This window comes from Zalophus californianus, chromosome 8 (genome assembly GCF_009762305.2).
Source record: "Zalophus californianus isolate mZalCal1 chromosome 8, mZalCal1.pri.v2, whole genome shotgun sequence".
Classification (NCBI taxonomy): Eukaryota; Metazoa; Chordata; class Mammalia; order Carnivora; family Otariidae; genus Zalophus; species Zalophus californianus.
Genome location: NC_045602.1, coordinates 62991880 through 63136058, shown reverse-complemented (window position 1 = coordinate 63136058; position 144179 = coordinate 62991880). Strand labels below are relative to the sequence as shown.

Here is a 144179-nt window from a genome sequence, read left to right as displayed (position 1 = left end):
AAAACAGAAACTCCCTCTAGGAAAGAACACAGGATTTAAATATTTTCTCCTAATATTATACTATATATTATATGATCATTTATCCCTACCTTGGAAATCCCACTTAGTGATAAGTAGCTATTGTAAACTTTCAAAGAGAGTTTCTGCGCGTTAATTGCAGTTTGCTAGATTTCCATATTTAAATCAGCTTTCCTTCATCATTCAACAAAACTCTGGCACTTCCTTACCAAATATAAATGTGGTTTGGTTTGAGATTACCATTCCTCTGAGGAACAAACTTTTTTATGTGGTTATTCTATACCAATGTACCGGATTTGCCCATGAGATCACCAACTCTATGTAATAATCCTCATAAAATTAGATTTTACTGCTTAGTTTCACTCTTTTTTGTTTGGTTGGTAGGTACTTAGGAAGAACTGAGTTAAAATGTCATTATAACCAATCTCTTTTTTTAATTTATTTTTTTAATTGGTTAAACATTATAACCAATCTCTTAATCTTCCTCTTACTCTCTTGTTTCATCTTTATTCCTTTGCTCTTCTTTCTCGAATTCATAGATGTTAAATGGGTATACCTGTAAGAAAAAAAAATATTGAAAAATGACTACTCACCAAACAGGATTTTGTCTTATGGCCAGCATTAGTAAGATAAACAACTTTTAAAAGAGATACAAGAAAAATTTCAACCATTCAAGTTTATTGTTATCATTTCCTTTTGATTGTGCTGTTTGGAACACTTCAGGACATGACTGATTTATTTTCATTGACGAATACTAAAAAATATAGAGGTTTATATAGCATAGAAAAGAATGGAAGCCTCTCTAGATGGAAGCAAATAATGAAAAGGAAAAAAAATAGGAGAGAGATTTGTCTAGAGGTGGAAATGCTATAACAAGTTGGTTTAAACCTATCTGTGCTTAGTTGATGATATTATCACCTAGCTGGTATTTTCATGGTGAAAATGTCTGTAAGTCCAGAGCCTGTTTTAAAAGATGACAACAGGGCAAAATTCTAGAATTCTATAGTGAATACAAAAATGAATAAAAATGTGTCTCTTGCCAGAACCATTGCTTATAGCAGCTGTAGGCAAAATAGTTTCTAAAAAAATGTTCATGATATTCCTCAAAGAATATATTTATCTATTTTCAAGCACTAGGTAGGATATTTTCTCTGCCTTAAGAATTTTCACAAGCAGCGGTGACATCTTCAAAGTTCAGTCTGGTGGGATAGAAATATTTTTCGAGAAGTCAGTAGGCATTGAAAACTATTCTTTTCTTTTTTATTATACTGTGAACATTCTGTTTTGACATAATTCCCTCTTCATTTCTTCATGACAATTTGCATGCACCATTTAAATTACTCCCCATTATTCAGCTGTATTCTTTGGACTTTTTTGAAACACATAAATATTAAGGATAGATTAATGTCAGAAAGCACGTCCAAAATATTACTCACAAGTTTAACATGTGACTAAAAAAGAACTATTTTTTTGTGGCTAGAGGAAAGACTGAGTTTCAGTTAGGTGGGAAAAGGTAGGGAATTTTTCCTGACTAGCAACTAAATGGTCTTTGTTTAGAATAAGACTTTGTTTTAATGATAATATATTAAAGGGTTTTTTTCTTTTTCTTTTTTAAGCTTTCTTTTCATGATGAAATAAATGTTTTAACTTTCACATTCTTTCATGGAGTTCCTAATTTTGTGATCTATAGCCTTAAAGTTCTAAAATTATCTACATTAAGAGAAACTCCTCAATTCCAGAATATTCTGTATGTTGTAAAGTGATTTAATACTATAAATCAACAAACATTTATTAGGTATAGGCATGTAGCCCAGGAAATACTTTGTTTAAGGCATCTAAGGTCTGATCTTATGCATTTATTTTATTTTTTAAGTTTTTTTTTTAATGTATTTAAGTAATCTCTACACCGAGCATGGGGCTCGAACTCATGACCCTGAGATCAAGAGTCACATGCTCTTCCAACCGAGTCAGCCAGGTGCCCCTGATCTTATGCATTTAATTTATAGAAATAGACTCTTTGGTGGTGCTTTCCTTGAGAACCAATTTTGTTCTCTTAAAGGTGAAGTCATGGCTAACCTTGTATTTGGCAGAATACTGGCATCCTGTGAAAAACAACCAAGGGTTTCTAGGCTAAAATGGAAAACTGATACTTTTCCCACTTCATATACCCTAAATTAATTTTTTTTAAAGATTTTATTTATTTGTTTGACAGAGAGACAGCGAGAAAGGGAACACAAGCAGGGGGAGTGGGAGAGGGAGAAGCAGGCTTCCTGCCGAGCAGGGAGCCCGACGCAGGGCTCGATCCCGGAACTCCAGTATCATGATCTGAGCCGAAGGGAGACGCTTAACGACTGAGCCACCCAGGCGCCCCCAAATTAATTTTCTAATAAAAATATTTTCATTTTAACATTTCTCTTAGGCCTGCCCCCTTTTGAGATGCTGACTAACTTTTTAGGCTTTTGAGCTATGTGATATTACCAGAGAGTTGAATTTGACCAGCACAGGGACAGTGTAAGGCATACTCAAGCAAAACTTAGGGTACTAAAGTTGGGAACTTCAAAGGATCCAGTGATAGAAGGTAGGTATTATGGACTACATACCTGTGTCCTCCCCAAATTCATAGGTCAAGACCTAACCCCCAGTGGGATAGTATTAGGAAGCAGGGTCTTTGAGAGGTAATTAAATCATGAAGGTGGAGCACTTATAGAGTTCTTCTAAGAAGAAACAGGAGAGAGCTTGCCTTCTCCCTCCACCTCTTTCTCTCTCCCTTTCCCTCTATCTGTCTCTCTGTCTGTCTCTGCCATGTGAGGACAAACTAGAAGATGACCATCTGTGAATCAGGAAGAGGGTTCTCACTAGAACTCAATCTTGCTGGCACTCTGATCTCAGACTTCCCAGCCTCTAGAACTGTGAGAACTAAATTCGGTGGAGACGTGAGCACTGAAAGTTCTGGTAATAATTGTAGTGGAGCCACGTGAGAATACAATGAAGGAGGGAGGGAAGGAGGGAGCGGCAAGAAATGTTTGCTAAAGGGAACAATTTTTCCCTCCAGTTTTAGGAGATAAGTTGAAGGAAAAATCTAGCAAAAGCAAAGGAAAAATTCGGAAATGAGTTAATGGAGGCATGTACAGGCTCCCTGAGGAGGAGACTTTTGTTTCTCCTTCCTTTAGAGCGATCATTTAATTGAATGTTAAGGAGTGATGGACATGCTGATGTCCTGCAACACGAAGATTCTAAAATTGGCATGGAAAGCAATCTAGAGCTTTCTCTTTATGTTTTGCCTTCTTCTGGGGCATCTTTAATCATTTCGGTGTCAGAGGAGTCTCAAAGGGGAGGCATCTGACACATTTAAGACCCAAGCATTGTTCCCAGTACACCACATATACCATCTGATTCAACACTCTCAAAATCATGCCAGGTAGCTCCAGCAAAAGGAACTTTGGATTAGTAAGTGAAACACTCACAGTTCTGACTCCTCATGAGTCACCAAAATGCCTTCTGCATGTAGGATTTTTAATTATCCTGAGAAAAGAGTCTAAATTGCTCTGCGAGGCTAATATGCAGAAGTAGATTCTAGATAGTGAACGCACCTGGCTAATCTTATAACATCCTCACCTTCACATGTCTTTGTTTTCCCATCAAGGAAAAATTTTTGTAATTTAAATCCTTTTGTTTAGTTTTGTATGTGTGGGGAAAAAAATTCCTAGAGAAAGTCAGGGGGCTGGTGGTAGAATTGAAGTCTAAGAAAATGATCTCTTAGAAGTTCTGAACACATTTAAGAATACAATGCTGCCTTTGGCTGTGGTTCAAATATGTAACTGAAGAATCCACTATAGGTATTAAAAAGGCAGAAGAAAAAGTGACTCATGAAGCTGTTTCAAATAGTCAAAAGTTGTTCTCTAAATAAAAGAGGAAACTTGTGAAAATTACAGATGGTAAAATTTATTTCAATAGCTTCATAAATAACTTAAAACCTGTACTTAATAAGATCATTAGGGATTCTAGGGAGTTGCCTAATCTTTTTTTCACTCACATTATTGCATTTCATGAGGGAAATTATATACTATTGTGGTATTTGGAAATTTAAGTATTTGCGAAAGACTGGTTATACCCCTCATAATTGTCCATACATAATCTACTATTAGCCTCATTTATAAATTGGGTAACTAAGGCATAAAAAAAGTAAAACAAATAAACCAAGGGCACACAAATAGCAAAGGGAAGCTAAGATAAACCTGGGTTTGTCTGATTCAAATGCCTTTCCCACACCAAAATTTTTAGATGAAGACCTTAACTCATTTGCACCAGATAGGTTGAGTCTTGTAACAAGAAGTTGCATATGACTCTTCAGAATTTTCCTTACGCTCGGATATTTACTTAGGACAGATCCCACAGGTCTAAGGACAGTCTGGGTAAGTCTTCAACTGATTTGCAAGTCCCTTGTGATCCTTGGCATAACATCAACTTGACTGTCCTAAGTTAAAAAGAAAAGCACCCAGTGGATATGCTGGAGGCTGGTACTGGCTCTCAAGAGCCAATTTTTATACTGGCAGGGGTTTTGTAAGTCTGTTGTTTAACACAGTCATTATTAAAAATTAAATTATTACACTTAAAGTCAAATTAATTATATTTAATGTAAAAGTAGTAGGTACTCAAGACTCATCACTTTTTAATTACTTTATAACATTTTACTACTGTCTGTGGTCTTGAGATCATTTACATCTGTTGTATCTTTATGGTAAAATTACTATATATAATAGTGTGCTACTGTACATCTTTTCCCATACTCTCCATTTAGGATCATCATGTTGGTAACATGAAATCAGCTATGGTGGAAGTATTTACACCAGGAAAATTGGCAAATGCTACAGTCAGAACCACTTTTTTCCTTCCCGAGAACTAGCTGTTAAACATTTACTAACATGTCTCTAGATACAGCTTTGCAAGTGTTTATTTGATTCTGATTCTCTTGCTCATTCCTTTGATAAAAGGAACCTCAGTTAAACTTAATCTAAGTAGCTACAATCACTTGTTCATATTGCTTTCGCCAGTTGAGAGATTAGGTTTGAGGGGAGGTTTAGAAGAGTGGACATCTTGCTCAAAACTAGTTTCTAGTTAAAGGGAATGAAATGAGGAAATCTTGGCAAACTCTCTTATTTCTAAGACACAGGTTTTCTTGGAATTTTACCCGAATGTCATATGGAAAGAAAACAAGATTGGATTTTTTCACCTATTGGGGAAATCAACACATATGTATGTATTAAGACAGAAGGAGAAAGCTAATTTAAAATGAATTTAACCAATCGTAGTTCTAAGGGCAAGAACTATTCTTGTCCAAGCTACCAACACTTAAAAACAAAAGTGGAAATGAAAAAAGCACAAAACAGGCATGTAATTCTGGATAACACTTAAAAGCATGTCAAAGGGAAATGTGCAAAAGTCAGGATCCTGTTCCTAGGATCCACGCTGCCTTACCCTGGGATCTTGGACCTTCCCATCTCCACTAAAATACATTTTAACTTTGATGAGTTATGGGTGCAAAGAGAAATGATTTTTTTTTTTTGTCTCAGGGTACACATTTGCAGCTTTGAAATTTTTTACGTTTTCATTCTTCATGCTGATGAGTCGGTGCAGATTTATATTACCAAGTTATTACGGGTAGTAGAGACTGTGTCTCCTTGAAAGTAATGGCATGTGATTGCTTACTCCATTACTTTCAATGGGACTCAGTCGTTTCCATCCTTAGAGACTCAATCCCATTGAAAGTAATAGTCTGAGACTGCCCACATTGTTACCGGGCTTTAAATTGGATTGAATTTATACTGAGTGGCGGGGGCCAGCCACACAAGTCTCACTTTTGAAAGATGTGGACTTGATAAAGTGTTTTGGCCAGCAGTTGGAAAGTTTAACTGCCTGCATGGAGAATGTATTTTTACTATTTAAAACACTCATTTCTCAATGTTGAAGTATTTTAATATCTAGCCTCTGAACTATTAGAGAAACATAACATTTCAGGAAAATTGTTTTCAAACTTTAATTCTTTCCTAAGTATGCTGTATTCAGGCATTTCAGGAAAGAAGACAACTTTCTGCTTGGGCGTTAATTACTTTCTTGTTCTTAGAACAATTATATTTTTAGAACTGGAAAGAAATTTCACAAAATCACATTTTAGATAAGGAAACTGAGGTTCAAGGTAATTTACCATGGTCAAGGTCACAAAGCAAGAGCTTTGTCACAAAGTGAAGATAGAACAGTTGTGTTTAGGATTACCCAATCCTATCTAAATCTTTGAAATTAGACTATTTTTATACTTAGAAATACTAACGGGTTATTTCAGGATATAATATGCATTGCTGTTTGCACTTAAATAATAACATATTTTAATTTTTCTTCATAAAACAAACATTTTCAGGGATGCCTGGGTGAGCATTTGCCTTTGGCTCAGGTCATGATCCCAGGGTCCTGGGATCGAGTCCCGCATCGGGCTCCTTGCTCAGTGGGGAGTCTGCTTCTCTCTCTGCCTGCTGCTCCCCCTGCTTGTGCTCACTCTCTCTCTCTCTGACAAATCAATAAATAAAATCTTAGGAAAAAAAAACCCAAAATTAAAAAAAAGACATTTTCAGATCCTGTTAGTATAAAATACCTTTCTGGTAAAAACATTCACTTTTAGGATTTGGGGGACGTATTGTATAAAATGATGTATATGTACATATATATATATACATATATATATATGTACATATATGATGTATATGTATAAAATGATGTATAAAATGATGTTAGAAAACTGTGTCGGGGCACCTGGGTGGCTCAGTCAGTTGAGCATCCAACTCATGGTTTCAGCTCAGGTCATGGTCTCAGGGTCATGGGATCCATGCTCAGTGGGGAATCTGCTTGAAATTCTCTCCCTCTGCCATGCCCCTCCCCCCACTCATGTGCACACTCTCTCTCTCTCAAGTAAATCAATCTTTGAAATAAAAGAAATAAAAGAAAAAAAAAAGAAAACTGCTCCAGATCTTACCTTTTGTCTAACTTTGCTCCTGTATTTGTATCTTAGTTTGGAAATGCAGCACATAGTTTTTAGATTTCTGCTCTAAGATTGTTACAATGCCCAATTTTGGTGTATGCCTATAAAAAAAAGTTTTTGTTCTAACTTCAGTAAAATTAGTAAAGTGTTATTTTACATTTAGTTAATATTACAGCTAAAATATGGACATATCTGATATATATAGCAAAAGAAAATAATAAAATTATTAAATATTATTCAGTTTCACCTTATCATGAAGGCTAATCATTTGTGAGTTGTAAAGAACTTCATCTTTATTAGCAGTGCCAATAGTTGGAAGTATTGGCCAGTCCTAGATGTTCAGTGTAAAAAAACTCAGTGCTTTGTCAATTACATAATGAAAATGAGGGAGATATTAGCTTTGACAATAATAGCACAACCAGAAATTTAATTTATTATTTTACTAACTGTCGATATTATTATTGATATATAGATTTTGACCACATGCACATGTGCATAATGCTTTTCTAACTAATATTTGGATAGACAATTGAATTATAAATATATTAGTTATGTTACTTTGAGAATCTGGTGTAAAATGAAGGTGTACATGTGGATGTTCTGTAAAATTTCTTCCATTTCTAGAGTCTATGATTATGTGGTTTTGAAATTATAAATCTCAGTTACAGCAGCTAATTGTCTTTTTTATTGTACAACCATACTTTATCCTACAGCATTGTTTTAGTTATTTTTGAAGAGTAAACTGTCATACCAAAAGCAAAAAAAAAAAAAAGAAAAGAAAAGAGAGAGAGAGAGAAAGAAAAAACCCCACAGCATATTAATCTGGGTATTTAGAAGTCAGAGTAGTGGCTCTCCTTGGAATAGGGGTGGTGGTGGTGGTGGTGGCTGACAGGTGAGGAGCATGAGGGGAGCTTCTGGATGCTGATAGTGTTCTGTTTCTTGATCTGCATGCTGGTTACACAATGGTGTTTGGTTTGTGAATATTCATCAAGTCATAGACTTTTCTGTATGTATATACTTGAGTAAAAAGTTTAAAAATGACATTTAAATTTAAGGAATATGGTTAATTTATCTTTAAAAATCTGATATTCCAAGAGATTTACCTTCTTTAAAAAGTTCCTCCTAGAGTTTTTTCTTTATTTGTTTTTCTGTAATAATTTAAGACAGAGGTCAGCAAACTATAGCGTCTGGGCCAAATCTTGTTCTCCACCTGTTTTTCTATAGCCTGTGAATTAAAAATTGTTTTTATATTTTAAGTGGTTGAAACAAAATCAAAATAAGAGTATTTCATGACACATGGGAATGATATAAGATTCAAATTTCAGTGCCCCAAAATAAAGTTTTATTGAAACACAGCCATACTCATTCATTTCTACATTATCTGCTCCTTTTTGTTGTCTGTTTTACTTAATTACAGCTGCTGTGCATCACAATGGCAGAGTTTAGTAGTTGTGACAGAGATCGCAGGGTCGGCAAAGCCTAAAATATTTACTATCTCACCTTTTAAGGAAAAGTTTACTGACACAAGGAAAGTGTCAGCCTGGGGGGTCAAAGGTAGATTAGTACTATTACAATCTAAATGGTGTATGAAATTAGCCACGCACTGGAATCAGCTAGCTCAGATATTATCCACACTCACCCAGTTCGTTATTTTTGCAGTCTACATTCAGTGTTCATCGGATCCCATACATGAGTGAGAAAAGCAAAAGCGGTACAGCCAGCAACTGCATTGAAAAAAATATTTTCTCTGGGGTATTGTCACTTTCCCTCATTCCTCTATCATACCAGTTTCCACCATCGTAATGGAGCTAGTCTATCTCTGTCTTGCAAAATTCCTGTGGACCCAATTCATGTGCTTAGGCTGGTAATCTGGTTGATATTTTGCAACTGTAGGGGAGGAAAACTTTTTCCCTCTTGCCTTCTAGGTTTTTTGGTTGGCTTAATAATTAAATTGACATAAAACGGAGGAGCAGGAGAAAAACAAATTAATTTCTTATGTATAGGAGCCTCGCAAAAACATGAGAGGCTCTCAGACAGTCATTCAATTGAGGCAGATATACCATCTGAGCTAAGGAGAAGAGGGACTTCAAAGGGGAGGAAGACAATGCATAGGAAGATGGGAAGAGCAAATGTTGGGTAAACAAATGTTGGCTATGCCACAGATCAGTCTTTCTGTGGCAAAAAAAAAAAAAAGCTATCTGATAATAATTCTCTTCCTGGTATAGACCCCCTATCTAAATCCTTTTAGGCAGTTAAGGAAATATAGAAAGCTCTTTTTGAGTCTGTTGGGCTTAATTGTCCTCAGCCCAGGGTAGTCCATATGCCAAAGCAGCACATTCTGGGGTGGCCTCCCCCTGAACCCCATCACAATCTTCATGTGCAATCATACCTGCCTTTGTCTTCAAGAAGTAAAGTGTTGTTATTTATCACAAGCATTTTTGACCCTCAAATATCTGTTAAAAGTTTCTTACTTGTTTGTGTTTCTTAAGGCCATTTCTTCAACTAGTATTAGCCATGTTCTGAGGGTCACACACACACACACACACAGATGTCCATGTAGCCCAGTAGGCACTTGTTCTCATATTATATTTCCTTGATCTAGTATACACTTAAAGTTTCCTTGCATATGGTCAAAGGAAGGAACGTAACCAATATTAGCTGACCTTTTGCTGATAATCTTTTTGAGAAATAAAGAGAGGGCTGTGAGTGCTCAGGTATGGCCAGGGCCAGAGGAAGCCAGACATCATAAGGAGCCAGAAGCTGGACTACATGCTACAAACAAAGCAAAATTTTATGCAGTGTGTTGAGGGGGTAAGAAGGAGCTTGTAATTCAGATTACATCTGAAAAAGGGAAATTGGTGGAAATTTGTGAATTTCCTGAAAAAGGGAAATTGGTGAACCAACTACCCCAGACTGGAGCTGAGCCATGAGTCTATAAGTCCTTCTCCTTTTTAATTTTTTTCTCCCATTCATTCCATATATGTATGTGGAATGAGGCCTGTAGCCATTGGACAATCTGTTGAAGGTGGCCACTGCAGAGGAGAAAATGGGTGACAAGCACATTGTGATGTTTCTGAGCATGGTCTCTTCAGCTAGAGTGTCAGCATTCAAACCCAGCTTTGCTACTTCCTGGCTCTATGTCCCTGGGCAGGTAACACATCTGCACAGTGCTTCCATTTTGTTATCTTCAAGGTGGGGATTAAATGAGTTAATAGAGTGCTTTGAAAGGTGCTCAGTTAATATTACCTATTATTGTTTCAGTTATATTTTAGATGCTAAAAAAGAGTCCTCAATAGGACACTGGATGCCAGTTTAGCAATAAAGTGGAATAATAATGTATGAAGTAACTCAACAAAGTTTTTCTTTTATCTAAAACTCAACTATTGGGTAACCTGGGTGGCTCAGTCGTGAAGCGTCTGCCTTTGGCTCAGGTCATGGTCCCAGGGTCCTGGGATGGAGCCCCGCATGGGGCTCCCTGCTCAGCGGGAAGCCTGCTTCTCCCTCTGCCTGCCACCCTGCTTATGTTCCTGCTCTTGCTATCTCTCTCTCTCTGTCAAATAAATAAATAAAATCTTAAAAAAACTCAACTATTTTCCAACATCTAAAATAAAATTGTTTGTCTTTATGGATAATATGCTTAAAACTTGCATCCTAAAATATTTTAAACCTTACTCAATATCTTATATTTACTCATTTATTGAGCAAATAGTTACTGGGTACCTACTGAGTACAGGTACAGGGCCAGGCCCTGGGGATACATCAATGAGGATACATGGTTCTAGTAGGGAAGAAAATAGGCAAACAAAAGCAAGTAAAACAGCCGTGAAAGAAATAAGCATTGTGTTCAAGTGTTGACAGTGAAAAAAGTAAGTATTGAGCTAGAGAAGTGCAAGGAGAAATACCCTATTGACAGTGATCAGAGCAGACAGGGGTAACTCTCTGTGGGACAATTAAGCTTAGATTTGAAAATTGAAAATTGAAAAGGAAGCCGCTAGGCTGACTCTGGGAAGGGGAGCATTCCGGGCACACTGCACAGCACTCCTGAGCGTCCTGATGTGGAAACTATGTGTCCTGTTGAGAAGATCCCAAGGGGAGTGGAAGCTGGGTTCACAGGGTGGAGATCGGGAGAGATGAAGGGAGTGGGGACTAGACCAGGGACAAATCTTGAAGGTAGGAAAAATAAGTGGGCATTAGGGAATTCAGGATTACAGTTAGAAGGCTGATGAAGTTGTTCCCGTGGTTCTTGTTTACAGCAGAATTATGACATGTTCGTGCATGTGTGTGTTGGGGTTGGGGTGGCGAGGAGCACATACATAGCATGATCCTTGGTGAATCATGCAGGGAACTCAAAATCTGCACCACTGTGAATGAGGCGATGAGCTTATATAGAATATATATCTAAAAAAAATTTTATGAGCACAAATTCATGTGTCTTTATAAAAGATGAAATGTTTTCAAATTAAAATTATGGGATCCAACTTAATGTGCAAGCAGTTGAGGATTATTATTTAGCGTGTTAATAATATTTACTTTCATGTTTTTAAAAATCATTTCCAGGAAAAGAAAGTATTTATTTTGTCCCACCAAAGCTCTATTTCCATTAAAAACCTTCCTTGTTTTCTTTATGTATGTGAAAATCCACATTAATAAGCATAAAGGTGAGATTTTAAAATGTAACAGGGATAGTTGTTATTGAAATGAATGTTGGGGAGACCTGGGTGAAAATGGCCCGGGTGGAAGCACCTCAGCTGTATTCTGCTCAGGCAGTATGATTCTATTGAAATTTCAAGTCTCTCTGGGGTTCTTTTCCAATCAGCCGCCTGGCTTAGAAACTCATGATGTGAATTTTTGATGGCAAAATTAGAAAATAAAGTGCCCTTCTCTTTTAAAAATAAATTTGGAATTCAAGAAGTGATCTGGCTAGACAATTGTATAAACTAACTTTACATTCATGATAAATGAATATAACGTGGACAAGAAGTTTCACCTGGTTCCTCATTAATATGATTATATCCTGAGTTGGTGATGAGGTGGGACAGGTTCTGAACTTGCCTATTCTAACTAATTTATTCCAGAATGAGAACCAAGTCAAGTGTATCCACATGAGAACTTGCCATGCCACCTAGGAAAAGTGCATAATTATCCTGAAATAGCTCCTTACCTTAGGAATGGGACACAGAATCCAATGCGAAGTCAAGTCATTCAACCTGGAGTTGGCTTTTCCCCAGCCCCTCCCTCCTTTGTCCAGGGCTAATGCAGACAAATGCTCTAATCCTCCCATCCTGAGGTTGGCATTTTGCCAGCTGCAGGGACATTAGCTGCTCATTAGCACCTTGTCATCTGCCCACAAATCCACATCCCACCCAGGACAAAAGTAAAGTGGTCTTGCTCATTTGAAGCTTTGGCCACTGAAAGAAGGAATGACAGTCCATGGGGTTTCTTATGGTTTTATAAGTTAGGAGTAAAAGAGAAATTCATGTTGTTTAGAATCAAGAGTTTCGTGGGCATGTTGATCATCAAATTATTGAATCATGTAAGATATATCTGGTACACTTTTTATAAATTCAGATTCCAGCACTGACCTCTTGTTCCCAAATCAATTAGTCTTTTCTTTTTCCTCCAGAATATTGTTTTTGTTGTTGTTGAGGAGGAGGAGGAAGAGGAGGATTTTTTTTAACACCGTAGCATTACAAAATTGCAGAGTAACGAAATGGAGAGATACATGTTCTGAGAAGTAATTCTGAGATGTTCTGGGCAAGCAAAAGAGTTTAGGTTGTTCTAAAACTCTGCAATAGTGAACGGGTAAAGACTATTTGATAAAGAAGCAACTCTCATTATGAGCACCCCCTCCCTTGTTTTTTTGTCCACAGACCCTGTCACAGTCAACCTGTGGTTGCAAAATGCGTATATCTGTGAACATGTGCATCGGTAAAACTCCGCAGATAAATATCCCCAAATCTGTCTTTGTGTCTGTGCCATCAATTTTGGTCACCACATAAGCTAATCCTTTGGAATCAATGCACCGCTAACTGAGAAAGACTTGAGAATTCTGAATTGAGTGTCCTCCATTTGATTTTGCCCTTGGGTATAAAAATGGCTGAGAAACACTTTTTTAGACCTCAGATTATCACCTTTGCTTTCACCCCACTCAAGGCCTGAGAATTAGGCAATTAAGAAAGTAATTGTTAATTGTTATATTTTAGAATTTCCACCTTAGTTTAAATTCTAGCCAGCAAACAAGCTTAGTTTCTTTTAGGGACGATCCGATTTCAGTAGTTTGGGTCTATGTCAATCTGTACCTTCATACCCAATAATATAAAACTGATTCTTTAGGAAATGATGAGGTCCCAAACAGGCAGCCTGCTTTGTTGGAATGGAAATACTAGGGTTTGTATTATTTTTTTTAAGAGGGCCTTACACCTTCCAGATCACCAAAAGATTTTAGGGTGCATAATAGATTCATTCGTGATATGGAGTGTTCAAGATAGGAAGATGCCACATTTTTAGAAAAGGAGCTACCTCTTAAAATATATTGTTTCCATCTCTAAAAATATTCAGAAGGGAAAAATGTAAGTGTCAGTTGGGATAGTTTTATTTTCCTCCAAGATACCAAAAGGCTGCCTCTAATCACTACTTCAAATCACTTCCAGCTCCATGTAATCCATAAGGCTCCATGACTCTTATTTAACTTTCAACATTTGCTCTGTCTATGTGTGTAAGTGTGTAAGGGCATGTGTAGAGATGGGTCTTGTACTCATACCTGCCCCATTCCTCTCTATTTTGCATATGGTGTTTTTATGCTGACAGATCAAACCCAAGCCCCTGTCTGAGTCTCTAACTGTAACCATCTGAATTCCCTTTGGACATAGTCCACTAATCTGTAGTCCAAATTATGGTTTTCTAAAATATATTTTTTCCAAGATGAATTAAAGAAAAGTTAATTCCATGACAGGTCTGAGTTTTACTGAATAAGTGATGGTATGTGGTAACCAGCAGCATCCAAACAAAACCTAGTCCTCGGACATTTAACTGTATTGTTTTTCTAAAGGCACAGATCCTTTGGTATCATGCTTTAAAAGAATATTATGGTCTGGTTATCTAGTTTCTGTTTAAATATATATATATATTGACAAGAGAACCAAGATAGATAGCATTCACAGTCTGGGCTTTCAAATTCAGAAGTGTAGTGATCACAAACGTACCTCACAACTCAGCAATGCGTAAAAAGTGTTTAAATAATAGATCGAGATGACAGATGTCATAAACATATATGAAATGGATATAGTCCAACCTGGCAAATTTTGAGATGTGGTTTCAATCACAGTATTTTTTGTTGATTTTTATATATGATCCTAGGCAATTTTGAATTAAGGCAGGCGTCACCTTTAATTTATTGTTGGGTGGAAAGCACACTTATTTGTACTCTCAGGATTTATTCAACTTAACTCTGTAATTGCTAGCAATATAGAAGCTCATTATATCACAATTTAGTATATTTGATGCCAGCTGTTAGGGAGTTAATGGCAAAGTCGAAAGAAATGACATAAAACACACTCTACTGTTTAGTGCAACCATCATAATATTACCATTAAAAATCTCCAGTCATCCTGGGTGTTCACTTTAGTATTGTTTCTCATATTGTCATAGTGAAAAATAAGGTTTTTTTTTTCCCACCAAGTATTGCATTTGATATTTTGCTAAACATTAAACTTTTTGTCTCTCTTTAATGTATGAAAAAGCTCTTGTACCTATTTTCTTTTTCTGAAAGTTATTTTTGGCAAAGCTGCAATTTAAAAAACCTATTTTCGCTTCATTGGAATGGGGTTTGAGAGGTGTCTGTATAAAAACTAAGAAGCAAATAGGCTTTTAATTGGGTTATGTACCACTCAGTATTTTTTCCTCCTGGATATAAGTTGATTATTTCCTACTTATATTTTAATAGAGTCTGTGTTTCTTAGGGGAACTGTATCAAGATAAAAACAATTCAATATGAATTCAGCAGCAAGATTCTGAAATTAGTGAACAAAGATTTTCCTGTATTATAAGGAATTATATATATTATTTATAAGATATTTATACTGCGGTTAGCTACAGTGATTATTATTATTATTTTCACAATTTTGATACAACATATCCGTCATTGCACTCTATAGCATCCCCATATCTTTATATGATATTGATAGATCCATTGATAGATTTGCATTACCTTTGGTACACTGGTAAAATTGATCATTGTTGCAAAATTTTCTTAATTTGAGAGCATGCAGCTTTTTTTCTAAATGTAGTATTTCATGTATGCACAAAAGACAATTTTCATATAGTTCTTAAAACTGAACAGATGTTAAAATAAGAAATAGGAGAACATACTGTATTTTCAATTTTAGGAATACTTAAAAATATTCCTCCACCCTCTTGTTAACTGATAAATTTAAGCCAATAATTTTACACGTTTTGTGAATTTGTGTATTTAACTTGGGAAAACTCACTCTTCTTCACTGTGTGACACATAAAAAGAGAAAATTCGTTTCCAGGAAACAATCCACTAGTAATTTAGTCCAGCTATTTTCAGTACTTAACTTTTGTGTTTTTTTCTTAAGTTCACCATGATATGACATTTCATTATTAGATTTTTTTTTTAAATAGTCACTCACCAGATATTAAAGGATGCAATTGGTTTCAGTTCAGGCAGGTTTTAACTGCGTTTTAATTAGCTTAAAACATATGCTTCCATTTATCGTATTATGTGGAGAACATCCTATTCCATTTAGCTGAGTATTGAGGACTATTGTACAATATTGTGCTCAGGCTAAAACAATGAAATACTAATTGGATCCAGTAAAATAACTGTAACATTTCCGATTCCTATTAGGCAGGTTACGTAAATTAGGCTAATATAAAATGGTGCTTAATAGAATTGCAAATACGGTGTGATGATACATTCAGACAGGAAAGACAGTGAAAGGGGATTTTGGAGGAAATCAAATACATTTGCATTACAATAAAACATTTCCTGCTGTGAGAGCTCTAGCAGTGCTGGAAAAAAACAACACTCCAGCACCACTCCCTCTTATTTACATAGGAATGCCATCTCTACCTCTTTCAGCTCCTATGAACAGTTGTTGTCTGTAAGAGAATAACATACAGTGCAGTTTTAAGTCTGTTGATGAATATAGCCTTTTTATTATTTCATTGGGCATCACATCTGAGATCTTTATATTGCAATGAGGGAGCATTTCTCTTCATGTACAGTATGTCTTTTTATGATGAGAATGTGCTTTTCAGCCTTGAAAAACTGACGGCAATCATAGGATTGGATTGATACTTCCTATTCGAGCTCCTAAGTGTCTTGTATTTATTTCCTTCTCTTCTTTTCAATTATTAGCCACTGGGTTGGATAGTTGTGACATCTGTATACACTTTAATTATCCTAAAATGGATTAGAAAATAAGGTCGGCTATTCCTTCCCTTCAATGTCTTGCCCCCCTTGGACTTTGTTGTAAGCTTGAATAACAGCCCTGTATAATATTATAAACAAAGAAATTTGAGAAACTGACACCAGGATGGGAGAAAAGTAGAGTGATCCTTTCTCTAAAAATCCTTCTAAACCAACACTAATTTTGTCTTTGTTCATTAGCAGTCCCCATGGTGACTTTCTTCTGTGTTTTGAGGAATCCAGAGCACTTTCTGGGCTGAAAGGTGTTCCGGGGAGATTTTTTGAAGCTGTCCCTCAAAGGAAAAGTTGCCCAATGAAGTGGGGAAAGGACTACATTTTTCCTTGCAAATACATTGATAAAAGAGCTTTATGCTGAACTCACAAGCACCCTTGAACCTTTCAGTTTGCTCCCAGCGTTCAGATCCCAGTGTTTCTGTGAAATGGCAGAGAGAGAGAGAGAGAAGACCATTCTGGGGCCTAGCATGCAAATGAGCAAACCACGTAAAGGAAAAGAAAATTTAAATCTCGTCTATTGTATTCTAAGCAGGTTGCTAGCAAGCCTTTGTGGAGCTGGTGTAAAAATGAATCTCATCTTCTTCCTGCCATGAAAACTAAAAACATACTTTATTTCCTCACTCACATCAGCAATTTTTATGCAGTTTTATCTTCAAAAGGTTTTGTTTTTCCTAGGAGTTTAGTGTGTAACATTTTCATTCACGATACAAATTATTTTGTCTGCATCTGTGCTTCTGATTTAGACCTTAATCTCCTGGAGATCTGTAGTTGTGGAATTTGTCACTTTATTTATATTCACAGGTAGTTCTCCCCCTCCTTTAAAAAGTGTTGGAATTTATACCATTTGCTCAAAGGAACAGCAATTTTTAAAAGGTACTACATCGTATGGGGCATGCTTTCCTAGTGAAGCAAAGCAAGTTAAAATCCTCTAGATTCAAATTCCCTTCTCTTTCAGCTTTCAGCTGTGAAGAAAAGGATTTTCATCTAGATGTAAAAGATGGTAATTGTACAATAAGGGAAAGGTTCTGGCCAATAGGAGTGTGCCTGGGGGATGTGAAAAGAAGAGCAAAGAAATAGTCACCGGGCCCTGCAGGCTGGACGTACTGAAATGGAATGCTTGACAACCCACGTGAAGCAAGATGGTCAGCTAGTCAAGTTTGTCCACCAAACCAAATAATCTGCTTGGCTGGTTCCCCGTCCCCTTTCCCAGCTCCCACTATATTTACTAGACAAAATTAAACTGATCGATTTGTTTCAGCCTCATTTCATATATATATATATATATAAATATATACATACACAGAGAGAGAGAGAAAGAGAGAGAGAGAATGTGTTAATCCTTAGATCTATTTGTTTGTTTATCTCTCTGTATTTATCATTTTTTTCCTTTTCCCGGTCAATTTTTTAAAAATCTGGATACACTATAATTTCATGTCAGGTAGAGGAGCCAATCCAGTGCCCAGAGAAGATCTTTGTTCTCAAATAAGTTTTTTTTTTTTTTTAAATCTTAACTGAAATAATTACTGATTCATGGACATTGCCAAACTGATACAGAGAGATCCCATGTACCATTTACCCAGTTCCCCCCACTGGTAGCATCTGACATAGTTAGTTATGTTATAGTACAGTCTCAACACCAGGAAACTGAGATTGATACCATCCATAGACCTCACGCAGATTTTACATGCATTCATTTGTGTATTTGTGTGTGTGTGTGTGTGTGTGTGTAGTTCTAAGCAATTTTATCAAATAACTTTTTTTAGCTTAGTCAGAACTTTGTAAAAAGATAGCTAAGTGACTTAAATAAGTGACGATATTTTACTGAATCTTCTACTATTTCAACATTAAATGGTAGCCAAAAGTAAATCTTGTTCTTGTTGTTGCTTCAGTTGCTTTGTTGTTTAATAAGTGGACTCTTCACAGACATAGGAACATAAAATGTTAAGATTCAAGAGTGAAGTGCTAGATTTTGCAAAATATCATTACGACTAAAAGAAAAGCCCAAATAATTAATATAATTTGCTTTTTATCACAACTCAGATATTGATTTTTAATTATACCTAGAATTACACTTTTTAACCTTTCACACATACACATGTGCACACATACAGATAGAAGCTTGCTGTAACCCTACTTTGGCCTCATCGAGTATTACTTTTTGTTTATGTGCACACACACACACGTGTAACTACACACTCCAATTGCCTTACAGAGTACAAATACCTTAAATCAGGGATCAGCAATCTCTCCGAACACAGCCAGATAGGAAATAATTTAGGCTTTGCAGGCCAAACAGTCTCTGTTAAAACTTCTGAACTCGGTCCTTGTAGTAGGAAAGTGGCCATAGACAATACATAAATGAATGAACTTGGCTATGTTACCATACAACTTTATTTATGGGCACTAAAATTTGAATTTCACATAATTTCATGTATCACAAAATGTTATTTTTGTTTTGATTTTGATTCCAACATTTAAAAATGTAAGTTATTCTCAATTCAGAGGCCTTACAAAAAAGGTCTGTGGGCTGGATTCTGTCAGTGGGCTGTAGTTTTCTGACCCCTGCACTACACAATATATGGAATTCTGGGTAGTGCTTTTGTTGGTGTGTGCACATACAAAAGTTTCTCCATTCTAATCTCTAATTTTATTCTCATTGCCACTTGAGAAACCACAGACAAGTTATAGGGAAGAAATAGAAATAGTTATGCTAACATGAGAGAAGGCTCATAATACAAGTAGTACAGTAACGGTAGATTATCTTCTCTTTCTTTCTTTCTTTCTTTCTTTCTTTTTCTTTCTTTCTTTCTTTCTTTCTTTCTTTCTTTCTTTCTTTCTTTCTTTCTTTCTTTCTTTCTTTCTTTCTTTCTTTCTTTCTTTCTTTCTTTCTTTCTTTCTTTCTTCCTTCCTTCCTTCCTTCCTTCCTTCCTTCCTTCCTTCCTTCCTTCCTTCCGTCCTTCCTTCTTTCTTTCTTTCTTTCTTTCTTTCTTCTTTCTTTCTTTCTTTCTTTCTTTCTTTCTTTCTTTCTTTCTCTTTCTTTCTTTCTTTCTTTCTTTCTTTCTTTCTTTCTTTCTTTCTTTCTTTCTTTCAGTAGTTTAACATAGCATTAAAGGAAACAACTCAAGTTTCTAATTTTTTTCCTATTTTCTTGTCATGGATATATTAGCAGTACATGATGCATACTAATTATAAAGTTGGCTGTAACAAGAGTTCCTCTTGTGAATCCATTTAAGAACTGATTGTTTACTATCTTTTTCTGTAAGTATAAAATTTTAATTATGCCACTGACAGGAACTGTGCGTGATACAGTGCTCTACATTTATCACTGGGAGAGGGCCAGTTGCAGAGCTGTTTGACTTTGGAGAAATCCTGATGCGTTTGCAATGTTGAGCAGCAGGTGCCACATTATTATGTACAGAAAAGCAATTAGGAAGCATATTGGATGAATGGGGAGTGCATTAATATTAGCAAGTACATTTGTCAGTGGTTTTGATGCGAGTCTTTTTCTTTCCTTTATGCAACATTAAGATTGTGGCTCTCATAAATTCTCCCCTTAAATTGCCATCTGTTCCCTTGTCAGGCAGTAGTGAGGTAGAGAAAAGTTTTCTTGACAAAATGAAAGGAATTTCTTTTATTTAGAGTAGAAGCAAAAGAGCCTATAGAAAGTTGCAGAATTGTAGGTTGTGCAGTTCAGCTTTGCGTGTGTTAAGTAATTACCTTTGAATGTAACATTCACTGTGGAGCCCTTTGCTTTTTACAAGTTGCTATTTTTCCCAGTCATTTCATGTATTTTACAATTCAATAGGAAAGAGTTATAATTAGATTAATGCAATGACAACCAGCAATTGGCCACTTGGATTAGGAAGTTTGAGGAGGGAACTGCCGATTTTTTATTGTGGTGCATCTTTTCCATATTGCTGACCCAGGGCCATGTTCCCATCCTGAAAGGATTTAAGATTAATCACTAGAATGTCACCCCTCTTTAACTCCAGATTATTTCTGAAATAAATAGCACTCAGCACAATAACAACTGAAAGAAATTCTCTGCACAATATATACTATAACAAGTGGATATTATCTTCATGACAAACTCTGATGTATAATGATTGTTAAATTTCCCAAAATCTTCATTAACTGAAAAGCAAAGTGAATAAGTGACTTTGGTTAATTGAGTTTTCTAGTTAATCGAAAGGTACTATAACTCTTTTAATTCCAGCTACCTTAATTGAAATTTTTTTTCTTGAATACATTTGTTTACTTTTTAACTTTAGCAATAGAGTAAAAAATATCACTAAATATGTTCTTTTATGTACTTCCTTATCATTTATTGTCTCGAACTTTTCAAAAATGCCTTAGAAAGAAGGAAGAGTGGCTAAATTTGTACCTAACCTAGAGCATAACCTGATTTAAAGAGTGGTTGGGGTTGTCAACATATCTTTTTCTTCTTTTTCCAAAATTATTTTCAAAAGGAAATCGAGTTAGCATATTTTCTGGTTGAGTTGATTATCTCATTGATTATGAACATAGAAAACGGGGGGGGGGGATCCTTTTTAAGTAACATGAGGATTCTCTCAGGTCTGTAACTTGCTATTTGTAATGTCCTCACCAAGGCCACCTGTAAACAGGTGAGCTCTTGCAGTTTCCTTTCCTCTCTGTTCCCAGAGTAACAAAGGTCAGGAGGACTAACCATTTGTGACCCAAGCTCACATGAAACTAATATAATAATTAATGCTAGTTTACTGTATTCACTTAAAGCAAGACTGAGTATTGTGTCAACTGGTCAGCATATTCCTTCCCTGAGGGCAAGTCTTGTTAAAAAGCAAATATTTAAATACCAGTCTTTAAATACCAGTTAGTGAGCAAGGCCTCAGAGCCAGTGGATTTATTTTGGATCTTAAGAGCTAGTGTCCACAAAAGCCTTGTGCATTTGTCTCCACTCTTGGAACCCAGATGTTTAAGTATCCTACAGCCTGGACAGTGCTGGAGACTTGATTTGGGAGTGCTCCTTTTTTTTCCCCCTGCTCAGTTTTAGATCTATTAAGTAATATCCACATTCCTTTGAAATTTGGATACACCCAAATTTTCTTCATCATACGTCACTGAACAATCTCTTCTGTCACTTTTATTCCAACATGGCTAAACTCATTAATTAGGCATTGTATTAAAACCATCCCTAGGTAATCTTAGTTCCACATCTGGGTACCCATGTACTCACTATCTTCTTTGAGGCAACTGGGTGGAAAAGGACAATTTTAAGGTCTAATCTGGGAGTGACTATGCCATGGCCTTTCATCCTCACACTAGACTGGTAACCTTGTCCACACAAACAAAAACAAAAATCAAGTGAAAGGAAGGAAAATTAGCTAGGTAATTAGGAAAGCAAACCACAGCAGTAAGGATGAAAATGCCTTATTATCATTTGTGATGAACTTTCATCCCCATTATCTCATTACCTTCTCTGAACAATCCAGTGAAATTCACATTGTTCATACAGGGTATTACAAATGAAGAAACTGACCCTCTGCCATGCTTCCAGAATCCTTCTGTAGGGAGGGGCAGGGCTGGGAGGTAAATAGGGACCTATACATTTCTGGATCTGGTGCTTTTCCCTACCTCTCAGCCCTCTCCTCAGCTTTTCCTATTTTACAAGAAGGAGTCTTTTAACTCTAGTGAATCTATTTGCAGGTCCAGGCTCACTAGGTATTTGTTCAGACCTCCAGTTCATTTTATCAGGGTAAGTGGTTCCAAAGCTGTTTCACCAATTTCTTGAGTTTTTTGTTTGAACTAGGCTAAATGGAAGGAAATGTCATGGTGGGTGGAAAGGAACACGGGACTGGGAGTTGGGAGAACAGACTTTTACATGAAATCAATGGATAATTTTGGGCCATTCAACCAGTCCTCTGTTTCTGGAGCCTGTGACTATTTGGGCACACTTGGGGTGATTCCAGTCCCACTGAACCAGTGCACCAGCTCTGTGACCAAGAGCTAAGCCAGAAGTACCCCAGAGCTTCTGCCTTTTACACAATGAGGATGATCATTTGTCCTCTACTGGCTTCACAGGGTTTTATGAGGATCAAATGAGATGATGGTTGTGAAAACATTAAAAAAAAATCCATGCACTTAAGTTATAAGTCTCTGTCTAAATCATGACCTTCCTATAACAGCTATTCTTCCCTCTACCTCCTTGTTCACTGGGCCTATTTGAAGGCTAGCAGCAAGTGCTGAAAGGCGAAGGAGCAGCCTCACCTGAGGATGTCAGAGCCATAGTTCCCTAGGGCCTTAGTTCTGTAGGAGTCTAGGTATTCCTCAAACCCAGCTCATTCCCGAATCTAAAGGAAGGTCTATGAGAAGACATGTGTACAATTAAACCAGCTAGAAGGGAGAAAAAACATTCCTATCCCTTAAAGAAGTGTTTTAAAATGTGAACACCAGGCAGCCTGGGCATCTACTGGTGGCAAGAGAAAATGCCCCTTGAGCTTCATAATTGGATGTCTGTCACTGCCTTTCAGCCATCCAGGCAGTGCAATTCCAAACCTACTTTCTGTCTCTCACTATAGTGAGATCGGGAGCCAAGTTTGTAACCCTTCTTGGCATGTCATTTGGATCTTTTCTTGGTTCCTTAATTATTTATTTATTATTATGAAGCCATCACTTTGAATCCGGGCATGAGTACAAAACGGAGGGGAAAAAAATTAAAAAAAATAAAAGAGCCAAATATCAGAACCACAAAGGTTAGCCAACTAAAGTGGTCTCCAAGTACCTTTCCCTTCATTTCCTCACTAGCTTCCTCTTCGTTTTTCCTTCCATATTATGCACCCTGCAAATCTCAGCACTACTACTCATCTATAATCAGACCTCTTTGCAGGAGTTTAATTCCATGCACTTAATGGCCAAGTTTAAAATGCAGCTGAATTTTGGACCAATTGCCCATTTTTCTCCCCTATTCTTAGTGACTTGGTTTGTTGAGTCTAATCTTGGTAGAACTTGTCAGAACTCCCTTTGTCAAAACTCAAGCACAACTTAAGTATTTATTATGCATAGTTGTGTTTTGGATTATTAATCTTTTGTATTTTTTGTTTTGGATTGACTTTGTATTTATCTAAGTCCTGTGTATGGATTTTTTAAAATTTGTTTGAGTCTTATATATAAGGAACAGTGATATAGGTTGGTTCTCTGGGGACATAGCTTCCTTTTAATATAGGATCACATTTGTCTATAGTTTCTCAAGGCACTTCTCAGAAAGTATATTTGAAATGAATAAGAGAAATAATTCCTTTGACACAAAGACGTCAATGTAACTGTCCCATGCCCCCTTAGGAATTATTAACTTAATTCATTTCCATGGGTATTTTTTAAGAACCCTAATTTTTATTGAACTTCAGTTTCATTGTCATTTGCTCAACATTGTGCAAGTTATTGGGAAAAGAGAAAAGAAACATAGGAGATGATCCTCTCTTCTTCGTGGTTTTTTTTTTTTTTTTTTTTTTTGAGATGATCCCTCTTCTAAAGAGATTTTATAGTTTGTGGAGAAGAGGAGTCTTAGTGCACACAGATGTTTAGAGAAACACATAACCAAATTGTGAATTTAGATGCAGAAGATAATATCCACAGAAATTGAGGGATAATAAATAGATCAATAAACTAGTGAATGGGGAAGCTTTATTGAAAAGTAAGGATGTGACTAACCTTTACAGGATAGATTGAATATGAAAAGAAAGCGAGTAGGAAAATACACAATGAGGGAAGGATATGACACGAACAGATTTGTAGAGGTGGGAAGGCACATGCTGCGACTTGTAAACCTGTGGCATTGGGTTCCAAACGGGATATCACAAGAGATGAGAGATCTGAGGAAGGCTAGAGCCTTATTATCAAAGGTTTGAGGCCTGCTGGAGGTTTGAACCAAGAACACAGTACAAACAAAAATGTGTTTTTAAGAAGACGAAAGTGGCTAATAGTAACAGGTAGATGAAAGAGATTAAGTGGTGCCAATCAGTCCGTGTCAGCAAATTTAAGTTACATTGCGAATGTGTCGGAGGAAGTCATAAGCGGGTGTGACGCGGCGGGGAAACGGCCCCAGCTGGACTCAATAACCGGAAGGTCCCCATCTCTCCCCGGGACTTGGAATATAGTTCCGCCCACCTTTCCGGCAGCCGGAGCCATTTCAAGGAGGCAAACTTGAGAGAGCAATGTGCTGTGCAGACCTTGTGCATGGTACACGTCACTGAGCCCTGTCAAGGTTTCTTCATAAACTTTAGGATTCTGGCGGCCCCTGCGGAAATATGCTCCTCCTGAGTCTACTCCAAGGAAGACAGGCCTCCTAAGTAAGTTCCCTTAATTATTAAAAGTGCCACTTACCAGTCGGGCTGGGGGGTGGCGCGCCTCTTTCTTGCGACTCCCGGGGAGGGGAGCCAGTTTCGGATTTCACCCTGGGGAACTCCTGAGGCTGCCAACCAACGAGTCATATGGTTTTACATTTGTTAAAAGATAAATTAAGGTATATCACAAATTTTGAGTTGAGTTGAGTTAAAATAATTTTGAATTTGGCAGCGCCAAACCGGAAGTGGTTAGGAGCCCTCTGTTGACAGAAACCCAGAGAAAGACTTTGATAGAGAAAATATGGGGCCAAGCAAGGACAGTTTTTGATTGGCTATAACTTAAGCAGTCGCCTTATTTGGGAAAGCCTAGTTGGAGGTTCGTCAGTGTGATTTCCGCTTTCTTAACTTTGAGGCATTACAGGCTTAAATTTTGGGTTGCTGACATCGGCTACCAAGGTATCAGAGCTACCTCTGTCTAATGACCTCCCTGTTTACTTAATTTAACACATTGTTATAGTTTTTGTTTGTTTTTACAGCTTTCAGAGCACTTTTGCTAACATTATCTTGTATAAGACTGGAAATAACCCAAGAGGTTAAATAGAGCATGCCATCCTATGTATATAGAAATTATACACTCAGTGGTGTCAAATGTTTTTGCCCAAAGAGTGGCAGTTTAGAAGTGGTGGAATTGGGACTTGAATATGGGAGTTCTGATTTTGTAACGAGACACATGCTGTGTCACTGGGCACCAGAAGAAATGCTACTTTGTTTTTGGTCATTAAGTTGGTTGGAAAGAACTTGGACAAGCAGAACATTTTTACTCCTAAAATCAGTTCACTCAAGTTATGCAGACTCAGCTTCACACATTGCAGAGTCAGATGCCCTGCTCACATCCATTTCCCATTTTCCTAGGATTCAAACAGGTATCTCTTAAGATGCTTTTCAAAACTTGACTTACTGACCAAGTGTAAGTTGCCCTCAAGCCTTTTAGAGAATTGCATTTTTTACAACCTAGGATGTCATTATTGGGTTTTATCCTGAGCCTCCTTCTTAAATACCCCAGCAAGGATGAACTCAAGGTTTTAGGACCATTGAGTATGACTAATGACTTTTTTGTCTTCAGAAAACTTTTATTAAAAAAAAAGAAAACATTTTTATTGAAGAATAGCATTCATTCATAAAAATGCACAAATCATAATTGAACAGCTCAGTGAATTGTTATAAATTGAACATACCCAGATCAAGAAACTAAACATAACAAGAATCCTAGAAGCACCCCCTCATGCCTCCTTCTAGTTGGCTGACAGTTTATTAAAATGCTTATTCTTTCTTACATTTTTGAACTTTATATAATAGAAATACTGATTTTTATTTACTTATTAGTGTTATTATTTTTTTAAGTAAGGTCTGTGTCCAATGTGGTGCTTGAACTCATGACCTCGAGATTAATTGTTGCATGCTTTCCCAACTGAGCCAACCAGGCACCCCTAGAAATACTGATTTTTAAATATATCATTGTTTTTATATTTTTGTATGCCTATTTTAATACCTTAGAAGAGTTTAAATTCTTTCATTCCTTTTAATATTAGAGTTTCTTTCCATATTTTTAGCTTTATATGCAAATATTTATTGAGCATAGTCCCTAGCATTATTATAGAGAGTATTATCAGTTTTAGGTAACCTGGAATAATTTTTATATAGCTTAATTTCAATGCTTTCTGTACTTTGACAGTCACCATTTGATTTCAGGGTTTCACTACCTTAGACAATTTTCAGCTTTTTTTTTTCCTCTTTCATTCTAGACACAGTCTATAGACCTTATGATCATTAGCACCTAGAGGGTTCTCATTCAGTTTGCTTTACTAGACCTGTCGTCTGTGTTAATCCAAGTTAAGGGAATCGGCTGGTTTTTTTTTTTTTTTTCTAGTTCAACATTTATATGTCAGTAGCAAGCTCAGTACTTGATTTCTTCTATTTAGGATATATCCGTTAATGTCCAGTTATAATCCTTTGTTATTATCAGCACAAAGCTTGTTTTTATTTTCACGAGCTTGTAGAGTATGTTACCTTCTTTGTACTTTGATATATCTTTACAAAATAAGTAAGGTGTCTTACAGTAGTACCTATGTGAGTTTGCTGGCTTTGTTCTTTCGGGTCTTACTATTAAAACCCACACGTATGGAGATATCATTGTTCTGTTGGTGGTGACCTGACTCTGTGGTCCTGACCTTGAAGACTTGTGAATCTTAGTCATGAGTCTTCTATAACCATTGTGTCTGACATTTTAAAAAATCTTGGTTCAGTTGTCTGATTCTGACATCACTTCCTTTATTCTAAATGTTTTTCCTTTATTCTAAATGTTTTTCCCAAATTCTGCCCTGACCCTGACCACTGCGGTTGTTTTGAGGAAGGGCTTGATTTGACACCTATGACCTTAGCTTCTTCCCTAACTATGATTAGCCCACTAATTAAGCTATATAAAAATTATTCCAGTTCTCAGTACCGAGAACCTGGGAACTTCCCCTGCCATCTCCATATCTAGGACCTCAGTGTGTCCATGTAAACAGTCCGATTCTCATTCCTTTTCTGACCTTTGTGTGCATTGCAAGATGAGCATACTCTAAGTAAGGATTCCTTGCAATACAGTTCACTTTTTTCTGACCTAAGGAAGGAATGCTTCCTGAAAAGGGAGAGGGAGGCCCCTTTCTACATCTCTTCCCACATTCCCTCCAGGAGGGACCCAGAGAGTTTTCGGGGATTTATTTCTAAGGGCAACACCTAAGTTTTGCCTGTGAGGAGTAAATAGTCCACTGTCAGGAAAAAAATAAGCCTTACCATTAGATGTTAAAGAATATAAGCAAATCCAGATAAACACCAGGGGGCTCTTTCTTTTTCCCTTCCCTTTTTCTACCTAGAGTCTTTTTGTTGTTGTTGTTGTTTATGTTTCTTCTTCTCTCCAGAGTTCTGTTTCCTAGTCAATATGTTCCTTGATTTCCCCCCTTAATATAGGTAGCTGGATGGCAGTAGCAGGTGCTGCATGAGTATTTTAGTGTCACTTTAAAGAGGCTCAGAAACTTTTCCCTGCAGCTGGTAGAGAGGCCAGGAGGAGCCTTGGTACCTCTGGTTGTGGGAAGGGCGAAGTGGGTGCCATCAGCTGATGTGATTTGGCTGTAGTGTAGAGGGGAAGCAGCTGCTGGCTCAGTCACCACCATGGCTTGGTGAAAGGCTGCCTTCTGCAGGTTTGCAGGCACCCTGAAGAGACCTTAATGGACTTGGTGATTCTGTGTCCTCCTGACAGACAGTGTCCTTTTTGCAAAGGTAGAAACAAGACCAGTGTTTCTCCTTTGTGAATGAAGAAAAGATTACATTTTTTTGGGTGAGACATTTGGTACTTTAGGAAGAAAGTCATAGTTGTATTTTAATCCTTTTTCTTCTTTTTGTGTAGTGGACATGCCTATTTTAGGATGAGGCTCTTTCCATCAGTTTCTTACCCACACAACAGACCCCACTCCTAGTTGAAGGACAAGACTTATCACATATCTCAGCGTAGTTACTCAGTGCAGAGCTTTAGGGCCTTTTCCTTATAGCCTGAGAAAGCAGTTTTCCAGGGTTGTGCATAAGCATTATCATTGAGAGTAGTTCGTCAATGTATTAAAATAATTTACGTTTTAACTTTTTTTGGCAATAACTACAGCCTGAATTATCTGTACTGGGAGGTGTGACCCACAGTTGGTATTTGAAAAATGGTATCATTTACATGTGCTCATTTTCAGGACCTCTGTCAAATGATTAGTTCACAGGTTCTATCTTTGTTTTAAACTTAGAAAGTATTAAGTTTGAGAATGTTTATTGTTTTCTTTTTTAAAAATTTCATTTATTTATTTGTTAGAGAGCATGAGAGAGAGAGAGAGAGAGAGAGAGCGAGCGAGCATGAGCAGGGGGGAGGGGCAAAGGAAGAGGGAGAAGCAGACTCCTCACTGAGCAGGGAGCCCGATGCAGGGCTTGATCCTAGCTCGATCTCAGGACCCCGAGATTATGACCTGAGTCAAAGGCAGATGCTTAACCGACTGAGCCACCCAAGCACCCCGAGGATGTTTATTGTTTTCTAATGCATGTTTTTTTTTTTAAGATTTTATTTATTTATTTGACAGAGAGAGAGATAACGAAAGAGAGAACACAAGCAGGGGGAGTGGGAGAGGGAGAAGCAGGCTCCCCGCTGAGCAGGGAGCCCAATGTGGGGCTCGATCCCAGGACCCTGGGACCATGACCTGAGCTGAAGGCAGATGCTTAACGACGGAGCCACCTAGGTGCCCCTAATGCATGTTTTTTAAATCAAAGATTTAAAAAAATTTTTTGGTTAAATGTAATTATTATGTGACATTTGGGGTTGAGCTAGTATTTCTAATCTCTGATCTTATTTTAGGATAGTTGCTCTAAAGATACAGATCAAGCTAATTCTTTATCTAAAATTTTTTAAGAAGAGAAAATTTTACATTTCCTTATAGAACTGTTAGGGAGGCAACACCCTTTGGTCCTGGGGTTTTTAGGAGGCAGAGAATGGGCTTGCCTTGGAGAGAGTTAATGTAGCACATTTACTCAAGAAGGTAGTGGACAGATGAATGTAAGGATGGCAATCTCCAATATTAACTGAATAGGTTCTGGGGAATTAGTACCTCACTCCCCAAAACACACACACACACACACACACACACACACACACACACACACACACACACACACACACACACACACACACACACACAGGCTTCAAGCTGTAGCCAAATCTGGTAGCATCTCTCCTCATATTCTCTCCTTTTCAAGTTTGCTTGTGACAGTTTCTTCTGTCTAATATTCATATAAAAACATTTCTGTTGAGGAAGAGACAAGAAGCAGATTAGGGTATTTCTACAAACCAAGATTTCCTCTTTTGCTCCAAAGTCATCCACATCCTATTTGATTCCTATTTTGATAAAATACCAAAGCTAAAATAATTTATTTTAAAGATCATTTGATTTTGATTGCCAGTACACTCCCCCATTTGATATCACGCAGCCTAATGCCTTAATCGATTTTAATTCCAGGCTCCTCTGCCCTGTGTGTGTCCTCTTGGAAGGGCGTACCCTCTGACCTCAACACAAGATGAGCAACAGGGTTGCAGTGACTGGCTTATGTATTGACTTACTATGTCTATATAGGCAAATCAATCCAATTGCATGGCGATATTTGCTTGCCTAAAAGGGACATTTTGAAATAAAAGGAGGAGGAAAACATGGGGTAAGATTGGTTTTAATTTGATTATTTCATGATTAATTTGTTGATTCTTACCAGTAACAATTATTAGGAACATTCAGTGCCCCTGGTGCTAGGATTATGAAGACAAAGGAGATAACACTCCTGCCATCAGGTTGCATACTCAAGTGAAGAGAGGAAAATGGACTCATAAAGAGATGATGAGACTCTTATGCATTGAAGTCAGTGCTAGACACCCATGGGCTTATGAGAGCATGGGAAAGGGGTCTGTAACCCTGCCTGAGGTTAATGGTAGAGGGGATGGGTAGGGAAGGCTTCTTGTAGTAGCTGACTCCTAAGTTTAATATAAAATGATGAATTTGAGTGAAAGAGATGAATGAATTGAGGTGGGGGGAGAGGAGAGAATGGTATTATTGGCAGAGGGTACAGTATTAGCAAAACTTTGGAGTTCAGAAAGTGCACATGCATATGGAGGGAATGTCAAGCAGTTCAACGTTGCTCAAGGATAAAGCAGGGAGAGGGAGGGATGAAAGATGAGGCCAGATAATTAGGCAGGGTGTTGTCTGCCATTTTAAGGAGTTTGGACCTTTTCTTATAGCTGATGGGGTGCCAGGAAAGTTTAAACAGGACATGACTTGGCTCTTCCTCCAATCTGATCATAACTTCAGTTCCTTCCTGCTTTGAGGAACTTGCTGGGTATTTGTCAACCCAATGGTGTTGGAGGTGTTTTTCCCCTGATGAGTGGACAAGCCGAATTCTTCAGAGAGATGCTGCCTGACCCATATGGCCCACTGACAGTTTGACAGTTGACAGCTTTTAGTCAGACTAGACTCACTTAAGCTGCTTACCCATCCTGAGGCGTGCATGCGGCCAGAGCCTGGACTTCACATCATTCTGGCTGTCTTAATTGGGCACTAATTAAATGTTTTGGCTGGAAACCTCTCCTTGCCATGGCTGAATGGACTCATTTGAGGCCAATATTTCAGGGAAACATCTTGTTAGGCTGATCTGATTCCCTGTTTAAAAAGAAAATGCACATATTCAGTTGTTTCTTCTTATTTCCGCCTAAGGATCTATCTATTATATTTTTTCTCCTTTTTGAAAAAAACTAAGTTTAAAAGGATGTGTGTGTGTGTACGAATATACGTATCTGGATATATGTGTATGCATGTGTATATTCACATATGTATACGTAAACACACATATGAGGCAGAATAGGAGCTTATAGAAAGTACAGCTTTGCAGTTAGGAGGCTAGAGGTCACATCTAAATTTTATTTGAGATTTACTTTAGGCTAAACATGTATATGACTTAGTTTCTGTATTTTGTGACAGAGTCACAAGAAAGACACATTAGAATTTTATCATAATATTTCAGAGTGAAATCTAGGGGCGCAGATGATTCTGATCCTAGAAGATGGGGGAACCTGGCTGGCTCAGTTGGTGGAGCACACAGCTCTTGATCTTGGGGTTGTGACTTTGAGCCCCAAGTAGAAGGTAGAGATTACTTAAAAAAAATTAATATTAGGAGATGGACGGATGGACCAAGATCTGTTTTCTACCTTTACTTAGCTATTACATGCTGATAAAGATTTCTTTCTCCAGTCATTCCCAAAGCAGAGTAGATAGCCAAGTGTCTGGGGTTCAGGGGGCCACTCTTGACTCTACACTGCAGAGTATGCAAAGAATGTCTACAGTGTCAACAAGAAGAGCAGCAGGTGCTGCAAAATACATGAAGGAGAAGCATTGACTAGACCATCCATCCGTGGACCTTCAGAAGGGGCTGGTTAACCATATGGCTTTTGAAGGCATTGGCATGGATTACCATTGATATGAAATAGCAGTCGTTACTTGTTTAGAAATTCTTCCACTTGATGAAACTAGGCCTCTCATGAATTTTGCTTTAAAATAAACCTAGTATTGTAATAATTTTTTCCTAAAATAATGATGGTATTACTGTATTAAACATGGACTAATGTGAAAATTGAGATTTTCAGAGGTTAAAATTAATTCCTAGGGACTCCTGGGTGACTCAGTCGTTAAGCGTTTGCCTTTGGCTCAGATCATGATCCCAGGGTGCTGGGATCAAGTCCCACATCGGGTTCCTTGCTCAGGGGAGGAGCCTGCTTCTCCGTCCCCCTGCTTGTGTTTCCTCTCTCTCTCCAAAATTAATTCCTAAATTATAATTTTCTTTGAAGAAATAGAATTAGATAACCGGGTTGGAAGATGATTTCTTGTCTGGAAAAGGAAAAATAAAATGTGCTCCTGTTCATGTGTCTTCAACTCTTTCAATTAGGTTAATATGTATTAATATACATTGTTCTGATAAGTATAGGTGTATAAGACAAAACCTCATCAATTAGCTATTCTTGAATTCATTTGCATTTGATTACTAAGAAGTAACTTGTTCACACTCAACAATTGTAAAACAGCACAGTGTAACACTGCTCTGTCTGAACTACAGTAGATCTTCAAAACATCTTTGATGTATGTGCTTCTTTAGGTCTTAAGGACATATTAAAACGTATGTTGAGCTTTCTAGTATTCACTTTATTTAATGAGAAATGTTTTCCTTCTTGTTTTGCCATTACCTTCCTCCTCCATTTCCACTCCTCCCCCCCCTTTTTGGTTCTGAGCAATGATTCTGTGTGTTCTTTTCCTATTTAAAATTTAAAGAGTTACATTTGGGAGAGGAACAATGTAGGGAAAGGAAACCCCTGGAGTGTGTCTGATGTGATCGTTCTCCTCTGTGCCACCATTTTTCCTCCCGCTGTGGGAGCGCTAAATGATAATGCCTGATACCTTACTGAATAAAGCCTGACACGGTTTCCAGCTGTGAGCATGTGATCAGTTTTTATGTTTGATTTTTGCACACAAGTATACTACTGCAAGCATGTCCACAAACTACTTCACAAATGCTTAAGGGAGGAATTGCTGTTGAGTGAATCAAACGTTAAACAAACACTGAGTGATTGCATTAAAAAAACATTTATTTTACAAAACCATGTTTTTGTTCAAACCTAGAATTTTTAAAAATTAATTTGTATTTAATGGTCAGGTAAAACCAGACAAGTAACCCTCAATAAATTTACTTTCAGGCTAATTCCAGTGTGAGATGAGCTGTCCAGTAGAAAAAAAGATTATGCTGCTCCCTGTACTTTGCTGTAATGATTAAATGTGATTGTAATTATGCAATGGGTAGATTCATTTGTGAGAAACATTGACAAATGTATCCTCTATTATGTCAATTTAAAATGGAGTCTCATAGGCTGTAATTTTTAAGTCTGTATTTTTCTTGAAGGAGGATATTGCACATACACGATCCTGGGTTTCTTGACATATTTTGGCAATATGATAGTCTTACATTTCAGACATTTTATTTTAACATCTTTCCTGACAGACGATATATATTTCTTATTGTTTTTTATGAAGTTTGTGGTATGCCATAATGTTTGTTAAACACTAAAACTTACCATATACTTCTTCCTGGCTCACTGATCAGTGTAGGAAAAAAGGCATAGGGGGTCCTATAGGAATATGCTAGCAGACAAAAAAGAAGTTATTTTACTTTTAGTGATAAGAAAGCTCCATCATTGGTTTGGGTTTAATGGTGTAGAGATGGGAGGGTAAGCCCATAATTTATAAATTAATGAGAAATACCTATAATCATATTTAAAAGCAAAACAAAACAAAATAACTCCTTTCAAGCCAAATTCTTGGTTTTCTAAGTCCAACTGTTTGACCTCTTGCAAGCACAAGAACAGGATTGGGGGCCACTCCTACTCTCAGGTTTGTGTATCAGGTGTGATTTTACTAGATTCTGAGGGATAGGAAGATTACATTTAGAGAGAGTCAAGATATCAAGTTTCTCAAAAGTAAAAAAACAAAATCAAGCATTCCATTCCAAATTTCAACTTTTTAAGGTGTGATTGAAGTGCATCTTTGCAACATGAAGAAAATGGAGACAGGCTGGTGATTGTTCTGGAATGACTCTGTAAGTGACTACATGTTTGTTTTTAACTTCATATGCATCTACTTTGAACTCCAACTGAACATTTCTAGTGATGATTACTTGTTTTCTATTGTAGAAATCTGGTATTTCCTGATTAGCCTAATAACTGACAGTTTCTAGCTTTGTCTTTACTGTGGGTGACAGCATTAAATCACTATAGACATTTAGTCATCATCTTTAGGGTGAGTCATTACAATTCCAGAGAAGATAGATAAATAAAGTAGAGGAACGGCAGTGAGTCATTAAAACCTCTGTAGTGATAAGGAAACTACTTACCGACATCGCTTTCATGAATTTTCCTTACTAACATGCTGGCAAAAGAACAATGCGAGTCATTCACATAAACACTGAATCTGTGAATTTCTGGGTTTTAAAGATTGTTTCCAGTCTTGTTTTGGATTTCCATAAACCATTAACTATTCTCTCTCTCAATCTCTCTCTGTATAGACACATTACACATGCTACACACATGTACAATATATATGAAAATGTACATGTGTAAAAATGTACGTTAAATATATTTGTTAAATGTATATATGTTAGGGCGCGTGGGTGACACAGTTGGTTAAGCATCCTACTCTTGATTTGGGCTCAGGTTATGATCTCAGGGTCATGAGATCAAGCCCCACATTGGGCTCTGTGCTGGGCTTGGAGCCTGTTCAAGATTCTCTCTCTCTCTCCCTCTGCCTTTTCTTCCCTCCCCCTCTCTAAAAAAATGTATATATGTTAAATGTATGTGACATATGTTAATATACATATATTTGATGTATGTTAAATATGTATATATATGAGATATCTATCTGTCCATCCTTCCTTCCATCCATCCATCCATCCATCCATCCACCCATTTATCCATGTATTGTCTTTTGAAGTATGTGATTAGTAAATGGACAACTTTCTTCCAATTACTATTTTAGAATTAAAAAAAAAAATATATATATATATACACATGGTGTTTGGGGAGAGATGGGGCATTAGTGTAGGCGTTTGCCAGGATTAAAACTTTCAGGACTGGTCAGAATATGGTTAGGGGGGTGGAGCGGGGTGAAGGAAGGGGGCAGTAGAGAATTACCAGATAACTTATAGCAACTGAGGCAATCTGTATCATGGGCAGATTGGACTCTGTCCAGTCTCTCTACATTTATACACTTAAGCTTTTTTCTTCTGTTAATGCAGATAATAATATTTCTTATCCCACATATACCAAGCTGCCATTCCCAAACAGCTGCCGTAGACCAGATATCTTGCAGTTTATAATATCCAGAGGCATAAAAGGGGGAATGTCTCTGTTTTATGTATCGTTTAAAGAGGGAAAAAGCTCTGCTAGAAACTGCCTCCTCTAGTCATCCCCTCATGTTTCATTGGCCAAAGCTGCAGCCCTTGGCCTGTGTTTCAACCGATTACAGGATGCATGAGTCTTTTTTCTGAGGCAGCAAAATAGAGGACTGTGGTCCGTTCAAAATAAGAAGGTCAGTTCAAAACAAGAAAAGACAGTCTTCTACAGCTTCTTTCTTCAGTTTCAATTAAGAAAGAACCTTTCTGCCCCACCAGGGTTTACCATTTTTTGGATTCATTGCAAATCTTATCTAAATCCTGTCTGATTTAGGAAGATGACGGTGGCTTTTCAAATTTTTCAACTTAAGTCATTCAGAAATTCTTTTGAAGTATATATTAATAAAATATAAGCAGTCTACCACCTTATATTTTAGGTAAATCTAGATTCTTAATCTGCTCCTACCACCACTGTTTCCCAATTAAACAGCCAAAAGAGTCAGTCCTTAGAATGAATTAATGACCTGCAAAATTCCATTTAAACATAGCCATTCTTGAGTTTTATTAGTGGAAAAATACAAACTGGTCTGTGGTCATGGATTATTACAGATTCACTCCAGACTGCTGAATTGAACTCTGATGAACCTGTGACACTCTCCATTAAACCTCAAAATGAGCTTTCTCTTAATTGGGGAGTAGGAAGGGAAAAGTAAACTAGTGGCTGGTAAATGCCAGACTTGTGAATCATTGCTTTATTTTGGACAGAGTGTTGAACATTTTTAGATGTGCATGGAGGTGAAGGAGAGGAAGTGGGGAAAGAAGTCTATTCGTTTGTTAAGCCTAACTCTGTTCTAGGCAATGGCATTTAAAACAATCTAAATATAATATGAAAGGAAGGTAGTATTGTAATCATTTTTAGATGATAAGATTGGCTTTAGAAAGGTTAAATGACTTGTACTGGGCTAAGTAATTAATGGTGGATCTAGGATTAAAACAAAAGTATACTATAGATACTTATGGAGGTAAGCGCTAGAATGAAGCAGTAAAGAAACCAAACACGATCTTTGCCCTTTTGGGGCCCACAGTCTAGTGGAGGAAACCAATATTAAAAAAAAAAAAAGAAAAAAAAAAGAAAAACCTTGCAGCTGCTCAGCGGCCGGGGCGTGCATGTTGGGGGGATGCCTGGGTGTTGGCATCTACTGCCTCCTGGCCCTTTGCGGTAGACTCCCACCAAGAGGGCCTCATGAGCTTGCCGGGAGAGGCAGTAAAGTTTACCTCCCTGCCCGTGTGTGTTTGCTCAGGTTGTTTTCAGATCCTAAACTGGGAGGCCAGTGATGGAGATGACCACAAAGCTATTTGGGGGACAAGGCGACTTACCACCTTGGAAAGCCCTGAAGTAGGGACTTGAATCCTGGGGCCGCCAGCCATCCATGCTTCCATTCCCCTCCCCAGAATTATTCAGGGTCCAGTTGAGTGTTTTCTGCTGGAGCTTCTTGGCTATAGCATTGTTGATTTCTTCTCTGTTCCTTTATGTTTCTTTCTTTGATAACCTTTTAAAAACATTGAAAACATGAGACTGATGATGATTAAGCAATAAATAGACAATAAAAAGAGACTATAAATAAAATGCTTCTTACTGTTGTCTCCCAAGTGGATGATGTGTGATGCCAAACTGACAAAAAACAGAAGCCTAGAACGTTTAAAGTAAATTATGGAAGTTTAAAATATTAAAAGTAAAATTAGAAATGTACATATGCTTAAAATGTAAAGCAATCATATATAAACATAAGTGTATACAATATTTAATGTATAATAAAAATTATGCCATCATTCTGTAAAAAAAATCATTTAAAAATGTACATGCTTATAAATTGTGATAAATCTTAGGAAGAAAAAGTGCAGGGTGTTCTCACAAGGGGGCATAGTTTCCTTTGGTGTTTCCATTGGGAAATATAAGTGGAGACCTAAAAAGTGAGGTAAAACCACACAAATGAAGAATGGAGGCAGTTCTCTTCTCTGTGAGGAATTGGCCTATGTTCCTTAGGTGGGAACTGAGAGCTGGCCATTGTGACCAGAGCATAGTAACTGAGGGCTGGTGAGATGAGACTAGAAAATGGGCAGGAACAGATTTTTGTAGAGCTGTATAAAAACCTGTGATATGGATTTAGATTTTTACCTCAAGTGCAGAGGAATACTATTGAAGCAAGGGATGTCATAGTAAGATTTACAAAATCATTCCTGGTGCCATGTAGGAAACGGATGGGAGGGATTTCTTTCATATCTAGGTAATTTCAGTAAATATTTAAAATTATATATGTCATAACTACTTGTGTGTAATTAGTGTTAGTTGAATGAATGAATAAATGAATTTCCAGACCAAATGTGGGATAATGCTTTAAAGACAAATTATTTTTTGGTAGCCAACTGAAGAAAGAATTACCTCCTAAAATGGCTCTGAGAAATTATTACTACATAGTTCTACTGACAAAATGAAATTGACCTATTTTAATTTTTTTCTTTCTGTTATGCATTTATACTTTTAAGAGACTAAGCTTTCCAGAACTGTCTACTTAAATTAAATTTGTTTGTTTTTTGGAAACCTTGGCTTTCTTTAAATTTTCCTAATGTTAAATACCTAGCAAGCTGCCAAGTGATTTTAGAGTAGAAGAAACTAAGAGCCCAAAATGTGCCTATAGTTTTTAGAATTCTCTGTATTTGTGTCTTTTAAGATATAGAAGATGTATTTAGAGGTTTCCTGGTTCCTTTTCCTCTAAGAAAAAATATTAATGGGCTTACTATGAGAGATGTACCAGTGTTTTATGAAGAAATTATTATGAGTGGTATATGCATATTCACTTGTACATGAAGACAAGCACTGACCCCCAAGGTGTCCATTTACATTTTAAGTCCTTTTGGCAATTGTGTGATCCGCAAGTGAACTATCCACACCCTTTAAAAAACAAAAATGAAATAAAAAGCAGGATTGGAAGGCTACATAAAAGATCACCTAACCTACCCATGTTTATATTGCAAGCAGATAATCCCCTAAACTTTTTGAAGCAGTTGGGCTCTTTTTCAAGGAAGGACAGTGTCTCTCCCCACTGGACATGCAAACATGCTAAATCCAGGTCATAGAGCACCTGTAATAATCTCCTTGAAAGCAGATCTGAAGTGAGTGACCATGTGGGCTTTGTACTCCTAGGGACCCCTGGATCCAGGTATTTGAATATGCTGTCCTCTCTGTCTGGAATGTCTCCTCTTCACCTTATATTTACCCTTCAAAATGCAGTGATGGTACCTTTTCAGGACAGCCTTCCTTGAATTTTCCTTTAGGTTAAATTAGATCACACTCCCTTGTTTTGGACCCTCTGAGCACCATGGCATTTATCACAGCTGAAATTGTACAAGTATTTGCTTGGTTATTTGATTAATATCTAGTTTGTGAGCTCCATAAGGTTAACGACGGTGTCTGTTTTTGCTCAATGGCATCTGGTATATGTGAGTGTACCCAGGTGAAGGCAATTGATATCTCCATCAGTGTCAGAATAAAGTAGTGTTTTTAAGATATTTCTTACCAAGATTAAATTTATTATGAAATATGTCTCATTATTTTTTACCAATTCCTTCTCCTTTTTCAAATAAATCAACCAAAATCATGACAATTGAAATCTTTTAAGCAGTTAGCTTCAGTGTTCGTGACCCATATGTAGAAGTTCATTTACATCATGACCCATGCCTGTATGCATCGTATATATGAATAAAAGTTTCACAAAAAACTTACATTCTACTGCAAAACTTTTAGTCCATTCTAAAAAAGAGAGGGTGCTGATTGTAAACCAAAAAACTGATTGCATCTTCCACTAACAGGTTGTGAAGTAATATTAGAAAAGCACTAAACTGTTGATCTAATTAGGGTTCTCTCCATTACAAAATAAATGACTCAAAATTTAAATTATCTACCTATTGATAGTATTACACATGCTTCTAATGTTTCTCCTTTATATTATTCGGTGTCATCCACATTTTTTTTTTTTTACAATCGAGTATATTGCATTTGTCATCAGCAAAAGATTAGGAAAATAAAGTTATTGTCTAGTTGTTTCTTTGTCACTGATGTAATATATACTTCTTTGATATACTAACATTCTAAATCTTAACTTCTCACTAACTTCTCAATTCTCATTGGTCTCATCTTACCAAAGATTTCTCTTCTTCAAATCTTCATACAGTCCTTCAACTTTCAATTTGTACTCTGAAGAGCTATTATGTAAAACTGGTTTCCCAGCCCTTCGTTGCAAAGTCTCACCCACTCACATCCAATATATAGATGCTCTGAAGACAAGTACTGTGGGTGTCCCTTACAATTTGGATGATCAGCTTCTATCCAGGAGATGCACCTATTCCAGTATTCCAGTATGCATGTATAGTACAAAGTGCATTGTATTGTTTTTGTTTAACATTGTTTGTTAGTATCATTATCAATCTGGTAATGTTATTAATAGCATTGTCAGAAACAACAGCAATCACCAAAATAACAGCCTTAACAACAGTAGCATTTACAGTATGCCATTATATTAATTATCACAATGGATCTGACAGGCTGCTCCTAAGAATTCATATTAGTGAATAGTTTATGATTTTAAACTTAAGAGGAAAACTAGAAGCCACATCAATCCTAATATGCCCTTGTCTTCATGTACCTCCCTCTTTTTCTAAGTTTAAAAAAGCAACGAGGAAAATGATAAAAACCATTACCAAACCGAATTTATTAATGGAATTAAATAAGTTGTTAGCTCTGTCATAAAGGAATATGACAAAGAGTGCATTTTTTTTTCTGCCATAATTTGATCAGTGTCATTTGGCTGAATACAAGTAGTTCATCAGAAGGGAATGTGCATATTCAATAAGAGGAAGCCATGAAAGGCAAGGGTTTCTTGCAAATTTAATATTTCTAAATATAATTCTGTTGAGAAAATATTTTCCTCTGTTGGAGAAAAGAATGGCCTATCACCTCTAAGCTAGTTTTATAGTTTTGTATGTTGTGGATTTTGTAGTCACGAACTTTAGGAGTGGGATAAAAGTCATCAGTGGAATGTCCTCCTGATTGAAATAGTAGAACTGAACTTCACAAAGGAATTTTATTTCTTTTGCGTAAATTAAAAGGTGATTGTTATTTATGAAATGAACTTCTAATCCTGATTCTGAAAGCTTGTTTACTTACTCAACAACAATTTACTTATTAATTCCTGTGGCACTGGACAGATTTGAATACTTAGTAATTAAAGTGTCCTAGTGATTAGATTCCTAAAAAGCATTAAGTTATCTGGTTGATTATTTACAGATTTTGTTACCAGAGAAGCAGTTGTCTCATGATCCGGCCTTTACTCTTTCTTATCTGAGATAATTATTGCATCAAAATAGACTTGAATTTTACCAACTGTTTTCTTTGATGGTCTGCTATTCAACTAGCTTCTTCTTCTTTTTTTTAAGTGTGCCCTGTGTTCAGCGTGGGCCTTGAACTCATGACCCTGAGATCAAAAGTTGCATACTCTACCAACCTAGCCAGCCAGACGTCCCTCAGCTAACGTCTGTGAGAAGCCTGTATCACTGATGGCCTTCTGAAGGCAATGAGTATGTGATACTAAATGCTAGAAAAAATTACAGTTAAGCAGCAGTCTAAAGTACATGACACATAGTCATTTCTAATCTCTAAGTCTTATTTCGTATTTGTTTTTGGTGTCATAAGAGCTAAAATTGGCTAAATAAACTATTTTTTTGAATTGTTAGGTTTTTGTTTTTTAGTTGTGTCTTATATTTACTTATTTAAAGTAAAGTATATAATTGCATTGGATTTGTTGAAGATATTTAACCTAGGGCTAACTCATATTATGGCTAATTTGTAAACATGGTTAGTGAGGCAAACGACCTTTATCTCAGATCTTAGGAACTAAGTAAGATGGGGCATATTTAATATTGTGCCTAAGTTATAAAATAGTACTTAGATAACTAAATTAAAACACAAATGCAGGTTCTTTGTCAAATCAATATGCAAGAGTTGTGTCCAGCTGAAATGTTTTTTAGGCAACATGGCTGTCAATAGTTATGGGCCTTTTATGAAAGGAAAAGCAGTCACTGGTAAGTTAAAATAAGGCTAAAATTAACAAGTCAGGAAACGACAGATGTTGGCGAGGATGTGAACATCCTCGTGTAGAAGGGGAACCCTCCTACACTGTTGGTGGGAATGCAGGCTGGTGCAGCCACTCTGGAAAACGGTATGGAGGTTCCTCAAAAAGTTGAAAATAGAGCTACCCTATGACCCAGCAATTGCACTCCTGGGTATTTACCCCAAAGATACAAATGTAGTGATCCGAAGGGGTATGTGCACCCCAATGTTTATAGCAGCAATGTCCACAATAGCCAAACTATGGAAAGACCCAAGATGTCCATCAACAGATGAATGGTTAAAGAAGATGTGGTATATATATACAATGGAATAATATGCAGCCATCAAAAAAACAAAATCTTGCCATTTGCAATGACGTGGATAGAACTAGAGGGTATTATGCTAAGCGAAATAAGTCAAACAGAGAAAGACATGTATCATATGACCTCACTGATATGAGGAATTCTTAATCTCAGGAAATAAACTGAGGGTTGCTGGAGTGGTGGGGGTGGGAGGGATGGGGTGGCTGGGTGATAGACATTGGGGAGGGTATGTGCTATGGCGAGTGCTGTGAATTGTGCAATACCATTGATTCACAGATCTGTACCTCTGAAACAAATAATACATTGTATGTTAAAAAATAAAAGAAGATAGTAGGAAGGGAAAAATGAAGGGGGGGAATCAGAGGAGGAGACGAACCATGAGAGACTATGGACTCTGAGAAACAAACTGAGGGTTCTAGAGGGGAGGGGCGTGGGGGGATGGGTTAGCCTGGTGATGGGTATTAAAGAGGGCACGTTCTGCGTGGAGCACTGGGTGTTATACACAAACAATGAATCTTGGAACACTACATCAAAAACTAATGTATGGTGATTCACATAACAAAATAAAATAAAATAAAAAAAAAGTCATTCTTCTGAGCCTATTTTTTTTTAAAGATTTTATTTAGTTACTTGACAGAGAGAGACAGAGCGAGAGAGGGAACACAAACAGGGGGAGTGGGAGAGAGAGAAGCAGGCTTCCCACAGAGCAGGGAGCCCGATATGGGGCTTGATCCCAGGACCCTGGGACCATGACCTGAGCCGAAGGCAGACGCTTAATGACTGAGCTACCCAGGCGCCCCTCTTCTGAACCTATTAGAAGCAAATGGTGAAGAGACACTTTTTATAAAAGTGAGCAGCTTAGTTCTAATTTTCTTGGAAAATTCCAAAGGAAATATGCACATAGCATCAGATGGAATGCACATTACAGATGGCTGTGCCAACTTTACTGGTTCAAAGAAGGCAAAATGTTAACAGAAACCATCATCTCAAGTCAACTGTTAAGGCCTAGTATTTAGTGCTTTAACATACAAAATATTTCCAGATTTACTCTTATTTATTTTGACCTCTTTCTTAGGGAGACTCAGGAATCATAGTGATGCTCCTCTTCACTTACAATATTAAGGTAATTTGGGGCTTCGTTATGTTCACATGTCTCTCCCAGGATGATAAGAACTCAGGTGCCCCCACTTCCAGCTCTGACCTTTACCTACTATTTTACACAGCATCTAATATTCACTTGTAACCTCTGTTTGTGTGTTTCTTCCACTAAAGCACTAACTATCAAAAGATGAGATGAAAAGTGAAGTTGTGGTAAGTGAGCCTGAGGGACAACATGCTGCATTTACTTTGGTCTTAAATTCTTGAATTTATGGAAAGGGACTTTGATAATTCTATTCTGAGTACTTATACCTTCTTATCTTTTTAAAACTGTGCTCTCATGGTGTGTAATACAATCTTGAGACATCTCCTTTTGAGAGAAAACACAGATTTTCCTCAAATCCTCTGAAACCTTTCTCTCGGTGTTCGGTCACTGCTATTAAGTAAAATTTATTGCAGTCTAAAGAGCTGGGCAGATGTTAAAGATTTTTGTGGTCCCCACCAGCCAGGGGGTTCCTCTGTTTGTTATTTCCCGGCTGCTTGGCACGTTCTTGTGACATAAAACAAACCTCCATTATAAAGGATTATATGATGAGTCAACAAGCATGTGAAAGATAGCAACCAAATGGTGACTTCCAATTACATGAAAAATTACTATAATCACCCCTGCTGTAACACCCGTCTGTTGGCAAAGTGGTTGATCCCCTTGAAAAGCTTTAAAAGAAGGCCCAGTGTATTAAATAAAAATCTCAGTTCTGTGTGTAATCATAAAAATTAACACTGTCACTTTAAAAAAATCTAATTGGTGTCCTAAAGGGAAACCTACTAGGCTATGTAAAGTAGCTATTATGAAAATGTTTAGCCTTTGGAATGTATTTCAGACAGCGTTTGTGTTGCCAGATTTGTCAGCCAAAAATTCACTAAGCAGATTTGTCAGGGGTTGAGGCCATAATCTGTAAAAAAGACATTGGCATAGAGATTAAAGATCAAGAGAATTATATAGGTTTTGTTACCATATGCCAAGATTCCTTTTTAAAAAGTAAGTTTATTTTGTGTGGGCTGTAACCAGAAGCAAGAGCTATCTTTGTTTGGTATTTAAAACAGTAGCATTTCCTGCTGGGGAAGGAACAAAACTGTTTCATTCACATGCTTGCTTGTGGTGCTAGTGGTAGTTGGGAGGGGGCAAGATGTTTCTGACATTCCTCCCCTCAGTTCTTTTCTCTCTTTCTACAGTCCAAGTCTTGTATCAGAGGTGCGGATGAAAAATCAAGGGAAGGAGAGCTGTTGAGTCCACTGTCGTGGTCTTCCTGGCTGGGTGCCATAGGAGCTGGCCGGACACCTTCACCTTATAGGGACTATGTCCCCAACAGGGAGAGTACAGACATTGCAATCAGGCTTCTCTTTTCTTGCCACAGGTGATATATTCACATTTATAAATTTCCCATGATGCAGTCTTACACTTAGAAGTATCAGTGACCAAAAATGGCTGGGTGTAGGACTTCTGGGTTCCTGTTATAGCCTTCTGTCAACCTTGCCATGTGGCTCTGAGCAAGTCATGAAATCACTCTGACCTCTCCATTTCTTAATAAGGGTATGAATCTGGTGGTTTCTGAGGAGCCTTGCCCTTTAAAATTCAGTGAATCTGTAAAGAATCAGATCTCATGTAGGTTGCAGCTTACCCAGGTGCAGCAGGAGAAAGTGCTCTCTAGTATTGCCGTAATATATCTTTCAAAGTTTAATAGAATGGCAGAGTGCTTCCCCAGAACAGTTGGTGGGAAAGCATTATGCTAGAAAAACTAGGAAAATATGAAGTGTCTCTTGGAGTTCCAGTAAGTCATACAGAAGGATGCTTTTCCTAGAATTGTGCACACTGGGGCAAATTTGGGTATTTACAACAGGCAAATATAGTAATGACATTCAGGCACATTTACACTTTTGAGATGACCATGGATGAAACTCATGGTAACATTTCATAATTTTAACGTTTTAACAGAGAAAGGCTAGTCCACAGATAACCCTGGGACACACAAAAAATTAATTTACCTAGATGGAAAGGGAATCACATACAATTTGTGTGGGAACTTTCAAAGGTGCTTACACTAAAGATTTTCCATGCCACTTTTAAATTATATCTTCATCACACAAATGAAATACTGCTCAAGAACCGCTGACTGAGAGAAGTAGCAAGCAGTTTTTCCCAGACTTTATTCAGTATTCACATCCAATCACATTGGTAAACATAAATATATCACAGAACTTATTCAAACACTCACAAGTTATCTATATAAAGATAAACTACCATATATTCTCTGAAATAGATTTTCCCTCCATTTCTCCTTTTCATTTTGCATTCTGTATATTAACTGTGAAATTTATCTTTTTATGGGGGGAAGCAAATTATAGACCCCTCCTGACTCCACCCATAATTTTCCACATTTTCTTGAGACAAACTCTGCCACATTGAGACGAAGTTAGTGGCAAGCAGAAAATTCTAGAAGTATCTGAGAGGGGTTTTGAGTCTGATACCTTTATTCCTGACCTGAGAGGAAAGCAGATTCCCCACAGGGCTGGAGTCCTACGTCCTCATCCTTAGGAGCCAGACCTATCAGTCCTTCCATGTAGCAGGAAAGGGAGGAATACCTGTGAGATGGTTTCATGCTCACATAGACACTAGGGGGTGTCCAAGGACTAAATGTGTGTCTCCTTCCCTTCAGATTTGTCTCCTCAGTTCTCCTAGGTCCAGCTAACTTAAAGTCCAAGAGCTAAGGGAAAAAATCCATCCAATTAATTCTTGTCTTGTGCCAAAATGAATAATATGGGGTCAGTTTCATCATCAGGCACCGATTCCCTTGGATCTCTGGCAGCAATTGTAATCTCAGGGTTCAGAGCCAGAGACCATCTCCTAATATAAGCTACAGGTGATAGGGAACAGGGTGCTCTGTTACCAAATGCTCTTTATCTCTGTATTTGCTAAAATTTATGTGTACTTGAAAAGCAGTCACCATTTTTTCTTTTTAGTTAGTTTCAGTTTTGATCTGTCCACCCTGAACCAGAGGCTGGAGCAGTGTGAGAAGGTAGAACTCTGCCTTCTCATTCTTGTGCGGTCTGTTTGTTTTCTAACGTAGATTATTAGTTGATTATTACCTATTAGAAAACATTTGCCCTTACTGTTGTAGACATCTTCAGGCCTTTGGGCATGGGTCTCTTTATGAATAGCTATTACTTCTTAATTATGATGGTTTAATAAGATACGTCTTTCATTTTCATCTCCTATCTCTCTTCTCCTGTGATTCTTCTCCCTTCACTATTGGTCCCTAAGGGCATGTTACTGGCTCCTTTTCTTTATTGCTCCTGTCTTCTCTTCGCCCCTCCTGGCGAATTAAAAAAATAAATAGAATGCATTTTAAGGATGACAACAGTAATAATAAAGTCAGGAATTGCTTTCCAGCTAAATGCACTGATTGGAAGTGCCTATTGAAAATAGCATAAACCTAATTGAAGTAGTCAACCCCTCCCATACAGGTCATTCTGTGCTCTATTAAAATGAAGGTAAAACAAAGCTTGTGACATTTCTGCAATTCCCAGACTCACTTTTCCTAAGACATATCAATAGTATTGACAATAGTATTGCATTGTGCTCCCCAGTGACCTGGGCTGTTATCTTATGGTCCTGGATAATTCTTCCATAATGAAACCTTACTGTATTCTTTCCCTATAACAATCAACAGAAAAATAATTATGTTGCAACATGTAGGATTTAAAAATTTGAAATAAATCAAAATTGTAGTGATTAACCTAGAACACTAATCATTTAGATAATGTGGATACTCAATACCCACCTATTGTACCTGTTAAAGATGCTAATACATTTCCTAAACTTATGAAGATAAATTGCTAAAGAAAGTCTAATGTGAAATTATCAGGAGTGTTGGGATTATATATAAGGATGTATTATTTCATTTTATTTTGAACAGTTTAAGTAGACTCCTCAAGAGTCATTTGTTGGTTCTAAGCTTTATTACTGAAGTCTCTTATATTAGATGGAACTATCAGATTTGATGGCAAAGCACTAGCAGCTGGGAAACAGCTCTTTCTCTCCCCTCTCATTTCCCAAACAATGTTTGCACTGATTAATACTATGCAACAAGACATGACGCAGAGATTGTGTTGGCATTGTGTTCTGATGACCCCACACATTGTGTGCTCTCCGTGGTTCCTTTTGCTGTTCATAGTTATACGGGTTTATCAGAAATTACATGTCAGGCTCCCGATGAGTGTAATTGTATACTGATTGTGTATAGTTTTTTAAACCTCATTATTAGCCTTGTATGCAAACCAAATAAAAGGAAAGTTTAAAAAAGGAAAAAGAAAATAGCCTCCACCGGACGTCATGTCAGAGCCCAGGTGTTTGAGCCTGGATGCAGGGGGGAAACAAAATGTTCTCTCGGGGACATCTGCTGCAGCCATGTGCTTGAAAAAGGCCCTAATGAATGGAGGAGAAGGAGCAGAGTGGCTAGGGTGTTGGGGGAGAGCTCTGTGGCTCTGCTTTCTTCTTGCTGTATTCTCCTTGCATGCACGATTCATTTAATAACAAGGCAGGAGGACGCTGAGGGATGCAGTGTGCGTGTCCTCATTCATGTCAACTTTCATTAATTGGTGCCCCCATGGCAATTTCTCTGAGTTCTGACCCTCTCCTTAGAATCACTCTTTTAGCAGAAAAACCAAAACAAAAAACACCTCAACTATGTAGCCACAAAGTCAGGAGGAAGTAGACCCAGGAAGACTGATGAAATGAACAGTGCTTTCTTTTCCTTCCCAGGGCTCTGCCCTTCTGCCCATTTATACCTGAGCATTTGTTGGACATTTCTAAGACAGTTATTACCCAGGGTATGCACTCTTTGGATTCATGAGCAGGAATCTCGGCAGGGAATGTTGAAGTATTACATACCAAGGATGAGGGCCATTAGAATTAGACTCGTCTCTAATGTGGGAAATACTTAGTTCTCTTTTAAAAACCTTTAATCAGTATACAGTGGTTCAGTACACAGATGTTAGCACCAGTGTGAGGGCTCTCTAATTGTAATTTAAGTTATCCCTGCCTAAGGGCTCCCAAACAAATTATTAGACTGTTGCAGTGAGTCTGTGGCTCTTGGTTGCACCTTGCAAGGGGGTATTTTCTGGAATGATGAGAAACAGTGGTTTCTCCTGGGAAGCAAATGTACCATTATGGACTTATTAGGTCCTTGATTAGATCCACAGCTGATAAGTGAGTAGACTTTTCAAGAGAAAATATTGCAGTTTATTTTAATCTGCCTTATTCAGCCACTGGGTCGTTGAAAAGAAGTAGATGAAATAGAACTAAAGGAAATATGTATGCAATTTTCTTAAAAGTGGTAACAAATTTATTAATCAATTTTTATAATTGCTATTACCCCTTCAGGCATTGGAGGTAGAGGCTTTTTAAATTTTTTTGTTTTGTTTGTGTGTTGCCTTGTCCCCAGTGCCCAAGCTTGCTTCCTATTGACAGTTTTCTGACTGGACTGCCAAGGATTAAAGAGTTAAACATATGGAGTGACAATTAATTAATTAAGAGGTCCTAGAAAGTTAACCTCTCAAGTTTCTTTCCTGAAATGCATGTTTATTTGATTTGCTTTAATAAGTGACTTGCTATTGAACTAGTTTTACATACTTTAATTTGAAGATAATTATAGTACTGTAATTCATATTTCAGATGCACATTAACTTTTCAAAAGATATCCAGCTAGCTACTTCTACCTAGCATTATGCTTATTTTAGTAAAGTATAACCCGAAGAATAATTGACTGGTTGTAGTAATATCTTTTAAGTCTTTCTATTACTAGGCATTTATTTGATTTTAATTGTGGAACCATTGGTCATATTGAGTTCATTTCCTGTTCATGTTGATTTCATGAGTCTCTCCATTAGTATTCAGTTGCACAGTAATTAGTCATTAGTTCACCGTGATGTCTTCAAGCATGTGTACACTTATATTCTCATTTTCCACTCAGTTTCTGCAGTCTTACTTGAATTCTCTCTTTCTTAAAAAGACGAAGGCCACGATAAGGAAGATAAAATGCTAGATCATGAATTTATTAGACTAAATATTTTGCCAAAAGGTCCCTGGTTAAGGCAGGCAAAACTTGGTGCATTGAAAATGAAATAAGTGGCAGCTGCTTAGCCACAATACTGAAGTCACTGAGATGTCAAAGCCTGGGATCTGAAGCATTTATGATCAGAGGCGAGATAGAAGCTATTTAGCAAAACTTCTGGATGGCGCTTGACCCCAGTGTGCACCTGGCTAATTCTGATTAGAGCATCTTCAGTTTCTGAAGAAAGGTCAAATTCCCAACTCATTACTAAGCTCCAATAATGTATTGGATTTTGCCATTTTAACGAACTGTTTGGCTTTTGCAGATTTATTTTCCTTTACAAGAGGAAGTGTTCTTTAAAAATATATTATCAACGGTTTCATTAATTCCAAATTTGCTGTGTTTTTAGCACATTTTATCTAAGGTATTCGCTTAGCTCGTATGAAAAGTAAATATGTCATCTGTCATAGTCTGTCACAAGCTTGTAATTTAAATCCATTAGAAAATTGTCCCTGCTTTTTATTTGAGCTGGCTTCACATTGATGTCCTAATTAAATTGGAATCTTATATCATTTAAATGTTAGACTTGAGAATGAAATTATTTTTATTCAGTGATAATGGTGGTCTTCTTGGCAGAGCTCAAAAACTGCTTTCAGGTTAGTTGAGTCAATGTTCAAGAAGCCATAACTGCTGATATAGGTTCCTCTTCAGCATTTACTCCTTATACAAAATGAGAAGCAAAAGAAATAGGGTCCTCGATAGTCTCTTTTCTTTCTCTGAGTATATCACTGATATGGTAGCTGATTCCTACACCCATTTTTTTTTCATTGTGCAAAGGTAATTTAATTCTTTTTTTTAAAGATTTTATTTATTTATATTAGAGTGTGTGTGCGGGGATGGAGGGGGTGGGAGGAGCAGAGGGAGAGGGACAAGCAAACTCCGTGCTGAGCATGGAGCCTGTTGCCCGGCTCAGTCCTAGGATCCTGAGATCATGACCTGATCTGTAATCAAGAGTCAGATGCTTAACCGACTGAGCCACCCGAGTGCCCCAGGGTAGTTTAATTCTTAAAACTAAGCAAAGACATTTTGCTCAATAATGTACATAAATGCTCCTCAAATTTTAATGTGCATATGCATCTCTTGGGGACCCTGATAAAATGCAGTCTGGCTCAGTAGCTTTGGGATGGCTTCAAGATTCTTCAAGATGCTGCATTGCTCATAAGTTCCCAGGTAAAGCAGATGCAGCTGGTCCATGCTTTTCACTTTGTGTAGCAAGAGCACTGAAATGACTAGGAGGCAAACAGGGGATGAATCAGAATTAATATCTTTTCATCTAGCCCTTTTTGAGGACTGAATAATCATTCTCAAATTTTAGAAGTAATAATGCCAGTTGTTATTTTGACTTGAAACTTTGCTAAGGTACTGCTTATTTATTTATTTATTTTTAAGTGTTAACATCTATGTTTGACCCCTTTAGAAGCAACTGGCTTTTGTAAGAGGAATATGTGTGGCTTCAAATTCACTATCCTGACTTAAACATACCCATCAGATTATGTGTTTTCATATATTAAACTTAATATTTAGAAGTTAGTGAAAGGTATGTTATTTCTACATCTTTTTTTATATTAAAAATTATCTTTAATTTTGTTTAAACATCTAAGATTGAGGAATTAATCTTCATCTCTAAATTTTGTATTCTTTTCACAGAATAATATCCAATACATTAATAATGAAGGATGCCAATTTCAGAATCACAAAGAAGAGTGGAAATCTGTAAATGTTCAAAATGGCTTAAGATAAATGTCTGCAGTGTGTGTGTGTGTGTGTGTGTGTGTGTGTGTGTGTTTGTGTGCGCACTTGCAAATTGTTCTCTCAACTGAATTATAGTCTGTAAGGGTCCCTAAATCTATTTGAAGAACTCTAAATTTTCTCTAAATTTTGGAATACAGATTTGAATAAGAATGACTATTACCCATTTATGAAGTGGAACACTTGACCTTCATCCCTTTTCTCTCTCCCTCCCTTCCTTCCTACCTTCTTGTCCCTTCTTTTTATGTGTCTGTTGGATGAAAAATGAGTTATCAGTGCAGGGAGACTAGAAAAAATCCAAATTATGATCAGTCCATGAAATTTATTTTTCAGACTTTTTTTTTCTTACAGCATGAAAACAAAGGAAACATTTTATAAATTTCAGACATACTCTAGGAGGTTGGTTCACATCATAATTCTATTGCTGGTTATGTGTAAACTTTGAAGAAAATATTTTAAAAAATTTGATGTAATACTATTTTAATTTTTAGATAAAATAGTTTTTAAAATTCTAAGCCCAAGAAACTCAACAAAATGGATTAGGGAAGGGGAACAATAAAACAACAAAATGATTGATCTTAGACTTTAGTGCCCAAGTGGGCTTTAAGTAAATAAGGTATAATTTCTTTTATGTGAAGGCAAGGTAGTGTGATGGAAACAAGATGTCTCAAAAGGCAGACCAAGACTTTTGTCCATCTTCCTTTTCCCACCTTTGCTACTTGGAATATTACTTATTCTTTTAAGCTTCAGTTTTTTCAACTAGTATATGAGAATGCTGATAATTCCTCACTCAAAAGGTCCATTTGAATTAAATAAGATAACATAGTTCTCCCAAGCATTTGGGGTTTCTTGGCTGATTCTGAAAATAGAGCAGGAAACAAAATAGGAAAAAAAATCCCTCATATAGCTTACATTCTGGAGGGGGAGGTCAGACAACAAAGAAAATAAATGATGAATGTAGTATGTGCTATGGAGAAAAATAGGTCAGAAAAGAAGGGGATATAGAATGCTAGGGCAAGAAGTAGAAAGATGGCAATTTTAAATAAGGTCATCAGAAAAGATGACATTTGAATAAAAGTCTCACTGAGAAGAATGTTCTAAGCAGGGCTAACAGCACGTGCAGAGCCCTGAGGCAGGAGTGTGTCTACAGTGTATGAAGAAACTGCAAGGAGCCTGTTGGAAAGGAGTGAGTGTGTGGGGAAAGGTGGAAGATCTAGTCAGGGAGAGAGCTGGAGGCCAGATCGTACAGGGCCTGGTGGGTTATTGTCAGGACCCTGGTTTTTATCCTGGGTGTGATTGGAGGTATTGAGCAGGAGAATGACATAATCTAGCTTCTCTTTTAAAAGGAGAACTCCCCCTGAAGTCTGGTGTCAGTGGAGGTGTGAGCGTTAGATTCGGTACAGGTAAAGCTGACAGGATTTGTTGCTGGACATGGATGTGCGAAAAGTTGGGAGCCAAGAAGGACCAGCTGTTTTGTCCCGAGGATCTGGAAAGAGAGTTGTTATTGGCTAAGGTGAAGCAATCTGTGGCAGGAACAGGTGTGGGGGAGGCAGGAAGCTCCCCAGTTAGCACATCTTAAAATTTGAGAATCTTTTAGGACATCCCAGGGAAGCTATGAGTTGGGATTTGGGCAAACACATTGGTCTGGGACTTAGTGCAGCAGAAGTCCAGGCAGGATATGGAAAACCATGAGAGGTCACTGATACCCTTGAAAGGATGTGTTTCCATAGGGGCATGGGAATGAGAGCACTTGTTACATAGTAGGTGCTCAACAAACATGAGTTGCCCTACTTTTATTTTTCTTTCACCTTCTGTCATACCATTTTTATATATAACGAGATATAAATAGGGTCCAGGTGGCAAGTTATTTGTTGTATGCATGTTGTTTTGTTTTCTTCAATTACTAAGATATGTCACTCTGTATCTATTGGCTATAGGCCCTGCTTCTTGGTTTAAATTACTTGTAATGCTTACCTTCATTTGAACTAAGCCATATGTCTTTGTCCTTTCTTTCTTGTGAGTATACCATAATATTTATCTTCACAGGTATTTATTAATAGACATCTGAATTGTGAGGTGCTACCATGTAAAACAAGTTGAATAAAATTTTGAATGGACCTTTAGGCCCTTAGTCTGGAAGAACACTCAACCTCATGCTAATAGACCATAACCAATAAAGGCTATTTGGGTGCTTAAAAAAAAAAAACACTGAGAAAATGAACACGGATTACAAAAGATGTTTTATATTATGCCTAATATTGACAGATGCAAATGATATTTTAAGATTTTTTAATGTGCTAATCAAAATAGCAACTGATAGAATATTAGACCATCTGGAGATTCTTTATCTACTGAATTATTAGAAATGTAATAAAATTCAATTTTGTTTCTCCTTTCTATTGACATTGCTTTCCCATGTGGCATCCCACATTGTTTTCTGACTTAGTGGGTCCATAACATACTTATGCTTCTATTTTATTTATTGACTTTAGAGTTTTTGTGTTCAATGTGTTGCTTTATCCATCCTTCATATGTGGCCCACTGACAGCTAGCTCCCCGTTCAAAAGTAGTACAAAAGTAGGGGTGTCTTGATTATTTGCTAATGAAGAATTTTGGCTGGAAATTTGCCCTCAGGAAAGCAGAGCACACTGATTAGAAACGTGTTTTGATGAAACCTTTTGTTCAGTGAATCTAATTTTTCTATAATGAACATCTATATATATTGGTTTATTACTTTCTCAAGGGTTAATTTTCTTGTCCTGTAGTTATATATAGGACACTACTTGAAAGCACAATATATAGTCGTGTGTTTTAGTGAAGATTTATTATTTTAGAAAATACCTATAGTAACTAGGTTTTAGCTAATGCTATGGAGGTGATCATATTGTAATAGATACATGTATCAAATCCACACATTATACACCTTAAACTTATACAATTATTATATATCAACTATCTTTCAGTGAAAAATAATTTAAAAATAAAAACCATGTATTAAAAGAAAGGAAAGTAACTATCATACTAGAGAAAATTCCTTTGTTGAAAGAATTGTGCAGAATTGTATTATCTTAATCAAATTTCATTTAAAATTAAAAAAATAATTTGAGGGCATCTCTTTTTTCCTGACACAAATCAAATTAATTATATCTAGACTTATAGTTCCAGTAAGAGGGAGTTTTTCAGAAAAACAAAAACTACCCACCTTTCATGATGACCAAGTTCTAGTCAGGATGGGCTAACAGTTGTAACAGAAAGTCTAAATTCTCAGTGGTGTGACACAACAAAGTTTTCTTTTTCCTTCTTGACACAGTCTAATTAGGATGGGGGCTGCTATGTTTCACACAGTTATTTAGGAACCCATGTTCTGTCCATGCAGTGGCCCTCCCCACCCTGTCTCCAGAAGACTCGGTGTCCTTGGCTGGTACCTTTCTATCCAGACAGAGAGGGTAGAGGACAAAGAAATAGCATGGCAGATTGGTAGGAGTTTTTAGAGACCAGGTCTAGAAATAGCATGTATCGCTTCTATCTATCCAGTTATCTATCTATCTAGCCAGAACTCAGTTATATGGCTTCGTCTAACTGCAGAATAGCTCAGAAAAAAAAGGTTTAGCTGGATGCCAAGAAAAAGTGAATACAGATATGTCTTGGTTTTAGCAATCTGCCAAAGACCCTGTTAAGTTAGCAACCAAACACACTCCCAGTAGTGGGCTTCTCCTCATCCTGCAGCATCTCTCGATGCTACTGCTTTCCCCACCTACTCTTCTCTTCTGGTGTTTACCAAATTGTGGAAACTGAGATGGGAGGGAATTGCACACTACACTTAAAACCCATGAAGAAAATAAAGTTATTTTTATTATTTAGAGAGATATTTATAACTAACTTGTATTAGTCTATTTTGTCATTGCTTTGAACATTACCCTTCTCAGTATTTAGCTTGCTTTTTCCTGTATCAGAGGCTGACATCTATTAAAAATGAGCTCCAGCATGCCACATAGGCTTGTGGAATTATGAGGCGATTCTGGTGTATTGTTCGATTGTATTCATGCACAGAAATAGTCCTGGAATGAACATTTATTAAACACCTACTATGTAGCCATGCTAAACCACTTAAAAGTATTAATCTCATTTAATCATCAGAACAACTCTGTGAGTTAGGATTATCCTTATTTGGAGTAGAAGAGACTACTTTGATTAAAATCCAGACCTCTTTGGGGCACCTGGGTGGCTCAGTCGGTTAAGTGGTTAAGTGTCTGCCTTCAGCTCGGGTCATGATCCAAGGGTCCTGGGATTTAGCCCCTCATCAAGCCCTGCATCGAGGCCTCATTGAGCCCTGAATCAGGCTCCCTCTTCAGCGGAGAGCCTGCTTCTCCCTTTCCCACTCCCTCTGCTTGTGCTCTCTCTCTCTTTCTCAATCTGTGTCAAATAAATAAAATCTTTAAAAAAAAATCCAGACTTCTTCGACTTTGAAACCTAAGCACTCTCCACACCATGCGGTTGACGGGCCCTCCACTCTCCCACCCTGACTCCACAGGCTTCTTTAAGGGCTAAAGGCCCTATGGGAGGCTCATCATGTTTGACCATGTAGACAGAAGTAATTGCTTATCAAAACAGTCAAATCTGTTGTGTGTATAGACATAGGCTGAGCCTGTAATCAGATCAGTGTACTCAAACCAGGGATTAGGAAACTAACTTAAAGAGAGATCTGTAAATCATGTGAACATAATGAAAAAGAGATCACAGATATTCTGCATATGGTTTTAAAAAAATGAATGAGAAAAGTGAACTTAGTGCTCATTTCCTTAAATTTGGGTTTATTTTCCAATATATTGTTTTCTCTCCTTTTCTCTCTCTTTCTCTTACTCTCTATCACTGCTGACGAAGGAAACGAAAAAAGGAAAGATTACTTTTTCCTTTCCCATGGACTCCAAATAAAATGGACATGGTATCAGCTCCTATGATGATCCAATCTTTGCTTCCATCTGTATATCTGACCTAATTATACTAATAAAATGAGAAGGCAAAGGGAGATATCATACTAACAAGTGCAGTTTTTAACTTGCAGAAGAAATACTTCTAATCCCTGTGCCTTCCACTCTCCTTTAAACAGTGGTTTCACACCCCTTGATGCTCAGCGGGGGGAGTGGCATTCACCACCCCATGGCAAAATGGATCTGCATGTGTTTACGTAAAATTGGTCCATGTGTGAATTAGCTTTGAGTTGTATTGTGTTTCTTATACTAATATAATATTGTTCTAGTGCTTGCCCCTGATTAAAGAAATACATAAATAAATAATTTATAATTTAATTAATAAGGTATAATATGCAAAGCACAGTAATTTCAAACAGCTTGTAATGTCTCTAATGTACTTTCAATTTTTTATTTTACATAAGGGCTATATTCATTATGTGGTTATGATAAACATACTAATGAATTTTATTACAGGAACAAATTTAAACATGTAAATGAGATCAAATAGTATTAAAATGCAAACGATGGTGAAACTTATTACAAACTAACCTTGCCAACATACATGGAATGATGTTATTTTAAAACTTTTCAAGTTGTATCCCTTAAACAAAGGCAATGCCTTTTACAATGTCCCTGAACATAAGAATTTGTGAACTGTAAGCTTTATTCTCACATGAACCCCTCAACCAAAAAAAAAAAAAAAAGTTAACTAGAATCCAGGGTTTGCATGTAACTTTGGATGACAATTAAAATCCCTTTTCTTGTTCCAGTGAACAGTAATCTGTGCATAATTACATTCAAATGAGATATTAGCATTTTTTGTGCTTACTCTTTGTTAATTGCAGAGTTCACTCACCATGGTGATGCTTTTGATGGAATCAGGCAACCTTATTGACCTGATGCCGTAAGGCGTGTTGGGAAATTCTGCTGTATTCTTCATTTTTTTTTTATTTTGGCATTTTGAGGAGTCCTGCTGCTTTTATTACATTCCTGACACTTTTGTTAATAAATCATTGCAAAGTTAATGAAAATTGCATTCAGGCATATCCAAAATAATTGTGTCCTTTGTCATGCTAATAAATTGAAAGATGTTGATCCAATGGGCGAATGCATGCCCATTATGGAGAAGTTTGTGATATGGGTGCCTGTTGCACTCACACTTTTTCCTTGGCATATCATTCCATGTAAAATGTCAAAGAGGAAAACAAACCTCAATATGTTTTATTTCATACTTTATACAGTGAGCCTTTAATTAAGTCAGCAAATGGGCGAATTATATCTACACGGAAAGATAGAAGTGTTTGTATTATGATTTATGAAAGGTTGTTAATATCAATAGGAATCAGCAACAGTCTAATATCAGACTCACGAAAATATGAAAACCATGTTTAACTGACCTTTCTCTCATGCTTGGGGATTTTCCACATTTATATATGACCCACTTGATTTAAAAATGACAATGATAATAACTCAACATTTGTTTCCCAAGGCTTCTACTGTACTAATTCAGAAAGAAAATGAAGAAATGTGATAAAAAAAATTTGCCTTTTTGGCAAAGCATCAGATTTTTCATTCAGTAACTCTTAAGTGTACAGGGTGTGAGTGAGGTATGTGTTTGGGGGTAAACACATAGTTATATTCACACACATAGTGAAGCAGGTTTGACTGTTTTAGGTAAGGAAGAGTATTTAGTTTAGAAAAATTTAAACTCATAATAGATTTTATATATATATATGTATATATATATATATATATTTCAAATTTATCTCAAGGAAGAACTCCAAGTAATTGTTGTCTTGGGGAGTTCTTAATTTATGCACTAGCCCATCATGCTGATTTTAGGTAGGTATTTATTCTGCTATTCAATCAAAAAGCATAGTTTCCATAACAACTGCCACATCCGATGAAACGTACAGCTTGGCATTTGAAATACAGGACTTCTTAGGAGATATGCTTCCTGACATATTGTGTTGAACTTGTGTTCCTTTCATTCTCTTTTAAGCTAGCAAGATCTGTGTTTCTATAAAGGACCATCGCAGTTTTGCATAATTATTACAATCCATCTGCACATTTCCAGGATTTATATTAAAGTAATTAAAGCCATTTTGTATTAGTGGGTGCTGTGTGGAACCGGCTTGGATGCAGGATTCTAAAAGTTCCCACTTGCCTGCTTGCTGTGCTGTAATTTGGAGAACAGAATGTACCGTAAATGAGGTTTGGGAATACTACATTTTTTTCTTTCTTTCCTTTCTTTGCAAAGTAACTTTTTCCTCCAGTGGAAAATGGAATAAAAGGTTCACCTAGGGACTGGAATTAATGTAGTCCTTCTGCCTAGGGTTAAAAAAAGAGCAAAATCACAGTTAGCAACATTGTGCAAACCCTAATATATTTTGCTTTTTCTATGGAGAAATAATAAGCCTGTGTTTCTAAGGCAACTTTCTTCTAAAGAGCAGCAAGCAACTTAATTTATATTCTCATTTTTTCCAGCAGTATTTGTTCAAGGTAGACAAGGACCAATATTATTAACCCCATTTTATGGATGGGATGATTGAGGAAGACAGGTAATGGTGTATAGAGCAGATAATGAGGCAAATAATGTTGTACTGGGCAGGAGTAATAACTAATATACTTGTTATAGTAACCCCACGGAACTAACTGAAAGTACAATACTGCAGTTGCCGAAAAAAAAATCATGTAAGTTCCAAGGACTTTCAAAGGGAGAGTTTGGTACAGATTCAACCACTTCTGACCTACGTGAGACTCCTTGGTATCTTTGTTGAGGTTTGCAAAGCATAGGTTTGATTCTTAGTGTCAGTTCTGTCTCCTAAGAATCTATGATTCCTCCGGGTGTCCATAGGGAGGGCCAGAGGAGGTCATACCATCCAGTTAAGGAGACACAGCATGCTTAACAAAGTGAGTTAATTCATGTAAAATAACAAAAATCTAGGTATATTAAAATCAGTTTCTAAAAGGAGGGAATTATCATTTTCCTTTCTTAGAGTTCTAAGTATCAAAACTTTCTGTACTATGAGAGAATGGGTGGTGCTGAGCAGTTTCTTCCCTGAGCCACTTCTCTGCAAGACAATTATTGTCATACTTCCTAACAAATGGTTGTTAACTGTTCTTTGTATGATCCCATCATATACCTATAAGTGTGGGTGATGATGAACATTCTTTGTCACGAATAGTAGCATCCACAAAATTTATGAGATATGGAATCCTGCTTCTGCTATAATAGTATTGCTGAGATGTTGGGTGTCCTGGAGCCCAAGGTGTTGGTGTAAAGGTTACGCACACAGACTTTGAAATCAGACAGACCTACTAATGTGCCACTTATCTGCTGTGTGCCTTCAATCAGTTACTTAATAGCACCGAACTTTGGTTCCTTTTCTGAAAAATGAGGATAGTAAGAATTTGCTCATAGGGTTACTATGAGTGTTTTGTGAAACAATATTTGGGAAGTGCTTAACACATTACTGGCATATAGTAAAGATTCGAGAAATGGCAGATTCTAGGATCACACATTATTCATACATTTTGGAACTTACCATTTTACATCAGCTAACTTGCTAATATCCTTTCCTTCTTTAGCCAGTCTGTCTCTTGAAGGTGGTTTTGTTCGTTTGTTTCTTTATTTTGTATGTGTGTGTTTTAGGTAAGGACTCAGGTTTGACAGTACAATAACCATTAAGTATATGATCATAGAAGATGGAAAACCTTGACTGCATTTTTGGTTTCTATTCACATCCCATGTCATTACATTTCTGCAACTAACAAGGTACAGTGGGGTCAACCAGAATGAGTAAAGAGGTGAATGGACTTCATAACGGGATTCTCGAAAGTGAACTTCTCAACAAACTCCAGAATTTAACCTCAAGAGTGTTCTCAAATCTTGAAAGAAGAAATTTAGGGAAGAGGATTTGAGATATTTCTTGCACAATAGCTATTAAAATTATGTAACTTTACCCTATAAGATAGTATATTTAGGAACTTACTTAAAGAAGTTTTGAACTAATTTTATGGATTTTAGATCCCATGAAGTCAGCAACCACCATCTACAGGATTAGGGGTCCTCTTAGATGGGAGATTGAGTAGCCTAGTGGCTGCAGGCAGGGGGATAAGAATGGAGAGGCATTGTGCATAGACACTTGCCAGGCTGATTCTAGAAGCAGAATGCCAGTCTGACTAGACCACCTTCAGACCCAGTATGTATTACCCTTTTGATATTCTCAACATATTGTCCATTAGCTTATAACTAGGCTTATAATTCATACATATATGAATATATGAACTAGGCTTATAATTCATATATGTATAAATACACACACACATATACAGCCTTAGTGGACATCACCAAAAATATCTTTATCTACCCCATGGTCTCTAAAGGCAAAATGCAATACGAACAAAAAATTTGTAGAAGTTTTGATTGGGAGTGGAGGAAATCCTGTTGTATTCATGTGCTAGAATAAGGAAGAGTTGTAAATCTGAGCAATGCCTATTTTCATTTTTGTCCTAGCATTATAAAAACTAACTTGCCTTCTTATACACACTTCCCTTCCCTTTCCTTTTTTTGTTTTTGTTTTTGTTTTTGTTTTTGTTTAATGTATGTTTTGCTCATCCAAAACTGCCACTTTGGAATGATTGACTTGTTTGATGCTTCTGTGCTTCAGTGCAAGTGTTATTGCCTAGAGTCAGTCTACTTTATGGTGTGCAGGTGAGACAGCTCCTTTTCTCACACATAAACTCAAAGAAGTCCAAATTATAAATAGAACCCGTGACTAACAACTCAATTTTATTTAATCTAAATGAACACTCCTAATAATCATCAGTTTTTTAAAAAATATATTTTTTAAGCATATCTGTTTTAGGTGGAGGTTATTCAGGGTTTAGCTTTGTAAAGGATCAGTATTATATTGGGAAACTCTTAAAGAGGGGATGCATATTCAGCTTACTAGAATATATTATAGAACTGTAGTTGGAAGACCTGAGTTATAATCTTTTCTGCTACTAATTTTCACATTCACTTGCTGCAGGTTACTTAGCATTTTTAGTTCTCAGTTTCTTCATTTGGGAAAATATAGACATACGCTCTGAAATGTTCAACATTTCTAAAATTCTATAATTTTGTGGAGGTTTGTTATTTATTTTTTTATTTTTGTTGTTGACTAAGTCTTGAACAAAACCTCCTTTGGGCTCCACTAATTTCAATTAATGCAGCATACAAAAATTGAAACAAATCACTGGGAGAAATTCAAAAGGAAAGAACAACTGAATTGAATAGCATATCTCTGGTATATATAACACAATTATATCATGTTGCTTCTCTGCTCCGAAAACCTTAGTTGGCTCCTCTCTGTTCTTCACACAGTTGGTCCCAACCTTTATCTCCAGCTTCATATCTCCCTCTCCTATGTCCAACACACTGTGTACTCCAGACCAGTTGAACAGCTTGCTATTTTCTGAATATTTCCTATTTTTTGGCTCTTTCATGCTTCCGTTCCTTCTGTTGAGGATGTTCTTTCCCCTTCTTTGTTGCTGGTAAAACTCCTATATTTCCATTTTGACTAACCTTAAATTTTTTATAATACTCATCACTTACTGATTCCTTTCTTACGTACCTATATCCTTCAACAAATGTTTGTTGAATAAATAAGTGCAATCCAGAAAGTGTCCAGTGATTCCAAATCTTACAGAACATCTTGTTCTAGAAGCCAATGAAGTAGCATAGAATCAATAGCTTTTGTAGAAGAAAGATGTAGTAAAATTATTCTGGAATTTATTGTTCTGGATTTGGAGGTCATCAGTTTGTGACTTGCCATTTTATCCTGAATTGAGTAACTATTAGCAACTCTGATATGGTAGTAGAGGGTACAAATTTCACATTTTAAATTTTAAATTTTAAATTTTCTGATTTACTGAGACACAATTTTTCTGGGAATCTATACATTATCAGATTTTGGTTAAAGTCGTGATAAGCTACCACCCCCTATAGTCCAGAAAGGCAACATTATTCAGTCTAGTTGATGGAGAACAGAAATCTGAAATCCTAACTAAGGAATTAATTTAATGTGTGTCTCAATTAGTGGTTACTGTGTTAGCATCCATCATTAACAAGGAGCATTTGATAAGCTTGGAAAAGGCCAGATTTTGCTGTGGCCTTCCCCAGCAAGAATAGAAAGAGAGTGGTAAATGCTAGTATCGGATCTGGGTGTTTCATGAGTTCTTTATTCTTAGTATCCTGGTGGTCTCCTATTGTCTTTTCTTACCACTGGGCCCCAGTATTACCAGTAGTGGAGCCCATTGGATTCCTATAGCTATTTCCTGGATATACCATTGGATAAGGGGCACTCAAGTGCTGCTTTAATAGTTCTTCAAACTTACCAAAAATCTTAATATTGAGTGAAGCAGGATGACAGTTGGGAACATCATCATCATCATATCTTCTTACAGCATGTATTTTTACTTAATGAAGCATCAGGAGCATATTCTGCTTCTTTTAACATTCTCTTCAGTTAGCTTCAAGGAGAAATGATACTGCTCAGCATCGGAATCTCAGAGAGCTGGAAGACTGGTGACAAACACTTTATTATGTCTCAATGTGTCCATTTTAAAGACCTTCACTCTTAAAGACCTAGGGTGAAGGCTGTGTTAATTGCTTATATAAATGTTGGCAGCCACTTTGTTTTTTAAACTATATCTTAACTTTGACAGAAAATTTAATGTAAGTGAATCAGCAAGCAGATAAGATATGAGCAGGCCTTCAAAATACATCTTCATTAGGGCAAAAGCTTCTCTGAACATACTTCATGCATCGACTACTATAAAGTATTTAAGAATAAAAATAGTAAAGGAGAACCTATGATATGCATCAAACTTAAGGAGGAACTCTAGTTATAGTCTCATCTTAGACACTTGGCCCCTAAGTATTTAAATCAATCTTAGTATCCTGGTGCATCAAAATAATAATAATAATAATAATAATAATAAATGAATTATGAAGTGTTTAGGCCTTCAGAACCCATATAGTGAAACAGCACTAGGGAAGCAGCTGTACTTTGTGTTTCTGCTCATGTACACAATGCCCTAAGAGGGCTGCATGAGTGACCACTGACCCTTCAAGTAGGTGCAGAGTACAGAAACCTTGAAGAGCTTGAGTAGTTGGCATTTGACCACTGTGTCCTTTTCAGTAGTGCCCAACTGTGAGTCTCAAGCTACCATTTAGCCTGGTGTTTTTATTTGAGGTTCACACTCATTATATTGGATGTCTATTCTATATCTTATGTAGCTCTCACTAAGAATATCTGAGGCTTTGAAAACCAGTGTCTGATGAATAGTTTGTTTGCCCCTTGTTTATTTTTGTCCTCTGACCTTTGGCTTGTAACTGTCAGTAAAGATGCATCTGTCTTGAGTGACTGAATATGAATTAATTTAGAGATGCTCATGTGCATGCTCTGCTATAAATAATGAAAGGACCTAGAGAAACATCAAGTGTGCTAAAATGCTAGGGAGGCTGAAGATTTTATTGATTCTTATAACTGATATTATGTAGTCGATGAAAGGCTTCCAGACATTTCAGAAGAATTTTTGTAATTAGAATCCATATTTTACAATATTTTCCTAATATGAATGTGGTAACTTGATAATCAGGAGTTTTTTGCTTCATATGTCAGCGTTGCATCAGTGACTGGGCAGTGCTTAATGTATTTCTTTTTGCCCCTTTAAGTTTTTGATGGTTTTGTTTGATCTGACACTTCATAGGAGTCCCTAAAACATCGAGACTTGTGTAATTCATTTATCACGGGTGACAGTTCCATGGACAACATATCATGTCTGACTCTATTAGATCTGCTATAATCTATGGGCCTTGTGATGAATGGAGAGAGGGGTGCTCTATCACAGAGCTCCATCACCACTGATCACCCCTGGAAACACTGCACAGACACTAATTAGATGAGGCCTAAAGTGGGATGAAAATCCTCAGTAACTGAATCATAATCTCCCGACAAACTTCCTTCCAGATCACTTCTGCAGAGTGCTCTGCTATGGTTTTCTTCTGCTTATAGCTTGGAGCCTTCTTGCCTTCTCTGTGCTGCTGAGACAAACTTTGCTCTACACTCCACACCATGCATCCAAGTATATCTTCTTTGGTGCTTAGAAGAAACATCAAGGTATCACATTTCTTTGGGCTATAATATGAAAGGCATATTCTTGCCACTGAAGTAAACGAATTAAATTTATTTTCATCCATCAAAAGACGAAGTGACTTATTCTGGGTTGCTAGAGTTCTCTAAAAACACAGTCTTCTCTTCTTTGGGTTCTTTGAAGTACTTCTTAACTTTCAACATGCATATGAATTATCTGATATCTTTTCCAAAATGCAGATTCTGATTCAGTACATCTGATGTGGGGCCCAAGATTCTGCATTTCTAACAAGCTGCAGTCCCCTGGCCACACTTTGAAGAGCAAGGATCTAAGAGGAACTCATTGAAGTGTATGCCTGAAGATAGTCTGTGCTGACTCCTGAGTGGAAGATCATGAGGAGTCTAGGATTGTTCAGATTCCAGTTGGAAAACTCTCTACTGTAGCATGTGTCCTACTTATTTCCATTAATGAGTACTGAACCTCATTATTGATCTAACCAGCCTTGAAAGGTCAGACTTCATTTCTGAATGAAAGGCTTTAGCATATCCTGAACCCTGAGCCACAACTGCAGGAAAACCACCAGCAAAGGGGATTAATTTCACCCCTTTCCATATTGACTCTATTTGGGAAGTTAGTATTTCCGGCCCTGAGCCTGCTGATCTCATCCACAGATTAAGCTGACAGTTCCCAGCAATAAAGACTGTCTTGGAGCCAAGGCAACATTGATTTAATTGGTCTCAAGCAATTCTAATGACCACAATTTCACAGATTACTGAGGGAGAGCCTCACCCTCTTGCTTAGGTGCTGGGCCCTCTTCCCTCTTTCTTCTCCATCTTCATTGATGCTGCCGGCCAATGGGTTGGAATTGCCACATAAGAGAGGTGGGTTAAGTTGGACACTGGTTAAGGTGGATGGGGTTAGATGAAGCCAGAAAATGGGACCAGGATGTCTGGTCAGAGAATGAAAAACAGGACTGGTGGAGAGCAGAAGTGAACAAACAGGAAAATCGTCTCCTGTGGATTTGAGAATATTTGAAACTTCTCATTACGTATATGGTTCCCCATGGAGTAAAAGGGCTACAGATAACAGATACACAAGAACTCCAGGGCTGGAGGAGTAAAGGAGCCTTTCTCCTTCTATGTTTACTAGAGGTTGCAAAGCAACAGCTAAAGCCGTGGTGGTTGTGTAGAATATCGAAGTGAATTCAGAAACTGGAATGCGTAGTTTAGAGGAAGCTATTAACTCCTGGTACCCATGAAACCCAGTGAATTTTTAGTGCTTCTACGTTTGGGATTCATGAACTCCCTTATTTTCCAGGAATCCTCAAGCCTCCTGAAATCCTATCTGGCATTTGCATATATGAGCTTTCTTTCCCCCTCTGGAAAAAGTTTCCTTTTTTTTTTTTTTTTTTTAATCAGGACATAAAAATTGTTTGCAGTCTGTAAAAGGCTAAATAAAAATACTAAGGAGCTGCTAAGGAGCTGTAGAGAAAAGGCAATTTTGGCTATACCCTGTGATACCTGGTGCATGATCTTATACTCCAAACTTGGTCAGAAAATGCTTCATAGTAAATTAAGGAGAAGGTGGGATGGACCCAGCTCCTCCCCTAGCAAGAACTAAGACTGTCACTGGTTTGCTTGCCTGGGATGAACCGTCTGAGTAAAGGAGTGGTCAAGAGGTGAGGGTGAGGAGGAAGTATTTATATCAGAAGGAAACTCAGGCCTACCACAGTTTAACAACCCCCCCCCCGGCCCCCCGTGCAGTCTGGCAGAGCTAGAATGAAAACCCAGGACTCCCCACTCTTAATCTACATTTGCACTTCACCTAATGTTCTAATTCAGCTGTCCCATTTCAAAAATATTCTCTAGCCTAGTTTTTTTATTTGACTCCATACCTTTCCATAATGACCCTAAGTGTTACGTTCTTTGGCAGAAACCCTTAGAACCAAAATTACTTAGTGATTATTAGTTTTTTTCTTGCTTTATTTTGCAAAACATAATAAAGTTAAGAAGATTGTTCTTCATTTTCAAGACCTTTCCCACTTTTGCCTCTTAGTCAAAACTCCATTCTAATATTTCATAATATTGTAAGAATACAGAGTGTTGTAAATCTGCACCTGACTCTCTGTTACATGTATTCTATCCATGTCTGTATATTCTCCAGGCCCATCTGGGTGCATGCAGTTGCATTATGCACTCTGACATCTATGTCATGTCATGTTTATCCAACTGTTTTACTACTAGTCAAAATCAAAAGTTCTTTTCCTCCCCAATTCTCCCAGCAGGGCCTTTCCAGCTTAGAGAAAATGAAGCTGTCGACCATCGGTTTATACATCATCACCAACAATAAACATGCCAGGATCAGAACCTGCATTTTGTTATCTGACCATTGTTGATGGCAGGGAAAAAAAAAAAAAAAAAAAAGACAGCTTGATTTTCATTAGCTAGGCTGACCCTCAGCCTTGGGAGCAGTGGGAAAAATATGCATTTTGACTAGAAGTAAACTGAGGAAACATGACATGGAATCAGGGAGGGATTGTAGATCTGTCCCACGGGTATGATTTTTTAACAGACTGACTTCTGGCATTTGAGGAAAATCTCAACAACTCTCTGGACAGAATTTTTATAACTGTCCATTCGGCAGGGCTGATGTGTGACTTGAAATAGTACACCTATTTTATTTTATATGCCCTGACTTTTGTGTACAAATGGTCTTGTTTCCCGAGGCCTGGAAATAGGGACTTTTTCACTTTCTCCCTTGTCTTACCTCATTTTGTATCTGGGGCCTTTAGAATAATGGCTGGCACGATAGGGGTGTAATAAATGTCTTCTGGAAGGAGGTACATGTTTATACGGGAGTGGGAGCTGCCTTTTATTTGCTGTGTGGCATAGGAAAAGGAACAGGCTCTGGAAGTCAGACCAGTCTGGGTCTCAACCTGGAATGTCACTTACTGATTTGATCTCACTGTCCTCATTTTTATCATGGGTATAAGAAGAATTTCCTCCCAGAGATGTTAGAAACAATTGAATTAGCCTATGTAAAATGCTGGTGTGTATTAAGTTTTTGAAATAGTTTCATTTCCTTTCATGTTTTGGTTGCTTCTTTTGGTCTAAATGCTAGATATGCTAGAAATGTAGAACAAACTCAATCCAGTTATTACATGAATCTTACGGCCTTTCTTTTGAATTTTCTGTGTGATAAGGGAGGAAGAATAAGGGCAGTGGAATCAGATAGACATTAAACCCATTCTGCTCTTTATAGAGAGAGGGCTCAACTAAAACAAGAGCCTTGACACAGCACCTTAAGATATTTTAGTTATATTACTGTGCCAGTATCTACCACCAGTGAGTTTCTGTTTCTCTATTGTGTTTGCATTTAAAGGTAATATTTGTGGCACTAACAAAAGACAGAAGAGCCTTGTTAAACAGAACAAAATATTGAGGAGGTATCAGGAGGGAGAAAACTAGGGGGAGAAGGACCAAGGTGTTGGCCCAGGAAGAGAGAACAAGGCCGATGGATGAGGGTTTGGTAAGTAGAGTGGACCCTCTGTTGTACTGGGTGGAATAAAACACCACTGCCTGCTCACAAGCCTGCCTTCCTTCTCCATGGTCTGGATGCCACCATGGCTGCTCTCTCTTGACTGGAGTTTTCAGGGTTAAGATTCAAATCTCTCCTTCTCTTCCTTTTTAGGACTATAATAAAGGTACCAGGAGGGTCTTGCTCCCTCTGGCCTAGAATAAGATGAAAGAACAAAGGAAACTTGATTCCATGCCTGCGAATTGAATTTTCTTTATTGGGTCCATTTTTAAAATCCTGGAGTAGGAGATTCACCTGGACTTGGGGGCATTTCATTTGGACTTGGCTTAAGACCCTAGGGTAGATAATCAGAATGCCACTGTGCAGACTTGGTGGATGTGTTATAGAGTATGTATGTTGCGGGGGGAGGATTGAAGATATACTTTCAATAAAGAAGGTTAAGACTTCTACTAATCATGGCTAGTGAGGCAGCAGTCTCCTCTCAGGGACATTTTCAATTCATTTCACCAAGTATTTGTCGATTGCCTACTATTTGCAGGACAAGAAGAGCAAAGGGCTTCCTTCTCTCCTGGGTCTGGTATTATGATTAGGCAGAGCTAACTTATACAGGAAATGGTTAAACCAACCAACAAACAAACAAACATAGAAATAAAATGTTTAATTGGCAATAATTAGCTAGCCTGTAAGTTTCAATAAACAGTCTGTGGTATGGAGGTAGTCAGAAAGGTCAATGACCAGCACTTATTAGAGCAGCCAGAAAGGGGTTCTTGGGAGTGGATTTCACACCAAGATAAAAGAGGTACTCCCTAGAATGGCAAACAAGACAGAGTGCCTGGCTGCATTTCTTGACTCATCTTATCAGGTCCTCATATATAGTCTAAGAAATAATTGCAGTTCTTCTCATGTAGCATATTCTCTCATGCCTCTGCATCTTTGTATATGTGCTCCTTCTGGCTGGAAGGTCTCCTCTAGCCTTTCATTTGTTCCTTTGTTCTTTCCTATGTAACTTGGTTGAATCCTACTTACCTTTCAAAATGCATTTTATGTGCCACCTCTTCCAGGAAGCATTCCCAGAGAACTGCTCCCCTACCCCCTGCCCCCGCCCCACTGCCCTTAGCTTAAGCAGAGTGTTCCTCTTCCAAGCTACATTAGCACCAATGCATACCTTCCATAGAGTGCAATGACGGCAAATGCTACATCCCTGACCAGACTCTGAGCTCCTTTGGCACAGTGACTTGTTTTAGCTCTGTGCTTCTGGCCTCTATGGTGTTGGCAATTCAGAGCTAGCTCAAGAAAAGTTTTTTGAAGGAGTCAATAAGAGAATACCAGAGAAATTGTCATGAACATCTCATTATTACTGTAGCTGCATATTCCTGGAAAGGAGATTTATGTGGCAAAGAGTCCCATTTTAGAATCAGAATTTCTAATGCATATCTCATCACTGAAAACTATGTCGTTGCCTGGCAGTGATTTCCTATGCATCCAGAAGAAGAAACCTCTTATGGGCCACAGGTGACTGCATGCCCCAGCTCTCCTGCTGGCAGTTGGCATGGCTCCACGTTGCCTCCAGGAATGAGAATGCTGAAGCCAGCTTCTTCCAGGATGAATGAAGGGTCCTGGCAATGCTAACTGAGCAAGACTTGGGGTCCATGTAGAGGCTGACCTCCCTGTGTTGTGCAGCACATGCTCTGCTGGGGAATGGGTGCTGCGTTTAGTGTTCCGTTTTCCCTGCAAGAGATGCAGAGATGTGAGGCCAACCAGAGAGAGGTTAAAGAGATGTGGGAGCCTTACAGCTGGGGATCATTAACAACAATCAAGACCAACATAAAAAGGCAGCAGGACTTCCCTCCCTCTTGGCCTTGGAAGCCATCTGGATAGAGGAAATTTGGTTTAAACTCTGGTAAGGGAACTTTTTAGTGCTCTGAGATTGTTTTTTTAACTTCTCCATAGAAGTCCCTTGAATTTCTAAAATCTGTTCCTTAAAAACCTTTGCCAGCAAATTTGTACCCCTTTATACCAGATAGAATTGTGACTGACAGCATAAACTATGCACTTACTACCTTTCTTAGAAATACCTGGTAGACCCAGTGCATCTTTTCACACATTCTGAAATCCATGATCCTGTTCTAGTTAGAACTAGGCAGGATACTTTGACGGCTATGTCTGTATGCCCCTCTAAGGGCCCACCCTTTGCCACAGCTGATTAGAACACTGGTGGCCCCTGACCCTGGGGCAGCCCAGTGGCCTACAACAAGGCCTGGCTAAGTCAATCATATTTTCTCCTTTAGAGAATTGGAAGCAGGAACAGGGGGAATTTGCAGTCTATAACAGACCTTTGAGATGAAAGGTCGAGGTCATATAGGATTAGTGCCAGGACTGCTTTCCTAATATCACATGCACACTGAAGTCATAAAGGGCTGGGTAGTGAAAACCTGAGAAGTAGTTAAGCAAGGGGGATTGATCAAATGTGCAGAGAGAAGGAAAGATGAAACCCCATAGGCCCTAAAGGATGGAGGGAGTGGCCTCAATTTCTGCATCCTGGTTTCCCAGTATAGTCCAACTCTGTGTTTCCTGTCCTAGGGGGACCTGATATCCCTGACCTCATTGCATCCTTATAGCTCTCCTTTCAACTAGCTTCAGAGGGTCTCTGTTCCTAGCAATGAAAATGCCCCGAACTTGTCCCTGTCGGGCTTTGCCTGACCATGGAACTTGTATTGCTTTTTCTGGACTCAATAAAACAATGTATTTATTTATTTATTTATTTTATTTCTTTTTTTTTAAAGAGTTTATTTATTTGACAGAGAGACACAGCGAGAGAGGGAACACACGCAGCAGGAGTGGAGAGGGAGAAGCAGGCTTCCCGCGGAGCAGGGAGCCCGATGTGGGGCTCGATCTCAGGACCCTGAGTTCATGACCTGAGCCAAAGGCAGATGCTTAACGACTGAGCCACCCAGGCGCCCCTAAAACAATGTATTTAGATGAAAGGGGGTGAAGGGGATCCATCTGATCAATGACTATCCTTACCTTCTTAAGAAATGCCACAGTGATCTCTGAAACTCATTGTCTTAATTCCCTTTCTCTCCTCATCATCTACAGCACACAGCAGTTTGGGCCTTAATGGCATTCTGTATTGTTCCAGACATGTAATGTTTTTGTTGAGGTTGCTTCAACAATGGCTAGTAGTACGTTTCATGCTTCTCTTACGCTCCCCATATCACTGTTATTGGGCAAAATGCCGGCATCCAGCAGTTATTCCTTGGCATGGAAAGGTAATGATGCTGACTCATGCTTTCCTCTTAGATGTACATGAGAGAAGGAACCCCCTATCCCTTGTGTAATTTGCTTTTGAAACTACTGCCATGAAATCAAGGGTGGAAGCTCAGTTTCACCCTCATATCATAGTTGCTGTTCAGATCGGCGGAGAGACCGGTCTGATGATGGAGGTCCAGGATCAGGGAACATGGTATGGCCTTGACAATTTTTTTTCTTTTTTACCCAAATGAAATGATTTTTTCATTTTTTTAACCTGACTCTAAACGAAATATATGTTTACAACACTCAGGGCTGTGGCATTGTTGTACTCTCTGCCTAGAATTCTCTTCTCTCTGTGATGCCTATGGCTGGGTCCTTTGTTTCATTCAGGTCGTAGCTTGAATATCACCCTGGGAGAGGTCTTCTTTGACCGTCCTAAATATAATAGCCCAGTAGTTGCTCTCAGTCATCTTTCCGTGCTTTTAATTTCCTTCATTGTATATGCCACTTGCTGACCCCATATTCTATTTTTGTTTATCCCTTGCCTTCCCCACAACATTGTAAGCCCACAAGCACAGAGACTTTGTTTTGTACTAGGTCATATCTTCAGTGCCTAAAATAGTGTCAGGGACATGGTACCAAAACAGATATGTGGAATGAATATATCAATGAATTGTAAAAATTTAAAGACTTCATAAAAAATAAAATGAAAGTAAATATTACCCGTACTTCCACCACCCAGAGATAAACGCTGTTAACATTTAAGTGGATAACATTCTTGAATTTTTTAAGGAAAAAAGGGAACATGCTATTTTAATCTGATTTTTTTTCACATTGCAGTGAAAGTGGATATCTTTTGATGTTACATCAGCAGTTCTCAGCCATGGTGGTGCAGCAGGTGGAGAGTGCTAAAATTCACATCCCGAAGCCTCACCCTAGATCAACTCCGTGAGATACTTCAGAGTTAGGGCCAACATTCCTAGCTTTGGAAGTGATCTGGGTGCACAATTGGAGGTGGAAATTATTTTAACTGCATAGAATGAATGGAGAGTTTTTTTTTCTTTTTGCAAAGCTAATTAATCCTTATAGGAATCATAACTGATGACCAGTGAAACTAGATGTACCTACTACTAATTTGCGTTCTCTCTCTATATATATTCCTTTAATCCTCACAAGAACTTTAAGTTTGCCACATTGCTATCACCATTTTACAGATGAAGAAATTGAGGCACAGAGAGGTTGAACAACTCACCCCGTTGTCAAGGTCACACAGTCACACACTTAGTAAGAAACAGTGTTGGGGTTTGAACCCAAGGAATGGCTCTGAGTCCATTCTCTTAACCCTGACACTATACAGCCCTCTCATGGCTTCTAATATATGTGTAATTTAATAATTCTCATTGATTTAATTCTTCAGTTTGAAAATCACTTTCATTTAGGAAGGCAGCATGTTGTAATGGAAAGACTGTCGCTTTTACCCATTATCTGCTTGCTGGTTGGCTGACCCTGGGCAAATTGTTTAACTTCTCTAGTTTAGCCATATCTGAAAAATGAGATCACCTGTGGAGAGAATGTGCATGATACATCTGTTACAATGCCTGGCACAGGTAGGTCCAGAACACATGATAGTAGCTCCAGTGTCCTCATCACCTCAGTTGATTCTTGCAGGCATCCTGGGAAGGTTACGGGAGGGGCTTTTGGAAAGGGGAATTGTGCCAGATTTGGTGTATGATGTTTGCCTATTCTTGTCTCCTTCCAATACACCAGGTAACTTTCCAGGTCGGAATCTGCTTTGACACATAATTTGGTGGGTGAATCCTCTATTACATCGTGGGACAAATGTCTTTTTATTCCCCCTTTCTCTGTAAGTTATAGAGAAAAAGGCACAAGGGGGTGTGAATGGGGGTAAGAAGATAGGTGGCATATCTGCCTTTCCGGTTGTCTTTATTCTATTTTACTAGTGAGCGATTTAATTTTACTTGCAGAATAACAGAGATGTTAATTGTCATGTCAGAGCTTTTACATGACAAGATACAGTTAGTTATTGAATAGATAAGGACAATTTCAATGCAGTACAGTTATGGTTGAGGTAGCACAAGTGAACAGTGACATTTTTTATTTAACTCCCTATTACATTAAAAAATCAAGTCCTTCGGCCTTTTCTTAAGAAATTATCAGCCATCAGTCTTTGGAACTGTGTGACTCATGAGTTAAATGTGTCTGGAATATGTCTGAACAGTTGTATTATAAAGTGTCCCCTGCCTACAAGTTGCCAACTGAGTCTGTGCTTGCTCAGGATGTTTGAAGTCTAAGGGGTTATGGGTAGGAGAGAGAAGTGAGTGGGCACAAGGTTGGAAGAGATGATTGGAAGAGGCATTTTCTGCTGAGTGGTAGAGCCGGTGGGAAAGGGGAGATGGGAATTGGAAGACTGTGTGGCTGTGACAGTGTGTGACATAGTAGTTTTTGTTTTTCCCCGAGGATTCAATCTTAGGACACTCCCAGATATGGCCAAGATATTATATGAAGTTTAGTCAGGTTTCTAAATTTTTTTCTACAGTCTTTATTTTCTTACCCCTCAACACACTCTGCTTGGGTTTCCATGTTGAACCAATGCAGCTTTCAGACAGATTGACAATAACCTATATGCATTCTTAGTCTTTACTTTTGTGACCCGTCAGCATCATCTGACATTTTTCTGCTAAATGAACAAATGTGCTCTTCCCTTAGTTTATGACACCAAACTTCTGGTTTTTCTTCTATTACTTCTGGCTACTTTTACTCAATTGCCTTTATCAGCTTGTTCTTCTCTTCTCAAATGTTTGAGAGTTTCAAAGCTTTGTTCTTATCCCTCTTCTCTTTATAGGCTATGTTATTCCCCCAGGAAATTTTATTTATGCCAATGGTTTTAAGTATGTTCTGTGTTATAAAATCACTACAGTGATGACTTGTAATTGTATATTTCTGGTATGGACTTCCCTTCAGACTCTGAAACTAAAAATAAAAATCCTTAACACAGTCTCAAGCTCTAAATGATGGGGAATATGCTTCTACTACCAGCCTGAACCTCTCTCCTGCTCACTCTGTGACTTCTAGATTCTTTAGTACCCATGTTCCTTCCTGGCTGAGAGCCTTCACATACTCTCTTCCCTTACCCTGGAAATCCCCACCCTCCTCTACCTGCTAAAAAAAAATAATTGCTGCTTTTCACTTCCTAAGAAGACATTTGAGAACCTTCCAGGTCCTTCTGCTATGTGCCCTTATTATACTCTACCATCCTCCTTTGTCTAGCACATCAAAAAGTGTAACTAAAGAGTTAACTGAAGTAACAGTCATATAATATTTTACTGTCCCAGTGGAGTGGTACTATTCATGAAAGTAGAGGTCCTATTTATATTGTTTTCTACTTTCCCTCTCTGTCTGGTAGAGTTTTTTACACATAGAAGGCATTCAGTAAATATTTGTTGAAAGAAAGAAAGAGAAAAAAAGAGAGGGAATTCCTTTGCGGCTATGGAAAATTTAGAAAAGAATCTGGACAAGAAAATATTCCCTTACTAAACCTGGGAAGGATAAAAGTTCTTTCTTTCTTTCCTTTTTTTTAAGATTTTATTTATTTATTTGAGAGAGAGAGAGAGTGAGCGAGTGAGAGAGAGTGAGCACAAGTGGGGGTGGGGCAGCAGAGGGAGAGGAAGAAGCAGAATCCCTAGCCTGACACGGGTCTTGGGGTCGATCCTGAGACCCCAGGATTATGACCAGAGCCAAAGGCAATGCTTAGCCAACTGAGCCACCCAGGCGCCCTAAAAGTTCTTTCTTTAAACTGGTCAGTCTGTATTTTTCTTTTAGTAAAATTCCCTTGTTCCTGGTAAGGGGGTAGATAATGGGATACTTTTTCTGCTGCAAAACTTCAATCAGATGAGGGCAGTCATGCTATATTTATGCTGAGAATATATGCCCAGTTGTATAAAGGCTCTTTGCCTCTAAGGAAGGGGTTTTTTGTTGTTGTTGTTTTTAATATCTATTTTTAAAAAGTGAGAAAGTTGAAAGATACTATATTCCCAATTGCTGAAGCATGTTTCTGATTTAAACTCACATTTCTTTATGAATTTAATTTAATGAAATATTGAAGATGGTTGAAGGATATAAAGTTCTGCGCTGGTATCAGTGTGACACACCTAGGTAATTAGTGAGGAGAGTAAATACTTTCTTTAAATAAACTGCTATCTTTTTAGCACTTGAGGGAGATTTCATCTTATCCTTCTTCCCTTGATTAAAAAAGAAGTCGTATGGCTGTTGTAATTCAAGAGCCTTTACTCACTTCATAGGCAATGTTGACACTGGAGACCACTGCATGAAGGGGAAAGGAAGGCAAAATTCTCACCCCTAACAAAACTGTCACAAAATCACATTTTCACATGTCTGAGAAAAAAATAAAGAAAGCACAATGCTGTTCATTTTCAACGTGGATTTCTCAACAGCTAAATACAGGTGGCAAATGAATAGTATTACACAACTATTTTCTAAAATATCTCCAATAATTATCACTGGCAGTCTTTTGTGTGGAACAATGTTTGGGGGATGGGCAACTGAGGAATGGTAATAAATGGAGAATTGCCAGGATGGAGACTTATTGGAAGGCTGTTCAAAAGATAAGCAAGGAAAGGAACAAATTTCTGTGGAAAAAGCAGGAAGGGAAAGTGGTTTGAAGAGATCAGCAAGAGAGAAAGGATGTGGGGTAGGCAGCTGCAGGCCCACGGAGGATTGGAAACCAGAAGTGGAATGTTGAATTGGACGTACATGCGAGAGGAATTGATTGAGGATAAGGGAGTGGGATGTAGTATTTCAAATTATACATGTGAGGAAATGGACAGAGCCATTGTCCACAAGCATTGATGTGCTGACCTGAGTACAGAAATGAGCTCATCAGGGTCCGGGATTGGGAAGGCGTGGAGTATTGATCCTGTCAGCCTCCGACAAGGTCCTTCTCCTTTCCTCTTTTTCTGAGCCACTGGCAAGATCTCCCTTAACAATATGCTTCATATTTTCCAACACCTGGTCTGGTGATACTCCTGTTTTTGACTTTTGTTTTGATTCTGTTATTAAATTACATGAAAGAAAATTGATCTGATGTCTAAAAAGACATCCCTAACTAGTGAGAGTCATACATATATTTTTATATTTGTAAAGTTTAAATTTATTGATTCATCCAAATATATATTGTATGCTTGTATCTTCAAGTAAGATTTTCATGTTGAAGGAGGTTTCTGTGGTGCTGAGGGGTGGCTCTTGAAACAATGATGACAAGTAAATTTTGATGCAAAAGAAGGAAGAGCTGTCCAAAATAGGGACTCTGGCTTGACGACTACTGAATTCTTCATAGTTAGAAGTGTTTGAACCGAGGAAGAGCACCCTGACAGGAATGTGGTAATAAGAGATAAAAGTCAGAAAGCCTGGACTAAGGAGCTTATACATAGCTTGTTAACCTGGTGACCCAGAAGCAGGCCATGGTCTCCAGATAGGTTTTCTATCCCTTTTGGGTTTTATAATTTTGAACTAGTTGCCAACACTTAAAAGTTGGGAGAATTCACAAGATTTAGATTTCCAGCTTTTCTTGAAAAACTAGAACTGACAATGGGACACTAACATTTATAAATGACAAGCCTGCCAGAGGAAAGTAGCTATTGTCCCTTGAGATGGCACATAGGATCTCCCTTTGCCACAAACCAACACAGTCCACTTCTCACAATCTCATTACTTCCCTGTTCTCTGTAAGCACTGGAGTTTTCACCTGCTTACAGGTTTTCCTATCCTGAGATTTTCTGAATCTATGAAAATTTCAACATTATCTTTTTCATTTTGTATATTATATATTTTGAGTGTGGTATGATTAACTGATAGCTCATGGTTCTACTAATTCCATGTTTTTAAAAAAATTATTTATTTACTTAATTCCAGTATAATTAACATACAGTGTTAAATTAGTTTCAGGTGTTCAGCAATTCTATACATTCTATACATTCCTCAGTGCTCATCATGATAAGTGTAGTCTTAATCCCCTTCGCCTATTTTACCCCTCCCCCCAGCTACCTTCCCTCTTACAACCACCAGTTTATTCTCTGTGTTTAAGAATCTGGGTTTTTTCCTCATCTCTTTTTTCTTTGTTCATTGTTTTGTTTCTTAAATGCGACATATGAGTGAGATCATATGGTATTTGTCTTTCTCTGACTGACTTAATTTCACTTAGCATTATACCCTCTAGATCTATTCATGTTGTTGCGAATGGCAAGATTTCATTTGTTTTTATGGCTGTTCAAGATAGTCGTGAGAAGATCCAAGGGAGGTGTAAGGGTTTATACAGAGTGTAAACCACTAAGGTTCTTAACGAGTTTAAGTTAGTTATGTCAAAGATATTTCATATTGATAATCATATATCTGATTGGATCAATCCACTGTTTTGCTTATAAAAATGGCTATTTTGTAAAGTACTATTATTTCTTTATGCTTTTGTTCATAAAGCGTGGTGCTTGAAACTGTAAGGCAGTAATTAATCACTATCATAAATCTTATTAAAAACCTTCCAGGAATGTTTAAAACCAGATTGCAGTGATTTCTGCAGAATGTATGTAGATTCTAGACATCCATATTTTATACGCACCTATGCTTAACAGCAAGAAGACCCAAACAAATATATTTTGTTTGGACATTTGATGTTGAGTATACTTACAAATGTAACCAAGGAATTGGAAACCTACTCTTTTTTTTTAACTTTACCATGCACCTCAATAGCATCTCCTTTGTCTATCTTATTAGCAAAACATGTTAAAAATTTTACCACACTTTATCAGTGTTGTGTAATTCTAGTTCTCAAGTCCTTAGAATAAAATTACCAGATTTATATAGGTTTTGAAATAGAATCAGATCCCAAATACAGTTATGTGCAAAATCTCAGGAGATAAAAGAAGAAATGTGTTTCTCTTTACTTTTGTAAAATGTGAAATATATTACATTTTTACTGTAAGAAATACACTGTTAAGGTTCCTCTGTACTGCTTACAATAGTTGTTCTACCTGTAGTCAGTAGATGTTCTCATAAAGATCTACATACTATATATATGCACATACACATACACATACACATTTTCATCTGATGACATTTCCCCATTAAAGAGAAGAGAAAAGCAGAAGATTTTTTAAATCACTTTTTTAAAATGACAGGGTATTATATTCATATCATTTATAAATAAGCCCTGAAATAGCTACAAGATATATGTGGCAGACAGTTGAGTAAAGGTGGTCAATATTAAGACTTCCACAATTGACTCAAGTGGGTAAAATTGATTTTTTAAACCTATAACCCATTATGAGTATGCATTTAACCTAACCAAACTCACATGGTGGCTTTTGCATTTTTGTGTGGCTTGGATTTTCTGTCTGTTGCCTAGCAGATGCTAAGAATGGGGAAGTAGAGCTCTTCTTGGACGATATATATGAGACAATAGTGGAAGAAGACCTTTGGTTTGTTTTCTTCCTATTTTTAAATTCACCCTACGAACTTGTTGTGTTGTCCTTATACATGATAGTATGTAATGCATTTCAGAGTCACTTCACTGTTTTTATGACCACTGATGAGAAGTATGTTGTTTTCTGGAATGGAGAAGGTAAAGCAGAGTTCCACAAGGTCTGTATTTGTCACAGTGAAAATTTGGCAGTTTATTGACTTTCCTTTTTCGTTCATGTTGACTTGTCATTTTCTTTCTTTCTAGTTTCCTAATCATGGTAGGTCTTGTTTGAGAACTTGTCTTTACAGGGGCAGTAGCAAAATATTTGTTGAAATTATTACCTTTTAACATAGCTGCTCAATGATGTCTCAGTGGTTGTGGAAGAGGACAGTTAATGTTTTTAAGAAGTCCTCTTCCTTAGCCAATGCACTTCATAGAATCACAGGAAGTTGGGGCTGGAGGGAATCTCCATAATCATGTAGTTCAGCATTCACAAACCGGTGGTTTACCAGCTTTCACCTTGGCATTATTTAGTTTGAATGGCATAGTGATTTCGTTTGTTTTCAGCTTGAAAACAAATGAGGCCTGTGTTCTTCAGGTTCCTGTAGACTCCAATACTGCCAGTGGTTTACAGCTAACTTCTTGACACATTTAGGCTACCCACCCAGCCTATCAAAGTATTTATGTTTATAACTTCAAATTTACTGAGTTGAGCCATATGAAATTGCCATTTTTTTAAATATTTAAAATATGGTTGAATGTTAAAAATGCCATACAGTTCAGTCTTCTTATTTCACAGATAAAGAAGAAGAGTTCTAAAGAATGAATGACTCACTTGTTTAAAATAACAGTTCCTAACGTATCAAAACAGGTGTATTTTTTTTTCAGGAGTTCCTAGGTAAAGGATAATTTTACTAGATTGCTAAACATTGCCTATTAAAATGCAGTTATACCTGGTGCTTATAATTTTTGAAGCCTTATCACTAAGTATATCTGTATAAGAATAATTTATTCTACTTCTTTCCTGAGAGTAAGACTTGGTAGGTAAGAGGATGATGAAAGGAAGTGAACACTAATGTCTGAGAGGAATAGAAGGGTTACCACTGACAAAAGGTTAACAGGGTGGGGAGAGAGAGAGAGGGAGAATGTATGGAACTACAGGGAACATAGCCAGAAATTTATGAGAGTTGAGCAGAATTTTCCTGAAATGCTGTTGTCTCTGTTGATGTACCACTTGTTTTATGTGGATTAATAGTCTTCAGAATCAATATGCTCTAAGTGATGTAAGTGAATTTTAACGTTCTTTCATTTAACAGGTTCCTAGTGTGAACCATACTTAATGATCAGCCTAAAATTGGAAATAGGTATTTATTCTGGGGCTCTTAAGTTATGAGTTCATTTTGTAATTGAGTTGGGACAAAGATATGATTACAGTTTGTTCATTGTGTGCACTATGGCTCGAGTAATGCCCCTGAAACGCATGCACGTAGATGAAACTGCACCCGTGCTGCTGCCCTTTTTATTCCAGGGTACCGCGAAAATGGGTTCTCAGATTGATTGTGGCGGTTAATAAAAGTAAAGAGTTACAATATTGTCTTGTACTCCAAAAATTAGAGCGAACAGAGCCACTTAATTACAAGTGGCTGTTTTTTCAGCTTTGTATTTCTATGCTTGTTATGAGATCAATAGGAATTATTTTCTGATTTTTGTAGTTCTAAACATGCCAGGGAAACAATAGCCCTAACCTAGTGTACTAACGTTAATAAATCACAATGATATTCTCAATTATAGAAGTGTACAATATTCTCAAGAATTTATACCATACTTAAGGCTACATTGTCTCAGATTCCTATGACAACCTCCTGAAATGAGCATTTAGTATTCCCCCAGAGTTGCTCAGATAGGAAGGTGAGATTTGGCAAGAGAAGGTGGCCGGCCACGAAGTTAGAGTCTGGATCCTTGTTACTCTTATTCCCAGGTGCGGTTCCCCTTTCGCTGGTGGAGGGAAGAAAGATCAAAGAATCCCCCACACTCAGACTCTTCAGAGCACTGACAGTTTCAACACCAACAGAGAATCACCTGGCAAAGTTTGGAGGTGGCACTGAGATTCTGACTAACAGAGGCCTCTCTAGCCACCTACACACTTGAAGTTGCTGCAGAGGAAAGGCTACTGTATCCTACCTCCACAGCAGATAAGAACTTACATTGTCGTGCTGCCCTTCTGCTTAAAAGGGTTATGGTTCTATGCCTTTCATTATCTAGGGAAATATCACATTATTAACCAGGGGCACCAAGGGATGTATATGAGAACTAGTGGCACCAAAATGTATAGATGATATTTCCCAGCAGTTTTCTGGAAAGAGCCTATTCGAATGTACTGCAGAACTTCAAGCCACATTAACAGAAAGAAACACTGTTCACTGTGTCCCTTCTGTCCATGAGGGAGTAAAGTGTGTAGGGGAAGAAGTTCAGTTTCTCCTTCTCTGTAGCCATAAAATGATTTTTTTTCCATTTTGATAAGGAATATCAATCAGTCTTTGCAATTGAGAAAATTCAGTTAGAATTATTGAAATGACTGTACTCATTGGGCAATTATATGAAGATGACTCCTTTAAAAACAGAGCTGGTGTTTATCTCAATGAAAATTTTCTATCGCCCTGTTGCTGGAAGGAGGGCAACTTTGTGACTGGTAGTAGGCTAGGAAGTGAGGGCTAAAAACTATTTTCTCATGTAACGTATTCATTATTTGCAGAAAGAGAAAAGAACTGAGAGGAGCTGTATTAGGGTGGAGGAATTATGGGACATAGTTTTCCAAATGATTTTGTAATGAAGCTACACTAATTATATAAAGGAAATATGTTGATAATACCAATGAATAATAGAAGTCTTTATTAGATGCTACAATTGTGTTATCAGTTTTATAAATATTTCCACCAGCGTTTAAATTGAGGGGAAAGAAGAAAGACTAACAGTAGTATACATTTTAATTATATATATATAATGGCCACTTAAAAAAAATTGGTCTTTGGTTGTGATGCCACATGTCCTGCCTGGGTCATTTATTTTTTCCTAAGCAGCTAGAAGTGAGTATAATAGACCTTATAAAGAAAAATACACCCCAAGTAAATTTATCAGGGTTTTAGAGGTTGTGAGCACATCACATACTTTTGTTGTTGTTGTTTCTGGAATCATAGTTCAGTCTTGATCTATGTTAGTAGAGCACTCGTAAAGGAACAACTGTCAAAAAGGTTCTCTCTCTGTAGTTTTCTTTTCTTTGGCTCCTTGGTAACGATGAAATGACCTTGCTTGAGTGCATTAAAGTTTTTGGTACTGATGTACAGTGTAAGTGATCCATTTTGTCTGTCACAAACCAATATTCTTTGAAAGTCCTCAGTGTTTTAGATGCAATTCAGAAAGTAATAGAGAAAGAGACTCAACCCTCAAGGAAGTTGCAATCGAAAGGCAATCTGTCCTTTGATGGTGAAATGTTCTGCCAGGTGAAGTGCCTGCTTACTCCTCTATGGAGAGAGATTGTCTTTCACCTTGCTGCTATCCAGTGAGAAGTCCGTGCCCTTAACTATTAGTTTCAGAGAACAATGTGGGGAAGAGGAAAGTCTTCAGAATACTTTTCTAATCTAATACAGCATTTAACTTGCCAAAACCCAGATTTTGTTCTTTTACTTCTGTTGTCTTCATGTGGAAGAACTGTGTTTGCATTCAGAATGCTGCCAGTTTACCAACACCTGCCATAGCTACTAATTCAGGGGTAAAGAGAAACCCAGGATTTTTCAGCACCAAGTATTGCAACCAGTGAGGCAGCATAGAGAGAGACAACCTGGACTTTTTTATTGTCCCGTTTAGACATAAGTGCTCTATAGTATGTCATTCCATAGTGCCTGGGTTTTGGCCTTGAAGGACCTGATGAGGTGATGAAGGATCCATCACTTTTGTGTCAGAGTCCTGATGTTTCTGTCCATGGTCTCAATTTCTGTCCATGGTCTCTATTTGTAATACCTCGGAACTTTCACCATGCTTGTATAAGTTCAAGAAGTGTCGGCCTCAAATTACAATGGAGTTTCTGAGTAACAGCTTGTTTGAGAGTATTGGCTGTGGCCAGGAAACAAATAAGCAAAAGAAACTCTTCATCCTCATTTTGTTTTAATTGTTGTAGAACAATAAAAAACTAATTTTAAAGCTATTTTAAAATTTATATGATTTTCAGTTACAAAAAGGGTCACTTTCCACCAGACTAACACACACACACACACATATATAATAATCTGGTATTCATCACAAATAGACTTTTAGTATCCTGCCATTAGTCTGTGATATTATAACTCATAAGGTACAACTCTTATAGTGTACATTGCACCAATGATAGAGTCTGATAGATTCTGATTGTATTTGGTGGAGGGGGCAGTAACGAGAAAATCTGAGGATTGCTTTATACATTTCATAATATCAATTAATAATTATCTAATACAGATGTTATAGCTTAAATCATAGTTTCAGACTGTTCCTTCCTGGAGTACTAGAATACAATAGCTTTCTTACTAAGAAAGTGAAAACACAAGTGTAAGCACAGACAAGAATATGTTATTTTGCTTGTGTGTGTTTTCTGCTGTAAGCTTTGGTTCTTGAATGTAAGCTAGTGCTGCTAAATATTAAGATGGTTCCTTTACTCTATATACTTATCCAATGATAGAAACCATGGCACTCATTTTGTGGAGATGTGTTTGTTTAACTACTGGAGGTTATCCCAGTGGCAAGTTCATCCTTATTTGATAATAATGAAACATAAGTTTTATATGTTTGCTTGAGTAAGATTGCCATCTGGTAAATAATATGTTTTGTGAGTGTTTGTAACAATCATGGTTTAAGCCAAAATTGACTTATCATGATTGCTGCAAATAACACTTGAGTGTCCTAACTGATTTGATTTTTTTTCTTTGTTGAATTGAGAAAATGTATTTTATGAAGCTTCCTGCATTTATTTTTAAAGTATTTTGTGGGTTTTAAAGCTTGAGTTTTCAAAAGCAATAATTACAGTTGATTACTATCTCCATACAGTACTTCTGCTCTAACGTAGAAAAAAAAAGATTGTTTATACAGCATCATAAGTATTGTTTATATATATGTGTATATATGTGTGTATAACCAAATATATAAATAAATATAAGAAATATGTATTTGGTTTCACTATCAACAAGTTAGAAGTTTATTTCTTTATGAATTGAAGAACCCTAAACATTTTCACCTTGGTAGAACAGTATATTAAGAAAGCATATCTAAACAGATCAGCCAGGAGTATCTTGGTGTATTATTTCTCAGGCAGTAATAGCATTAGAAGCAGTTGTGGAAATGGTTTCCAACCCATTATCTCTCCTTAAAAAGGAGAAACTTATGATAGAAAAAGTGTTTTTTTTTCCCCTCAGCCTAAGTGAAGTTGAGATTGTCTTTTCTCCATGTCACATGTAAAACAGCTTTTCTAGTTTCCACGGGATTAATTTTCCACATATCAGTTCAATTTGAAGACTTCAAGTGAGATTCAATGACTTGTTCTTGAAAATGTCAATTAAATTCTTAGTCACTTTGCATATCAAAAGGAGTAGAAAGAAATGGGTATTTAGGCTAGAAATTTAGATGATCCTAGAAAGGGGGTCTATAGTTGATTAGTGAATTTTGGTTAGAAGACCAGGAGTTTGATTCTTCATGCCCATCAATTATTTTCACTCTCTTCCAAGGTCAAGGTTGTGGCACTGGCTAGAGTTGGTTCTCTTGTTTTTGGGTGATGTGATCTGAAAAGAAATAGGGGAGGCTGAGAACATAATTGGATCAACACAAATCCATATTCTCCTTTTCAAAATGTTCTTTTTATCTTTTCTTTTATATTTTGGAAGACTTTATCATATCTTCATTAGAATGGTTTTCTGTACATATAGAGCATTCATAGATACTTTCCTTGATTTCATCTCCATCTCCACCCACCCCCATCCTCAATTGATAATCTTTCTTTTAGGAAGTTTATTTTCATTTACAAGTTCAGCTTCCACTTGCATGTGTATAGCTCCAAATATACATTGTTGTCCCTCAGCTTTAGATCTCTGCCATGCATACATCAGCACTCCCAATAATTGATAAGTGGCCTCTTAAACTATTGTTAGAGTTCATTATCATCCCTCTTCTCTTGCTTTTCCTATATTCATGACTTCATACATACCCAAGTCTCTGGACATACTGCCTTTATTTTATTATTATTTTATTTTTATCTTCCTTTGAGGGATGGAGAGGGCCCATGCAACACATTACCTCACAGGTGCTGACCAGAAAATTCTAGATTGATTGGTTTTAAAAGTCCACTCCTGGAGAGGTTGAAACTTCAGTTAAGTCTTGTTTGCCATCCCATAGGCAAGTAACTCTGCCTTGGACCTGTGGCTTTTTTTTTTTTTCTTCCTGTCTTTTATTATTATTTTTTTATTTTTTTATTTTATTATGTTAATCACCATACACTAACTACATCATTAGTTTTTGATGTAGTGTTCCATGATTCATTGTCTGTGTATAACACCCAGTGCTCCATTCAGTACATGCCCTCTTCAATACCCATCACCAGGCTAACCCATTCCCCCACCCCCCTCCCCTCTAGAACCCTCAGTTTGTTTCTCAGAGTCCATAGTCTCTCATGGTTCATCTCCCCCACTGATTCCCCCCCTTCATTTCTCCCTTCCTACTATCTTCTTTTTTTTTTTTAACATATAATGTATTATTTATTTCAGAGGTGCAGGTCTGTGATTCAACAGTCTTACACAATTCACAGCACTCAACCATAGCACATACCGTCCCCAATGTCTGTCACCCAGCCACCCCATCCCTCCCACCCCCACCACTCCAGCAACCCTCAGTTTGTTTCCTGAGATTAAGAATTCCTCATATCAGTGAGATCATATGATACGTCTTTCTCTGTTTGACTTATTTCGCTCAGCATAATACCCTCCAGTTCCATCCACGTCATTGCAAATGGCAAGATTTCATTCCTTTTGATGGCTGCATAATATTCCATTGTATATATATACCACTTCTTCTTTATCCATTCATCTGTCGGTGGACATCTTGGCTCTTTCCATAGTTTGGCTATTGTGGACATTGCTGCTATAAACATCAGGGTGCACGTACCCCTTCAGATCCTTACATTTGTATCTTTGGAGTAAATACCTGGTAGTGCAACTGCTGGGTCGTAGGGTAGCTCTATTTTCAACTTTCTGAGGAACCTCCATACTGGTTTCCAGAGTGACTGCACCAGCCTGCATTCCCACCAACAGTGTAGGAGGGTTCCCCTTTCTCCGCATCCCCGCCAACATCTGTCATTTCCTGACTTGTTAATTGTAGCCATTCTGACTGTGTGAGGTGGTATCTCATTGAGGTTTTGATTTGGATTTCCCTGATGCCAAGTGACGTTGAGCACTTTTTCATGTGTCTGTTGGCCATTTGGTTGTCTTCTTTGGAAAAATGTCTGTTCATGTCTTTTGCCCATTTCTTGATTGGATCATTTGTTCTTTGGGTGTTGAGTTTGATAAGTTCTTTATAGGTTTTGGATACTAGCCCTTTATCTGATATGTCATTTGCAAATATCTTCTCCCATTCTGTCCGTTGTCTTTTGTTTTTGTTGACTGTTTCTTTTGCAAAAGCTTTTTATCTTGATGAAATCCCAATAGTTGATTTTTGCCCTTGTTTCCCTTGCCTTTGGCGATGTTTCTAGGAAGAAGTTGCTGAGGCTGAGATCGAAGAGATTGCTGCCTTTGTTCTCCTTTAAGATTTTGATGGACTCCTGTCTCACATGTAGGTCTTTCAACCATTTTGAGTCTGTTTTTCTGTGTGGTGTAAGGAAATGGTCCAGTTTCATTCTTCTGCATGTGGCTGTCCAATTTTCCCAACACCATTTGTTGAAGAGACTGTCTTTTTTTCCATTGGACATTCTTTCCTGCTTTGTCGAAGATGAGTTGACCATAGAGTTGAGGGTCCATTTCTGGGCTCTCTATTCTGTTCCATTGATCTCTGTGTCTGTTTTTGTGTCAGTACCATACTGTCTTGATGATGACAGCTTTGTAATAGAGCTGGAAGTCTGGAATTGTGATGCCACCGGCTTTGCTTTTCTTTTTCAACATTCCTTTGGCTATTCAGGGTCCTTTCTGGTTCCATACAAATTTTAGGATCATTTGTTCCATTTCTTTGAAAAAAGTTGATGGTATTTTGATAAGGATTGCCTTAAATGTGTAGATTGCTCTAGGTAGCATTGACATCTTCACAATATTTGTTCCTCCACTCCATGAGCATGGAACGTTTTTCCATTTCTTTATGTCTTCCTCAGTTTTTTTCATGAGTATTTTATAGTTTTTTGAGTACAGATTCTTTGCCTCTTTGGTTAGATTTATTCCTAAGTATCTTATGGTTTTGGGTGCAATTGTAAATGGAATCGACTCCTTAATTTCTCTTTCTTCTGTCTTGTTGGTGTATAGGAATGCCACTGATTTCTGTGCATTGATTTTATATCCCGCCACTTTACTGAATTCCTGTATGAGTTCTAGCAGTTTTGGGGTGGAGTCTTTTGGGTTTTCCACATAAAGTATCATATCATCTGCAAAGAGTGAGAGTTTGACTTCTTTGCCAATTTGGATGCCTTTTATTTCTTTTTGTTGTCTGATTGCTGTGGCTAGGACTTCTAATACTATGTTGAATAGCAGTGGTGAGAGTGGACATCCCTGCCGTGTTCCTGACCTTAGGGGGAAAGCTCTCAGTTTTTCCCCATTGAGAATGATATTCATTCGACATACTGCCTTTAAACTATGACTCTGAAATCTGCATTTCTACTCTAAAGAGATTACCTTCCTGCACACAATCTGTTCTTCCTTTTTTTTTGTCTATTTCAGAGAACAGGATTACCTCCACCCAGAAGCTAAAGTCAGAACCCGGTTGACATCCCAGATTCTTCCTGTCACCTTATCCTCCAATCTAATTGGTAACCATGGTCGGCCTTTAAGTAGCTCTCATATCTATTCCCTCCTTTCAAGTCCTACCACTTCTGCCTTAAATCGAGTCTTCATAATATTTTGTCTGGATATGGTAGATATTTTATAACCAGTTCATCTTGCCAGCTAGCCTTTTCAATGTCATCCTCCAGATCCCTCCTAGAATGATCATTGAAAATGCAAATCTGAATATACCCTTCTTTATTTAATATCCATGACATTCCTGTTCACTATTCTGTCAATAGAGACTAACACAATGATTGGCACATAATAATAATGGTATTCACCTCATAATGTTGTTTTAAGAATTAAATTAGCTTATTGATATAAAACATAAATATTAAGCATTAGTTACCATTATTGTTATCATCGTTGTGGAAGTAATTATAATAAAGGATTTAGTGATATCTGTAAAGGAACAAACCATTTTCAGGATAAAGTTCAAACCTCTGTTATAGCACAAAAGAACCACTGTGGTCTGGCTCTGCCAGTATTCTAGCATCATTTCATGCTATCTCCATAAACCCCTCTGTGCTCCAGAAATTCTGAACCTCCAGCACTTTGGAGGATGGGTCATGGTCTCTTACCTTCACAACTTTGTGTATACCAGTTTCTCTGCATAAAATGCTCTCATTTGAATGCTTTTCTGCTTAGCTTATAGTTACTTATCCTGCAGACTTCAACCTAGGTGGCCCTTTTCTCTTATGCTGGGTTAGGGATCTGTCCTTTGTCTTATAACATCCTGGGCATAACTCAAACACAATAGTTATTACATTAATACAGTAATTTTGCTTATTTATCTGTCTTACCTGCTTATGAACTTCTTGCTGATAGAGACTTTTTATCACCTGGGACAGTGGCTGGCACAAGACAGCTATTCAGTGAATCAGTGTCATTTCCATCCTATGGTTTCAGTTCTTGCTGTTTATTCTCCTTTGGATTTTCTTCCTCTTCTTGGCTTGACTTAACTCAGATGCCATTTTTAAAATGAACCCCTTTATGACCTATTTGAACAATCTCTTTCCCATTACACCGTTCATGACTAATGTCATAGCATGTGGAGAAACATGGGTTTCAAGTGGGGCACAGCTGCCTTTTAGCTGGGAGACTTAGGATGGGTTACACTCTTTTTGAGCCTTGATTTTTTTATCTATATATTGTGATATCAGTGCTGCCTCATAAGATTACATGAGCCATTATGGGTGGAGAACAGGAGAAAATATGTGTAAAGAGCCTGGTACTGTTGGTGGTTGTAAATATTTCTACCCTGACCATAGTGTCCAACTTACAGAGATTTTCATCACTGACAGATGACAATTATCTTATTTAGAAATGGGAAAAATAAAATCCATCCTGGATATTGATAATTATTTTCCCTGTAAACAAATCTACACATCTGGAAAAATTAGAAAATCTTTATAGTATGTAATTATTTTTGAAATCTTTTGTTTTTAGCCCTCTTAACAATCTTGCCCCATATGTCTTATTCACATTTCACAATTTAAACACTGGTATTCAAATAGATTTAAAAATTTGCCTAATAATTGTCAATAAGTGTAAAGATTTTTAAAACTATTGATATCTTTTGACTCAACAGTTCCGTTTATGTGATTCCATCCTAAAGAAACAAAATCAGAGGAGTACACAAAGATGTATGTGTTTGCATATTTACCATGGGCTTTCTTATAATTATATAAAATTAAGAAAAAAAAAAAAGCCCTGAATTTCCAAAAACAAGGGATTACTTAAATTGCATATGGCACATTCACAAGAGTGAAGACTTGAATCTTTATGCATTAATATGCCCTAATATGTTTGCTTTTTAATACCTTTAAACATACCTAATATGTTTGCTTCTTGAAGTTTTTAAAATGAATATTGTGTTTTTTTTTTTAAGGATTCCTTCATTTGTAAATTTGGGAACTGAAGGTCAAATTTGTAATTTTTTTTTTTTTTCCTGTATCTGGCCTGTCCAATTTTTATATCTTCTGGTAACTACTGGTCTGATTTATTTTTCTGGAGGTATATAAGGATTTCTGCTAGTTTTTGTGTTGAAAATTTTAGGCCAACTCAAACTAGAAGTGTGAATTTCAGCACAAGAAAAGCCATTATTAGAAAAGGAAGTCACTTATAGTATTCCAAAACAAACCTATCATTTCTGCAGAGCCGAACAATTTACTTAGCCAATGAGGATATAAATATTTGCATATCTGATAGACTAATGCCAGCCCTAGATTTAACACAGTGCACAGCTGCTGTCGGCTGATGATTTTACTCCTGCAAACTCAAATATTAACTAAACCAAATGATAGATTTTTAGCTTCTATTGATAGAAATTTTACAAAGTGGCTTGAATACCTGAGATAAAAGACATTCATGTTTTTCCAAGATAAATGTAATTGTTTATAAAAACTGCCCCAAATAGTGGTGTTAAAAAAATGTTTGATGGGGCGCCTGGGTGGCTCAGATGGTTGAGTGTCTGCCTTCGGCTCAGGTCATGATCCCAGCGTCCTGGGATCGAATCCCGCATCAGGCTCCCTGCTCCTTGGGAGCCTGCTTCTCCCTCTGCCTCTCTCTCTCTCTCTCTCTTTCTCTGTCTCTCATGAAGAAATAAAAAAAAAATCTTAAAAAAAATGTTTGATGTTAGAGGAAGATGCATGTGAAAAGACAGTGTTAGAAAAATGATATAATGCAACAAACTGGGTTTTCAAACCACCCAGTTTTCCATAACATAAAAATAAATCCTCTCTACTCACTCCAAAAGACTCTTCAGGATTACTGTTAGAAAATGTTAACTTTCCTTATTTCTTCCATTTTTCTGTAGACCCAATACATTGGAAATATGTTAAACTCTTTGATCTATAGCAAATCGAGTGTTCTTTATGTTACAGGAGATTTTAAAAACTGATTTTTCAACTTTTAAAAATGATTGATTTTGACATAAATGTATTAAAAAAATCCATCCTTTTGCCTGCTTGGTTAGCACCACCACAAGAAAAAAACACACACGCACAAAGCCTGAGGTGAGGTCATCCTCACAGAGATGTGGAGAGGGGAGCACTCAGGGTAGGTGTACTTTGCTTGGGCATCCGGAGCAGTGTGATTAAAAAGCAATTTCTGCCATGTCTCCTTCACACTAATAAACCATTCCATGTGAAAGCTCTCCAGGAATAAATGTGCTATGCTAAAAAGTTGGGTCAATTTTACAATTTCAAAAACCAAACACAATAATACACATAAAAATAGTGACCATTTGGTGAATTCTGTGCAAAAAGGAATGATCTGCTTTGGTGAAAGCTTCCAAGTTAGGGAGCCTGAGTTTTGCCTCATTGATTTTGGGCATTATTTAATTCTTTGTACTTTATTTGCCCTTTATAAAAATATGCGGCAATTATCCTTCCCTACTTAATAAGATTGATCAAAGATATACTTCTATTTCAGAAAATACTTTTGGGGCACCTGGGTGGCTCAGTGAGTTAAGCATCCAGCTTTTGATTTCAGCTCAAGTCATGATCTCAGAGTTGTGAGATCTAGGCCCATGTCGGGTTCCGTGCTGGGCATGGAGCCTGCTGAAGATTTTCTCTTTCCCTCAGCCTTCCACAATCTCTCTCTCTCTCTCTCTCTCAGAAAAAAAAAAAATTCTTTCAGTATTTTAATATGCTATTGAATAATACAAGATGTTGTTAATAGCATGAGTTACAATAAGCCGGTTGACATTAGCTTTCAGAGAAGAAAGTCATATAAAGATAATTTGGACTTAAATTTGCCTCTTAAAATAAAATGCTTTGAACCAAAACAAGTCAGTGTGGAATTGTCATTAAGTTGTCAGACAGGGTGAGAAGAAGGTTCTAATTTTGCCTCTGTCCCCTATTAGGTGTGTCTCCTTTAGAAAGTTTTTAAAATTCTTTGTCTCAGGTTCCTGTTCTGTAAAACTTAGGCTTTGAACAGATTATATTGAAGATCCAGTTTTAAAATTCTATTTGTAGCATGAATCATAATTTATTCCCCTTTGGGAATATTTTATTTGACATTTCTTTAGATCATAAAAGCTGATTAAAAATTTTAAGAGACATAATGCAAGAAATCTGATCTAATTGAGAACAATCCTAAAAACCATGTGTGGCAGGGTGGGTGGGAATGATCGGTAACATTATACATAGGCAAAATTCTCATATATATATATTTCTGGTAGCAACTTTATTTATTTTTAAAAAGATTTTATTAATTTATTTGACACAGAGAGAGAGACAGTGGGAGAGGGAGAAGCAGGCTTCCCACTGAGCAGGGAGCCCGAAGCGGGACTTGATCCCAGGACCCCGGGACCATGACCTGAGCTGAAGGCAGACGCTTAATGACTGAGCCACCCACGTGCCCCTGGTAGAAACTTTAAAACTCTCTTTGGAAAGCTGGTGGGAAAGTCAAAACATTTTTTAGATGAGACCTGATGATTAAAGATGTCAGATTGACTTAATGTAAGAAACTTGACTTAATTGATACTAGGCCTAAATAAGGAGGGTGGATGGGAGCTTCCCCTAACCAAAGCTTGGTGAAGATGCAGAACAGTGGAAATTCTCATACAAACTGGTTTCCTGTGAAGTTAAATTTAGACCTGCCCTATGGCCCAGCAACACTACTCCTAGGTATTTACCCAAGAGAAATGAAAACTTGTATCTACAATAAAAGATTTGATAGGAAAGGTTATAGCAGCTTTATTCATAATAGCCCCAAACTGAAGCAATCAAAATGCCCACGAATAGGAGAATCAGTAATTGTGGCAAATTCATTCAGTGAAATACTAACCAATGATATAAAGACATACTGATTCATTCAACAACATGGATAAAACTCAAAACCATTGTGTTGAGTGAAGGAAGCTTGATATGATAACATACAAAGCTGAAGAACATATGAAGCTGAAGAACATATGAAGCTGAAGAACAGGCAAAACTATGAGTGAATGATGATTGATTAAAGGAGACATGAGAGAACATTCTTGAGTGATGAAAATGATCTATATCTTGATTGGGGTAGTGGTTATATGGATATGCATATTTATCAAAACAAATCAAATTAAACTCTTAAGATCTGTGCATTTAACTGTATGTAAATTTTCCCTCAATTAAAAAAAAGTGTGGGGGGAGTCTTTTATGGTAAATGGAAAAGTTGACAATGGAAGGATTAAGGACCTACCTTATAGAAAACAATAGGATGTTAGTGGTTTATGGGCAGGAAAGGAGATATTATTTACAGCAGTGATTGGAAGAGATGAATTCACTTAGTTCTCAAGTAGAGAGTGTTCTAAGTTTAGACAAAGCATCAGTCTGTAGGCATTTCACTCTGCCCTTCATGCTGATAGGAAACAAAAAAAAATAAATCTCCTTTCTCATACTATATTATTCTTCATGATTTCAGAACTTCTAATAACATAGGCACCTCCTCTAGTTTGGAAAATAGTAGATATTCCTAGTCTGAAAGACTTGATTTGTTCTATATTGTTCTTTTAAAGGCCCCCAGGTGATACCCCAAATTCAGTTTCTATACCTAACACTCAAGAAGAACATGAGGTATTTGTTAGACAAAACAAGAGGATGGAGGTTTGTATACAGGAGAGTAGCTAGTAATTGAGATGTGGTTCCAAACACAGGCAACCACAGGGACTAATAATCATTTATCCCTTCCACATGAATTTTTGAGAGTGGATGCAGAGCCCTAGGTTTTAATTGTGTGTGAATTGAGTGTTCGTGAAAGTGAATGCTGGTTAGCCTAGCTCTGCTAGAATGCATATTTTCTGAGCACCTAGGCTGTTGTTGATCAGTATGTTCTGTTATGATTAGGGTGGGAAGTGGGTGGGGAAGTTCATTTGTGACTGATGGGTCAGCTCAAACATAAACAGATTTTGACTCCAGGTTATGATACATAATACATATTTCTTTCATTAATAATCAGTTCAGTAACCTGAATCAGTTTCCATATAATGTAACTTCACAAAACCCCAAAATCACTTAGTATTCTGCTTTGATTAATCTACTATAAATCAGGCTGAAAACTCCATTTGATATAGATTAAAAAATACCTTCAACAAGTGAACTTCAGACTAGTAAATTAATTGTTTATGTAAAGGGGGACCTGGGTGATTTATAAAGTTCCTTTGAAACACAGCGTAGTATTATAAAGGAACAATTAAAAAAAAAACTTTTGTAGATAGAAAGGTTCAGTAACTTCCTGGTAATATGTCATTTTTTCATTAAAAATGCTTTTTTTGGGGAACAGCTTTTGGCCTACTTGTTTTAAGATTACAGCTTAAACTACCAACAAAATCATATTTATCTCACAAAATATGTAACCTGTTTATTAAAAAGGCATCTAAATCACTGTCTTCAAATATTTGAAGGCCTGTTATATAGAAGAGGGGAAGTATCATTCTAGATTGTTAGCGGGCAGCTTAAATGGCAGAAGAGAGGAAGATTTCCAGGAAAACAAAAGAATTTGTAACATTTAGAGAACAGAAGTGGTTACGTTCCTGAAATAGATGTTTATTACCAAAGGGTCCATGCCTCTGAGGTTAGATAATGTCTCAGAAATATTGCATGGGGAATGATGCACTATGTGAAGAATTGAACCACCTCAACATTCCCCAGCAACTCTACCTACTTGATACACATGAGTATTTTTAAAGTGATACTTTCTTTAGAAACAGGTATCTGTGGAAGAGTGATTTCTAACATTGCCATTTAGAAGGGAGAATGGCTTAGTGCACTCCCTTTCTCAAATATGAAAATGCACCTCCCCTCTAAAACCCTCAGTTTGTTTCTTAGAGTCCATAGTCTCTCATGGTTCATCCCTCCCTCTGATTTCCCCCCCTTCATTTTTCCCTTCTTTCTCCTAATGTCCTCCATGCTGTTCCTTATGTTCCACAAATAAGTGAAACCATATGATAATTGACCTTCTCTGCTTGACTTATTTCACTTAGCATAATCTCCTCCAGTCCCATCCATGTTGATGTAAAAGTTGGGTATTCATCCTTTCTGATGGCTGAGTAATATTCCCGTGTATATATGGACCACATCTTCTTTATCCATTCGTCTGTTGAAGGGCATCTTGGCTTTTTCTACACTTTGGCTATTGCGGACATTGCTGCTATGAACGTTGGGGTGCATATGGCCCTTCTTTTCACTACATCTGCATCTATGGGGTAAATACCCAGGAGTGCAATTGCTGGGTCATAGGGAGCTCTATATTTAATTTTTTGAGGAATCTCCACACTGTTTTCCAAAGTGGCTGTACCAACTTGCATTCCCACCAAAAGTGTAAGAGCGTTTCCCTTTCTCTCCAACCTCTCCAACACTTGTTTCTTGCCTTGTCAATTTTTGCCATTCTAAATGGTGTAAGGTGGTATCTCATTGTGATTTGGATTTGAATTTCCCTGATGGCTGATGATGATGAACACTTTTTCATGTGTCTGTTAGCCATTTGTATGTCCTTCTTTGGAGAAGTGCCTTGTCTTCTGCCCATTTTTTGACTTGATTGTTTGTTTTTTTGGGTGTTGAGTTTAAGAAGTTCTTTCTAGATCTTGGATACAAGCCCTTTATCTGTAGTGTCTTTTGCAAATATCTTCTCCCATTCTGTGGGATCCCTCTTTGTTTTGTTGACTGTTTCCTTTGCTGTGCAGAAGCTTTTTATTTTGATGAAGTCCCAAAAGTTCATTTTTGCTTTTGTTTCACTAGCTTTTGGAGATGTATCTTGAAAGAAGTTGCTGTGGCCGATGTCAAAGAGGTTATTGTCTATGTTCTCCTCTAGGATTTTGATGGATTCCTGTCTCACATTGAGGTCTTTCATCCATTTTGAGTTTATCTTTGTGTATGGTGTTAGAGAATGGTTAAGTTTCATTCTTCTGCATGTGGCTGTCCAATTTTCCCAGCACCCTTTATTGAAGAGACTGTCTTTTTTCCATTGCATATTTTTTCCTGCTTTGTCGAAGATTATTTGACCATAGAGTTGAGGGTCCATATCTGGGCTCTCTATTCTGTTCCATTGGTCTATATGTCTGTTTTTGTGCCAATACTGTGCTGTCTTGGTGATCACTGCTTTGTAATATAGCTTGAGATTGGGCAATGTGATGCCCCCAGCTTTGTTTTTTTCAACATTTCCTTGGCGATTTGGGGTCTTTTCTGATTCCATAAAAAATTTAGGATTGTTTGTTCCAGGACTTTGAAAAATGTCATTGGAATTTTGATCAGGATGGCACTGAAGGTCTAGATTACTCTGGGTAGCATAGACATTTTAACAATGTTTATTCTTCCGATCCATGAGCATGGAATGTTTTTCCATCTTTTTGTGTCATCTTCAATTTCTTTCATGAGTGTTCTGTAGTTCCTAGACTATAGATCCTTTACCTCTTTGGTTAGGTTTATTCCGAGGTATCTTATGGTTTTTGGTGCTATTGTAAATGGAATCATTTCTCTAATTTTTCTTTCTGCAGTTGCATTTTTAGTGTATAAGAAGGCAACTGATTTCTGTGCATTGATTTTGTATCCTGCCACATTACTGAATTGCTGTATGAGTTCTAGTAATTTGGGGGTGGAGTCCTTTGGGTTTTCCACATAAAATATCATGTCATCTGCGAAAAGAGAGAGTTTGACTTCTTCTTTGCCAATTTGAATACCTTTTATTTCTTTTTGTTCTCTGATTGCTGTTGCTAGGACTTCTAGTAGTTTTCTCAGCTTTGAGGCATTCAGTAAACATGGCATCTGCATGTTGAATCAAAGTACTGATGCCAGACGAAGCTAAGGGAAGAGTTCTATGATCCATCACTGTGGAGCCTCTTTCATGTTGAAGAGAAGTCTTCCCTCTGCAGATTCATCAGCACTTTTCCTAAGAATTGGCCGAGATGTCAACTGTGGGTTCTCTCAGTGTCCTGAGCAAGACTACTCTCATGAGCCATAAAGTTATTGACAACCTCTGGGTACTGCTAACTTTCCTGCCACCCATCTTTCCATTTAACTCTGGACTACCCGTGTCACCCTTAATATGTTTACTCTTTTATATAAAAAATTATTCTCCTTGGGTTGCCTGGATTCTCAGTCGGTTAAGCTTCCAACTCTGGATTTCGGCTCACGATCTCAGGGTCCTGAGGTTGAGCCCCATGTCAGGCTTTGTGCTCAACAGAGAGTCTGCTTGAGATTCTCTCCTTCTCCCTCTGTCCCTCCCCCCACCTTCACATGTGCATGCACTCTCTCTCTCTCTGAAGTAAATAAATCTTTAGAAAAATTATTCTCTCTGGCAGAGAAAGCAAAAAAGAGTTGAATGGCTTTACTTTCTCTCTGTTATCAGTTATTTATACCTTCTGTCCCAAGTAGACATTCTAACTCTTTTCATCTTCCTTTTGTTTTAGGTATAGCTTTAAAAGACTTTGTATTGTCATTAGGGCCCCTTACAAGTCTCCACTAACTTTGGGCTTTCTACTTAAATGATACTGTTCCTATCTTGGAAGGTACATTCTTCAGCATTGGTCCTATACCCCCTTTAACCTATTTTCAGAATCTGCAATTGTCAGGTTGCTCTCTGGGCTGCCACATGACCAGTTTAGATACCTCTCCCATCTATATTGTCAGAATCTCATTTTTTGAAAATCTCCTTACTGTCTTGATCAGCTTTTGCTGTTATGAGTCACTGGCCTGAGTTCTTGCTTATCTTTCCATGTAACACTTTAAAATCATCTTTTCCAAAGTCTGTTTGTACCAATATAACTTTGCTCAGCTCTTTCTTATTTTGACTTCTTGAACTCTGAAATAACGTGGTCACTTTAAAAACATCTGATGTCCCCAAACTCTAAGTTCTTACATTTTTATGACATTTAAATGCCACATTTATTTTCAAAATTGGTTTCTTGCTACCAAAAGTATATTTGTCTTGTTTCTTGGATAGAATGCAAATGTTTTATTTCCACTGCATGTTTATTGGATGTTATTACAACTTGCCATGCACTGAATGCCCTATTTGTGTAGGTAGACACAATGCCAAGTCTTTCAAATGTAATTTATTTTAATTAGAAAGTATTTTATTAGTATCCATGTTCCTAGAATTATGTTAAGGTAAAACTAAGAAAAATGTAGGACTTGGTCCCTGTCTTCAAATTACTTAGTATATGCTTATGAAGAAAAGGCAGAGTAATAAAACAAATAGCAAACAATATGAAATAATCAGTGTGGTAATGTATCTATTTGTTTAGCCATTCATTTAACTGACTTATTGTGCATCTACTATATATCAGATTCTTCAGTAGACACCTGGGACACAAAGGGAGGGATGGGAATGAGGAATGTATATGATTACAATATGCACGGTGAAAGCTAACAGAAATGCACATGCAAAGCACTATGAGAATCCAAAGGAAGAGGAGACCAACATGGTTTGTACCCCTCAGAGAATACCTCACAGGAGAAGGGCAGGAGTTTCAACCATGGATTGGCTTTTACCAGACAGTAAGATGGGGAACAGAACTCTTCATAAAGGGAATAAAACAAGCGAAGTGTGGAAGCACAGGAAACTGGGCAATGCTGGATGGCTGAGTATTTGCTTTGTTATATTTGAGGGCAAAGGCTAAAGGTGAGCGCTGAAAAGCAGGGATTTAAAATTGAGTGTTTAAACCAATGGTTTTCCATTTGTGCCTCTGCAACTCCATAGAGACTATAGAGTGGGGCTATGCAACACAGTCTGATCTGCAGGGCTCTAGGCCTCCCGCCCCCACTGCCACCAGGACAGCTCTTCCTTTTTTTTTTTTATCTACTAAGCTTTGAGTCAGATTTTTGAAAGCATTGCTCTGGACCCATTTTTAAAAAAATGAAGCCCACAGCAGTGGACCAAGAGGAGATCCTGATAGACTTTAAACAGAGAGGCAACATGATCATCCCAGAGGTGAGTAAAAGAGAGACGGGAAGCAGGAAGGCTAGTTAGGGGGCCATTGCATTAACATGTTTATTCTTTCGAAATGTATTTATTGTGCACTGACCATGTGTAAGGTTAGGCTAGTAAGGTCCAGGACCGTGAGAGTTGGAAGTATAGAGAGAGCTTTGTTTTTGACAGCTTTATAACAGAGGCAGAACTTGAAGTGGTTCTTGTGTAAGGAGATTAGGAGGGCTGAGCCTCTTTGAAGTTTTTTATTTTGATGTGATTTCAAAATTACAGAAAATTTGTATTTTATTTACTTTAAAAATAATTAAATCTTATAGAATGCCATATAGAGACATGAAAACATTCATATTTATGTCTTTGTTTCTATTATATTTCTATTTCTATAATGATGGAGATAAAGATAATGACTATCTTGGATTCTTGAGTAATCCATACTGTGAACTTTCAGAACCTGAATTCTCGGGATAACATTACTCTCTCTCTCTTTTTTTTAAAGATTTTATTTATTTATTTGACAGAGAGAGACAGCGAGAGAGGGAACACAAGCAGGGGGAGTGGGAAAGGGAGAAGCAGGCTTCCCACTGAGCAGGGAGCCCGATGCAGGGCTCGATCCCAGGACCCTGAGATCATGACCTGAGTGAGCCGAAGGCAGTCGCTTAACCAACTGAGCCTCCCAGGCACCCAGCATTACTCTCTTTTTAACCAAGATAAATATAACTCTTTCCATCCCAGTCACTGGACTCTCTAGTTAATGTGAATGTGAAAGACTAACCTGGGTCTATGCCCTGCTTCCTGGTCCAGGTGGACAGGGAGCCCAGATGGATGTTCAAGTGCCTCTAGGACTTTCATAGTCTGCTTTGTTGAGTTTGTCATTGGGTTATAAGATGCCACACATCTCTAACATTCTTGAAGAAACTAAAAATAAACCCGTAAGGCTGATTGAATAACTGGAATTCTGTCTAGAGGATGGGATTAATTGAGAAGAATCCTTTGTGGGTTTACTGTGTGCCAGGCAATGTACTCATCTCATTTCTCATTATTTCAATTAATTCTCAGATCAAAGAGAAAAACTATTATTCTTCTCACTTTATATATGAGGAACCTGTGACTCAGAGTTGCTCTCTAACTTGCCAAGACCACAGATAGTAGGTGGCAGAGCTGGGATTCAACCCAGGGATGGTCACACTCCAAAGACCATACTCTTAACCACTAATGTTATATTGTCTCCTGAGGATTCAAGCCTATGCTCAGAGCAGAGATTTGTCTAGAAACTCCTCTGGGAGAGGCTTGTGGGAATTTGACAGCCTCAAGTGGTTATCTTGGCTTCAGACTCTCACAGCCCTGTCCCTAGGGCCTGCCCTGTGACACTGCTCTATCAGTTAGGAATTGTGTTCTGATGATAGTAACAGAGATGGGAAAGTCTGGGGCCTAATAAGTTAGAAGTTTTCCTCTCATATGAAGGAAGCCTGTGAAAGGCCAGGTAGGCCAGGCAGGTTGACTTCCCAGGGGCATCAGGAGCCTGAGTTCTTTTCTGTTTATGTTCCACCATCCTTAGCGCCAGTCAGTAGAAAGATGGTGACCTGAATCTCCAGCTGTCATAGCCAGGCAGGAAGAAAAATGGGAAGGAAAAAAATGGTTTCCAGCTGTCCATCAACTTATCAAAGAGCCTTCTCTGTTAACTTCTCATTGACCAAAAAAACTCAAAACAAAAAAACGAACAAAAAATATAGCCACATAATCATATGCAGATGCAAAAAGCAGGCTGGGAAATAGACTCTGTTAGCTGAGTACAGTGCCTCCCTAAATAAATGTAAGATTATTATAAGAGAAGGGTGGAATGAATATTAAGTGGACTGCTCATTCTCTCTAGCACATCTTTCTCCTAGGAACTTTATACAGTTTATTTCCTGGTTCAATATATATAAATGTATTTCAAAATAAAATTATATGGTGTTACTTTAAAAAAACAAAAAAAACAAAACAACAACAACAACAAAAACAAAAGGTGTCATATGAAACCTGTGTTGGATCTCTACTCGGGTTCAAGTGCTGAAAACCAGCGCAATGAATTACAACATATTTTTATAATCTTACTCATGGAATTGACAGCCACTCTCTTTAATTCTGGATCTGAAGAGTTGGAACCTGCTTTGGAATATTATTTTGTAAATAATCTTTGAATCTTTGACCTCAGTGGATCTAATGGCACAGACAGATAACTCTTGTCTTTAGCATATACATAAAGACTCTGAAGCCAAAGAAAGTAACAACCTTTATTCAAAGTTGAGGCTAGGCACTGTGATATGTGACGGCCAGTTCAGTGACTTAATCATTGTTTTCCTAATGCATCTTTTTTTTATGTTTGTGGGTCTCATTCAGTCAAAAGCTGTGCTTCTCAGAGATGGAGGAAGGCCTAAGATCCTTGTGTATTTTGATAAGAATTATTAAAAAAGAAAAGGCATACAAAAACAGGGTTCCTAAATTGTAATGTTCAAGTGTTACATTTGAAAATGCACATTTTAAATGTTTACAAGTAAACTGTTAATCTGTTTTACAGCCATCTCTCCCACTCCCAGCACACACACACAGAAAATATCCTCAGCAGCCCCACAATGCTATATTATTGTGCAAATTCCACTAACAGCATTTATTTAAAACACTTAATACTAAGGTCAATGTTTTAGGAATGGCTGACCTATGCTGAAGCAATGAACAGCCCTAAGATTTCAATGGCTGCATACAATCAAAGTTTTGTTTTTTTCTTTCATGCAAAGTCCACTGCTGCTCTTGGTGATTCTCCAGGGAGACCTGGTGATTCAGCAGTTTAGGCTGACTAATGCTCCCCTTTCCCATGACTGCACTGTCAGGGACACAGGGTCTCCTTCCATTAGGAGGGATAGAGGTATAATAGAGAAGAAGATCATTTTAGCTCACTTTTCATCCTTTATTTATTTTTTATTTTTTAAAAAGATTATTTATTTATTTATTTATTTATTTAGAGTGTACACATTTGTATGAGTGCGGGGAAGGATAGAGGGAAAGAATCTCAAGCAGACTCCTGCTGAGTGTGGAGCCTGTTGCAGGCTCTACATGGGGCTCGATCCCATGACCCATGAGATCACGACCTGAGCCAAAACCAAGAGTTGGACGCTTAACTGACTGAGCCTCCCAGGTGCCCCACACTTTTTATCCTTTAGACCTAGTGATATGGCTTTTGTCTAACTGCAAGATTGCTAAGAACTGAATTTCCTGAGTTCCTGGAAGGAGAAAAGAATATGATGAGCATTATTTGTACCATAGTCCAATAATAGGACGATTGTTAAATGTTCTATGATGAACACACATCATCTTTCAATCCAGCCAATATTCCTCTCTATGTATAAAGTTGGTCTAAATTTGAGGCCTTTCATGAATCTGAGGTCAAGACCAAATGACTCTGCCTCACTCTTGCCAAATCTCTCCATGACTGGCCATGATAGAGAGTTCAGAAACACTATGAAACAGAAACACCAAACATACTATGTAAACATGGGTTTCTGGAACTGACATGTCCATAGTGAAACAGGTACTCAATACATAATTTTGAATGAATGTTGGATGGATGAGTAGATTGTTCTTGAAAACATCCTTCAAGTTCAGGCACTGTAATTGGTTATCATTTCTAGTCAGTTGGACATCTGCTCTGTATTTATTATTAACAGAGTCCAATTGAAATTTCCATGTAAATAGGAAACTGAAAACTCCCCCTGCACTCTTTGAATCTTTCATCAGGATACTTCCAGTCAGAGTCACCAAAAAAAGAGAAGGAAAGACTTATCCCTTAAGGGTAGGGACGGAGTATTTTGTGAGCTACTATGTACACACGGGGTATCTAACAACTTCCTAGTCTCCTTTAATGGCTATAGTTCAAAACCAGTCTTTTTATGTCCCTCTATGTTCTCTTTAAAAAACTGAAATTTTGAGGTGGGACATTTAACCATTTTCTTCCATATTGTTTGATTTATGTACCATAAACTTTAGGAGATTTCTCTACATTTAGATAATAAGTAATAATTTTGAAAATGACAAAGCGACATTGCACTGGATAAAAGGTTGTATATTTTTATATCACAGATGGAAAAGAAAACTAAGATGAAATTTTGGTCTAAGGCATCCAGAGGAAATAGCCATTTGAACATGTGTGTGGATTTCCCAACTAGGAGTCTAGATATGCTTCCTATATTGATTCTATTTATTGAGCCCCATTTAGGGAAATATAGTTGACCCTTGAACAATGAGGGGCTTAGGGGCACCAATCGCCCACACAGTAAGAAATCCACATAAAACTTTTGACTCCCCCAAAACTTAACGACCAATAGCCTACTGTTGACCGGAAGCCTTATCAATAGCAGTTAATGCACATTTTGTATGTTATATGTATTACACGCTGTATTCTTACAATAAAGTAAGCTAGAGAAAAGAAAATGTTATTAAGAAAATCATAAGAAAGAGAAAATACATTTACAGTATGGTACTGTATTTATAAAAAAAACCCGACTAAACAACCCATGTATAAATGGACCTGAGCGATTCAAACCTGTGTTGTCAAGGGTCACCCATAGCAGCCATGATACTGAGTTCTACCTGTGTTTTCACCTCATTAAGGCTGGTGAGCACTAAGCCAAAGTCAGAAGGGTGTGTGTGTGTGGGGGGAGGGGGGTGTGTGTAATGGGAGTTGGTATCAGGAAGGGGAAAGGACACCACTGAATTCTGTCTGTCACAAGTAGTGAGAATTGATGAGAAAGGTTGCTAATGAATTATAGGTGAATAGAAAAAAAGTCTTTCTTGTTGTAGATGGCAAGTCCAGCTTTTACTTTTTTGTTTTTGTGAATGAAGAAATGATCTTGTTATGACTTGACTGATCCAGGCCAAGTTCTTACATAAATTTCTCCCATTTGTTTTTTTAAATTAAAGTCTCTTTGTTCTCAGTTTGAAAAGGACTTTCCTTTCCTTTTTTTTGTTGGTCAACCCCTCTGTGTTTCTGCGGTGTTGAGCCACCAATCTGACTCCAGTAGCACAGTCACACATGTGATGAGATGAGGGACAGACATGGGAGCAGATTGTCCCAGGCGGCTACTTTTCTGCTGACTTGGACACAATCCTAGGGGAAAAAATTATTTAAAATAAGTTCCTCTCTTTAAATCTTTAAAGTTTCTGGGACAGCAGGCAGGGACTTGGCAATGTGCTGGTAATGTGTTTTAGCCAGGATGGTCTTCAGAAATATGCTTGAGAATTATTAACTTGTCTGGGCATAATTTAGCAGTATTTACTGTCTGTTCCTCTGAGTCATTGCACAATCTGTACTGTCCCTGGGATATTTAGACCTTCCTGGCCTGGTCTATTTTGTCATGTAATGATATATAAAGATACAACCATTCTTAAAGTGCAAGCTTGTACCCTGTCGGAGTGTGACCTCTTTAAGTTAATTTTTATGCATCAAAGCTATTTGACATTTACCCAAACAAATTCAAGTCTCTTGGAGAGCATTTTTTTTTTTTTTTCTTTTTAATGATAAAACCACCGTTGATCTGACAGCTTGCTCTCCTGGGAAGAGATATTGTGGGTAGCTTTAAAGCCTTAATGCTTCCAAAGTCCTTTTCTACCACCAGTCCCAAAGCAGCGTGTCTGGAGCCGGGGCAGTGTAGCTTGCCATGGCGGCAGCTGGGAGTTTGACAGTGTTATGAAGAATTGCAACTGTTGATCAGTGAATTGTTACAGTGTTGATGACAGCGTTGCAAATTAATTCTGAAATTAACTGAGGGGACATGAAGAGGTCCCACTGCTTATCTGAGAGAAGGAGGGCAGGGTAAAAATTACCAGTGGAGCTGAGTGAGGAACACGTTCAGAAAATCGTGCCTAGTAATCAAGGTGGCTAGTGCAATTTCCATAGTCTTTGGGAGAGGCTAGGAAAATTGGTGGCTGAAAGATACATGTAAAAGAATTATGACTGAATGTTTTCAGTACTTTGTTATTTTAGAAATGATTTATTGAACTCATTGCATCTTAGAAAGGAAGAATTAATAGGTTGCTATTTTCCTTCTGTTTCAAGATTAACCCAATATTTTACAAAATTGAAATACTTTTTCAGAGTTTCTTCTATTTGTCCTGCCTTCCTTCACAGTTCTGTCATAGGGTTTTTTGTTTTTTTTTTTTTTCTTTTCTTCTTTTTCTTCTTCTTTTTTTTTTTTTTTTTTTTTTTTTACTCAGAGTACCTTCTAGTGCTCAGTGTTATTTTGGCTACGTGTGCAGAATGCCGTGTACCTTAAACCAGAGGTATCCTTCACCAGTTTGTAGTAGCCATTAACATATGCTTTTCCCAAGGTTTCGTGTACTTATTCTGAGCATGTGCCTTTTACAATGCAGAACACAAGAGACTTGTTTTGTAAGATTAATGAAGGTCACCAAAATTCTCAAAAGTATTCTGATAATTAAGGCTTTGTTTATCAAAAACAAGTTATATTAAGAGCAAAAAGATTCATGGTAATTATTCATAATCTTAACAATTCAAGTGTAGCCACCTCATTTGTGCATTTAATTCTTCTTGTTAATGTTTTGCATAAATCTGCATAATTACTTGAGTTGCCTGTTGTAATTTTGACAGCTACTCAGTTCATGTGCACTAAAGTATATCAAAAGCTTGATGTGCTGAATATTTATAATTTTACGTATGTTCTTGGGATAATATTTTTTCAACAATATTTTTAGTTTTTATAAAATTGACACGGTATACTTGGAAACTTTGCCAAATGTGGCTCTCTAAAACAGAGAACTCGTGAGGGAAATAGACTAACATTTAAAGGTATAGAACCCAACCAGTGCAAATTTTTTCAGTAATCCAGATGAATTATTCCTGTCATGAACTATTTCTCTCTCTTGATTTCTCTCTCTCTCTTACACACACATACACACAAACACCATACAAAAACCTCATATTATATTTTTTATGAAAGCCTTTTAAAATTACAGAAGACTGGGCGCCTGGGTGGCTCAGTCGTTGAGCGTCTGCCTTCGGCTCAGGTCATGGTCCCAGGGTCCTGGGATCGAGCCCCGCATGGGGCTCCCTGCTCCGCGGGGAGCCTGCTTCTCCCTACCCCACTCCCCCTGCTTGTGTTCCCTCTCTCGCTGTGTCTCCCCCTGTAAAATAAATAAATAAAATCTTTAAAAAAAAAAAATTACAGAAGACAGATTTTTCTTTCCTTCCCTCCCTCTCTCCTTCCTTCCTTCCTTCCTTCCTTCCTTCCTTCCTTCCTTCTTTTCTTTTTTTTCTGTAATTATTTTGTAAGAATGAGAATAGCCAGATGCTTGACTGTTATTCTTCCCTTCTGGATAATAGTAACAGTATAATAAATAAATATACCCAAGAACAACCCCTAAGCAAGTGTAAACTTGAATTGTCACCTGAATTCTGTATGGGGCAGGGAGGAAGCCAGGATCCATTTCATTATGAAGTTATTAAAATGAAGGGAAATGTTTGACACAATGTGTGTTTCTTATTTCTTAGTAGGAGGATTTTTCAGGTAAGATGAGATGTCCGAGAAGTAGCCAGTTTTAATCAATGCAGTCGGAGAGAAATAATAGCAGTAAAAGAAATCCATCAATAAAGTGATATTGTGCTTCTTTCCAAACTCCTGGTGGGGAAAAGATTTTATGGATTGAGAAAATTCTAACCTCTTCCAGATAAATGAAAGCAGGCATGATTTCAGAGTGATAGCAGATGTTGCAGTTGTTTGTAAATATCCCTGTGCTTGTGAAATATTGAGGCATTTCAAGCCTAGATCTTAGAGGAAATTTTATTGTTTTTGCTCAGATATACTTGGGGGAGTTTCATCAGTCAGTTGAAGTTGTATAATTGATTGTGCTGATATCAGAATTGAAGTAAGATATTAAAACAAGGTAAGCTTGAAATTCTTGTCACTGGCATTCTCACAGTTGATTTTAAAATATCTCTGAGGTTCTGTTTTGCATGAAAACATTGTAACTCCTCAGGTTGCCTGAATTTAAGACTAATTCTTTGGTTTAAAAAATATTGAAGGGGCTCTGTCTTTCATGATGCATAGTATATCTGCAAACACTATTAAATAGATGACATTCTTTGGAAATAAATTTAATAATATACCCAATGTTCATAAATAATGTTACTCTAAGAGTTGATATACACTATCCATTAGCTATACATTGGGATTTTGACTCATAACACTTTTTCCAAAAGTGACATAAATTTATTAGCTTTCCAGTATTAAACAACATGCCAGTATTTTTGAGTCATTATAATAACTTAAATGAAGAAGCCAAAGAATGAAAGTGGTTGCCTAAGAGAACAAAGATCTTGTTAGAACTCAGCTCCTATGAGATGGACATGAGTTCTAGAAGCTTCCCCCATTCCATGCAGATAAACTGCCCCAAGTAATCCATTAACAGAGTTGTTGTTGTTGTTATTTAAATGCTTCTCAGTGCATTGAAAATCTCATTCAATTTTTAAAAAAATTGGGAGGGTGGGGGGAGGCTATTGAATAATACATACTTCTGTGGGGTTATTTTCCAAAAAAGGGATTCTTAAGATGACCAAGTATCAGAGAAATTTGTCTGGAGTCTTCTTCTGTGTATAGGTGTTTCTGTGTATTTGTGATGTGTATGTGTGTATCCATACAAGTTGTGCACACACATACACACACAGGAAATTGGTTAAAGTTGCAAGTGCAGTGGTGTGCTTGTATTTTTCATGTTAATGAGTACTCAGACTTAAGTGAAAAGTTAAAAGGTGGTTGTGTTTAGCTATAGCTGTATCCTCAATGTATGTTGCACACAGTAGGAAACGAACATAAAACCAGTGAAAAAGCCTCAACATTGAAGCTATATGCATTAATTAAAAGAAGTTTGTTAAACTAAATTTGAAAAAAAACTTCTTTAATTGTGTTTACCCAAAAGCCTTTTCTTCCTAATTTAAATAGCATAAACATCTGGACTAAAGCAATATTAGAATCATGGCAGTAGTCAAGCAAATCTTGTGGAAAATAATGAAATTAGATCCCTGGTGTTGTGACAGAGTAAGGGCAGGATACATCAGTTCGATGTTAATAAAATTTCCATGAATGACTGAATACAATTAAGAAATTGTCAGTTGCGGCAATGAACTTTTGTAGCTCATAGATGTTTGCATCATTTGATTATGCTGGCAATTTAAAATTGTTTGTTAGTGTCTGTGTTGGGATATTAATTATGACCTTTATTACAGCCCACAATTAAACTAGTCATATAGCAACAAGCACACAATGTTGCGATACTACTAAAGGGTCTGAACTATTTAGAGAGGGGTCTGCTGTGTTTGGGCCACCAGTGCCCTTTCAAACTGGAAATGATTTTTAAAAGATTCAGTAGCTAAGAAACTGCAACAACTGGAATGCGTAAGCCCTTTAATACAAGAATTTCTTTTTAATAGTGTTTTAACAGTTTTAATTGCTAACAACATCTGTAAAATTGGAAAAAAGCATTTTTAACTGTGACTCCAAGATAAGCTTTCCCTGTTTCAGGAGGAGAAAACAATTATTCATTGGTTAATTAGCTGTAAACAACTTTTAAAAGACACATCCATTATATATGTAATTATTTGAAAAAAGGCTTTAATGTTATTTGTACTAATGCATAATTATTAGTGCTTGCTAAAAGGATTAACAGTACTTAGATGACCACTATTATTGAGGAGTATCACAGTGAAGAAATGAGATTAGCATCAGGAGGGGATGCATTATGATAAATCAGATAGGGATTTTTGTGTTTGTTTTTTTTCTTTTTGGCATGGTAGAGGTAATGTGGAATCATATTACATTTTCAAAACAATGTTTCAAACTCAAGGAATGGTAGTTTTTCATCTTTATTTTTATGACACATAAAGAAAATACCTCACCAGACAATATATTCCTAGGGTTACGTTCCTGCTATGATTTATTTATTTATTTTTAACTCTGAGTGCTCTTTTTCAAAAAATCAACAGTAAATTTTATTTTAAACCTGTGGTTATTAAAAAACAAAGTAGTTACCGATAAAACCATCAGCTATTCAGAGTCATTTGTACTCATGGCAGCTTTTGTGTCATATTTATTAGATCATGTTCCTTGTTCCCTCTGGCATGTTTGATAATTCACAACCATTGGTAGAAACCAAGCACAATAAAAACAAACTATTTCTGCCCGATATTTGGATTTCAGTTGATGAAATTCATTGTTGACTTGCTTCTAGTGTTCAGTGATTCTGGTTGAGAAAGAATAACTTGGAATTCCAAAGTCAAAGAGTTTGGGTATTGGCGTTTCCCCTTCTCTTTTGCTTACCTTGCTTTTTCATTACCTTTTATGGTTACCTGAAGCCATTGTTAAAAAGACTCAAAGTTGTGCATTTCATTTTGCAGTGATGTTGATAGATATTGCATAGCCTGGGGGCAAACCCAGGGCTTTTGTACTTGTTGCTACTGTATATTATAATTAACTCAGCTTAGGTGGTCCAAAGGCTTGGCTTGGGCTTTCTTACCACAGATGTCTGGATTTAATTCCACTCAAGAGCCCTCCCTTTTAGAAAGAACCTAAGTTCTGGGGCTTTGGTTTCAGGATTTGCAAACCTAAATTTCCCAGGATGCCAGTTAAAATCTCAGTGGTGACATCTTTTTTATCTCTCCTTAAGACAGAGAAGCTAAATATTACATGCGGGAAGGCCACTGTGAGATGAGACCTTGCCTAAAGCACTGTGTAGACAGGAAAACTCTTGCATATCTCTCAATAATATAGTCTTTGCTCCAAAGTCCTTGACCAAGTTTTCTACTCTGAACTGAAAATGTGAGTTAGTGTCCTTGTGAGTCACTTCAGCATCTATTGGAAAGCAATGATATTTTGAGTTTGAAATTTTTATAGCATTCGTCCTGAGCTTGCTATCTCTAAGCAAGAGAGTTTTTTGTCTTAGGTGATAAGGAGCAAACCTGTTTGGGCTGTCACATCGGCAAAGGGATCTAAGCCAGATTCTCTCATGGATTGAGAGACCTTGCCTGTGACATTATTCTGTGGCCATTTAAATTTGAGTGTACTTGACTGCTGATTAATCTGCTAGGTTATTAGAGTCCCCCTCTTAATTTCTCCCCTACCACCATCATGCATTCTAAATATTTGCAGGAGGGGGAGATGGCAGGAAAATTCATCTACAAAACCTATACATTTATTGTATTTTTTTTTTTTAATTTCAAATTCAAACACAGTCCAGGCCTTTGGCATGGAGGGCATTCTAAATGGATACTGTAGCACTGTTATTTTCATTCGTTTACAGGGAAATTATTACATTTTTAGGAACTTGTGAATTTAAGCATAGATGATTACTTTGAAAACGTTGGGGTTTTACAAGTGGGAAGCCTTGTTGCTCAGTTTACTAATTTATTTTGTGATCTGTGACTAAACTGAGTAAAAATGCAAATAGTACAAGGCCCTTTCTATTTTATCACCAGATCAGTTTACTGATGGGAGGATCAGAGTCACTAAACACTCCAACACTCTCGTGATTCCTAAGTAGTTGGGTATTAAAAGCAGCTAACGCGAGGACTATGGGAAGATTGCGGCGCTTCACACAGGGAGGTTTAAATGAAATCTAGTTATTTATTTTAGGTTTAAAATGAAGAGTCTCCAGCTCAGTTTTATTGGCCATTGTGACAGCACAAACAGGTCTGTTTCCCATCACACACGACAATAAACTGCATTGCTGTGGGGTGGCAAACTCATGTAAAAAGGGAAGCATTTGGCAAAGGCTGAATGAATAATGCTGCAAGCTTAAAGGGACCCTGTTAAATGCCTTTGTATGTTATTTGCATACAACTTCTGGTTTTAAAAACTGAAAATCACGTTTTTGATTCTTTTTCTTCTTTTGTATTTTGTACTGTTCAAAGAAGTTTCTTTTTATATTTATGACATTAAAAATAATTCACGAAGATGTATTTCTTTCATATGTACATATTAGTATTTTCAGTGAAGCCAGGTCATCAAGGGATCATTGACGAGGGAAACCTATTACGATATCATGCATTGTTATATATGTTTATATATATTGTCACATATGTTTATATATGTTATATATGTTTAAATGAAATTCTACTTTGACTTAATCAGTCTTTCACATGGGATTTATTCTGAAAATCCAGTAGAGGGAGTGTGAAATTCCCAGTGGCTGTACATAGATTGCAGATGCCTTTAAGCAGAAATGATGGGAAATAAGTTCCCAATGTATAGGGATCAGCAGCTTAGATTCATCATCTCATCAACACTTTATAATATGAAAAGATCAGATGTGGCATAAAAGTTGATTTCTTTAAGACTATCTCTTTCAAATGTCTCTTCTTTAAAAATTATTTAATTAGACTAAGTGATGTAGCTCATTTGTGAAATAGATCAGGAAGTAGAAATAGATCAGGAAATAGATCCTCCAACTGAGTTGCAGGAAGTCCATAAATGCAGGTCTGTAGTCCCTTACCCAAAGCCTCTGGGGCAGATGTATTTTTGCATTTCGAAATTTTCTATTTTAGAAAGGTAATATGGTGCATGTACCGCAGATTATGCAATACCTCCAGCTGGGTCTGGGGCAGCACCCTATAATCAAACACATTCATATTTCTGCATTGCAATGTATGAATATTCACACTGAGTGGGATGAATAAAGACTGGAAATAATCTCCTTGAAATTAGTTCAGGTCTGGTTTTGCTGCCATATGAGTTATGAAAAACCTTTCAGAGCTTTTTGTTTCAGAGTTGCAGATGGGAGATTGTAGACCAGTATTTCTATACTCACTCAAACATTCCGGTTATTTTTGGGTGTCATAGTTTTAATTTTTATTTCAGTTGGGTCATAATATATTGCTGTAATCAAACAAGCAAACTGTGACAAATACAAGAAGAACCTTACTGGGAGACCCAATGTTTTGTTTTGTTTTTAATAAAAAGTCAACAAATATTTATTAATTAACAAATGTGAGCCAAGCACTGTGCTAGATGCCCAGGGGGGTGCTAGAGTAGTAGAAGCATGGTCTCTGCCCCTGTAGAATTTGTAATGACTTTAGGCATATGAGACTTTCTCTGTCTCTTTTCCTCTTATACACACACACATACACGCACACAGAATAATATCAAGGAGTATATCTATATCTATAGATAGATAATATACACTAAACTGGGCATTCCAAAAAATACATGCTTTAAGTTTGCAACGGCAAAGAGGTTTAAAATCACCTGCCAAATCCTATTGATTGGCAGTGGTTGCTTCTGGTGCTATATTGAGGCTTCTGAGATAAGTCTGAGATTAGTTGCAAGTGCCTCCTTATTGATTATCAATGTATGCCATGGTGATAGGAGAGTGGAGTGACAACAGACATGCCACATGTTTGCCATCCTTTCATATCTAAGTGGTCAGAGTCCAAGATTTTTCTTAAGAGGGATGTTTTATTGTTGCTTATGTTGTACAATTGTTGTTACTATTATTTTTTTAATAATTCCATGTCAGTTTTAAAAAGTGCCAAGAGAGTTAGTTATTTTCAAAAGTTTAAGAGCATAATCATGGAATTACGTGGTTATAACTTGGTGATCCCTTAAATAAATACATCTTTTTTTGGTGCAGAACTCTGATGTGGTAAATTTACATGAGTATGGAACAGTAAAATTTGATGTAACAAATTAGATTTACAACCACATTGATTAATAGTTGAGAATCTCTTCAGTTTAACTTTTTTGTCGATTTTTTTCATTTTTTTGTATTAATATGAGTTATAAAGACGTACTACAGCTAATTAAATGTGAACCTCTCTTCCAAGAAACAGTAATGCATTTTGGGTCTGTCACCCTAAGTATTACCTTCTTTTGTTTCTTTTTCTTTTTCCCTTGTTATTTCAAGAGCCAGTTTGCATTTGATGTATTCAAATAGGAAGGCTTTATAATCTTGTTGCTAAGACTGTTTGGCTTCTGAGTCCACCCCCTGAAACGTTTAATTGTGATGAGCACAGAATGTTGGAAAAGACCAATATACATACATATGTGTGTATGTATGTATGGTGTGTGTGTAAAAATGTGGCAGACATTTATTAATGGCAAGGATGTAACACTCCACGTGACTTTCCTCTGTCTCCCTTACCCCAAGCATTCTCATATGACCTAATCACAGAAAAACGTGTCAGATTTTCCTAGCACTGGAGTTTGACCTCTTCCCATAAGAATTGGATTTTGACATATGCTTTCTCCATTTCTGACTGTAATATCTTGAGATCTTATTTGAGAGATTTTTTTCTCTTGAAGTTTTATTCCCAGGTTTGGAAGGAAAAAGATTCTTTTAGCCTTGTAAATTATTTCATATTTTGCAGGTCCATGGTAAATTGTATGGTGATATAATTTTATATCATTAACAAATACTGAGCTGAATATTTTTAAATGAATTCTGAAAAGTTCAAAGTTCCCTGCTGCTTGTGTGAAAGGTTAGGCCATCACATTTAAAACAAGACAAAATGGAATAATAGAGGAGCCACAGGCATCTTTTATTTCTATATCTTTGGGAAACAGCAGCAGGGATCAAACAGTTTAGCTATGACAGTGCCCTCCTAACCTGCCGTGTACCTCTTTGGGCATGAGAATGGACAATCCAAGGGACCAAAAATGTGCTCATCCGGAGTCTTTTGAACATCAAACTGGGCAATCATATCTATACCCAGGGGAAGCTGATTCATGGCTGGCCACAGAATGGCAATGCAGGCAACCAAATGAAATGGATTATAAAATTTGATTGGTATAACAAATCGAAGTTAAAATGTCCCCTAGTGCATTTAATACTGAACTGGGAAATTGTGATCAGAGAGTGTGGAATTATATATTATTTTTGCCAAAAAATAGAATATTGGGCTCATATACAAAAGACTTTAAAAGAACTAGAAAAAAAAACTACCAATTTTTATCAGATATCAACAAATAGACTTTATAATCAATGTAATACCAGTTTATTTTGAAAGTATTAAGTATATGATAGTCTCAAATTCATCCTAACTCAATTGGTGACTGGTAGGTATATATAAAGAAAATAATAAACAACTATGTTATTTTAAAAATAGTGAATAAAAACCCATCTTAAGTTCTTCCAGCTTTGAGTCTATTTTGAAATTCATACAAAAATTACATTGGACAATTTTAAACATACACAAATACAAGTAAAGTACCACTTCTCTAAGATAAACAGAAGGATTATAATTGACTATATAGTCTAAAAAATAAATGAAGTAGAACAGAGATTTGGAGCTAAGTATTTAACTTGGTTTAAGCTATGTATGTGTGTGTTTTTCTTTTGCTAGATCCCTGTAGTATCTAAAATGGCTCATGAATCTCAAATGATACAATTTGAACAGAGGAATCTGTTAATGCATAGAATATTAGTATTTTTTCATTATATTGAGGTACAGATGGTTTTAATGAATGTATTAACTGTTACACACACATTTGATGATATTATGTCCACACTTTCACTATGTTTCTCGTGTGTAGGTATCAAATTAGAACATTCTTTATATCTATTCACACATCTGAATGTGTCAAAAGTCCATTAGTAGCTTTGTTTGTGTATCAGCATCTATGTAGTGCCTGTGGCAGCCATTAGGATATACCTGCAACTACGGGGGGTACAACTGACCGAGGTCCCCAGATTTAATGCTCTGAAATCCACTTCTGAGTTTGCTCCAAGGCCATGCCTCTTACATGGCTCAAGCTATCACTGAGCTTGGGTGATGTACTCAGGCCAGTTTCTGGGACATTTGGATCTCCTTTGACAGCTGACTTTGGCACAAGGACTCCCCATGGCTTACTGAACCTTCCTAGCAGGGCAGTCTAGGAAGCTTCTATCTAGCCCTTCTTCCCTCATGTTCAAACTGCATCATGGTCTAAGGGCTCTCTTTGCCTCTCCTAAAATCCCATTTTGGCATCTGCTTCTCAGAAGACCCAGACTAACATGGTGCTTTAGTTTATTTTTGTTCTTTTGGGATTTTAATTATTTGTCAACCTTATTTCAATCAATTTTAACAGTCTATAAGCATTGAGGTGCTCAATAAATGTTTTAATGAATTCATGAATGAATGAACAGCTATTTGAGCAAGATTTATAGATCATGAAATTCAAATATGATGTGGTTTTTGTCAGCTATATACTCCCAGTTTTACTCAATCTCTGTCCTTAAAATGTTTTGACGCTTTTGAGATTAAGATTTTAATGATTTTCAAACTTGAATACTGCTGTGACTCACCCGGGGTAGGGCCATATCATTGTATTTTGGTTGTTGACTGACTTTCCATTACAACCAACCCTTATTTCTGAAACACCTGTAATTACTATTGGCTGGGAGAAGTGGGGGATAACAGAGATATATAAACATAGTGTTTGTCCTCAAGATGCTTACTATCTCAGTTGACTGAAGACAAAATTTGTAAACAGCTAACACTTATTAGCAATGAGGCAGACTAACGATGTGTGAAATTTGAGACAAGAGCTTTTTTCACATATAGCCAAGAGCACTCGCAGATGAATAGTTCACTTGCATGCAGAGTCTATATGGCTAGGTTTTCTCAATAAAATGAAACTCAACTACCTGTTCACTTAGTTTCCCAGCCTTGTGAATTTCTAGTTAGCAATGTAGAATACTTGTGCCCTGATTAGAAAGTGCAGCCCATCATTGGCTATCTATTCTTGCTATTCAAAGTATTGTCTGTACACTAGCAGTATTAACAACATTACCTTGGGTCTTATTACAAATGGAAAATCTCAGAGCTAAACCCAGAAGTACTCAATCAGAATTTTTGTCTTTAACAGTGACTCACATGCACATTAAAGTTTGAAAAGCAGTGTCTTGGAGTCTGATGCTTAGACTCTTGACTGTTATGTTTCTATGATGACACTTAGATTATGGCAGTACAGGATTACCAGGAATTTCACATTGAATTGCAAGAGTCCCAGCTAAGTGTTGGATCACAAACCTGATGGACTTCTTCATTAACTCTTTAAAAATATAGTTATTTACTTTCTATCGCCTGCATTGTTAAAAAAAATTAAGGTGGCTTATAAAATATCTGTAATACAATACTTTAAAGGTAATAATAATAAAGAAACCAAACACAATAATGATATGTTGGAAATAAAGGTGAAGAAAAAATATGAATAAGAAACAGAAGCCAAAGGAGAGGAGGGTACACAAAATCCATGCAGAGAGATCTAGTAGCTGTGTCTTCTTTTACAATAAAGAGATTGTTGAGGACATTGCCCATTATGCTTGTCAATGCCACCTGTATAATATGCCCATGAGGCAGCTTTCTAAAATTTAGTTCCAGAAAAATCTTTGTATAATTTAAAGAACTGTTATGTTCCTGTCTTTATGATAATATAGTTTATATAAATTACCAATGTTTCTCTCTTTTCCTAACTGTTAGGAAGCACAGGGCCAAATTTTTTGACAACTATTTTCACCTTCACAACTGAACTATTTCCTTTTCTCTCTGTGAGTACTTAAAATGATTTAATCTTATTGTATGTATGTTCTATATTGTAACCCAATTCAACTCCCTTTTGGAAATGATTTCTTATAGTGAATAATGACTATTATATCAACATATAATCAATCAACACACATTTTGTTTCCATTCTGAGTGACATTGGAAAGGATGAATAGTGACTTTTTTGCACCACTAAGAAAAGTGGATTGCTCATTTCCTCTTAACCAAACTGATTCAGCTGGTTCCTGCATTTGGGGGCATGCCCAGTAGAGGGTGAATTCTAATAGAGAGTAAATGATTAAGGAATAATAACATTGAAAGCTATACCTAAAGGAAAGACAGCAGTAACTTAGGGAGCTGTGTACAATGCCCCACTAGAATCTCAATGGATCAACTTCCCTTATGTGCTGATGTCACCCCACAGAGGTGAGATGGCTGAGTTTGTCATTTTCAGTGTAGATAGGGGCACATCCACCGGTAAGATGAGAGTCCTACAAACTGCTTCTTCCGCATAAAGATGTGCTTTTGTGGGTGGCTGTGACCATGGCCACAGGAGGATGGAGTTAGTCTACCTAGTAGTGTGTTTTCACCATGCCCGGGTACGGTTCCACCCTAGTTAGTACTTGAACACTGTTATTCAAGTTCCAGCCATTTAAGCCTTTGGGTCTTGATTATATAGAGATCGTCTGAGTGACATTACATTTTAATTATTTTCCTGCATTTGCTCTTTGGATGAATTGTGATAGATTTTGATGTGTGGAGAAGGGCTGAGAGGTTGAAAGCATGAACCTTGGGGAAAAGTACAGCAGTGAAGGAAGTTGTGTCTGAAGACAGGAGGAGGAGAAACTACAATTTTCTCATTGGTACTTTCTGCTCTTCCAGATCAGGAAGGGTTCATAGGCTTTTCTTATTTATCTATTATTTATTTATTTGTTTGTTTATGAGCTGGTTGTCAGGGTGGGCAGGGTATTTTTCAAAAAGAATCCCAACAGCCTCAGTATAAACCTACTTCCCCTATACCCATATATTGTCTGGTTCAGTTCTGTGAGTTAGTTAAGTTCTGGGAGTCAGCTTTAATTCTAGATTTTCTTGCTTGCAGCCAATTTAAACACTAATGTAATTGAAACTTTATCTTTTAAAAACCTGTGAATCATTCAGTTTTGTTTTCCAAAGTACTTGCCCTTAAGAATATTAATTTCAAAATACAACATGTATCAAAACTTTAAGAGTTTATGGTCATAGAAGTTATCTGTGAAAAGGACATGTAGCCTTTTTCTGTATAATTTTTAAGTGAATGATTATTGGTATGTATATAATAAACACTGAGCAATTTGGCTTTAGTTTTTTCAACTATTATATTGTAATTATCTTCCATTAATTATAGAATTTTAATTAATTATAGAATTTTAATTAAATTTGGCAGTATCTTACTAAAGTTCCAGCATTAACATTGTTTATGCAGGTTTTATGGCATTCAGGTTTCTTGGAAAGTTATAGGTAAAACTGTAGGCCAAACCTATATAGAAGTATTGCTTCTATTATTTCTGCCACCGAGTAGCATTTATTTTATAATTGATGATTGTCAGCCTATAATTTTTTGCCTTGTTATACCTTGAACATTTTATAGTTTGCATTATTTTTTTATAATATTTACACCCTACCCTGTCACTGGATTTTTTTAAAATAGTGAAATGAAGTAAGATGATCTTTATTTAATTATGTCTTATTGGACCAGAGGTTCTCAAGCTGGGTTGTACAGTAAAAATACTTGGGGAGCTTTTAAAAATCCAGTTGTAAAGATACAAATGTAGGGATCTGAAGGGGTATGTGCCACCCCAGTATTTATAGCAGCAATGTCCACAATAGCCAAACTGTGGAAAGAGCCAAGATGTCCATCGACAGATGAACAGATAAAGAAGATGTGGTATATATAAACAATGGAATATTATGCAGCCATCAAAAGGAATGAGATCTTACCATTTGCCACGACGTGGATGGAACTGGAGGGTGTTATGCTGAGTGAAATAAGTCAATCAGAGAAAGACATGTATCATATGACCTCACTGATATGAGGAATTCTTAATCTCAGGAAACAAACTGAGGGTTGCTGGAGTGATGGGGGAGTGGGAGGGATGGGGTGGCTGGGTGATAGACAGTGGGGAGGGTATGTGCTACGGTGAGCGCTGTGAATTGTGCAGGACTGTTGAATCACAGATCTGTACTTTTGAAACAAATAATGCAATATATGTTAAGAAAAAAGAAAGAAGATAGCAGGAGGGGAAGAATGAAGGGGAGTAAGTCGGAGGGGGAGACGAACCATGAGAGACTATGGACTCTGAAAAACAAACTGAGGGTTCTAGAGGGGAGGGGGTGGGGGGATGGGTTAGCCTGGTGATGGGTATTAAAGAGGGCACGTTCTGCATGGAGCACTGAGTGTTATGCACAAACAATGAGTCATGGAACACTACATCGAAAACTAATGATGTAATGTATGATGATTAGCATAACAATAAAAAATTTAAAGGAAAAAAATCCAGTTGTCCATGCTGCACCCAGATTAATTAAGTTAGAATCTTTGGGCCCAGGAATCAGAATTTTTAAAAATCTCCCGCTGATTCCAACATGTAGCCAGGTTTGAGAACCACTGGATGGGACAGAAAATCATATCTGCTCTGAGTCACTCTTGATGGCCTCAAAATTGATTTCGAAAAAGATTCTGTGCCTGGGGCTTCATACCCATTTGGTGTGTTCCTATCCTGCTTCCTAAATCAATTTCAAGCCAATAATAGCTTGAACCAGTATAAAAGACAGTGGAAGTATTTTGTAGCAAGTTTTACCTAACAAAGTCAGTGACTTATTACAATATGAGGAATTCCAAACTTTGAGTCTTTTCATAGGCATAATTGATTGCATCTGAAGTTCATTATAAGTGCTCTATGAAATACCCAAGTAAGCATTCCACTGAATTAACATCGAATACTCAAATTGGGTCTACCATTCAAAAATTATGTATGTGAACCCATAGGGCAGGCATATATACAGATATAAAATATACATATATACATGTGGGAATCTTTCCTTAAGCCCAGAAGAATTGGTTAGTCTAGGCTGGTGCCAGGAGCCTTCAAATTAGAGGCAGGAGCCTGAACTTTCTCTTCTTCTGTGTCTGCTTCTGCCTGAAAATTCTGTCATCTTAATATGTAGACAGTTAAAAATGTAAAATCAGGTGAGATTGATTTCTCCTCTCTCCACCGCCCACATTTTTTTTTTAAGTGCAGAATTTCTGGATAAATATCCTTAAGTAAGAAAGTTTAAGTGCCTACTCTGACAGTTACAAATAATTTTATACAATAGGCAGACAAATTGTGCTGATAGTCTGTATTTCTTAAAAAAAAAAAGGAGAGAGGGTGAGAAAGTCTGGCCTGGAGACTAGAGTAAATCACAAAAGTGATCTCAAGTGAACAGAGATAGATTTCTGGAATACGGTGTGCAATGAAACCACTGACCTCTTATACACGGGTTCATGTCTTTTTCTACAGAAACAGATGGGTAATAGCATAATGCCGAAATCATGCTCTACATAATATGGACCTAGTGATTGCAGACCTGATTGCTTGCCATATGGTTGCTGAAGGGTTGAAGAGAAAATGGGATGATATGCAAACCCTTAAAAGCAACATTTTTATTGAATGGCCATTACATTAAAATCCAAACTCTGCAAATGAAGGCAAGAACTGTGGTGAATAATGATGAAATAACAAAGCAATAAAAACAGCAGCAGCATTGTATGTATTTTGTTTTCGATATGCAAACTAAGGGCAGACTTATATTTGTCACTTTGCCTAGCATTATGAGCATGAGAGGGTAAGGTGGTGGGACATAAATGCCTTTAGGGCAGAAATACTGTATGTGTGGAGCATTGCTGCATTCACTAGGTCAGAGAGAAAGAAAATAATCACTTGTCCCAGAGGAACTGACTTTGACTCAAAAGCTACCTGCAGTATGTGACTAACCTCCGTGAAGTTCAGTATATCATCAAGAAGCTGGTAGTAAAAACCTGCTTTAGAGTCTCGTGTGATAATGCAGAATGAAGAAGCTTGTTTACTTTTTGCTTTTGAATTTCCTCATGCAGATTTTGCTGCTGCCTCACTGTTGGCAAACAGGTGTATGGGATAAGGTGGATGCCATTTCCCAGAGCATATTACAGTTTAGTTGATCAGCTGAGATCTGTTTTGCTCTGAGTTTTGTTTTTAGTGTGTTACCGGGAACAGATAGGGTTGTTTTTTTTTTCTTTAAAGAAATTTATTTTATTAGCTTGCTTCAAATTTGCATATACTTCATTTCCTGTTTTTTTAATGAATGTCTTTCAATCATACAAAAATTGTAAGAATTTGTGTTCTCAGAAGTCGAACTAAAATACATTAAACTAAACCTATGAAGAGTGTGTGGAAGGTAATAAGCTGAGAGGTAAAATCTCAGTACTTCAATGAGAAGTATTTATTTTAGCATATAGGAGCTACTGATCAGGACCAAACATTCATGAACAGTGTTTTATTATTATGCTCATTAATCTATGTGAATTTGGGCAATTTATATTCCTGAGTGCCTACCTGTGAAGGGTCACTCTTCAAGAAAGTGTTTTTGTTTGTTGGTTGGTTTGCTTTTTTAATGCCCACAAATGGAATCTTACTATGAATTAATGTCCTTATTAACTTTGTAGAATTTTTTTAATCCCTAAACTATATGATTAGTGAGTAATTTGAAGTTTGCTTTTATTTTCCTCATACTTTACTTCTTCTGAACAAGTGCGCTGCCATAATTCGTATTTCCAGAAGCAGAGAAGTCCTGAGTTTTTAAGTTCAAGTTGGAAAGGGTTCTGAACCTCTTATAAACATTGCACTTGTCCACTGTTTATAAAAATTTATTTGGAGGAAGAGGTTGATGTTGGCTAATACGAGGATGGAGAATATTCTTTACCTTGATTCTTGTCCCTAATTGTTAAGGATGATTAAGAATTGTTTTGTTAAGATGAAACTGTTATGTGTACTCTCAAGCTAAGTTAATGATGGTTCAGTTCAGGGATTCTCAAACTGGAAGGCCCGTTAAAGCACAGATCACCTCACCCCAACTCCAGAGTTTCTAATTCATGGATCTCCGGGGCGGGGGGCAGTTATAATTTGCATTTTTAACAATTTCTCAGTTGATGTTGATGCTGCTGATCCCTGGTACTACCCTTTGAGAACTACTGGCTGTGTTTTTAGTGCCTAATGGTCAGGCAGAAACCTTAGCAACATCGCATATTATTTATTTGAGCGGGGAAGAATTTTGTGAGCCTTCGATTTATTTGATGTTTTAAAAATAATGTCTTGTACACCTAAGACAGCTAGTGGAGCCACATGACCAAGAACAAGACAGCTTTGACTAAAGTAGGAGTGGAGGTACAGGTGGAACCACCTTAGCCCTGGTGAGAGAGAACTTTCCGTGTTTCGTCACTACTAAAAAAAGCCATCAGCTGGTCTGCATCCCGTGAAAATAGGCATCACTTTGGTTTAATAGCTAAGACTTGTGCACCTTCGAAATCCCATTTGCTTTTGCTGGAAGAATAAAAATTTCTGTAGCACAGCTCAAAGAATTCCTATCCACTTAAATGAATCCTGGAATTGTTAGCATTTCATCAGCCTTATTGCTTTTATTACTTTCTGTGGCCTAAAGACATATGACAAGAACAGTATAGTATTTAAGACATTTTATGTATGGCAAAAGAGCTTTTTCCCCCCAGTGATGAGGAGCACTTTCTTCCTGCCTACAAAGCTGATTTTTATACAGCTTGACTAGTGACATATCTCCTGTGTGGCAGAAATAAGTTTTGCATAACTTTTAAGAGCCCAGGCTGACCTATTTAACAGATACCCAGTGCTACATAATGTATTTAGGTCAAGCATTGTGTTTGAGCCCCTCATCACTCTTGTACTAGTCTTGCATTCTGTGAAAACCTCAGATATATAACAGATACAAATATAGGCCAAGGGATGTTGCCTGATATCAAAATGTAATAAATCTCTATATAACATAATTATCATGTCATCCAGTTCTACCACTAGAGTTAAAAAGGAATCTAAGGTTTTAATGAAATATCTGCCCTACTGATTTTACTTTAAGGCATTCACCATGCTGCTGTTAACACCGTGCTATAACTGGGATCCTGAAAAACATCAGTGAAGTGAAAATGCTTTTGAATGTTGTTACTATTTGGAATACTTGTCTTTAAAAATTAAAAGAAAATGGTGGTCTGCTATCATATTTTTGTAACTTTTTACTTGAGAAGTTGAATGATTAAGTTTTGACACATGTCTCTCAGGGTTGGATTTTTTTCTGAGCAGAAATTTCTCAGGTAAAGGTTGAAGCCTGAATATGGGCAGTGTCATTATCCTAATATGTTGAAAGATGAATCCATCCATCTTATAACAATACCTCATTGCCTCCAAGGATCTTAAATTGTATGAAAGTAAATGTGAACTTGAAATGAGATGTTGAGAAAATGCAATTTAAAAATAATTCTAAGCTAGCTTTTAACATATATTTATCAAATACATTTGTTCCCCATGTCTAATTGGAGAACTTTTTTTTCCAAGAATTGGTGCTAATAATATCCTTTTATTTTTGTACTCATGTTTCACTTCCTGTCCTCTAAGATATCAAAATGTGTGCCTGGAGCTTCAGGTAAACCCATACCTAAAAGGGATAAGAAAAAAATCTTCTAATTTAATTCTTTAGCTTTGGTATGTAATACATCATTATTCCCATTTTATTGCTTGTAAACTAAGATCCACTTGCCTACCAGCGTAAATCCATTGAATACCATAGGTTAGAAATCAACTTCCTGCCTCATCATGTAGTTCTACTTTGGCTGCAGTAGTCAGGCTGTAAAATCAGTGGGTCTCAACCCTGGCTGCACATTAGAGTCACCTGGGGAGCTTTTGGAAAAAAAATCAATGCCTGGACCCCACCCCACCCCACTCCATTAAGTCAGCATCTCTGGGGATGGGGCCTGGGCAAGGATTTTTTTAAAAGCTCCCCAGGTGATTCTAATTGTGCAGCCAGGGTTGAGAACCACTATTTAAAATGAAACAACATACAAGTTCATCCTCAGTCGTACAGGAATCACTTTTTCAGCGTTCACATTTTTAGTCACAGATTGCTACTCTTACACAAACGAAAATTAATTATACACATGGAGGGAAGGAGAATCTATAGTATGAAATTCAATTTCTAACCTACTTACACTGAGAATGAGGCCCTTGACTGAAGGGTTGAGAACAGAAGCTCTGACCAAGTTGAATATGAAAACAATGACTGCCCTGAATGTCTTCTCCCTGCCTTTGATTTAGAACAAGAACTGTTGAGACAGGGCCTTGAATGCACAAAGCCGGAGGAGTTACTCCCCCACTCTCTCCCCTCATCATCACCTTTAAAATGGTGATAGGAATAGGGTGGTTGATTATGAGAGTAAAGAACTTAGGTTCATGTATTGAAGGCATGAAAGAAGTGTTTTAAGAATTAAGGATCACAGTTGCTGCTTTGGGCCTAATGACAAAGCAGTAAATTTGCCTCTCATTAGTTTTGTTTCTGTCTACCAAAGGGATAGATTAAAATGGGTTATCAGTAGGTATATTATGCATCTTATAACCAAATGTAAGTGACCTTTAAATGAGCTGTTATTTGGATTATTTGTGTGTTCTTTGCAGATACTTGAAAAATGAACTCCTCCTTGTTTTTCCCTTCCTATTACTATTTTTTCCTAGATGAATGTGATGTTCATCTTTAATATATGTTCATCTTTATTATATTGCTGTAATTGTGGGACAAGACCTTTCTGGGGCTAGGGCGCATACCCAGGAGTGTAACCTTGTGAAAGTGGCCGTGGCATAGTGGATGAGGAATTCGATGCGAGGTGTGGTTAGTACAGTTCTGGATCCCATCCAGTGCTATTGCTCATCTTACTTTGGTTTTATAAGTGTCTACATTTGTTTTTGTCCATCTTTCCGAAAGTAAATACATATTTACTCTGTATATTTTTTCTTTACTATGTTTTTTTGTTAATTATTTGAAAACATCATTTATCAATCCTAAGCATTAGCAATTTGTCACTTTTATATTTTATGTAACTGGTAATTTATCATCTTTTATTTTTAAAGTACCAGTAAATTTACTGGCATTTTGAAAATAAAAGAAATATAGCAAATTTTATTGACTTTATTAAATTGTTAGTTTCATATATGTGCATATGTGTGAACTTCAGCTTTTACATGGCCTGTTTCTAATGTGCTGGTCTAAAGTCCATCACTGGATTAGTAAATTTATTATTTTAAAAAAATGTGTTAAGATGACATAAAATTTCTTTCTTTAAAGAAAGATAATTTTCTTTTGTAATCATGACAAGATTTTTACAAATACAGAGGCTTTTTAAGTAATTTAATTTAGATATTTTATAATTATGCTCTTTTTTACTCCATAATCTTACAATTTGAAGAAGAGCTGCATTTAAGTGAAATAGGCAGTGTACTTTTTGACTCAAGCCCATTCAAAAACATGACCCCCGTCTGAGAATCTATATATTAATTTAGGTGCATTAAACATTCCACCCTCAAAGAAAAACAAAGACCAAGCTGCCCTTAGAGGAGAAAATCATGCCACATGGTGCGCCTTCATTGTCTTCCTTTTGTCCCATTCCCAAGGCTGCCTCTACGAGTCTTCCATTTTGATTAACAGCCTTTCTTAGGAAGTGGGAGGCAGAGACTAAGATGCTAAACTCTCTGAAGTGTGTGCTAAATGATTCACAACAGTGTGAATGAATCAATTTCTGCAAGCATTCCCAACCTTTTAAATATGTAGTCTGCCAAATCTTTGTTGGATTACATTCAATAAAGAAAAAAAAAGCACCTTTCTCCATGGTACCTCTTTCCACACAACCCACAGTATGCCAGCCCTTTGAGTTTTCAGCTTCATTATACTTGCCCCAGAGATAGACAGTGTTTTGGGGAAGCAGCTACTATTAATTTGTCTTTACATTTAAATGTGTTAAGGTTTGCTTCTTTCATTTTCATCATTGCCATTACTGTTGGGGTTCATTTTAGTGGCCTCTAATGTTTATTTTAAGAAACTGCCAGAAATAAGAGAAACTGAGCATCCCTGTTGATGCACAATTATGTGTCCTACATAATGCTAAAGAGGGATTACCTTATCCCAAAGGAAAGTGAAATATGTTTTTCTGAGTATTTCTTTTTGAGAGAAAACAAGTCAGAAACAAATGTGTTGTTTTTTGTGCATTTAGGCAAAGGTTACTCAATTTTTAAACACATCACTGTAAATAGAGTCCATTCTCAAAACTGATCTGACAACTAAGTTTAATCTCCAAACGGTGTGATCTAATTTAAGGACCAGTATTTATTTAGGGGAAGTTGGTGGCTGTATTTCAAGGGCAACATCAATGCTCAGGGGTTGTCTTTTATTCTGTTGACTGGTGATGTTCTCCCTCCATTTCGGAGTATATTTCAAGATAGGCTTCATTGTTTAATGCAAGGAATTTCGTGATTCCTTGTGTGTAACTTAGGAGCAATCAAACCTACAGTACCTAAAACTATACGCTTCCAATCCCAAATTCATTTTCTCCAGTCCCCCTTCCCCTACCAAAACAAACTCAATTTCCCTTTTTAGATTCTGTCTCTCCTTTAGTAGCATCACCATAACCCAGGCATCTAGGCTAGAGAAGAGGTTTTGTAGAAGGGAGATTATGACCTACGCATAAGGAAGGTTCAAAGCCTAGTATGAGATCACTAGAGGAGTGGCTTTCAAGGTCTGGTCTGCAGACATCTGCACCAGAATGACACACAGTGCCTGCTAAACTGAGAGATATCTGGCCTCTCCTCAGATCTACTGAATCCAAAATTCTAAAGGTGTGGCCAGGAATCTGTATTTTCACAGGCTCCCCAGGTTAAGCTTGCTCAAGTTTGAGAACACTGTTGTTGAGTTTTAACATTCTCTTTGACATCTCTATTAATTTTTACAAACAATCATCTGATCCCACTGCACAAGTAGGACATTTGTTCTGAGCATACATTTGTTACCAGACTCCATGATAGGAAAAGAAGATTGGTTCTCAGGTAGTTATCAATATAGGAAAAGAGGGAGAAAGATTGAATATTAGATCCCAATTGTTTTATTTTATTTTTTTTAAAGATTTTATTTATTTGACAGAGGGAGAGACAGTGAGAGAGGGAACATGAGCAGGGGGAGTGGGAGAGGGAGAAGCAGGCTTCCCGTGGAGCAGGGAGCCCGATGCGGGGCTCGATCCCAGGACTCTGGGATCGTGACCTGAGCCGAAGGCAGATGCTTAACGACTGAGCCACCCAGGTGCCCCAGATCCCAATTGTTTTAAAGAAATCTTTCATGAAAACTGAAGGATTCTCATTAAGAAGAAAAGAAAGTTCAAGCCATATTAGCTCATGAAGTTTTGTGGTTTGGTCATGACATCTTCATCTTCTCCCCTGGGTCATCCCTGTCCCTCTCTTTTCTCTCCCTCTTCCCCTCTGTGCTTCCCTCCCTCATTATAGAACTGTTGTGAGGTACCTTAGCATTTATGCTCTGAAAGTTGATGTCTTTTTGTGGCAAATCATCCTAAATAGCACCTGGGTGTTTTTTTGTTTGCTTGTTTTTGTTTTTTCCATTTAGAGGAGAATAAGAAATTTCACCTAGACACAAATAATATTTAATATCCCTAAATGGTGTAATGGAGAATAACAACGCATTGTATAAGAATACAAGGTACTGTTGTATTTATGTTGGGGTACAAGAGAAATCTGATTATTATATTTAAAGAAGAAAACTTAATTTTTTTAGTTTCTTAGTATTATAAAATGCTACTTTTTCTTTTTTCATTCCACAGTTTGGAGAGATTTAAATTTAGAATGTATTTTTTGCAGGCAGCCCAATGTTTTCCATTTTGTGAGAAATGGAAGTTAATGATTTACTAAGCTGTGCGACACTCAGTTGAGATTTGGACAGGGAAAGCCAAAGTTTCTAGTGGGTTACTATCATGAAATAATATTCCCCCTTTCTTTTTCCCCCATTTCCACTCAAAGTGGAGGCTTCACTGTATCTCCTGTGCAGACTAGAGTGGTTGAGTTATAAACTTTTCCCCAGCAACGCCATCCAAATTTCATTCTTTGAACAATATAAGCCTAGGAGCCCGGAAAAGCAAAAACACATCTAGGTGGCCTTCATGTTTGCCCTGGTTGCTCTTCCTGTGCACCGATTATTTTCTGGATAAGACGGATAAAGCTGCTGTCACTCTCCTGTTAACATCATGAGTCATTCTTCTCCCAAGAGAGAGGAAGATAGTTCAGGCTCTCACTGCCTCCTCTCTGGCCAGGTTCCTTACAGGCAGAGTCTGAGACAAGGATGCATGTGGTATAAGCTAGAGTCTAGTTTCAGCTTGCCCTGCGAAGTTGATGCCCCTTAAGAGGAAGGAGTTGGCTTTTGTATCTCCCATTTCAGGCAGTCCTTGTATGGGTTGATAGTAGAGGGTCTTTTAACCTCTCCAGTGAAGTGGATCCTCAAGGCTGGGGACAATTCTCTAGAAAAGCAGGCAGCCAAGGGCTTTAGCAGCCAATACTCCCAGCAGCTGGGGGATGGCTGCCCTCTGGTAAAGGAGTCTGAGTGGAGAATCAACAGCATTCACTTTTTGTCTTTTCTCTCATCTTTTCAGTTCATGCTTCATTCAGCATTCATCATACCATCATTCTGTTCAGAAACTACCAAAGACTCCTCACTGCCCAGAGAACACATTTCCAATTTTCCGTTGCTTCCAACTTTTTTATTTCCAATCTTTCGCTCACTTTTCCTGTTGCTCTCCCTAGGCAAGCAAACCACCTTTGTCCCACACATGTTTCACAAATCCCTTCCATTGCTTTCTACCTGATGTACTTCTTTGATCATTCCTCCATCTCAAATGTGTTCTTCTTCATGCCCTGAACTTAGATTCAAACAGGACTATAATTGAGTTCCCATTTGAATACATGTTTGCTTGGGTAAATTATTAACCTCTTTGAGTGTCAGTTTCTTCACCTCTGTGAGGGGCTGTTTAGCTTTTAGCTCAAATGAGATATGCGTTTTAAAGCTTTATAAACTTCTGTCCCTGGTACTCACTTATAAAGGGGGTCTGCCCACAAAGACAATGTGCTCCCTTTATTCTGTGAACCTTCTTGTATTTATTTTATCGGCTATTTGGTATTTATCATAACTGCACTTGAATTATGAGGCAGCATTACCTTTGGGCACACCATCTTCTTAACTAGAATGTAAGCTTCACAAAGGCAGGTGCCACTGCTTAACTATCTTGCAAAATGGCTAATATTGGCGGTCTTCCATGGACATTTGTATATTAACATATTTATTAATGACAACTTGTACCTGTAGAAGGAAAGAGAGTTTCAAACCTAGATGATGACATTTTAAAAAAATTCCAGGTAGTTTAGGTTTATGGCTAAAGCAGAAACTTAGAAGCTGATGGTGATATATAATATAATGTACAGTGATCAAAAACTCACTGGAAAGGGAAATTTTTATGGAAATAAGGGACCTTGAGTCCAAATATATGTAAGAAATGAATGGTTGTAGTAACCAGTACATTAGCCAAGAGGTTTCAAAAAGTCATCTCCCAGTTACTTGCTTTTGCTGCATTTATTAAGTTATAGCTAAGTAAAATACCTTTTAAAACATTTTCAATTTCCTTAGAAACTTTGAGTATTGTATGCTCTTCTGTCAAGAATTGAATATTTAATTAGGATATCTGATTAGAACTATGTGTCAAAATGATTAGAGTCAGTAGGTTAATTATAAAAGGCAGTGTTATGAAGAAATATTATTTGTTATGTTCTTAGTGGCCGGAGTTTATTTTTTAAGTGTATTCCATCATGCCCCAAGGGTATTTATAAACCAAATTTCTTAGCAAGTCTGGCTTTCAGGATTTCACTCCATGCATTCGGCTTGTGCAAGTGGCTATTGAACACCAGCCAAGATGATTCACTTTTTATCATAAGATCGAACTTCTTTCAGGATGGTTCTATCTTGAGATATCTGTTTTCTGCTACTAGTTAAATACCAGTGACATATAAGGTAGTAAGCATTCACTGAACACTTTAAAATAAGTAGTTTAGGACTGTTTTAAAATCAGAAAGTTGGGATCATGATGAAAAAATAAAGGTGGACCCTATCATTCCTTTACCTCTCACCTTAAAACTCTAAATACAAATACGAGGGAGGAAAAAGAAATTGTGACAGACCTAGAGGAATATCCAATTAGCCTGACTACTTCTACTATAGTTGTAATTTATCTCTTTTTAAAACAATCCATGGTTTATGTGTGCTTCTCAGCTGAAACTTAGAAGATGAGAAAAGATGGGATATTTGGAATGTCATATACATGGAAGCATTTCTGTCAAGCACATTATTGAAGCTGGAAAAAAAATGAAATTGAAACAAAGAACACCTGCTACTTTAACTCATTTAAAAAAACATAATGTTCTTTACTTGCTGACTGGAAATATTGTATTTTCAGAGAAAAGAAAGTGCTAATCTAAATGGGAGAAAATGGAATGATTCACTATGCCAATGATATGAAATCAGAAATATTTTAAATTGGGTATTTTACTGTGTAGAGGGGTAGGTATTTTGTATAGAAATGGTTTTGCTTATCAGGTGGTGAATATTTCTTACAAATTGCAGTAAAGAGAATAAAATCGGCTTGTCACTAAAGATTTTTTTTTATTGACATCTTTAGCTTGTCTTCATGCCAGTAATTAAATTGCTAATTATGTGTTTCTGTTACTGTGGTCATGCTTTTATTACATAATTGCTTCAAGTTTTGCTCAAATCACTAACAATATTTATTTAACCTTTTTGTGCATTAGATAAATTTTAATATATAAAAGCTTTGGAACAAGTTCATTGACTCTGTTTTGATTAGCAAAATCAAAGGAATTCTAACCTTTCTTATAGTTACATGGGTTGGGTCATATTTTCAATAAGATTGCTGATAATTATTAATTCAAGCAATAGCAATCATTGAAAGACCAACTGAAATAGAAGAGAAAAAATACAAAGAAAACTTTTCAAAAACCCAGTGTCCATTCTAGAAAAATAAAATGATCTTTCTTTAAGTAATTGGAAATATAAAATTAATAATTTGATCCTTAATATGTGCCCATATTTTTCAAAAAATATTTGATTAAACTGAGGGTAATTCAGTTACCAAGCCTCCTGTCCCCTTTTGAATGTAGGCATAATTTTTGTCAGTGTTTCAATGTAGTCATGATTTTTTTCTCATTTGTTTATTTTATGCAAACCGTAAGAGACATTTTTCTCAGTGAAGATTGCCTCTTTATTTTATTTTGAAATATTTGTATATTTGTTTCATTAAATGAGATAATGCTTTTTCTTATTAACATAATTTCCAGTACATTAAACATATTTCTCCACAGACAGAAGAGAGGAATCAAGTTAAATGACAGCTAAATCACTTGCAGCAATTTCAACTGTTAAAAGAAATAACTGTCTCTGTTTTCTTTGTGATCACAAGATGTGCTAAAGGGAAATGAAATACTAAAGAAAGAAGGGAAAACATAAAGAAATAATGACTGACTTATTGCAGTAATACCATGGAGAGAAGAAAAATTCACTACAAATAAAAGGAAAAGTAATATAGTGGGTTTGAAAGTTACCAAAATTCATTTCTTATTGATGAGTTCAGTGAAAGCCTAATACTAAGTAAACTGATGAAAAAAAATCAATGCAATAAACTATGAATGATGAAAGTTGAAATAAATACTTTGCGTATAGAAGACCATTATTCTAAATGTCTTTAATTTTTTTAATAATTCATGTCTTTATGTTTAAAAAAAGGACGAATCATTGCTTGGTGGACTCAAAATGCATGTAAAAAGCCATCTACTAGAAGCCCATATTTAGTAATAAGTCCAATGATATTGGCGACCTTACAATTTTTAGTATCATATATTCTGACTTTGACAAAAGTACATTAGGGGAGGTGAACCTTACTTTTAAAAATGGTGCTGACAAATTGTACTGGATGCATTATACAGCAGACTTACTCTGTCAAGGATGAGCTGCTTTCCAAAAAGACAAATAATTTTTGGACCATAGAAAGAACACAGCTCAGAATATGTATGTATGTATATTGTATATGCTTACAAATATTCTGGGGGACAGCAGCAGTTTTGACAAAATTCAACAGTTGCACACACACGCATATGCAAACAAACATATGAGAGTGTGTGTGTGTGTGTGTGTGTGTGTACTTTTTATGCTTGTGAAGTCTTTAATGTGTTCAAATCGAGCATACAGGCTACTGGCTCTGTGTATTTGCAGGTGGGCTTATGCACTCATTTTCTCTCTTCACACACCATTAAAAAAAATAACTAGTTAATTTAATCAATTCAATCAGAAGCAGTCAATTCACTATGGGAAAAAAATCACTTGAGCCACTTTTACTGAATTGATTCTGTCTGCATTTACCTAAGACAGTTGATCTTGAAGCCCTCTCAAACTTTTGTCTCTCTGCCTTTCCTGTTCCCCAGTCATTCTGTACCCTAACCCTTCATCCTCTCTCTTTCCCTTTTGCCCTGCCCTCCTCTCTCCCTCCCTTCTGGGTCCTTTCCTCCTTCCCTCCAACATGTTAAGAAGCCTTTTCCATCTGCCGCCTCTTCCCATTCACCCTCCTCTTTCCCACTCCACCACACACACAGCTTCCACTGCCCCACTGGAAAAAAAAATTCTAAAGCTGGTGTTTCTTTTTTTGAATTACAGAGATCTGAAACTATTGCTTTGCTGAAAACATCTGGCTGCCAGTCTAGAATGTGACTGTTGAGGTAATAACTGGTTTTTCCACTTTAAAGACCCTTTCATCCCAAAGGTTCTTGGGTCCCCACTCAGCCTAAGCTTTAAGACCATCTCTGGGATTGTTTTCTTCTTAGTAAGATACGTTTGTGGGTGTGTTGCGTGTGAGTTGCAAGGTGCACAGTTTTCTGAGGGGTGGGGAAGGGCTGACATGCAAGGGAGGGGAAGGAGGCAATGTTAATGTTTGGGAGTGCTTTTGTGGGTCCACTTTGGAAATACTTCTCCTTATCTTTCATTCAGAATGCAGGGGATAAGGCAAAAGTGCAGGCCACAACTGAGAGATTTTGAATTATGCATTAAGCTGATAATGCCCCAGAATGCAAGCTTATGTCAATAAATAACTAGGCTGGTAGGAGGAAGGAGGTCACTTTACTTGTGTGTGGAGGGTACCACATAGGGAGAGAATAGAGGAAGCCTAGGTGAAGGGTGAAAGGGAGTTCACATACTTTAGCTGCTGTGATGAAGTAGTAAGAAGCGTAAGTTAATATTGAAATTATTACCTAATGCTTATTTGCTTTTAAATTGATTTAGCCAAGATAACAAGACTCTCCAGTGTGGACCCTATGTGCCCAAGTTTGCATTCGTGGCAGGGTTAGCCCTTCTGTGGAACCTTATGTAAAGAAATTCTGTCTAGAGGAGAAATTAATTTGAATCCTTTAATGGGACCTATAAACTCTTAAAAAAGCAAGATTTTTCATGATGAAGTTTGGCAAAATACATAATAGGACACTCAGGGTTTTGTTTCACTGGGTATCCTTCCCTTATTAATATGTAGTAGAAAAGCAGTAGAAGGTAAACTTAGTGGAAGGAGCAGAAAGATTAAAAGAATGCTATAAATTATCTCTCTGGCCCATGATACAGCACTACCCAATGCTGATGAGAACTGATTCTTTAATATTTGCATTGCTTCTCCTGCTTTAGTAAAATTCATCAATGAATGTGACCATTTTCTATTGTGAGAAATTAATCGTGGTGCAGGTACACACACGCGCATGCACACACACACACACACACACACACACACACGATTTAAAAAAATATTTAGTAATGTCTCCCAAGAAAATGGAAAACGTCCAGGGTGGGGACCCTAGCCTATAAACAGCTGAACCTCTGCCTATTTTTTCTTACAGAAAAAAAAAAGACGTTACACGTATATTTCATCATTTTCCTACTTTTAGAGGGCAACTTGGGGAAGCCCCTGATTGTGCAATCAGAAGCTTGTGCTTAGACTCTCTGAAGGAGTGAATGCATTTGTCTGGTCAATTCTATATGCACACATGCATATATACACACCAACAAATTAAAAATGGATCTGGGAAAACACCCTTCTCCTCAGAGAGTCATATCAAGCAGTGTTTAAATTAAATAATTTGCAGAGTGTGGGGAATAAAGCCTTTGTAGCAGTATCTGGAGATTATCTTCCCTTGGGAAATTCCTGCCATTTAGTCCAATCTGGTGCATGCCAGTGAGATACACATTCATGTATACACACACTAGTAGATAGATTTTATTTTACATCTAAATTATATTTATTTCTTTGGGTTATCTGCCATTTTGGGTTTATATCCCCCCCCCAAAAAAAAGAGGTGAACCTCTTGTGAAGGGCTTAGGTCATTAAGATCCAAACAAAAGAGAGGAAAGGTTATTAGTGAGCAGAAATGAGGGAAAGCTTACTTCTCCTGGCATAAAGCCAGTTATCCCACAGCTCCTGGGGGAGCATGGCTGTGATCGGGAGTACATTTCAGCTCAGGTCAGTGTTTGATTTTGCTCCCAGCCCATTGACTGATGGCAAAGAGGAGACATGGCTGTGATGAGGTAATGTGAGTGGGTAAACCACACGTAGCAGAAATTAGTTGATTTCTTGCTACTTGTCCTACTCAACCAATATGTAATCCGAACTGGATGTTAGTACCTCAAGCCATGTTTCGATTGCACTCATTTCTCTATAGTTGATGTATTCATACGTAATCAGCATGCCTGTCCTGTGGAGGACACAGGCCAATCACAATAGGGATGGTGAATGAAATATTAAGAGGAAGAGGGAGAGACAAAGAGGGAGAAGGTACCTGACTATCTATGAACAGGGAATTTTAAAAATCCTGATTAGAGGTATTTTCAAGAGCAAATAGTTATTTTCCTCAGGGCTAAGATTATCTTTGTACCCTTTAGACTCCCAATTCATTCCCTTAAAAAAAATTCTTGCAAATTACTAGTAGCCTGTATAGAAACCACGAGTTAGGGCAAAATTCCTGGTGACTCCTGCATTCTGGCTCCCCTCCTCCCACTGCCACCCCGTTTCTTTGACAAAAATACTGGTGTATTATTTTTCTACGACTGCTATAACAAAGTGCCAGACTGGATGGCGTAAGTAACAGAGACTTATTTTCTCACAATTTTAGAGGCTGAAAGTCTGAGATTCAGGTTAGTCAGCAGGGTTGGTTTCTTCTGAGGCCTCTCTCCTTGGCTTGCAAAATGTCTGTCTTCTCCCTGTGTCCTCACACAGTTGTCCCTCTGCATGTGCATGTGTCTGGTGTCTCTTTGTGTCCAAATTTCCTCTTCCTATAAGGGCACCAGTCATATTGGATTAGGGCTAACCCTGAAGCCCTGGTTTTAACTTAATCATTTCTTTAAAGACATTATCTCCAAATATGATTACATTCTGAGAGGGTTAGGGCTTTAACATAGGAACTTGGGAGCACACAATTCAGCCTCTAAAAACTGGACTTCCAAAATATTTGGTAGAATGATATTTTTCCATTCATCTCAGCTAACTTACTTAGAGATTCATCCCCCCACCTTCATTCTCTTCTGTATGTTTATTTAGAACTGATTGAAGGTACTTTATTACAATTAATGTAGGTGGTTGTGTTTGTTGTTTTAAGAAGTGAGGGTCGGGGAAAGAGAAAAAAGCTTATTTAAGAAAACAAACAAATCTTGCCTGAATTTTTTTTTAAAAAGAGAAGGTCATCTCTTTCTTCTCCTAGAATAGCATGCAGCAGGGCAGACAGTTTTATCACGGGGGCTAAGAAAGCAGGTTTTCGAGACAGCTCCACACATACTAACTCTGACTTTGAACAGGTTGCTCAGCCACACTATTCCCTTGATTGATTCTGCCTCTGTATATTGTGGATAATAAGTAGAACTGTTTCAAAGAATTGCTGGGAGGATTAATTTAAATGATATGTGTAAAGTGCGTGGCATGGTGCAAAGCTCACAGTAAATGCTAATTATGGTCTGAATGTTTATGTGCTTCTCAAATTCATATGGTAAAGCCCTAACCCCAGTGTGATGGTATTCAGAGGCAGGACATTTGGGAAGTAATTAGGTTTAGATTAGATCATGAGAGTGGGACTCTTATGCTAGGCTTAGTGCCCTTACAAGAAGAGAAAAAAAGATTTTTATTTCTTTAGGAGCATCACCAAGGAAAAGCGATATGACACAGCCAAAAGGCAGCTATCTACAAGCTGGAAAGTGGGCCCTCACCAGACACTGATTCTTCCCACACCTTGATCTTGGACTTCCCAGCCTCCAGAAGTATGAGAAATAAATTCCTGTTGATCAAGCCACCCAGTCTATGATACGTTGTTATAGCAGCCCTAGCAGACTAAGAGAGTGCTTAATAAATATTATTTACCTAATAATAACAATAACCACAGACACTTACAGAAAGCTACACTGTTCACTGGTGCTGGACAAAATGTAATACCCTTCCTGAATTTCCTCTGATTATAGATTGTTAGAGGTGGAGCTAGATGCAAGTTCTTTTTCTGTTAGTTTAAGTGGACTTTAATAGAGAGTTGGATTCACAAAGTGTAGATAAAGCACAAGTAGGCTTTAATGTTAACTCATGTCCTCCAAAGATCCAAAGATCCTTGGTCAAAAAGTAATGAGTCAGAAGGACATTGGAATAGAGGGCCTGGGGTTTTCTGGCAGCCTGAGTGTCCCCAGGAGCCTGGCTTGTTTTCCTCTGGAGAAGCTCAGTCTGTGAAGCATGAGTGGCACATACCAGGTGTGTGTCCTCTGATCTCTTAGTGAGACAAGCCACCAGGCCCTCTCCTTGTCCACTGGACAGAGGCTCAGCCTGAGTCTGGGAGTCCCAGACACAGCAGAGGCCACAGGATATTCAGGTCTGGGCTGCCAGACAGAGGTTACCCACAAGTCTTTGTAAAATGTGTAGTTAAGTGCCAAACACGATTTTAGGATTAGGTCAAGTGTTGCCAGCAGTACTCAATATGCTGTAGTGTAATCAACTTGCATCAGCCAGCACTTTATTCTTAAGGCCCTCAGGGCTCAACTACTACTTTAGAAATAGTCCGGTAACTAAGGAAATATCTATTGTTATCTATTGTTTTAAAGTTGCATTTCCTTAAGGAGCCCTTGGCTTCATAAAGGTGATTGTCCCATGTGAAAATCTACTTCAAGATACAGCCCTTAGTCTTGAGAGAAGCTTGGGAAGTAGAAAGGCACTTTGAATTGAATACAAAAACAAGGAGTTGGAGCTATGTTAAAATAATAATGATAAGGATACTAATAGCTGATGTTTATTGAGCATTTTCTCTATGGGAGACACCATGCTAGGCTCTTTATATTTTTTATCGTATTTAATCTCCATAATCCTACGAGATAGGTATATTATCTCAAGTTAACAGGTCAATAATTAAGTTTTTAAAAAGGATTGCCAGGATTCAAACCCACAGATTTGGGCTATTTATTTAGGCTTCATTGCAATCAATGCAGTAAGCTGCTGTATCTGAATGGTGATAAGAATCACCTGGAGTTTTTTTAAAAAACATCTTAATACTGTACATAACTAAAAGTATGAAAATATAGCACAAGAGATGATTTTTGTAATTGTCAATTGGGAAAGACCATTCTAAGGAACAGACAAAATCTCTGATTTAAATTACATACAAAGTTAAAAGCTTTTAGAAAGTAGCAAGAAAACGATCAATCACACAATACAAAAATGGGTATAGGATATAAACAGGAAGTTAGTTCTTGGAAGAAATGAAAATGACGAATAAACACACGAAATGAAGCTGAAAATAAAAATTAAAAATGAGATACTTTTATTTTTAAAATATTTATTTGACAGAGAGAGAGAGAGAGAGAGAGCATAAGCAGGGGGAGCAGCAGAGGGAGAAGGAGAAGCAGACTCTCCCCACTGAGCAGGGATCCCGACTCGGGGCTTGATCCCAGGATTCTGGGATCATGACCTGAGCCGAAGATAGACGCTCAACCAACTGAGCCACCCAGTTGCCCTGAGATACTATTTTTAATATGTTAAATTGGCAAAATTTTTAATTATGAAAAATATTTAACATCAATGAGTTATGAAGAAATGGGCCTTTTTGTACTTTTTGTAGGTAAGAGCAGAAAATGATATAGCTCTTTGGAAGGGCAATTTTTCAATATATATATTAAAATTTTTAATTCACATATCTTTTATGCAAAAATTCCATTTCTATACTACAAAAAACCACATACAAATGAAGATAGAGTATAAGGATGTCCATAGAAACATTTTTTTTGCATGTTTAAAACCAATATGTTAGGACAATAATGAAAGCAAGGTAAAGGCTAAAATATTTATGATTATTTATACTATGGAATACTATATAGCCATTAAAAATAAGAAAAATAGATAACTTTATTTATTTCTAAAGATTTTATTTATTTTAGAGATAGAGAGAGTGCAAGCAGGAAGGGCTGAAGTAGGGGGAGAGAGAATCTCCAGCAGGCTCCATGCTGAGCACAGAGCTCAGTGCAGGGCTTGATCCCATGACCCTGAAATCACGACCTGAGCTGAAACTAATAGTCTGATGCTCAACTGACTGTGCCACCCAGGCACCCTGAAAAATAGGTAATTTTAGATAGATCTAGATATAAATCAGAATAACATGAAGTGAAAAAGTTAATTTACAGAACAGTATGTGTAGTCCAATCTTAATTATGAAAAATGCATACACAAATAAATTACAAGTAAATACCTAAAGAGACTGTAAATACACATCTGTATTTAATAGTAATTAACTCTGTGAGGGGTAGCTGTTGAGGGCATAGCAAGAGCATTCTTTCATGTTCTCATTTGTATTGTATGGAGTGTGTTGATTTTTAGTCATCAACATATGTATTTCTTTTTCATTTAAATTTTTATGAAGTGCCCACCCCAAGTGATTGAAAATATTATTGCTTTTAGAAAATATGATTGACTTTTATATTAATAGATAAAAATATATGCATGGATAAAAAGACCATAGACAGGGTCTTTAGAGGAGATAGGTTTTCTTTCTGCTTTCCATATATTATTGGCCAGATATTCTATAGTGAGTACTATTGCTCCACCCAAAATGTATTGAAAAGAAAATCCCAAAGATTGGGATCCAGGGGTTAGCATTTTATGAAGCTCCTGAGATAAGTCTAGCAGTTCGTTGGGTTTCAGAGTAACTGCCAAAGGCTTCACATCTCCAAAGGATTTAAAGGCTACGAGAACCTTAAAATCTGAATATGCCTAGAAAGAGTGATTTCACTTAAATTTTGCTTGAAGGTAAATTCTAGAGAACTTAATTGTTTCCTTTACATTCATGAATACTGATTCAGCATTCCTTTTTGGCTTCCAGATTCTCAATCCACTGTGGTGATGCTATTTGGTGAGTTTTTCACACTTGCTGAATATCCTATACCTCATGCTGCTATTTATATTAACTGCATATGGTCGATGCTCTAATTCCAAAGTCAACACTTCTGAGTATGTATTTAATTGTTTACAGAATAAGCAGTGGGGTGGTTTTAGAAAGCCCATGACTGGTTTTCCACCTCTTCTTTTACCTCTTCTTTTCTTTTTGTTTGGGATATGTTGCAGAGTTTTACAGGCTATTCCAGTCTTAGAAAGAGACATGATTACACTTCATATATGAGCTCCTTCTTTTTCTATATCTGTTGTTGGAAAGGAAGAGCCAGATGTGTGTGTTTTTAAAAGAACCTTGAATTAATCTACATAACTTTGAACAATCATGTCTGCCTGCCGTCAAGTCTTTCTGACACACCAGTATGCACACCAAATGTTTGTCCACTTAACAATGAGACACTTATTTTTGTATTCTCAGATTTACTGGTATTCGCTTAGAATGCAATTTCCTTCCGTATGAACTGTGAGACAGGATCCATTTTCCCTTGTCTGCTCAATAGTTCTATACTGACCCATTTTGCCTTCTGCCCCTTGTGTGTTTCTTATTTTGGAGGTCAGATTATGGGTGAACTGTTATATCCCCCATGGCTACTAAAATAAAAATCTTTGGAGAAAAATACAAAATATATATTTGTGGTTTGTCCGTATCTTGAGGGTCTTCTTCACATTTCATATTTTGGAATCTTAGTGATGCTTGAGTTCCTAACCTTTTGGTTACAGTATCTACCCCTGGCTAAGTGTCTCTTGCTACAAAAAAAGCTACAGGAATGGGAACTGTTATAAAGGGGGGGAAAGCTCTTCAATAATTAGGATTCATCTACAACTAGAGCATTTTATTAATTACACATTGTAATCACATGGATAGACACAAAACCAATTGTGCAAGTCTGTATTTAGAGGTTTGTAGACAGAAGACTTAACGTAAACATAGAAATGTTAAACCTACTCAGCTGTAACCTGCAAAGAAGATAACAAGAAGGATTCTGTTCTCTGTATGATTTGTGAACAATGCTAAGTAAATATTCATCATTAATATATAATAACTGTTGCTTTTGGCAGTTCACTTTTCATTTAATTTGATAATGTGTCCAGTAAATGAAGTGGTACAGGCTACAGTGTTTTACCAACACAATTGCATATTTTCAATCATTGTTAAATGAAGGCAGCTCAAGGCAAAGCTTTAACCCCCACTAGTTTTGTGTGTGATAAAAAGAGAAGGCGCTATCAATCTTTATTGTCTGTCTCGCTTACTGTAATTGCATTCAATAGTCCACTGATTCTGTTGTCTGTGCTAATGTCAGGAACAGAGGAGAGCCAGATGCTCAGACTTGATCATATGCATCCAGTGGCCACTTTGATAAGTTGGCAGCAAGTCGCTGGGTTTGATGATAAATTGTTAACGCTATAGATTATGAACAGCTGAACACTGCAAGTGTACATGGAGGAAACTTCTTACCTTGTTTTAAATCTGGCATCATGATGCTAGCTAAAGGGCATGTCATGTATTATTCAAATGCATCTTGCACTGGAAATGTGCCAATGACTCATTGTATCCCTATGAATAGTAAAAGCAACAACAACAACAAAAATCCACAGTGATTTGAACATGACATTAATGGTCCCAGGATTATGAAAAGCATTTTGAAATACTGTTTAATAGTTTTGATTATCTAATTCAACAAGAAGAAAGCTTCTAAGTTGTATTCACATTTAATCCATATTAAATCATGCTCTTCCTGGTCATTTCTGTTATATTAGCTGATAATGAGGATGTTTTCTAAAAACAAACTGGTTTTTCATTAGTTAAAACCCATGGCAATTTGCTTGTGAAGGGACATAAATTGGAGCTGCGGGGCAAGCAGTGTGTTGAAATTTTTGCCAAGATTTTATTTCATGTAGATATTCTGCTTCTAAGAGAGATGTGATATAGGCCATTTGTACAGAGTATACAATAGGTCTTATTTCTGTTGAGCTTATGTGACAGTTGTAAAAGTTCATGTCATGGTTTTTAAGTCATTAGCCAACTCTTACAGTTGTTTAAAAAAGCTGAGATGACTGTGAACTGTATAATAGTCTCATACCAGGGAACACTGAGCTGTTGACCACATTTTAAATGGAAAATCCTAAGTGCAACCAGATGAATATTTCTTTACCATTGGAGGAATTGCTGTCTGATCATTATACGGCTTGGTTTCCCTAAAATAAACACATACAAGAAATACTGTTGGATTTAAGGATCGAGACAAGAAATGTCTCTTGCCTAACTGGTGTGTTCCTTTTTTAGATAATGGAGATTTTGTAACCCATTGTGAATTCCTTTTTGCCTGTGCTGCTAGGAAACTCAAAAGTGATTCATACTAACTCTTTCTTTTTAAGTTTTTATTTAAATTCCAGTTAGTTAACATACAATGTAATATTAGTTTCAGGTGTACAGTTTAATGATTCAACACTTCGATACAACACCCAGTGCTCATCGTAACAAGTGCTCTCCTTAATCCCCATCGCCTATTTAACCCATCCCCTCACCCACCTCCCTTCTGGTAACCATCAGTTTGTTCTCCATAGTTAATCTGTTTCTTGGTTTGCCTCTCTCTCTCTTTTTCCCTATGCTCCTTTGTTTAGTTTCTTAAAATTTGTACTCACTCTTTTAAGCTAAGTTTTCAGCTATGATTATCTCTTTTCTATTTCTCCTTCATTCTTTTCTTATGACTTTACCTTGTTTTTCTTGTCTCTTATTGGCAAGATGGATATATTAGGTAAATGGATAGCAGAGAGAAGAGAGGGAATAAACTTTACCATGAGGTTTTAAGGGCAGAATCCGGAGGCATTTACTGTGTCACCAGAGAAAGAATTGGTCTGTAGTTATTACCAAGATAGGATTCTAGGTGACACTGGAAAAGTTACTTCAACCTCCGTGGGGGTCAGTTCCTCATCTTAAAAAAAATGGATATAATAAAAGCATTTAATTCATAAGATTCTGGTGAGGTTTAATTAATATAAAGTAAACATTTAATCAGTGTTAGCAACTGTGATGGTGGTAATGTTTATGTGAACTCTAGAAGGTAAAGATAATACAGTATGACCCAAATGTTAGAATTTACTTCTGATGGCATATGCAATTGAATCCAAACCGTAAGGTGATCTCACGTACAATTTGGTGTATTACAATTTAGATCCTGTTTTAAGCAAGCTGATATATAAAACTCTTGGTTTACTCATTCAATTATTTAAGAGATGCATTCTTCATTCATAAAAGATGTTTAACTTTGTAAAATTCTTCATTTTAGTGTTCTTTGTGGGGGGGGTTCAGGCTTTTCTGTAAAAATGAGTGATTTAAATTTATATAGGATTTGCAAGAGCTTGTTGTTGGTCTATAGTAAGATCCTGTTCTCCTTCACTGAACCTTGAGAGAGAGTTTGATCCAGATGAACCCTCTCTCCTGGATCTCTAGGATTATTGCTTATCTTTTATTTATTGTGAGGAAACTCTCGGTTTCCTGTGGCTTGATGGGGGCTGCTCCTTCCCAGGCTTGCTCCTGCCTGTCAGTCCCTTATATGTTATAGTGCCTGGGGTTTGCCTTTGGGCTCCTGGCTACTCCACCTACACACTCCCCCTTGTGACTTCACCCAATCCAGAGGCCTTAGTGTCCATCTCTTTGCTGGTGGCTGTCAAATTCCCATCTCCAGTGTGGCCCCTCTCACATACTTCATTTCACTTATCCAACTGTGTATTCAACATCTCACCTTAGATGTAAATGATCATCTAAAATCTAGCTTGTTCCCCACCCTCAGGCTATCTCATTCTCCAGTCATACTTATTTCAGTGAGTATTACCACCATCTGAAGTCACTCAAGCCAAAAACTTAGTTATCATCCTTGCTTCTGCTCTGCCTTCACCCACTATACCAATCCACTAGAAAGTCCTGTTGGGTCTATCTCTGGACCATATAGGATATGGTCTGCTTCTATCCACCTTTTCTTTCCCCACCTTAGCCAATATGCCTAAACCACTTGCCTATCTTTCCCTTATCCCACTGCAGCAGCCTCCTGGTCTCTCTGTTTCCTCTCATGCTTCCCTTATCATCTGTGAGCGCTCCATAAAGCTGTATTTTAAAAACAAATAATATCATGGTGCTGACTTCTTCCTAAATCCCTCCAATGGCTTTCCATCATACTGAGGATAAAAGCTAAATTTTTTTCCCATTGTCTGTGAGAGCCTACTTTTCTCAAGTCATTTCTTCCGTACCCTCATCCCTTTGTTTCAGGCACATCAACCCTGCTTTTACTCAGGGCCTTTGCATAGATGTTTTGTCTGCTTGGAACACTCTTTCCAAAGATTTACACGGGGCTGGCTTTTTCGTGTCATTCAGGTCTCGGCTTGGATGCTGCCCGTCTTAGCCTCTCCCAACATGCATCCCCTGCTGTTGCTTATATTTTATTTCCTTCAAAGCTTATAATTGTCTGATTATTTCCTTTATTTATTTGCCTATTTTCTGTATTCCACTACTAACATGGGAGCTTCATGAGAACATGAACCTTTTTTACCTTGCTTACCTGTGAGCATTGTGCTCAGCATGTTGGTTAAGACTGCAGACTCTGGGATCAGATTCACCAGTCTGGATGCTGTCACCGATACCCGCTATTGTGTCATTTCACACCAGTTGCTTCATTCTGTGTGGCTCAGTTTTCCCATATGAAATGGAGACCATGTTAGCATCTGCTCATTACTGTTACTATGGGGAAAGGATATGATACATGTGAAATATTTATGACAAGTCTGGCACTTGATAGTTTTTGTGTTTTCTTACTCAGTTAGAATAGTACCTCCATACAGTTGATGTTCAATAAATACATGTTGAATAATATGTGAAAAGATACATAATGATATTTCATGTTTTGTTGATGAATATTTCTGAATATCTATTTTAATGTTAATTTATGAAAAGATCTTATGATAATTTTTTTGACCTCAGAAGAGTATTTAAATATTTATAATGTTTAACCCAATGGCCTGTTATTAACAATTATGTTGTCATTTAAATTTCTAAGGTTGATATATTAAATCTTGATACCTTAGTCAATAATTTTTGGCAAATTAGCTCACTCATAAATGGTGAAATCGCTTGGCTGTTTTTCTTAATAGAGCTTTAAAGGTTGATAACTATTGTCTCTTATTATATACATGTGAAAATTATTTGGGAAAATTAGAAAATACGGTTAAGCAAAATGAAAAAATAAAAACAATCTGCAGTTCCTGACTTTTTATGTATACTCATACTTGAAGATTTGTCCATATATTATCATGTGTATTTTGTTTGATATTAACTGTCTATGTGAGCCTGAAACAAAGGCGGTGGGAGACAGTTTATTTGAGAAGTAATCCCAGGGAGATCACTTGTATTGCTATGGTTAACTGCATTGTTTTTTTAGATTGATTTTTTTCAGTGTTTGTTGCATATATATAGAACCACAATAGATTTTTAAAATTGTATCCTAAGACCTTATTAGACTTCGTAGCTTTTTATTTTTTGTAGAATTTTCTAGGTATATAATTATATTGTCTGAATAAAGACCATTTTACCTATTCCTTTCCAATTTTAGGTCTTTTATTGCTTTCTCTTGTCTTATTACACTATATAGAACCTCCAGTAAAATGAAGTGGTGAGAGCAGAAACCTTTACCTTCCAGTCTTAGAGAGAAAATATTCAATACATAACCATTAAATCTGATGTTAGTTGTGCGTTTTTAGCTGATACCCTCTATCACACTGAAGTAGTTCCCTT

The 144179-nt window shown here is 37.2% G+C and overlaps 1 long non-coding RNA gene across 1 annotated transcript; it reads left to right on the top strand.

The window, feature by feature from the left end:
• The first annotated feature begins 33983 nt into the window (after positions 1-33983).
• On the top strand, positions 33984-138360 carry LOC113938145. The gene is made up of 3 exons (XR_003524835.1): positions 33984-34054; positions 131620-131681; positions 138330-138360. It is a non-coding gene; the product is annotated as an uncharacterized LOC113938145 (long non-coding RNA).
• The last annotated feature ends 5819 nt before the right edge of the window (positions 138361-144179 follow it).